General features: G+C 36.4%; 1 protein-coding gene across 5 annotated transcripts; it reads right to left on the bottom strand.

Moving 5' to 3' along the window:
• Positions 1-24,904: 24,904 nt before the first annotated feature.
• PCDH17 (protocadherin 17) lies at positions 24,905-114,522 on the bottom strand. Of its 5 annotated transcripts, none has more exons than XM_071448533.1 (6): positions 113,890-114,522; positions 109,118-112,626; positions 85,033-85,091; positions 84,702-84,874; positions 37,425-37,499; positions 24,905-29,490 (listed from the first exon to the last, which is right to left on the bottom strand). In XM_071448533.1, exons 2-6 carry the CDS (start codon positions 111,743-111,745, stop codon positions 28,808-28,810), a joined length of 3,618 nt encoding a protein of 1,205 aa, XP_071304634.1. In that variant the 5' UTR covers positions 111,746-112,626; positions 113,890-114,522; the 3' UTR covers positions 24,905-28,807. The 5 variants fall into 5 exon arrangements, with proteins under 5 accessions (XP_071304634.1, XP_071304636.1, XP_071304635.1 ...); XM_071448535.1 differs by having other exon boundaries at positions 84,702-84,871; XM_071448534.1 differs by having other exon boundaries at positions 109,118-112,619.
• Between the last annotated feature and the right edge of the window lie 29,657 nt (positions 114,523-144,179).

The raw sequence follows: 144,179 nt of genomic DNA, 5'->3' as shown, positions 1-144,179 counted from the left end.
CAACTGGCCATATACAAATGAGAATCTAAGTGCTTAAAATGGAATGTCAACAAAATTTAGATACTAAAAATGCAATCACAGTTTAGCTTGCATCTGATCTCACAGGTGACCCAACATCCACAGATATTTCCCTGTTAGATTATCAACTCTCCTATTTGTCTAGGCACAGGTTCATCCTCCCTACATCAACATGAAAATTAGGCACTTAACCACCTTAGTTATCGTCTTTAAAAAACTGGTGACATATAGACATGTACAGAAAACAAGTCAGAATCCTAAGCTTTAGATTTTCTGTGTTCTAGAACAGCTCAGTTTTAAAGTGGCTGGAAAATTTATCACACCTCAGAGCTGGTATTCAGATGTTAGTCTTTCCTGCTATAGTCTTTCCTACTATAGTCCTACTATGTTCATATCTATGGTTCAATTCAGAAGCTTTCTACAGAGCATGTGCAACACATCCCATTAGGATTTGTTTCATCCCAAAAGATAGAGCCAGAGCTTCATCCTTAGTTTATAATGGGCTAAATAGTAGTATCCCTCCTTTCCCCATAAAGCAGGACACATGAGCTGAAATTCTATCAAGTCTGGTAACTTTCTATCACAATTCAGTCATGACCCAACCCGAGGTCCCTAACTAATGGGATATAGTCTTTCTGAAATATTGGTACAGACATTCTTACTGTCAACACTGATCAGGAAGAAATTCAAGGTTCATTGGCACTGACAGTATTTATTATATGTCACTTACACTTACACCACCTCTTTTCATACAATTTTTTCCAACACGAGGCACCAGTAATATGAGGCTGCTTAGCATCTTTTCATTGATTAGATCAATATCAACATCCAGACTACTGTAGACCGTTAAACCAGGTGAGAGATGTTTTAAAGAGAAAAAAAGGAGCAAATTTGAAAATTGTTGGTGATAGGTACAGCACAATTTTTTTTTACTATTAAATATAGACTGAGGGAGATAAAACTGAGAGAAGTGGTTAATAAATAGAAAACATGAGGATTAAAAAAATGCCAACACATTAACAGAGAAGGGCTCTAAGGTTTCACATTAAACTCCATGTTTTTTAATAAATTTTATTAATGATCTGAAAGAGAAGATTGTGCAGTGAGGTAAAAAAATGACACAAAGTTGGCAGTCAAGACTAGAAGGTATTGCAAAAATCATTAGCAAAGGAAATGCACCTGATATTCAGTTTTAGGCTTCCTAGCTTCACAGATGATAATTGCTTCAAAACTACCTAAATCAATTGCCTATACTGGATGAAATAGGAAGAATGTGCTGCAGTGCATTTCCATGGCTTGGGATTTGTTTTTGTCCCAGCTGGAACACAGGAACTTTGCAGACCCAGGAAAGTCTGTAAATAAGTCAATGAAATACTTGCATCAAAAATGTCACCAAGTTATTTGGATGAATAGCATGATACTAATTCATGTGGTAAAAGCTAAGAAATCTTGCCATAAATCAGTAGTGTGGTCTTAATTCCAGCAAGTGTTGTACAAATTAGCATCCATCAGAAAGATTATTTGGGAATTAAAGTGTGTAGAAGAAAGGCAGCAATAACCAGAATCCAGAAAAAAAGAAAAAAAACCAACCAAAAACAAAATGGTAAGTTTGGCAGAGGAAGGGCTATACCAAAAACGAGCAGAGAATTAGCTTGCATATTAAATTTGTGTCATCAGTGCATTAATAGGTTTTAATATCCTGGAGCAGTCTCACCTGGCTGCTCCACTGCCACTTTGACCACATGCCCAGAAGCCAAATTTCACCTCTGTCTTGGACCTCCAAACACTGTCTGGGCTACGTTATAGGGGTTCCTGTCTCTAGCCTGGCCGCCTGGATTGATCCCATTCTCATGAATGTCTCATGGATGGATCCCGTAGATGTACTCTATTTTTTACCTCAGAGGCTGTCTCTGTCCCATGTCTTGCTGCCTCTGGTGGGAGCCTGTGGATGTATGCTGGAGCTGATGGATTGATTGCCATATTGAGAGCTAATGATGGACATTGCAGAGCCTGTAGCTCTGCCCACTGTGCTCCAGCCCTGTAGGACTGCATCCCATAGAGAGAGCTCTACCTGCTCTAGGGTCTCCATGGCTGCCTTCTCGGCTCCTGTTACTTCAGGAAGCAGCCATTCCTTATTCATCTGGGAAGTGAATTTTTAGATGTCTATCTTTAAAACAGCAAAATTAGTCTGAGACCCCTTGTTTAGTCTACAAAATAACCTTGTTCACAGTAGTCCTGTAATGGAAAACATCTGGAACTGACACTGTCTTGGCTGACCTGAGCATCTAGATACTGCTCACCTAAACATATTTGTTCTGCTAGACTTCACTTGTAAACCAGCACCACAGTAACACAGTCTGGCAGGGGTGAAGACTTGGTTGGCTAGCATTTGAGATGCTAGAGAAGAAAGAGTCTCTGGTAAAATGAATAACTCAGTCTCCAGAGCAGGGTCCGAAAAGTGTGTGCTAAACTAGGCTTTACATCAGTCATTTTGAATAATGATAATAGTCAATGAACATCATCCCCAGCTTTGCATTAAATGAGTGAGAGGGTTGATTATGTCAATGAAGACAGTGCCACAGGAGGAGTTCCGGTTGCTGTAAATGATAGATATAGATTGTGCCTTAGCTTTGGGTGTTTAGTGATTCTGTTCTCTTGAAATGAGTGTTTTTTAAATGGATAAATTGAGTGTCCTTGAGAACAGTCAGGGAAAGATTGGTTCCACTTATGTGTGGACATCTAAACATAAAACTGATTTAAAGCAACCTTATTACTGTCATTTTGCAACTTTGTATTGTTTGATTTTTGCATCCTTTACGATTATCTTTCAGATACATTTTTTTTTTCCTACAACATATTCAATATGCAGACGAACCATTATCTGTTAACATCCTGAATTGTATTCTAAAATGTGAAACAGATTTCCTCTTCCTATTATTGTACAGTAAGGAAGAATCCCAGCCATTGCTAATATCCATCACATAATGCATTATATACTCTTTTCTTTTCTGGCTTCATATGCTTATCTCTTGATGAAATGTAACACTTCTTGTAAATATGATCCTCCATGGTCTCTTTTTCTGAATCGCTCACATTTATAGCAAAACATTAAGGTCATATGAGGAGTTACAGTGCAGAAAACAATTCATATCTTGTTTACTCCTAGCTTTTTCTTTTACTTTCAGGCAACTTTATGTATCTGACACTTCAACTTGTTTATTTTGCAACACCATTGCATCTTTCACAGCTGTCTCTGTGGAAATCTTAATTGCAGGTTTTAAGGTTAAGTTCTTGCTTTTAAAAGCTGCATCTTTGAGTGCTCATTACCATGCAGAGTGGGCAACAAATCTCTTTGGGTATCACTCCAGTTATCAACAGACTGGCAGGATTCAACCACTCACCTCAGCTTTACTATGCTGACTACAGTACACTCACTTTTTGACTGAAATTAGTTGGGAAAAACAAGGCATTACAAACAACAAGGTGTATGCGTTAACTCATAAAGACAAATTATTTTCTTACTTTTTCTGTCAAAAATCTTTCATTTATTTTAAACTCTTTCTGAGTGCCTGAATCAGTTTACCTTATCCAAAAACTCAAATTGGGATTGGGCACCACCCTCTCTCATAATGTGGTGCAGATAATACTGAACTAGTCAGAGTTCCCATCCCAATCCTTCAAAATCTCACCAATCCCAACATCTGAAAATGAAGCTACTCACCAGACTTGTATCCTTAGGTTCACCGGCACACTGGAGGCAATGCTCCACACTCACCCCTGGAGCCCCAACCCAACCCCAAAGTGGCCACCAGAGAGGAAGTCCCACCTGGGGGAAGGTCCCAGGAGGGCCAAAGGCTACTTGAACTGAAGCATGAGACAAGTGCAAGTCTTCACACCGCCTCCTCTTGGAAGTTATGTCAGCTGAACACCACTGGAACCAGCAATGATAGCTATGTTTGTTCTTTACATATCTTTTCTGTCTTATTCTCTTTCTCTTTCTACTAATTCCCTCTTTGCAGAGTTTTGAGTAACTGAAAATTGGGCAGGCTTGGAGTTAGCTAAGTTGAATGGGCTGAGTGAATGGTTTCAGATGTGTTCTATGTTGATTGAATGCTTTATGTTGATTTAAGCTTTTGTCAAAGTTGTCTGATTTTCTGAAGTTACCAATAAAATTTCTGGTTGTTTTGACCCCTTGAGAATATCTTGTTGGTATTTCTTCCATGAAGCTAATTCAGAATACATAAAAACCACACAAGCCCTTTTAAGAGGCTCTTTAAGTGACTTTTATGAGGGTCTTACACAAGGATAAGGAAAATAATATGTAGGAAGGACTAACTCTGAACAGTTTGGACACAAATCACTGTACTTGGCCCTGGAGAACAAGGATGACTCCCTTGCAGTGTGTAACTACTGCTGTCTTAATATCATCTGAGCTAGGCTGATAGAAATCAACATAAGTCAAATTTAAGTCATTATGTTCAGTGAAAAAAATACAGAAACGTTCATTGTACTTAACTTAGGATAGAACAATGGTTGAGTTTTATACAGAAAGAAGTATGCAACATAAACATAAATCTGTATATATTTATTTATACAAAACCAGTTTCTCACACCATCAGTAGAAGTAGTTTTCATTCAAGCAACTTGCATGGGCACTCTGGGAGAATATATATTTATTGGTTTATATTTCTTCAATGAATGAATCCATCTCAAGTGGGAGATAAATAGGTTTAGTATTGAATACAGTCTGCAAGGTGGCATATGTGAAAATCCTACAGGTCTTCCAAGAACATTAGTGTTCTCATAGCAGAAAAAAGGAGATGACTCATTTAGACCAATATCCCGTAGACTGCAGTGAATGATTAGAGGAAGATGTCGAAGAAGACAAGGATAAGTGACATTTTCTCTGGTCTTGCTTTCCTGCTACAGGCATCAACTGTCTAGGGCTTCTAGAATTGGAATTTTTATCCAGACCTTTGTCTTTAGCAAGTACAGAAGGAACTTCAATTTCTGAACATTTTTGGCACTTTATGGAATTTATCAAGTTTCTATGAAAATAAAAATCATTTTTGAGTACACACTATATGAAAAAATACTTCTTTTTGACCTTTATAATGCTACTCTTTATCTGCTGAGGTGCTTGTTAGATCTTGAGTTATGAACAATTACAAATAAAGTTCCCTATTCATTTACTATATATTTTTTATTATTTTAGCATATTCTTTATATATGTGTGTTTGACTGTTTGCCTTCTTTTCCTAAATTAGTTTTTCTGGATACCCATTAATTTACAATTGCTGTAGATTACATTTTCCCCACTCTTTTTTAGAGGGGCAATTATGAACCTTAAATTTCAAAATCTGAGGGATATATCCTACAACAGGTATCTACAGGAGCTGAACTTTGATCTGATCTGAACTACCTCTCTCAAGACAGCTGCTTGCTGTCTTGAGACAGCATAGCATAACAACCACAGGAACTCAGGGGATCAGTTTCCCATCACTTCTCTGACCCTGAAGAATTTGGGCACTGGTTCTCTTTTCAGATCACTGCACACACTTGAGGCTGCAGTTCCCATTTCCAGGCTTTCTTCTGAGACTCAGTAAATGCAGCTGTGCTGGAGCTTGCAGCTTCCATAGATTTTCTGGTATCAGAGTTTTTCCCAGTCTTCTGGGTATCCTGAAATACAGGTCTTCAAGAACTTTGTGGCTTAAAGGAAAAGATAAATATTTTACAGAAATGAACTTTATAAAACAAAAATAGTTACCTATAACTTCTTCCATTATGACAGGAAAGAAATGATGGTCAGGTTTCTTGTAAACCCATGTCCATCATCACTAATGATCACTTTTAACAGACAGGTCAAAGACTTCCATGAAGTAGGGATGAAGAATATCTTCTCTCAAATCTCCAGAAAAGAACCCCTTTGATAAGTTTTGTCATGACTGGTCAAGACAAGGAGAAACAGTTGCTGTCAGTATTGCTTAAGAAGAGTAACCTGACTGGCAGGAAGACCACTGCAGGTAGCATTAGACATAAGACTATTCACAAGGTGAAATGGAGCATAGTAGCTTGAAATGATTTAGTACAGTCCTTAACAAATACACCTTTGAAATACTAAAGGTTTTTGTTCTATAAATCGTGTTCCTTCTGGTTTCTGTGAAGTATCTTTTCCTCATGATCCTCTCACTCCTTATCAGCCTGGATTCAAAAATACTGTTCTTGAACTTCCAGCATGGGGTATCTGCTGAAGATATTACTTCAAGTATTTTGCACTATTCTCCTCCCATCTACCCCACACACCCCTCTTTCACAGGCAAAGACTTGGTAGCAGTATTGTGGGATCCAAAGGGCATCACAGAGGTTGTAGAAGACACCTGAGGCTAAGGGATTTGTGTCCCATGAGACCAGTAAATTCTTGAAGGATGTATCTAACTGTGAAAAAAACAAATGTGAGCCAACCTGTCCCTTAGGGTGCTGGACTGGCCTCAATCCTATCTTATTTAGCAATATTGACATAGGGTACATGATGTGGGTTAGAGAAATAGACAAGTGAACTTAGAGAGGAATGAGTTTTCTGTAATACTGGACAGCAGTAGCCTCAAATGGAATACTTTAGTCACTGTATGGTACTATGCCCTACCACATAGTGAAAGATTATTTCTTTTTAAGGTAATTTTGAAATGGAATGAATGGGAAAAAACGAAACACCCACAAAAGGCCTAAACATTTTGTTTGACATCTGTGTGTTTATGTACTCTTTGTACAGGCTTAAACTGCTGGTGATAACAGACGTTCAAAACCTAAATTATACAAAGAGCAGGGTACTATAAAAAGCACAACTAAAAAAAAATCCCGAAGGATTAGTATAAATAATGATGTACTTGTGTTGCATAAGCAAATATACTGGTCAAATATTTATGAACAGAGTAAATAAGCCCATCCAGAATCTTTGTTTAAAAGAAAAAAAGTGTCAAGAAGCTTTCCATGTAGCACTCCGATTATCTGAATCTGTGAACCTCCTGACTTTCTGGATCAGAGCAGAAATCTCTTTAACATGGTGTTCTATTCTGACATGTCCAGTGCCAAATGTTTCAGTGGAAGTAGCAGTAGTTCCCTAGAGTGAAAAGTTACTGAATAAGCTGCTCATTAAAGAGTTTTCCTCCTGTCTTTTATAATTTGGAAATAGCAGCATGTTCCAAGGTATGAGTGTACCATAGATTCATCAGAGCTGAGGCTGGAAAATATTCGTGTACACTATCTAGTCTGACCTTTTGCATATTGCAAAGACTTCTTCTTTAAACTTTCTATCAAGTCAATAAATAGCATAACAAAATCACCAGATTTTTTGTACTTTTGATCCTATTTTGTAGAAAGGAAAATGTTCTTTATCTAAGTAAATGAGTTAAACTCTTCTGTTGGAGTAGACTGTAGTTTCTTTTTATTATGATTATTTTGTTTTTAAGGAACATTGGTTGGTATGCTTGAGTAATCATGTCATTATTATTTTAAATTATAATTTCAATGTTGTCTGCTTAATGTTCACTGATTGTTCCCACTGAATGCACATGATGAACAAAATTTTTCAAAAGTGACTGATTATTTTGCAAGACTAGAAGCTATTTATTTAGGGAAATCTCTGTCATTTACATTTCTGCACAGAAAATTTCCAGAAGCTAATTCATCTTCCCAAAATTATTTTAAAAGACCTTATTCCAGAAGTCTACAATGCCATCTGCCAGAAATAAAGATTGTTTCCTGAAATAAGGTGAAAAAATCCTATATGGCTCTAAGAGTTGTGTCAGAAGTCTGAAAAGAAAGGCCAAAAGGCAGTCTGTTTCTGATAAAGCCAACGGTGAAAAATCGTTCTTCATTTGCAGACAGGATATGCTCTGAAAGCTTTATACAAAATGAAAATGCACCTTGTGTTGTTGAGTAATAAATTTATTTTGTTCACAGTCCATTTCTTTCTGTAGTACAATGTTAAAGGAAATAAGTGCTCCTTTCATCCCATGTGGCATGCTAGGGCCCATATTGTTCCAGACAAAGGATGTATTTGCATCAGGATCAAATATTACCAGCAAAAACCTCTGACATGCATTTTTATCCACATTCTAGATCTAATGCTAGCCTGGAAATAATTTGATATACAGGAAAGGTACTAAGGAAAGGAAGAAGCTGCCTGCTTTTATGACCAAAAAGCAAACCACAGGTGGATGGAAGAAGAGTAAGGAAAAAATTGATAAACATCTGAAAGTTTGATAAAAAGTTCCTGAAGGTTTTTCAGTTTTTGTCTACAGAAGAAAGAAATTTGATGTAGCATGTAAGGCAGAGAGCAGCTGTAAAATTTCTAAGCACTTGAACCCCTTCTTTGGGTGCTAGATGGAAATGTAATTGCATGACTAAAGAGGACCTTTTACATAATTAATACAAATAACACATATGCACTTATGTCAATTTATCCTTTTCTCTCTTGCAGTCTTTTGTTGTTGTTGTTGTTTTTTTGGGTTTTTTTTGTTTAAGAAATTGTTTATTCTCAGGGTAAAAAAATGTTGTATTTCTGAAGTATTTTTTCACCATAATATTAACACATCTTTTGGACAGTTCATTAAAGTTTCAAGAAGTAGTCATGAAATTAGCCTAAATATCTTATTTTGCCTTGCCACCATATTCCTGTTAAAATAGATCACATCATTACATTAACTCATCACTCTGTGGCTGTGAGGTTCCAGGATTCCAGAAATAGTAAACACTTGTGGAATCTACAATAATTGAGAGCAACAATAAATTACATTTTAAGTGCTCACAAGGTGAGAACAAGGCACTTCATGACTCTTCATACACCCTTGTTAGGAATGTTGCCAAACTGGAAGAATGCACAGGTTGATATAGAAGGTGCTATGAGTGCTTTTGTGCTGGAGGAACCCAGTGATTTTTTTTAGAGACACGTCTCCTAGATTTTTTAAACAAACAAACAAACAAAAGAAGAAAGTGAAAATAGATTTCCTTGGGTAGAGATTTGGGCTAAAACCTCTAATATACGATGCATTTGTATTCCAATTTGATAATTTAAAAGGTGGCCTGGATAGATGCTTCATTTCCTTTGGGGTTCAGGCAGGACGAAATCCTGCATTTAGCTGCAGCTTCCTACAGAAAAACGTCTCGCAGCAAGGCACAGCATCAATAACTTAACATTGAATATTGCAAATAAAGCAGTTGTTGCCTAATTTATCAACATACACCTATTATACAGAGCTGGTAGAAAAAACATTATAGAACAACTGTCTGCTTTTAACAATTTTTTTTCAGAGTTCCACCCTTATGCGATGCAATTCAAGGAGCTGAAAAAGTTTGCCTTTGGCTTTAACAGAACATATTAGCAACACACAATTTTTGGAGTATACTCTAGCTGGAAATTCCATGACTTGGTCTTGAAAAATTCAATTTGCAAAACCTACTCGATCTTCTCTTGCCATAATAAAGATATCAACTTAATCACATGCTAAATGAATTGTGTGTTGCTCCTTTGGGTTAGCTTTGCTAGTGTTCCACTATGCCTGGAACCAGATGATTTTGACCGGCAAAGTCCCAAGGGATCATAGGTACCTCTTACCTGTGTAGTAACCAAGATGGGAAGAACTTGATCACTCATTCTAGGAGATGATGACAGGAGGCCCACGACTGGCAGGGCCTCATCTTTGCTTTCCCACCCTTGCTCCTTCATCTACTTTCCATGGGTTTGTCCAAATCCAGTGCCTCAGGCAGCACTGACCACAGCAGCTTGTCTTCCTCAAGGATACTCTCGGCATGTGGAGGTTCAGGTCACTTTGGGAACGAGAGCGACAAAAGACTGACACCACCTTTCATCCTCCTTCCAGACCATGGAGGCCATGAAGAGCCCCCATTTCCTTCTTTATCGCCCATGGAGCATTAAGAATGAAAAAGATATATCCTGTATCTAAAAAGTCTTGTTCTTATAGAAAGATTTGGGGTGGATTTTTGCCTTCTGATGGTTCTTCTCTCTAACTGTAATGCTGTAGGTGGCTCTAGCTGAGTGGGCTAAGAAGCAGATAGAAATAATTATTGAAGACATTATGCAGCAAGCATTACAATAAAATTATATTTTAAAAATGTGAATGCTAGACTGAATGCAAATTGCATTTCTAAGATGCACAGGTCCGTCTAGAGTATGGTCATATATTATCAGGTGACTAAGATACACCTTGAGAAAACATAATAGACACAGAGATCCACTTTGAGATATTCTGAGTGGAAATTGCTTCCCCTTTTATTCTCTCAGCAAAGAAGACAAACGGCTTTGGAAGAAATTTTGAAAGGTTTTGTCCTATAAAGATAAAGGCCTCCCACAATCCAAGGCCTCCCACATATCTTGTTTCTTCTCTTTGCAGCTGACATGATTTGGTAAATTATTAAGTTCACTAAATTCTGAAGCTATTGAAACAAACTATCAGGCAGAAATATTACCACAACATGGTTTTCGGTAAGGAAGTCTGGTATTGTTTCTCCCTGGATCTTCCTATCACTCTTCCTCTTGTCTTAAAAAACTAATTCATGTTGTGCAATGAGAAAAAGCAGACATAGAAAAAGTTAACCATGAAGTGATGGTATAGGAAATCTGAGATTCTGGATACCTGGAAAATGCATGGTTCTGGATATCCATTTATATTTAATTAAATTCACAGTTTTCCAGACGTTAACTGCATTCAGTGAGACCTATTAGCAAAAACTGGACTGTATGCTCAGAGTTCTGACTTAACAAAAGTACCTTTGATTTCCTGAAAAATACAGCTTAGTGAGAAAAAAATTAAATTTAGACATACTGAGCTTATACTTGGTCTAATGAAGAAATCCTTGAAAGCGATGACTGAATATAAAGCAGAAATAGTTTGTTTAGTCATTTCAGGTTTAGAATAAAGCTTTGTCTAATTTTTGTCTGAGTTTGATTTTGGTGAGGAATTGGAAAGTTCAGGAAGTTTCTGCTATCAGTTATTCTCTCTCTTTCCTTGTTGACAATGAGACTTAAATGCTGTTGTGCCCAGTTGTGGTGGTTTGATCTGGCTAAATGCTGGGTGCCCAAGAAAGCTGCTCTACCACTCCTCAACTGGACAGGGGTGAGAAAACAATAAAAGGCTCCTGTTAGAAGATAAGGACAGGGAGAGATCATTCACAATTACTGTCAGGGTCAAAACAGAGCCAACTTTGAGAAATTAATTGAATTTAATACCAATCAAAATCAGTGTACGACAATGAGAAGTAAAACAGGACTTAAAAGCACCTTCCCAGACTCAGCTTTATGAATCTCTATTTCCTTCCCCTCAGCTCCCTTCATCGCCCCTGAGATGGGCAATGGGGGTTGCAATCAATTCATCACATGCTGCTTCTGCTGCTGCTTTGCCCTCTAGGAGAAGAGTCCTTCCCCCTTCTCAAGCATGTCATTCCTCTCATGAGAGACAGTCCTCCACAAACTTCTCCGACGGGAATTCTTCCTATGGGCTATAGCTCACCCCTCCTTTAGATCCTCCTGAATTCCATTTTTATCTCTCTTAAACTGAGTAGTCCTAAACTGGATGTAGTATTTTATATGCAGCTCACTGGTGCTAAGTAGAAGGGAAGAATAACTTCTGTGGATCTTGTGGCCAGTTTGTTATCAGTACATATTGTATATAACAGTTACATACTCAGTATGTAGTTTGTCTTATTCAGAAAGAAAGAGAGTTGTGGAATTGTCTCCAACCTCGTGTACACCATAATCCTCAAGCTCTCTTTAGAAGGGCTTGAACTCACCTAGTCCCTTCCTAACCTCTGTTAATGCATGGTATCCTTTCTCCCTTGGTTCAGATAATTTTGCTTTTTCTTATGGAACCTCAAGAGTTTTCTTTTTCTCTGTTACTGAAGTTTATTGCAATCTCTTTGGGAGAGTTATAACATTTTTCATGGCCACAGTTACTCTTTCCAGTTTATTTCATCTGCAGATGTTCTAAGTGCAGTTTGTGTTACTACCAAGGTCACTGAAAATGTTGAACTCTACATGTCCTACCATCGACTTCTATGGTACTGAACTCCTCTCTGATCTCCAGAAAGACATTTAACCATTGGTCATTGCTGTGGTTGAGTCCAGTTAATATTCAAACCTCAAAACAAACCCACCTAACTATTTTCTCAACACATACTTCTTCATCTGTGGAGAATGACAAAAAACTCACTAAAGTCAAGAAATTTCATACACCATTTTGTCTTGTCCTATACCCAATCATTAAAGTGCATAGTGATAAAAGATTTTTATGCACACTTTACTCTTGAAAAATCCATGTTGAGTATTCCTGATTACTCTTCTTGTTTTTCCCTTACTTGGATGTGGATATGAATTCCAAGAGCATGTGTTTCTTGATCTTCCCAGGGACTGAGACCAGCCAAAGTTTCTTTGATTCTATGATTAACTCCTGAGCTGTCTTTAGGCTCTCCTTAAAAATCACCTAGCTTTCCTTGACATCCTTTTTCTTCATGGAAGCAACCCAAAGAATTCCCAAGCAACATCCTGAATTAGAAGAAATATACAATTTTAAAGTTCAGAGTCCAAAATGTGCTGCTTGCTTTCCCATTTCACCTCCAGGTCCTTAACTTAATCATTTTGGAGATGCTGCAATTCAAGCCAGAGCTAAGACTGCCAGCAGATCTTTTCTATTTGGGAGTAGAACACTACCCCATGTCATCCCAGCCAACACTTGCATTAGAAGATATGCTAGAAGTATAAATACACCATTCCTGGAGAGCTTTAACTTTTCCCCAAGGATATGAAATCTTTTCCTGGCTAGTATAATTACATTGCCTGTAATAAGGATGCGTGGTTAATAAGAGACAGAATTTTACATGGTTATAAACTACTGTTATTCTCTATCACCAGTGTTCCAAGAGATACATTTCATGGCCAAATACAAAGTTTTTTTACCTATTAATTACATCTCACACAGAGCAGTGTGGTCACACAGGGCAGTGTGTGCAGTACAGCTATTTGTGTGTTTGCTTTCTAATATTCTGTAAATAATTTTCATTCACATAGTAACTGTACAAACATTTGTTATAATGAATCTACCTGAATGAACAGAACCAGTAATTTTCTCAAAGACCTTCAACTTATTCCTGAAGATAGGAAATATTTTTTGGCTAATATAATAATTCAAATTGAAATCTGGTCCAAAAATCCACAGAAGTAAATATAGTTTGTCTACAAAAACTGCCTTTGAGCCATTAATAATCAATGACATATTGCTTTACTTGCAATCCAAAAAGAAGCAGCTCAAGGCAAGACAAGCTCTCCATTCTTTCCCAAACCAGGATGGCAGTAGAAATGTAGCTTTGGATGAACCCACTTGGAGCAGCAGTAACAGTTTCTTCCACTTCTGGCAGCCATGTAATAGATGCTCAAGGCTGCAGAATACCACAGTTGACAGAAAATTTGGAAGGAGTCCATATAAACTTAGAACATAATTTTTAATTTTTCTTAGTACAAGAAGAAGGAGAATGAGGGGTTCCACTACAAGCTCTGAAAAGGCAGGGAACTTATTGAGTGGGATAGTTTTTACTAATTTTTGTTAATTTAATGTTGACATGGAAGAAAAGGACAGTATCACCTGGTAAACTATCTAGTTTACTTAGCAGGGTTTTACTTAGTACTGTTTTCCTTGGAGATGTCCCAAGAATTGGTTAGGGTGAGCTCCACTTAGTTGATTGGATCTGGCACAACTATACCATGTAGTAAAATATTTTTTATGCACACTGAAAATTCAGACTGTAGCTAAAATGTAAATCTCTCATAGTCATATATACTCTAAAAAATCTCAGTGTCTGTCATCAAAGAAATTATAGTGCCTTAAAGAAGCTATAAAAATATAATGTGTGAGAAAAATTTGCAAAATAATTCGGATTAGTAATGTGGACAGAAGCAAATAGATCTCTTATACTGAAATGCTGATTATAATCCAGACTTTTTATTGTGGTAAAAAAAGGGCATTTTAAATATTTATCTATATTTCAAAAATATTTCTTCATTATGGAAATACAAACAAAAACCATTCACAGGGAAATAGATGATGTCTAGATGCCATTTCAATATTTATAATTTAATGGATGCTCCAAAATGTGAATAAAGATGCCCAGATAAGAATGATGAACTTTTGATTAGCTAACCATGTAGAAATATAAAATTTGTCCCTTGTTATACGTGAATACATCTATGAAAAAGGTTTGGCTCAGAATGTAGTTTAGCTGAATCTGTGCAACTCGGTTTTAAATCTTTTACCTTCCTGTGGTTCTTCTCCTTAAGTGCATGTGTGTTGCTAGATTTTAAATTTTAATTTTCACATTCCATTAAAGGATAGGCACCTTTTTCATGATGCCAGTTTCCGTAGTTACTTAGAAAGCCAGAAGAGAACATATTTCCTAATATTATTTAAAACAAAAACCTTGGTTCATATAGGGACTTTACTGTCACACTCATTCATGTTCTACTGTGAGTGTCAGATGCTAGTTTTTATATGTATCCTGAGATAGAAATCAAGTATAATCAAATGGTTTTATACAGATTTTTGTGTGCAACAAAATTATGAATGATCTTGAATATTGTACACAGAAGTCAATTAATTATCTTAAATAAAAACAAGTAGTTACAGTGATATACTACCTATTTATCTAAAATTCTATTAAAACAATATTCTTCCTGCCAGAAAATTTGACTTTGAAAAATCCATAGTTTAAGCAACTATCTGAATCATATAACAAGACTCAATTACACCAGGTGGTATTGACTGATATATTTGGTAATGTAATAGAGATGCCAACCCTGACAAAATTTGTTAGTTTGAAAATAGGGCAAAATGCCATTTTATTGCAAAGCTAATGAAAAATATTGCTTACAGAATGATGAGACCCATCAAGTAGATTTATAGCATACGACATTTGTAAGATCTCAAATATTTCAGAGAGATTGGAAGGGCAATATGACTATTGTCTACTCAGTATAATGAACCAAAGAAAATGGAGCTTTGACATTCAGACTTGTATGATAGAGGACTAGAAACTTCCTGAATAGTAGAACTCTTAAAGAGAGCAGGTTGTTTCTTGAGCTTACACAGATGCTGCCGTAGTTGGGCCACCACCTGGATGTTTTGCAAGCTCCACAATTCAAAAAGATACTGCTTGGGGGGATTAAGGACTGTGAGTTGGATTCAGTGAACCCAAATCCCAGCAGAAGTTTGGCAGAGGAATGAGTCAGTTCCTGGGATGCCAGCATTAATGGCTGAGGTCCAGACACTAATCTCAGATGCACGGCACGTGTCGCCTCCTATCTCGATTAAGCCACGTCTGTGGCTTGCACACACAGTGCATAACAGCAGATTTTCCAGGGCATATGCTGCTTCCAGTGCCATACGTTTTAGTTTAAAATCTGGTCCATAAGGTATGAGTATTTTGTTGGTTTTTTTTTCCTTCAGTTGTTTGATGAAGAAATAAAAACAAAAGAAAAAGAAAGCAAAAATTTATTAACAGCACTCATCCTTGATTTACCCCTCTGATTTCTTCATCTTCTAATCCCCCCCTTCAAAAGGATTCAATCAGAATCACACCAAAGATGCAAAGAAATTAAAGTAATAATAGAAGCAGCACAGGAAGATTATTTTCCTTCATTTGTTCTTCTGTATATGTGAGACATGACAGGATTCGATAAACTCACAAGTATTTACTCTTTAAGCTAATTCTGCAGTGTTGTAAAACATGCAAACTGCAGGCTAGAGAGAAATAAGAGAGTCAGCATAGCAAAACTCGATTAGAAAGTTTGATTTGATTATCTGTTCCTTATTTGCATCACACTGCTGTTTCACTCCGAGCTACCTGACTGGAATATTTTCACTGCAATCTGAGTGTGGAAACCAAAGCTATCAGCAGAATAACAGGCTGCAGGAAGCACAGTGTTTTATGCTGGAACATTCCAGCACACTAATTGCTGCTTTGACAATTATACTCCAAACATTTTCTTGCTTCATTTAATCTCTTGGTTTCCAGTGGAAAATGTCCAGAAACAATGCAGTTGAGCTTGAAGATGAGAAATGGGAGACTGAGTGGCTGAAAGGTACCGTATGAGTGGATTGATGCAGTGCCTTAATGTACTGGCCTTGAACTGTACAAACTTCATGGTGAATTCAGCCCGATTAAGGAGAGTGAGAATCAATCAGTTTCAGATGGCTCTAAAAATTGCAGTAAAAGGGAAGGTGGTGGTCTATTCATTGTCTAAGACCTACATGGAAGACCCTCTTGTGTAATAATAATTAAAAAGACTCAACTAGAAGGGTTAGTTTGAAAAACAAGGAAGAAAACCACCTGACCCTTCAGTTCTTAGAAGAAAGCACATTAGCTAAATGATTGTTTTTTGCTTAAATTTTTTCTTCTTTTTTTTCTTTTCCTTATTTCTCAGCAAGTATTGATCTCATTCTCTGTATTGCATTAAACACCCCAAAGTATTATCAATTGCATACTTAGCCCAGATTGGGAGAGCTAAGTGTGAGACACATTTTAAAAAGTCCAATCATATCAATTTTCACTTTTTGATAAGCTATTTTTAAGCTTTCACATTAAATCAGGACAGGCACGAGAAAACAAGCTACTTTTGGCTACTTTTAAATGAAAGTTTGTACAGGTTACATGCCAATTTTTAAAAGCATGTGCATGTTTTGCTTGTGTATAACCACCATAAAAGAAATAAAAAGTTAAAAGGAAAAGGACACAACTCTGCTTCTGAGATGATGTAACAAAGAATGATCTTTACTGTCACTGTCCCTGATTTACAGAAATTTCTCTCTTGCACACTGGAATCGTATATAATCTAGATGAGATTGGGAGGGCCAGAAATCTTAATTTATTTATTGTATAAGCATAATGCCAGCCACCTCCTGTTTTCATTACACCAATCTAATGCCAGCCATTTCCTGTTTTCATTAGACCATTGTAATACTAGACTCCTACTGTTCTCATTAGTGCAGGACTGTGTAATGGCAACCACCTCATGTTTTCATTATAACAGAACTGTATGGTGCCAGCTGTCACATATTTTACTTTACAGAAGAGCATTTGAATAGTCCATATCTTTTTCAAGAGAATATATACAGAGATGTCAAGAACCCTAGGGGTCTAAGGCCCCTGAGAAAATGATGGGAAACACCCTTCCTGACAATTTTGTTGCTGGAAGAATAGCAGCGTTAACACAGTATGTAGAGAGAAGAGGTTAAAGGCTGGGGTTAAACTGTTGTGGAACAGGTTTAAATTCTAGGAACTGCCTTTCTGATCCATAACGTATCTGATCTTCCTGAAGAAAATAAAAAGGTGGTTGCAATAGTTCAAGGTCTGGATTAGAATAATAGGGAAATGCAAGTCAAATTCCTGGCTCCAGTACACATTGCCTGTGCAGACCATAACCTATAAATTCTGTCATATTACTCCAGTTGTGACTGGTCTGGAGATAATAAGATTTTCATTATCTGAAATATTGTTTTGTTTAATTTTGCTTTGCTTTGCTGCTGTAATACTTTTTCAGTATGAAACATTTCCCTGCTTATCAGTAGTGCTTAAAAAGAATCTGTAACTCCTTCTCTAGGGTCATCCAATGCCATTGTGATGATATTAAATAGTACTAAGTTCTGCCTGATGACACAAAATTTTTCAATTGAGACTTCTTAAAAATACAGACTGAAAGCTGAAAGGGTTCTGTTACTAAGGTACAGTTAAGTTGTTCTTACACTGCAGAACATTAGGGCTATACTTATTTTTCTAAAAGGTATCAGCATAAAATTTCCTCTAAATAAAAAAAAAAATATAAGACACTGTCAAAGTTTTTTTCTGAAAGAGTTTTCTGTATTATTATAAAAGGTTTATACCTAGATGCTCAGGTTTTTGTTCATATTGAACGTAATATAGATGTCAAAAAAACCCTTCAAAATATCCCAGAGTCATTGCTCTATAAAAGCTATGTAACTTCTGTGTGGATACCTTGTAACATCACTGCAAAAACACACCTGGTTTACATAAGGGGACTGCAGCCTCAGTCCTATAATGAATGAATGAACTGCATATTAGTCATGAGGTAGAGCTACCACATCTACTGGTACACACACATCTGCTGCCTCTACTCTAAAGCCTTGGGAGCTTCAAATGCTTGGTATCACAACCAGAAAAAGCACCACAGTGAAGGCTATTACTCTGTACCTGACCAAAATTATCACTTCTGCACAGTGACTTTGATTTTAATTATTTGTGTGATGTCAGCTTGTCATGTTTTATCGGTTGTATGTTTTAATGATTTATAGCTTCCCTGCAGCTCAGGAGAGGAAAAGAAAAGCTCTGTGGACATGTATTATGAAAATAAAATTTTCCTGTTACTCTAAATGCTGGTTGTGGTGGGTTGACCTTGGCTGGAGTCCAGGTGCCCCACCAAACTGCCCTAACAGTCCCCTCTCCAGGAGAGCAGGAGAAGGAGAAAATAAAATGCAAAAAATCGTCATGGGAAAAGATAAGAGCAGTTTAAAATAGCAAAAGCAAGACTGTGTGCATTAGCAAAGGAAAACAAAAGATTTTTTTTTTACTTCCCATCAGCAGCTGATGTCCAGTCCCTTTCTGGGAAGTAGGACTTCAGTACATGCAGCAGTTGCTCCAGAAGACAAATGTCATAAATAATGAATCCCTCCCTCCCGCCTCCTCCTTTCTCCCAGCTTTCACATCTAAGATATCATATAGACTACCTCTTTGGTCATCTGTCCTGGCTATGTCCAGTGCCAAGGTCTTTCCCATCCCCAGAGCATTGCTGGGGGTGGGAGTGTGCATGGAATGCTGGGCAGGCAGCACTGATGCTGTGCCAGCCCTGCTCAGCAGCAGCCAAAACAGTGGTGTGCTACCAACACCTTTCCAGCTACCAGTGCAGAGCACAGCACTGTGAGGGCTGCTGTGGGGAAAATGAACTCCATCTCAGCCAGACAAATACCCTGGAACTTACACTCATTTGTCTGGGAGAAAAGAGTCCTTCAAAAGTGTTTTTGTTAGGTGTTTCCAGTCTTGATGGAAAAGCTGTGTTTTCAAGAAAAGGAGAGTGTTCTTTGTCATTCTCAGATTGCTGTATTATTAACATCACTGAATAGAGTAATTGACAGATGTGTATAAGTGTTGCTAAAATGATTAAAAGCTCTGGAAATCATAACCTGTCAGTGTTCCCTGGGAAACAAAGACCTTTCCATCTGTTAGGGGACTCTGTAAAGGATTGTTATGAGTCACCTTTAAAATGACAGCTGTCACCCTTAGGATTTGAGCCTCAAAGGAAGTGGAAAAACATAATGAAATACATATAAAATGTCAATCAAAATATCCTTAATTTGTTATTATTTTGATCACCTCACTCTGGGCGGGGTGTGATAACTTGTAATTTTTCTGTGATCTCTAGTGTCTTGGATTAGGTCCAAGTCAATAGGAAAGGAGTTATGTTTAGCAATGTTATAGTTTGATAAAGCACCATATCCCTGCATATGTCTTTGCACATTTTCTGTCACAGTCTTCACAATGAATAAAATTTTACAAGGATAATGGCATGTGATAGCAGCACATTTGAAAATTACTTCTGAGTTGTGGAAACCCAATAAAATGGAAACTGAGTGATGGAACTGAAGGATGTGAGGGGGTTGGTACACTTTTAGTTCACTTGAAAAGATGGTATACTCTACATGTACCACTACCACCTTCCCCTTTTATATTTGTCTTAGTAAAATGTAAGTGATTTGTCATTTCTCTGCTTGTGCCATTTTTCCTGTTTCTGATATGTTTTCTGAACCAAGGCAGGTGGAGTCATAACATTTTCTGTGAAATAAAATGAATTCTGTTATGCTAATGGACCACTAAGAACTGAATTAGATTAAGCAGTGGTGGTAAATCAGCAATTATACTGCTTTTTTTTTTTTCATAGCAAGATTTCAGCAGAAATAAAATTCAGTGGTAGTCACCACTAGAGGAGAAAGCCTGGGGCTGTTGATGTGCTTTACTGAATTTAGTATACATTTTACCACTACTCAGATGCAGTCTTTAAAACCAAGGATGCTGAGCAAAGTGCTTTGAGTCAGCTGGTAACACAGTATATTAATTACAGCTCATAATAACTTCCATTTTTACATAATTGTTGCATGGTTGTACATGTTATGCCAAATAAAATCCTCAATCTTGACTGGTGATTGTGATTAATATTTATGTTGCTGTTAAAAATGAACATGCTTTTAGCTTCACTGATGCTGAAGATTTTCTGGATTATTTATAAAATGCAACAAAAGTAATAACTAAAGAAATTCCCAAACTTAGGAAACAGGTGGTTCTTCAAATAGAGCTCTGATTTTTTATCTGTCTGCAAGAAAGCATTCTCTGCTAACACACACAGGCATTGAACCAGGATTGGTCTTTCTCCAGACCACCCTTCAAGGCTTGGAAGTGTCAACTAGCATTTACTAGTATGCCTTATAAACACTCGGGATGAAGGAAATAAAGTGAATGAGGGGAGCTGGCATGCACTTACAAGAAGCTATGGGATTCAAGATTTGGCAGCTGCACCTGGTGGCTCTTTGCAGTTGTGTGTTGTCATTGCCCATGGAAGCTTGAAATTTTTCCAGGCAGGAGGTGATGTGAACATCACCTTAGACTACAGGAATTACTGGTTATCAGCAGAGCTGTCTCAAGTTTACATTCTTGATCCCACAGTAAGCTTGGCAAATCTCCATGAAAGCTTTTTGTACAAGAGTGTTTGAATCAGACGTCCTCCAATTGTTTGTACTTCTCCTCCTGTTGCCATAATATGATGGGCCCCTGACATTTCACCTCTGCTAAAGGGATAAGTTGTAATAGGAACTGGATGTCTGCCTAAGCATAGTATTCCTTTTCCTTCTCTATCTTGATTTCTACTGCCAGACACTTTAATACTGCAGCTGCAATGGTTTTACAATTTAGGAGTGCACAGAAGGTTATTAATAAGTGCAGAAGTAGGAATCTTTTAAAAGAGATGATTCATTTGGAAATTAAAGGACTGACTGTGCTTGCTGTCATTATACACGTTTTTTTTTTTCTTTTTCAAAAAGTGGGTGTTCTTTTCCTTTAGGAGGATTGCTATGTCTTACTTTGGCATATGCAAAAAGATGCAGTAACAAAATTGACCTTCTGTCCATATTGGATCCCTAAACAGACTCTGCTAAGGTAACATTGGAGCACTGAGGGGCAGTGTGGCAGTGGACTGGTATATACTAGGGAGCTTGGTTCACTTACACTGGTCGATGGAGGTGCAGAAAATTATTATGGAAACATAATTACCAGCCTCTGGAGTATCTTCCAGAAGAAGACAGTACAAAAGAAACCTAGAGTCTGAACAGAACCCTTATTGTGGTACTCTCCACTAGCACTACAACCCTTAAACTGAGGCAGAGCCACAGTGCTTTTAAGAAGCTTATCTTGTGGTCAAAGATAAAGGCTTATTAACAGTTGCTAATCTCTGTTCTAAATCTCTTATAATGTAACAGTACTATAATGGTGCTAAAATAGTTTCACATGCATTCTTCTCTGCTGTATTTACTATATTTACACGGTATTCTACAAATCTTTATTAAATTATATAGGAGTGCTTATACTACTTTTGTTCTCAATTTAAAATGAGGCACAAGGGAATACAGAATCATTCATATAGCCAATGCATCTTCAAGCATAGAGACTCAAAGTGTAATCAGAGTAAATACAATTTCTCATCTGGTCTAAGATGAGGTAAGTCCCTAAGCATATACTCATAATGAAATACCACTACTTTGAACTGCATTATAGTTAGAGGATGTTAAATGTATTAGTTATCTAGAATACACATATCAGATTTTTTTTCTCATAATTTCAGTATAAAAAATCCCCAAATAAATGATTTTTCACTGAAGATGAAAAGGCTATATGTTTAGTTATCAAGAAAATATTCTTATTTAGAGCTGACTAGTTTATGGCAATACTCCTAATGAGATTCCCCATGGAACTCACAATAGTGAATGAAGAATTTGTTCATAAAAATATAAGTATTTTAATCGGAAAATAAAAACATTGTTTTAATATAGTTCAGCAACTTTAATCAATTTTTAAATCAAAGAATTTAAAGAAACAAATTGAGGTCTTATCTACAAATATTATGATGAATATCTTTTATTACATGATAAGTAGTGTGAAAACAAGAATTCTACTCTAAATTCCCTACATTAGATAAATTTTCAGTGTAAAGAATTTCAAATTGACATATAAAAAGAAAGCAGTGGTGACAAAGAGGGTCAGTTGTAGAAATCATTACTGCATGCAGCATCATAATTGATGCCTGTTGTAAAATGCTTAAAAAATATATGCACGGAACATTATCCTATAGACAGTAATAACATAAATAGATGTCATTTCCTGATGGTCAGACACCTATGCTGTTTTTATTTCAATGCTGATGCCAGTCTAGTGATCCATTTTTATAGCTCTCAAATCAAACCATTGAAAAGACTGTGTGACTGTGACTGCCCTCACAAAGATGGAAAATGTACAGGTATTGCAAAATGTAATCACAAATTTGTTAAGGAGTATTTCTTGTTGCTGACATTTCTATACTGCTACAGCAATCAATTGATTTCCAGATAAAACTTCGGTGTTGCTTTTAATTTGGAAAACACTGAGGATTACTGGCCAACTGTTCTCCTAGTTCTTTGGTAGCAGTTCAGTTGATGCACTATAAAAAAGTTTCCATAGAGTTAGTATTCAAAGTATCAAATAAAATGAAATGGAATTTTCTTTTTCCTTTCCTCCACAGATCAACATCTGAATCTGCTGTCCAATCATCTATGTTTCAAGCTAGTCCTAAACTATTACCTCTTACCAAGATAAATTTCAGAATGTTTCCAGACATTTTGGAGTCTTGCCCAAATCAAAGGTATTATCTCTAATGTAAAGAACCTAAAGTGGGAAACCATGTCAGAACACCATTTTCACAAAGTAACAAAGGGCCCAACATATGACTAGTCTGTATTTAGGAAAAAAAATATTAAAAAAATATTTAAAATAATTTGTGTCCCAGACAGAGAAAAATGTTTCCCCAAAATTTGAACTAAATATTTTCATAAGGCAGGCATTATCGGGAACCATCAACAATAAATAAACCAAGATGCTGAGCTATTTTCCCTGAATCATAACATATGCATCATGGAGTATGCATCTTGGAAAATTCTTAGATGGCTCATTAATTCCCTGATCCATTTCTTCATGCACTACTGAAACTAAGGTGACCTTTCACAAATCAAACTATGCGTACAGCAGACAGTTGTCCTTTCTACTGGAGAAATTTCATTTTTAGGGAAACATGACTAACTGAAGAAACAAGCTTTCAGCTGCCTTCATGTCTTAGACTCAATAAAGGATAAGGATTGGGTATTTATCCCATGAGTGAGCACCCTGAAGCAGTAATACGTGGTTGGCTTAAAGGAGATCTAAGAATCTCTGTTTGACGGACTGGCCACTTTCCAAATGAGAAATCAATGACTGTGCTCTGGGTAAAGAAAAGCCAGGATGGTTTATGACTTGTTCTACATATACTGTGGATCCAGCCAAGCTCTGAATCACACACACTTGAAGACAGTAAAAGTAACATCCCCTGTCCAGTGAGGTCATTAGCAGCATAAGGTACATTCTGTCAGGACTCTGCACAGACAGTGACTTGCTAGATTTTAGAAATTAGCCTGTAAAAAGACAGAGATATGTAGCCAGAAAAAGGGGAGATAACCTTGTTGGGTTTCAGTGCCTGAGATGGGCAGCTAACTAGATGCAGGCTGGTTTTGTTTCTGGAGAGGAGAGTTGTAAAAAAAATGAAATGGCTAAAAAATAATTCTGTCTGCAGGAATAGCACACACCTTTATAATACCTGTAGTGTTCTGAACAAACTGAAATTCTATTTAGCTGTCAAAAGCAATGCCTATATACTTAATTACTTTTAAAAACACCAAAACAAACAAACAAAACTCAAAAAACTCCCCACTGAAAAAAAGAAAACCAAAAACACCTAAAAATTCTGGTTTACAGGATTTACACTATTGGGTATGTCATTGCCACAGTCACACAGGAGCAGATGGAGAGGCCCACACATTCTGAGGGATTGACCATAATCCTCAAATACATCAAAACCCAACCGAACAAAAGAGGTTAATGAAAGTGTTAAATTATAACAACAAACTCATAATACCAGACATAGGACTGAGTAATACTTTTCCCAGCAATTTGTCATTGTTTACAGCAACATGAATAAAATTACTCACACTCCTAAGAAAGACACAATTAAAAAAGTTAAAAAGCAAAAACCAATTCCTTGCATTCTTCAGGTTGTCCTCCACTTCTATAATCAAGCAGTGTTTTGATCTCTCCTGCTAGGCTGACAATCTTTAAGAACTTACAGCCTCACTCCATTTATGTTTCTGGTGAACTCACACCAGTTTACTAAACCAAAATATCCTTTATTCAGATCCATGTTTCTATGAGCAAATAACAGCCTGTAGGGATTCAGTGCATCAGCTGCTTAAAAGATAAACCTACCCAGCTTGATGAAAACTCTTCTCCACTTTCCTGTTGAGAGAAAACGGTTACACATTTCTAATAAATGAAGCAGGAGCTGTCATTTTTTTGGCAAACTGATAACTAGCTGTAACAGCCGCATTGCCACAAGTTGCTTTTCCAAAGTAATTACCATCAGGCTCCCTGTGGTATGCAGTGTTTAACACATTTCTTCTGTGTTAATGAATGCAAAAGCAGGCAACACCACTATTAGTAATCGCTTTTTATTCGTAGTCCTCATTTTCCAGATAGGTCACATTAAACACAGCCATTAAACAATAGCGGTTGAGAAAAATCCATACAATGTATGCTGCTTTTGTTTGGTTTTTTTGTGTCATTCACCAGTCATTGGTGCAACTTTGAGCCATATGGGGAGACAGGGGCTGATAAATGAGAATGCCAACCTGTATCACAATTGGGCCAGAGAAGTCAAAACCTTAATCAGATTTCATTCAATTACACTTCAAGTCAACAAATCTTGATAGCCAAAACTCCCATTTAAATTAATGCAATAATAACTGCTGCCTGATGTCAAAAGAAAGCAATTAAACAATAATGAGTGGGTGTATGTTATGCTAGGCTTCAGACTCCTCCTTGACCTCAGCAATTTCCCTTCCATTTGACAGCAAGCAACATGAAAGCTTGTTTGAATGGTGTATCTTGCTCCACTATGAACAAAGTTTGACTTCTAGGGGTAACTTGGATTGGAAAACCTCTAAGTGGTAAATCACGGTTCAAGAGAATCCTGATAAATATGCCAATTAAAGGAAAAAAAGTGAAAAAAGAAAGGTCTGATTTTGAGATCTGATTTGATTGGCCAATCGTATAAGGAACTCCCAGTTGCTGGCTTGTTTTAATTAAAAAAAGATACAGAATGCCTTATTCGCTATTCACAGTGTACAGTACAAATTTATTAGTTGCTTTACTTGCCACTCTTAGCTTCAACTTTCCTTTTATACTCTTGTGACAGATATTTCCTTTCAGTCTTATAAAGCATGTGTGTAAAAAATGAGAGAAATAACTCATAAACTTTATCTTTCATTCCTGCCTCTTTCTCCAATGGTGATAGTAAAGATATCACGAAGAAAAAAACCACTTTAAAATCTTTTGTGTGCAGTATGTCCTTCACACACAATCATGTTAATTTTGACTGAACCAGCAAAACTCACATTGTATAAGCTCTGCTGGTTTAGTGGTTCATTATGTATCCATTCTAAATTGTGAAATAAATTTTTTAACCTGGGATAATCTTATACTGGGAAGCAGTATGCCAGAGTTCTACAAAACAAGGCAGTTGAAAGACAAATTAAATAAAAGCAAGATTTCCTAAATTCTTCTATAAAGCTGTGAGTCATGAATTCTGAATACCTCAGAGTGGTAAATAAATAATCACTACTAAATACAGATAATGTGTTAAACAGCTAAAGCTAGTAAATCACTAGTGACAGAGAGCCTTAAGGTAAATTCCTCTTACATTGGCACAGCCCTTTCTCAGAATGTTGTGGTTTTTATGTCTTCAGAAACATACAATGAATTGTACAATTGGTTACTCAGTGTTAAAATCATTTATAAAATACACAAATCTCCATCACTTGACTGCATTTACATACTGGCGTAGATTTTGCTGAATAATGGATTTCACTGGCAGAGCTAAAGACTTGGTGCACAGACACTGAAGTGATGGGCACCACAGAAATACGTAGAAGAGACTGATCAAACAATAAGAATCCTCTCCACTATGGAATTTCAAGCTATCAAGCTATCAAGCAAAACCAATCTCGGGTCTCCTGGCCAAAAAGAAAAAAAAAAGGAAACAAAATTATATAACACAGACAACACCACGTTTTAGATACATAAATTGTCCAAAACATGGAGAGTAGCTTGATAAGACATGTACAAGATCCTTCCTTTTGCATGTACTTGTAGACATTTTTTAACAGGAGCTAAAAGCAAACTAAACTGTCAGAATTGGTGTTTCCCAAAGACAATTCATTGTAGGACTGACTAGCTAAAATCACCATTTAAATGCAATCCTTAGGCCAAAATAGGCTGTTGGGTAAACTTTTGTTTTTGCACTGATAAAAAAACTATGGCTTGTGGTATTTCAGATTGCCAACCCTTTTAATAAATGTTTTTATAGTACAGATTAAATTTAAGATACCAAATTAATAGTTTTTAAACAATGTGGCCTAGTGGTATTTCCAGCAGAATATCTAAAGTATATAAGGGACAAATCCTGAGCTAAACATTTTATTCTTCTGTTTCTTCTTGTACTGTTTAAGTTCATTTGTTATTTTCCAAGTTTCATTCAATTTTGAATTTTTCAAATGCAATAAAAACATTCTTAAGAAACAATAATAAAAAGTAGAAGCTACATCCCAAGTTATTTTAAGTTATTCTGCAAATATTATTCAGATCAAATGAAAACCTGACTAAAAACACCCCCCAGAATAAGCAGTATTTATCTAGAACTGCAGTAAGCTACTGCACATTCTAAATAATCAGATAAAATACTGCTCATGCCACATTGGCACTGACATGATTTTCAGCTCTATAAACTTAACATCAAAACTTTTTAAATGGTGGCATGTCTGAAGAATTCAATCAAATATCCTACATTGAACAGGCTGGCTGCATGTGTTGGGGGGAAAAAAAAAACCAAACCCAAGGAGGTTCCAGATGTTGGTTTGAGTGTAATTTTCGTTATTAAACATGGGCTTGCAATAGAAGCTTCTACAAGGACTTGCACATAACCATGACTGATGGATGTATTTGTAGGCTGTTCAGTTAGCTCCATCAGCTCACTCAAACATATTTTGAACAGATTATGTACTGCAGTACTTCGTAGACCATACATTAAACAAGAGACTTTGCTCTGAGGCGCTGCTTCCCATATTCCATGGGGAAAAGGAAGCAGGAAAAAACAAAACTCATAGAGTTCGACAGCTACTGAGGCAACACTTGCCATTTACAATATAAGCCCAAATATTTTTGCAACACAACTATATATTAATTTAATAAAATACACAATATAGCTCTTATACACTCAACAATTTGGCTCATATGCACTGAATCTGCAATAAATCAATAAAAATATGTCATTTGATGTAAACACACTGAATCTTCTTACATTTGCACATTTAAATGACCATGTGATTTTTTGTGGATGTCTGACATTTTCACTTTCCTGAGCTATTTTAGTGTCCACAAATGAATAAAAAAGTGTTAATAATGTTAATTTCTTTTCTGTATTACCATTACGGTAATTCTTTTCTTCCAAAACTTTATTTCACTTCCTTTTCTTTTTTTTTTAACTTATCACTAACTATTTATAGCTTTGTTGGACACTAAAATGCTAAATAGATATTAAAATCTTTTTTTTTTTCATTTTATCAAGTGAATTCGCTTATGTGTGTGCAGGACAAGATGGACTATATAATTTTACATTTAACCTTAATATGATATGTAGTGTTTCATTAATGATGAGGATATGTTTTCTTGAATAATGATCTGGAATGGTTCTTTTTGTTTTATTGTTCTTTTTTTTCTTTTTTTTTCGTATTTCATATTTGTGGCAGATAATTTCGTACATAAATGTTTACCACAAATGAATGTTAATGTTTGGTGTCGCTTGGACTACTACAAGAACTCTTTATAGGACTTTCAGTAGAAGCCTGTGGTGGCTGCTGGAAATTCACCACAGATCAGCATTATTCAACCCTGTTTTTCTTGGGGTTTATACGTAAACAGTAAAGTCAGCATCAGCTATTGAGGACAGTCTTAAAGTATCAGATGTATTTCCATTCCATCTTTCTCACACCTTCCTATCAGATTGTCAAAATGGCACTGTCTTTCCTTCTTTCATTTTGTTCTTGGTGTACTTGACTCTGTCCTAATGAAAGTTTGGTCACAATGAAACCAGTGTTATCTGTCAAAAAGAAAGAGCAGTGAAAAGAACATACTTGTGGGCACTTCAGATGTTCACTAAAAGCCTTAAAGCAGCATTGGTCTTCCTTCATTCCTGTAATTCTGTTACAACCAGGGAATTTATTTATTTACTTTGAATCAGCAGAAGAGGAATGCAACTGCCAGCCTGTCCTTATTTTCCCCCTCACTTTCTGATGGCCACAGGGTCACTTCCCCGACAGTCCTGCAAGAGCTTGTCTATTTCTCTCACAACTTCCTCGGCATCCACCGACTCCCTGCCTAGATCCCGGGCTGAACGGTCTAACTGCTCCAGAACAGAGTCCATCTCACTGGAGTCTCGGCTCACTCGGGAGTGCACGTCTGCAAAGGCCCTAGCCATCTGATCTGATGCAATGAAGGAAGAGTCCTTTGACTGTTTACTGGGCGATAGATACTGACTGTCAGTTGACAAGTACTGGCTGCTTGGTTCAGCCAAGGCTCCTGATTTCACTTCACAACCATCCAGTGGTCCTTTTGTTGAGGTGCAAGGCTCAATGCATGTCTTGGTTGGGCTGCTCGATGCTGAGGGAACCTCCTGAAGCAGAGGACTCAGGGCACGTTTGGCTTTTAAGTAAGGTTTAACATTGGCAATGAGAATAGTGTGCTCTCTCTTGTCTTTCCCAAATGTACAAAAAGTCTTTTTCCCAGTGGGATTCACAGTTTCATATGTCTCAGTCTCAACGTTAGCTTCAACTGTGGGTACAAAGAGATTTGTGCGATAATCTGCATTCTCAGCCTGACTGGCTGCAGGGAACTGTGGCATCCAACACCTGTCAGAATGACCAAGCACTCTGCATTCATCTGTGCAGTTAACACATTCTTCTTGTTCTGCAAAACAAAGCAGAAAGAGAAAAAACTCTAATTATAAGTGGATTTATTTAGTCTAATGAATAGGCGATGATCATCACGTGATGGGCTTACTTGACATCTGGTTTCTTAATTATGGCGAAAAAGAAGAAGCTGTAATTAAAATATTTCAGAAGGTTTGCATAAACCTGTTAGTTGAGACAATAGATTTATTTAACTCTGTTCTCCACATATTAAAGCATTCACACAGCCCAATGGAAGTATAAAGGGGTCATTAGAGACTCATTCTCAATGGAATTGAGCTTCATCTGTAAACTAATCTGCTGTAGGAATCTTTTAGGCTTTATTCTGTAAAACTCATGCTAGAAAAGAGTGAACAGTACTTAGGGAACTCAAAAGGAATTATAAGGATTAATTTTTCAAATCAAATGACTGAGCAATGACTGCCTTTCTGGAAATACAAACACTTCATAAAAATCAGCAAGCTGTTTTTTCCCTTTTGTCACCTCCATTTCATTTGTAATTGTTATGTTGTGTGACAGTCACAAAATAAAAAAGGTTTTCTTGAAAAGCCTACTTTTCCTGTTGAGAACAGAGAACTAGAATCTTCCATCAGTATGCATTAAATATAAGCTTGTCAAAAAGCGCATATTGCAATTTTATTAGACATGAGTATGGATCATATAATCAGTTTTCTCCTTTTTTGTTTTGGTGCAACTAAGTGAAAATGGATTTGCTCAATACATACAATTTGGAAGAATGACAAATGGTGACACACTATTTGAACTGATGATGTCTTCAGATAGGATTTCTATATTCCTATTTCTTTCAAAGAATATAGTTAAATGAGATTCCCTTGCTACGCTTTTCTCAGAACAGAAGTTTTGGCATGTCTTATTCTACAATTCAAAGAAAACTTTCTGTTTTAAAAACCTTGGCTTGAGTGTCATTTGCATTAAATATGTTACATTACGGCCAATATTTACTGTCTTATAATTGTACTCACAACTCTAAACAACTATCAGGAATAAGAAAAATAATAAATAGTATAAATCCTTTTATTATCTCTAGGTTTCAGTTAACTATACATTGATCTTAATAATTTTTCTTTCATAAAATAGGCATGTGGGTTCAATACTTTTTTTTTGAGGAATTTAGTATTTAAAAAGTGCATGGAATTCCATTTAGACCAAAAACTGTTAGCATACCTTTAAATATAAGGATGAAACACACATACAGACATGCAGAACAAGTCTTCAGAAAAGCAGAACAAACATGTTTAGCCAAAGGTAGGGAGAATTTAAGCAATCATCATCTTTCTAAATTAGAAAATAAATTCCTAGTAATCTTATATCATCACCTGATTAATGAATGATTGCACTGCAGAAACATGACAAAAGGAACACCAAAGAGGATCTAAGGGAATCCAAGAGTATAAACCGTTTTTCACATTTCTAAAAAGATATGAATAAATAGGACTTTAATTAAACTAAAATTGTATTATGTCACAGTGATGTTAACCTGGGATAATTTGCTCAGAACTGATATTTTTAGTGGTATAGTAGAATGAAAAAGTGTCATTCTGTATATGAGCTCCCTTCCTTGAAGGCTTTAAAATCTAAGTCTGGTGGAAACCCTGAAAAAATACCAAAAGCAAGCGAGAATTAGGTACAGGGACAACAGAACAAAGTGATTGTTGAGTAAAAGGATGTAACATAGGGGCCTTGAACATGAAATTCATAGAGGTGAGCCAGCCTCAGCCGTGTATCTGGAAAAACCATGGAATATGTCATCCTGGAAGATATATCAAAACATATGGAAGATGGGGAGGTGATTAGATACAGACAACAACGCTTCATTGAGGACAGATTGTGTCTGACTAATCTGGTGGCTTTCTAGGATGGATTGAATGCATCAGTGGACACGGCAAAGTCTTTTGTAAGGCCTTTGATATGGTCAAATATTGATATGGCCACAATATTCTTGGTGCTAAATTGGAGATTGATGGATTTGATCATGGATTGTCAGATCAATAAGGTAGTGGCTGGATGGTCACATGCAAACAGCTGCAGTCAATGCCTCAAAGTCCAAGTGGAAACCATAATGAGAGGTGTCCCTCCAGGGTCCACACTCAGGCCAACATTATTTATTATCTGCATTAATGAGATGGACAATGGAACTGAGTGCACCCTAGAATCACAACAAGCTGAGTGGTGCATCTGCTTTCCTGGAGGGAAAAAATTCCATCAGAGGGACTGACAGGCTTGATAGGTGGGGGCATGTGAGCATCATGAAGTTCAACAAGACCAAGTGCAAGGCCCTGCACCTGAGTTGGAGAAGTCAGTATCAATACAGAATGGGGGATGAACAGATTGAGACCAGACCAGTTGAGAAGGATTGGGGCTACTGGTAGATGAAAAGTTGGACAGCCCAGACTGCTGTGAGCACAGGCTGCCAATTGTGTCCTGGGCTGCATAAACTAAAAGAAAGCATTAATCTGCTTTCTTTTAGTTTGTACATGAGGTGGAAGCTCTTTGATGTGAGAGTAGGGAGACAATGGAATAGATTTCCTAGAGAAATTGTTGATGTCCCATCACTTGGAGATTTCAAAGTCAGGTTGGACAGGACCTTGAGCAACCTCATCCATTGAGGGACATTCCTGCCCATGGCATATATTTCAAGGTTCGTTCTGACACAAACCATTCAATGATTCTATGATCTCCAAAGAAAACTAATCCACATGCTGATTTTAGTATCCAATAAAAACTAAAATTATGATGAAAAGCAGGAATAAAATAACCCCAACCTTAGGACTGCAACAAAGTGGCAGAACTGAAAAGATTTTGAGGAAGAAATTTAAGTTTGTTGCGTTTGATTTTACTTCACTTGAATGAGATGGCATTGGTATGCATAACCACAGGGACAACATATGTGTGGCAATTGCTTAATGAAATGGGAGCCATACAAATGAAGGACATAGCTATACACCTCATTCCACCCATTAGTTCACCTCCACTAAAGTTCTCTTTATCTAGTTTTCTGGAGTTTCTACAGCATCAAACAGCTGCTGCTTTAAAACAGCCAAGGGAAACTGCTACTCTCACTCTCTATCTCTCTAAAAAAAAAATCCCCAAACAACCAAACTACCTCCTCCTGCTCAAAAAAAAAAAAAAAAAAAAAAAAAAAAAAAAAAAAAAAAAAAAAATCACTCAACATCAAACTCCGCAAAACAAACCAAATCAATGTATTTTTAAAAACACCTTCATCTTCCTGATCCTTCAGAGTAGACTTGTGGCAAGTTCAGCCTCTAACTTTTAAAGTGGACTTACAGAAATAGGAGAAATAGGTGCTTTCTTCAGGATTTTCCCTAACAGTGTCTGAAGTTATTTTTTCTCTCATATAGAATTCATGACAATTCTGAGGCAAGGCTTTCTGGCACTGTTAAAAGTTTACCTAAACAACTAATCAGCTTCCCAACTAACTTTTATGTTGTAAGCTTAACTATCCTTTGTATGGATATTTGTAAACAATTTTGTTGCTTTATAACAAAAGACAAAAATAAAACCCTGCTGCACATTAGCTACCATAAAATGCTCAGAACTGCACAATCAATGGAGCAGTACTTTTCTCTGCTCCTCTCTTTTCAATTACTCTATCAAAGCAAAGCAAGATCCCTCTCTGCTCTTTCCTTTCTCACAAAAAATAACCCAAACATTACAGTCTATTTCATTATACCACAAAAAAGCCATCTGTAGCAGGAAAATTCTTTCTGTCTTTCAAGTAGTATTCTATGTCATATTATCTTAAAATAAATTAAATAAATATTCATATATATATATATGTAATCCTCTGCTCTGTACATTGACAACACACATATATATCTATATGAAATATAGGACTAGGAAATTCTATTTTCACACTGACTCTTTCTAAAACTCAACTGAACTGTATTTCTTTAAAAAAATAAATATTCCCTGAACTAAGATTGAAACAAACAAGCTCAGATGAAAGGTAAAGTTCAGAGAAGTACTCAGTCACTGGAAATAAGTACTGCAAACTTATTCAGTAGGTATTCTGTTCTTGCCAAAAGCTATGCTTTGAGATTTTCAACACTCATTAGGTTAATTTATTACAACCAAGTTATGTTTGAAGATTTATATTTTTAGCTCTCACACACATGCATACACATACACTGGTATGAGGACGGGTCCGTCACAGTGTTTAAATTATTCATTACTGCCAACAAAAATACAAAGTTTGTTGGCAATCTCTAATAAAAAAAGATATATATCATATAGCATATATATGTTATGTATATATTGCATGCTCTATTTTCTTTCCCCTTCCCATTTCCTGTATTTTTAAAGCAATTTTTATACTTGCATTTCTACTCATTGTATTGAATAACTTTCCATTTCTGCACCCTGGACATGGTAGCAGTGACTGAATTAAATATTAATCCAAAAAAACAGCAAAAAATACACTGAATGACCTTGACTGGAAACCCACCTGCTTTGCATGAGCTTTGTTTCTCTAGCTCTCAAAATCTCTGGCTTTGCATTTCATTCTTTAATGTCACATCATAGGGAATGGATTTTGAGTATTGATTATCATACATTATAAGCTGCTCGTCTCACCATTAGCCTGTAATTTTGACTGCTACAGCTACCACACAGCGAAGAAAGCCAAACAGGAATTTTTGTACTAGTAGCAGAAACCACAAACACGAAGTGAACTATCACCACCAAGGGCCAAATTAGTACATATAGAGAAAATAGAATCAATTTAAAGGTAAATATATAAATATATATATGTAAAATAGGTTATATGCTGTGCTGTTCAGCAAGACGTGCTGGTAGAGTGATATGCACCATCAGTCTTTATCTCTGTGCTTGTCTCCCTCTCATTGAAAATAAACCCTTAACAGTGCATGTGTGTACAATAAACAGAAGCAGTCTAGAGGTTTTCCCAACTCTCTGGAGCTTTAAGGGTAAACAGTCAGAAGTGCTTTATGCACTTAGGGGAGAACATACACTAAAATAGAACTGCTAAATTATCAGCTGTAGAAAGAAAAGGAAACAAGATATCTGTAAACAACAGTCGCCTAGATAGGAAACATATTCTGGGTGGAAATTCAGAGATGGTGTAGGATGAGAGTTATACTGGCAACATATAAAATGTAATGCAAGGTATGTATTTTGGCAAAGCAGTATCTTATATATTTTATTCTATTAGCAGATGAGTTATATTTAATATCTGCCTTCTGTAGCAATCTAAGAGAAAAAGATTTTTTTATTGTGGTATCTGCAATTTCCTGCACTTTCTTTATAAATACTGAACAAAATTAATTGTGAGTACTGATTTCACCCTAAATATATTGCATTATGAAGTTAATTAATTAATGCTTTAGATAGCTGGCTCTTTTCAATGGCTAAAACAGATATCTTATTTTGACTCACTAATTATATGAAATTTGCATAATGATAAAAAACAGGAAGCTCAAGAATTATTTTTTTAAGCAGTAGCTCAATGGAAAAATCAAGTCAATAAATATAATGTTTTTTGCAATTTAACTAGTCCCTAATTATTTAAATTACACATACATAGAAAGCAAAAAAGCAAATTTAAAGTAAACATTAGCATCCAAACAATTCTAAGAAATATTTTATGTACTATACTTATAGGATAATGAACACTATAGTCTATATTGAAGTAATCCATACAATATAATACTAAATGTCAACATTCCCATATATGGGAAATCAGAGTATAAATATATGTATACACACATATACATATATGTTTTTTTATATATTTATGTAAATAAATGAATCTATGTGTATTTAAAGTCTGATTACCCCTATAAAAAGGTCTGGATATATAAATAGGCATAGACTTAGACCTACAGCTAGATCTATGCCATGTTATTCCTCACAAAACCTGTAAATTATTTTATCAAATTTTATTTGGAATTAAACAAGGCAGACAGAGTAAGATCATTATGATTTATAAGATTTGAACTTATTGTCATTCAAGTGCATTCCTTCCTAAGAACTTCTCACTCACAAAATACTCAAAAATGTATCTTTTTATTGCCATGTGTTCATCTACTAAAGACTAAATAAGAATATGGCTAGCTAAGTGCATGACTAAATATTTTAAAATACCAGTATATTTTGTTATTTTTAGGAAAGTCTATCATTCAGACATCCTTTTTTCTTTTTCAGTGGGGGATGTCTTGTTTTTTGCTATTACATAAACACCTTCTTCTAACTGACTATTTTTTAAAATTCCTTTCTATGAATGTGGAAGCTAAAAATAAGCCTTAATTGTCAGGGATGCTTCATAGGTTGATTCCATTGACTGAAATGACTATCAACTAACAGGTCCAAATAAAAAATAAACCAGAGGACCTATTTCAAAATATATGCTGCCTTCTTTTTGAAAGCATGCAGTTTCTCAATACCTCCACTCTTTAAATGCTCTATTCTTCATTGTGTTACAATGAATAGTAAAGCACATCTTTGATGACCCTTTTTTTCACATGACAAAGATCTGTCTGTGAATGAATATCTATACACTGACTTGTGTAGATCAGCCTTGATGTTGTGAATTTTTGTTCATTATTTGAAAGTATTTCCATTTAGAATTTACTCAGTTACAAAACAAAGTGTAAAATTCTCTGCAGCTTATATTTCCCTGGTCTAACCACAAACACAGTATTCTTGACTCTGAGGGTGGTGAGGTACTGGAACAGGTTGTCCCATTCCTGGAAGTGTCCAAGGCCAGGCTGGATGGGGTTTTGAGCAACCTGGTTTAGTGGATGGTGTCCCTGCCCATGACAGGGCAGCTGGAACTAGATGATCTTTAAGATCCTTTACAACTCAAACCACTCCATGATTTTATTTAAAAAATAAAATCCACCAACACCAACACAGTACATGTTTTAGACTAATAAAATAATGCTATGCTTCATATTTTCAATACCTTAAATAGATATGAAAGATCTGTATTTTCTGTACATATGTGTAAGCAGATGGACAATAAATGCCACATAATATCTAACAGAGGATGTAATTAACTCCGCTTTTCAGAACTTCAGTAATTCCTAAAATATGACCAGAAAACCTTACAGAACTTACATTAAATGGTAGCTTACTTTTTTTTTTCTTTTTTTTTTTTTAATTGAGACAGGCAATAGCCTTTACTAAAGAACTGGAAAGGCTATAAGTGGATATTTATTACAGGAGACAAATAATGTGTGCTTTGGCATGTCCTAAACACCGGGTCTATATGACATTTCTATTGAGAACAATCAGCTAAAGCACTACCTCTGTGGTTGGATTTCTGTTTAATTACAATTGATTTTGACATAAATGAGCAGAGATAAACAAATACTTCTATACTTCTCTTGTTGTTATTAAACAGAGCTGTCTCCTATCTGAGTATTTATATTGGCTTGTCTGTTTAAAGGCTCCTTTCAGTCAGGCAAAGCAATTATGTAGCTCAGATTAGCAAAATAACTGGCAGTAGAACAAGAGTGGACTGCCACATTTGTAAACCTCTTGGATCTATGTTTTTCTCCTGATATTATAAATAAAAGTTTCTGAGGTTTATAATCCTTACACATTTTCCCACAGGTGATGTTGGGTTTTTGTTTAGTTGGCTTTGTTTGCTTGTTTTCTAGATACAGGATAAAGACAATATATGTTTTTTATTGTTATGACATAAAGCACTTCAAAAGCCATAAAAGCATGATGACCTATGGATTTAATTCTAGTTCACATTTGTCCTAGACAATAAATATTGGAGGAATATTTCAGGATTACAGGGAGCACTATGGAAAATTTAAAACATTTCTTACAGAAGTATGCTTTAATTAACTGATTACGATTTAATGACAATCACATATTTTTATTAAAAACAATATAAGAGAAAGAAAATATTTGTGTTACCTGAAAATTTTCCATCCTCACAGCGGGCTGGTCCACAGATCCCAACAATGGGTCTTTGGCCTCTGCCTTGCTGTTCTGGAGGCAAATCAGACCTGTGAGTCACAGACAGGGATAGGCTCTGCTTCCAAAATTCACAACAGTGTCAAAACTTCTGCAGCAGAAAAACAGCTTCTACCTGTGACCCAGACACTGCTCATGGCCCTTGAAACTTTTCACTAATTTTCTCAGTGGTACAAACACACAATTCTATATTTGGCAGTAAACTGAAAACATCTAACTAGTAAAAAGTATGTCTCATTTCTTCCTAATAGAGGAGAAAGAAGAAAACAGACACCCAGTCTTGATTTCCGCTATTTGCCTATAAGTTGGTTGGCCCTGACTCTAATTTGCAGTGAAAAGACCATACAACAGTCATGAAACAGTAATTTTGATCTCTTCCCCATCCCACATAAGAAAGTCTTCCTGGCCCAGGGCTGCAGGTAGAAAATGCACAAAGGCTAGATGTGCCAGCCCTGCACTTAGCTGAGAAGCTACTGGGAAACTTTAGCAATATGACACATTGATAGTTTTAAACTCTAAATCTTTGTTGTAGAGCCCCAAGCTGTTTCCTGAGAAAGAAGGAAAACTAAACTGCAATAATTAACAGAAGAGGACAGCCTCATGGATCTTTCAGAAAGCACATTTTTAACATAACACATTTTCACTCTTGATCAAGGCAGTGCAAAAGATATTACAGTGGCATTGTTTCAGCACTAGCATCTACAAAAGCAATGATTCTTAAATCTGAAACTTAATTGAATTTGTGTAATCATTTGCACAATTTGCATGATATTCACATTCTTTTTACTAACTTTATTGTGAGCTAGTCATAATTATAGTATCAATGATTTCCATATCTAATTTGCAGCACTTAGTAAATGCTGCATATTGTAGTGCGGCAATGCTTATAATCCAGTCATTAACCAGGACCATTGTGAGCCCGCCTATACAAATATTAACAGATTGTATAGTTAGAGACAAAAGGTAACAAGTGATTATGACAAACAAAAGCAATGAATGGGAAGAAAAGACAACATTAATGAAAATATAATCATGCTGTTGACATTTCCTAAAAATACCAATATAAAAGCTCCATAATTTCAAGGAGCTATCTCCATCTGTCAGACCATCAAGCCACCAGCGATGAGCTATATGTTACACCACTGAACTTTCCTTAAGAGTTGCCAATTATCTCAGCGTAGAAATCTTTAATTAGAAGGTACCAAGCTTTTTGCTTTGCAAGCTTGCCTCAAATTTGGATATAATAACTTGTTTACAGATATTGACTGAGGAGGGTGCCACTGAGGAGAGAGACATGAAAGGTTTCTGAAGAAATCTCAATGTTCTTTTGATGGCTCTGTTTACATCCTGACTGTAGGTTGACTCTGTTTAATGGAAGTCTGTCAGCCCCTGTGTAGGAGCCTGGTTTTGTCCGAAACAAAATCAATGCAGTAACGCTCTTCAAATGGTACCTGTTTTCCTTTGCAAAATCTCATAAAAACAATTACAAAGGCTGCATGGATGCTGAACCATTCAAAATCTGAATGGCCACTTTGATGAAAGAGAGTATTTTTTCCTCCCCATTCCTGCTAGTATGCCTGGATTTACATTCATAACCTCTTTTAACAGCCATAATGAGACCATGTGGGTTTTATACTGACAGATGGAAAATCCTACTGGGCATCATAGTCTGCTTCAAGGGTTGATGTCGTAAGCAGGTCATATACTTTGGACTTCACGGAAGGTTTACAATACACCTGACAGAATAGGAGGAAGAACACTTTTCATGTTGCTGCTCTCAGAAAAACCTTTAGGTTGTCTAGACATCTTAAGGAGCTCTCACTTGGACATAGAGATGCAGAAATATCTTCTTACAAAAGAAAGACACTTTTAAGAGTTTTGTGTAGAGTCCTCCCTATGCTAAGTAATGTATTCATTATCATACAGTTAGAGGGTCCCTTAGACTATTATTTAGAAGATTTCTGGTGTGTTGTTACCACTTTCCAAAGAGATTTGCAGAATGGGCTTACCCTATTAATTAAGTTTCATAATGCTATCCTACTTAACTTTCTGCCTGGATAGTGCTCCAATTAGATCAATCAGAAAGGATAATTAAGGATGTCTTTTTCAATTCTGACTCTCTAAATATAACCAGTTTGGCAAAGAGAATTATACATGTAAACAGATTCAGTACCACATTTTCAGATTCTCCATGAACAGTGAATTAATTTCTGAAAGACACTTACTGAAAATATCTAAAGAATATACATATCTTCCTTTTCCCAGATCCTTCATCAGAACTCTTAAGTTACAGATAACCTTCTTATATTTCAAGGATTGAGGAGATTATAGATATTAACACCACTAATACAGAAGAATCTCTTCTACTAGTTACTTTTATGTGCAGCAGTTCAGCTGCTTAACTGAGACTCACCTTTTTACTTGTCAACTTTTCATTTGTTATAGCTTCAATTTCTGAACTGATGTCAGACTACTTTGATGCAACAAAAGACAGCTTTAAGAAAAATTGTCAATTTGGGGAATTATTTCCAAAGATGTTGTCATTATGTGTTCCTTGTTTTCACTAATATCTTCACTTTTTAAGCCTGGTAAGTATTGGAAGCTATTTTTCTGGTGTCTAGCAACCGCTAATCTGAGCCATGTTCTTACAAAAAGTGTATTCTAGTCTTGGAGATAGACTTAAAAGCTAATTACAGATATCACCACCAAGTAAGATGCAGTCAGGGTAATTTCTGTTAGCTGTGCCCTCAGCTTACTTATCTGAACACCCTACAAAGGAAATCAGCAGTGAGGCATTAGATAAGTTAAACACTGTTCTGGTAAAGCAAGTAAAAGATGCAGCTGCTAAATTTAAAGCTGCAGGAGGATTCAGAATAAGCCAGTTAACATCAATCTATTGACATTCCTTAAGAAAATCTTTACTTCGTAGAGATGATGAAGATACTACATCCCTAGAAATGGGGAAAACCTGCTATAAAATGCAGTAAAACCTACTCTAGGTATGGATCATTGTCAATTTTCTCAGGGTATTTAAAGGAATCTTTTAATTTACTGGAACTCATCACTATAATATTTACTTCATTTAGGGTTTAATGTATGTTTTACAACATTATTTTAATGGGTTCCCCTACTCCCAGGCTTATTGTTTTAATGCAGAAAAAAGGCAAGAGGCCTGCACAGTTATTATTAGCTTCAATTCTAATTATCACAGATAATGGAAGCAGAGAAATCTGAGCCCCAATACCTACTGCATGATTCTTCAAAAATAGCTTCTGGGTTTCCTAATAAAAATCGTAACTTTGCTTTGTTTTTCTTTAAGAAGAAGAATTTCTTTAATTCCCAAGGAGACAAAAATAAAGCACCATATCTGAAAGTAAGGCTCAGCCCGACCTTGAACAAATTCTGTAAGGAATTAAGGTGACAAAAATTTTTCTTATGGGAAAGAAAATCAACATTTTTGTTGTTGTTTTGTTTCCGCCTGTTACACAGGTGTCTGTGCTAAGGTGCGGTCTGTATACCACTTCTCAGGTACCTAAGAAACAGTCTAGCAGAGCTCTAAACTTATTTGTAAGCTCTCAAGTGACTCTGCAGTTCCAGCTGAAGATGGATACAAGGCAGCTAATTTGCTACCACCAAGGGAAAATGTTATAACACAAAAACATTCCCTCCCTTAGCTTCAAAACTGTCGAGTGCCTAGGGAGCCTGACTATTTGTAGAGCTGATACTATGCATATGCTTCCCCTGTAACTGTTACATGCATACATCTGGCATCTGTCTCTGTGTTAAACATACTTAATTGTCCCCACTATTGCTGTGTAGAAATCCTCTAACCTAGATGGGTAATATGAAAGAAATAAATGAAAGGGTTGAGATGAATTTTTTTTTGTAGCATTGTTTTTGCATTATTGGCAAGATTTCCAATGAACTCTATACTATGGCTATAATAAAAATATTTTAGCTGTGCCTTCTGTGTAACTTTGGGTAGAGATTATGTTTTTGTCTTAGCATGACATTTGCACTTTGAACAGTCTTTTAATCAAATAGTGTTGTTTTAACTAGAACTCTTTTTTTTTTTCTATTTATTCTTCCTTTATTTTTTTCCTGTCTTGGTTGTTTATGACCCCTCTTTTATCCACATCAGACTTCAGAGCTTTTAATCATTTGCTAGACATAGCTGAACTGATTCTGAAGATATGCCATTTTTTTAGGTGTTATTGGGGTACTCTATGTGGTATTACATTATTCAGATCGCTGTTGCCAGCAGAGTCAAGACTCAGGCAAAGAACTTGATTTCAGATTTCAATATATTTTTAAAAGATCAAAGAGCATGGAAAATCTTGTTCTTTGGTTAGACAGACCATGCAGAACAGTAATATTCTGAAAGATGGAGGTAGCTGCATAGAACTAATACTAAATTGAAGGCCTTTTGAAGTTACTTTTACCTTTGTGTCAATGTTCATCTCAAAATCCTCCAGCAAAGTAAAAAAATGCTTTTAATTGAGAAAACACACAGAAATGAGTTCTTCCAGTAAAATAAGAGGAGGAAATAAAACAAAAAAAAAAAGTTGCTAGTTGGACATCTGAAATTAGTCATGATAGCAAAGATGAAATGTCCTCAAGGTGCTTCTTCTACTAGGATTTATTTCTTTGAGCAAGACTGTAAAGCATAGACTTTCCTAATGCAACTGTACCTGCCCAAGTCTATTTAGAACTCAAAGTAAAGCTATTCCTACAGCTGAGATCTTCTGAAGAGCTTGACTTCCTCCTAGCATGTGCATTAAACCTTAGGAAATAGGAAGACAGGCCACAGGTTTTTCACCTCTCCTGTTAAAAGTTTTACTATCATGCAACAAGCAAACTAGAGAGTGCTTCCATTTAAACTCCTGTGTAAGGGAGAGTTCTTGTCAGTCAAGGAACTGAATAAAAGCTCACAGGATGTAGATTCTGATGCTGTGTATTAGTTTCATCAGTGACATAGCAGCATCTATAAACAGAATAATTTCATTCAACAAACAGAGAAAGTCATAATCTAATTTTTGACAACTCAAATTAGTCTAAAATTCTTATGTCATCTCTGGAGATAATGGAGAGGAATGGTTTCAGAGAGCTATTTAGAATGACACTGAAAAGATCCAGACCTAGGACTCTTCATACACAGGTCTATCTATCTTCACATGCACAGAGTTGATATCCTGAAGTTGTCTTTGTCTGTGTTAGGGATATATATCAGCTGGTCTGCCTTTTCCTATAAGCTAAGATTTTCAGCACTCAGAAAATTGTCTGCTTTGTGTCTAAGAGCCCAATATTTCCTAAAGTAATGTAGGTGGGATTGACATATGTAACTCAGCAACATGAGTCCCCTTTACCACAATGTGCTCCTAATGAACATTGTCCTACCATTGGTAAGAAAATAGTCCCTTTGCAAACTAATAGCTAAGTGATTCCATGCACACATAAATCCTGGGAAATCCACAGAATATTTGTCAGATCAAGTTTCATGGTATTTTTCCACTGAGCTATTTTCAGGAAAAAGCAAACAAATTTCCTTCTTCCCTTGTACTGTGATAAGCATGCTTATAACAAGCTACTGCTTTTTTTTTACAGAATTAAGACTTGTGACAAATTGCTGCACTTTGAATGCCTGAAGGAACACATTGGGATCTGATGTTCTTCATTGAGGAAAATTGTAGCTGATCCAGACCCCAGTTGCAGCCCTGACTCCAAGTTCATATCAGGAGCATAGCAGGGAGTGACTGTGCTGATGTATAGATTCTTCCACAGTTACAAAGGATATTTGACATGGAGTGAAGTGGCATTTTATTTTAATTCCAGAAATTTAGCAAGAGAAATCCAGATGAGATTATCAACTCTGTCTCCAGAGCAAGCCAGCCTAATGTTGCCAACTTAACCAGAACAGCATCCTTTCTCCTGAAGGAATCTGGGGGCAGAGCCAAATCTTCTGTCCAGCCATACCTTGCTTTTTGCAGCCCAGGCTCTGCTGGCTCACAGACCTAGCTGAATCCTAAACACAGCAGAGTACTGGACAACTTGTAAATCTATTGATATGGAGCAGCATATTTGGAATTCCCACAAGCTGCTGATTCCATTCTCAGAAATCTCATCTAAAATTTTTTTTTAAAGGCTGAGTGGGACTGAGCTCTTTCATTCATTAAATCTGTTGCTTTCAAAATCAGCCCAAGTATTCCTTCTTTAGATAAATTCTCAGCTAGAATTTGGCATGTACTTTTTCATTCAACATCATTAAGTTGGTATCTCAGAGAGCCAAACTATGGTGATAAACAACTGTCAACACCTTTGTTCATAAAATACCAGTCACAGTCCTCTGAAAAACTAATACACTTACTTAGCAGTTATTTTTTTCTTTAAACATAATCAAGAGGAAAACCAATGATGGTAATCCTGTAAGTGTATCTGCATTATCAAATGATCTTATGAAATTTTACCACAGCTAGACTTAGGTACTACAGCTTATTGGTCTTCATGATATACAAATAAATTCAATTCCAGCTTGATGTTACAAACTGTCCTCAATTCGTTCATTTGCAGTTCATTGCACCTGCACTTCAAGAGGTTTTTCAGAGCCTCTACTCAACAGAGAAGCAAGGCTAATACTCACAAGATACACTGAGATAGAATCTGTCAGGGTAGATATTTTCACGTTTAGACATGGGTTTTTTGGTAGCTAAGGGCTATTAAAAAGTAAATAATTATATTAAGAAAAAGTGGAACTAGTATGGGAAAATAAATGGCAATTCTTAGGCTAAACACTGAATAAAAATCAGACTTATGTAAGTCTGATTTTAAAGACAAAAAAAGAGAATAAATAATATATTAAATTTAAATGTTTATGTAAACCATCTTCCCTAAAGTTTCCTATGACTAATTCATTAGAAATTAATTTGTTTGAAATCTTTATTTGAAAAAATCATATCTAAAGTAATATATTTATTTTGCTTACTGTGAAAATCTGTTTTCTAAAACAATCAGCAAATGTTGTTCTGGAATGTAATTGCCTATTAGATTTCAAAGAGGTAATCAAAGAGGGGTAAAAACACAGGATAAATCTTTTCACACAAAGAGGGATATTTATATTTCAGTCACTTTTTATTTTCTGACTTTGGAGAAGAAAATGCAGCATTTTCTATAAGCTTTCAGTGTCCCAGTTAGCCTGCTCCAACTATGATGACAACATGCATCTTTGATGACATGGATGAATACATCTAAAATTCAAGGCTTCCTCCTAGCAAAACTGTAATCCAGTACAGAAGGTCAATGACAGCCTGCCTTTTAAGGCCAACTCTTTGTGAGCAGTAAAGCAGCATTTTTTTGTTAGGATTTTTCCCTCTGCTTTGCTATCTGATTTCTGCAGGGACGTGCATCTATTTACCACACTAAATCCTGTTGTTCATCATCTTTTGCATGTAACATATTCTTTATTCATTTACTACAAGTAGACAAACAGAACTGGCTTTTTTGTCAGCAGTCTCCAAAGACATAGTCAATGCAGATCTAGCTAATCCCTCCTACTTATTGTTCAGCAATCAGTGTCTGCCAATAGGATTTGGGAATCCCAAAAGACAATGTTTAAAGGGAAGGGTTAAATTCAGCTGGTGTAATGCTATTCTCTGTTCGTGGGATAATTCATTATATTCAAGGAATCTGTTCCATGGAGGGACCAAAGGCTGCCAATTAAAATAAATTAAACTGGATGGACAGCCATTTGAGTGAGTGAGATTTCTGCCATGATCTGAAGCAACTTTATTAATGGTGAGAAGATGTGTTGGTAGAGACAGTTCTTTTAATCTGCTCCAAAGGCCCTCATATTTCTTGCAGAAAGTTGCATTTGGGAGGTCTAGAGTTAAGCTCCCTGAGAAGCAAGGATATTAAGAGAAACCTGCTGGGGTACTTTATTTAACATTAAAGTGAATTTATCAGCTGCTCCCAACTTTTTGAGAGACTAATTGAATTATCAAAGGCTGCAATGGGAAATGTAAAGCCTTCTGAGAACAGATTTGTAATATAGATAAAATCCTTAACTCATGCCATGTGATTATCTTAAAATGTAGAAACAGCCCGGGTGCTAAAACACACCTGAATTTTAGATTTCTTTTGCCTGTGTAAAGCCTCCCTCTACCCACCAAAATTATGGGAAAAATCAAATGTTTGGAACAGGAAAAAAGACAAAATTATTTTAAAACATCTATTCTGTGTCCCCTGTCAATGTCTCCAGGTATGCTAGGTGGTCACTAGGGTAAGGTCTGTCAAATTTGCTGCTCAGCTGTTTACAGCATAAATTTTAATATTTCAGTTTCAAAGGCTTTCAGAAAGAGTACACAATATTCCTCATTTTCAGTGAGACCACACATGACTAAAATCAAAGATGAATTCATCATCTTAATGAACTTGGGCATATAATAGGGATGAAAAATCTGTTATTAGCCTAGACAATTATTTAATCTGTGAAAGCTCAACCTTGCTTAAAATTTTGCAAGATAATTATCTGAAAATGTATTTTTATTTTTTAATATGTCACTTCTATAAACATATTGGTGTGGAATTGTGGAACAGATCCTGGCAAAAGAGACTAGTGGTTGGGAGTGTGTGAGTTTGAAAAAGTGAAGGAACAAAGGCCACTTATTGCATCCCACTGACATTTTGCAAGTGATGGCTTTCATATACATAAATAGTAATGTTCACAGGGATGTTGTTGGATTTATATCATAAAGCCAAAGCTTTTTCTACAATACCTAACTTATCTCAAGTACTTAATTACCCTACTAACAATTATAAAAATACCTATAAATGGAGAAAAAACACCATGTTAAAATTGAAACTATGATGCATGGCAGAACAAAAGATATACAACTAATTTTGCACCTGTTAGCCTCCTATGCTTCAATCAATTGCAGTTACAACAACCTGGAGGAAAACACTGCATGAAGAGGTGAAAAGAGATGATTCTAAGAAGTGTGAATACAATTCTATATACACACTAAATTAATTTCAGAGTTCAAGGACATTTGTTAAAATGCTTTCTCTTACCAAGCAGCTTTAAAAGTATTTGAGAAAAAGCAGATAAAGAATCACAAATAGTGGATAATTTAATAAGATGCTATAAGACATCAGAAAGAACATACACTGCAATCTTATTCAATGATAAAAGAGCATCCTCTCCCATGAATACAACTGGTGATAATTGCAAGTAATTAGTAACTATACCAAGAACCAACAGCTTATTTCTTATGCACAAAGCAAAGCAGTCCCAACACATGCTGAATTGTTTGCATTGTCCCTTTTATGGGGACCTTTATTTATTTTTTATTTATCTCCCTTTTTATTTATCTCCCTTTTATGGAAACCCTTTTATTTATCATCCTCTTATGGAGACCTCTTAGAGAAATGCAGAATCCATCATTCAGTAAAGTGGACCTGGGAACAGATCAGGAGGATATCCCTACTTTTTTCTTCTAAATAGAAATATTCTGGTTTTATGAGAAGGGAAAGAGAGGTACAACAGCTCCCTGAATTCAATTAATGTGTATTCTTTCAATATATGCAAATCAAGTGTCTTTCCAGAGTTCCAAGAGCCTCAGAAGTAAGTGTGCTTGTCCCTGATTTTTGGAGAGTCATTTCACTGACAATTACAGATTTCATAGAATATTCTGGGTTGAAAGGGACCCACAAGGATCTTTGAGTTCAACTCTTAAGTGAATGGCCCATACATGGATTGAACCCAAAACATTTGCATTATTAGCACCATGTTCTGAACAACTTCACAAATCTTAGTGGCCCACATCTTTTAACTTTCCACCTGTAACCAAAGAGAAATTGAACTTTTTCGAAATTTTGAATATTTTTTGCAAGGTTGGGTGGGGCTTTGAGCAACCTGGTCTAGTGCAAGGTTTCTCTGTCCCTGGCAGGGGGGTTGAAAGTCGATGGATCTTATCTTCAAGGTCCCTTCCAGTACAAGGTATTCGACGATTCCCTGATTCTATGCTGTTTGTCCCACTAAAATACGTATTTGTGAGAGTTGTGTCCTCCTTGAGCTGCTCCAAGGGGCTGTTAATGTTCCTGTGCTTGTTTCTGTCCCCTAGACTGGTTTCTGTTGCACTGCCTACAAAGATAATATGGTTATAATATCACATAGTGCCATGAGCAGTGGAACTAATTAAAGCTTCTCTTCTGAAAATTTTTGTATTGACTAACATGTCTTGGAAGACACAGTCTGCTTGAAGCTTTCTAAGTAACTGAGGCTTTGTTAATGACTCTCTTCAGTCAAGAGGCTTCAGCATCTAATAATCTGTGACATTAGTTTTCCACTGATATTGAACACTGATATTAAATAGTCCATTACAGCTGTCTATATCCACAAAATTCGTGGAAACTTACTTTTCAGTCCTGCATCCTTGGATAGATACTGGTTCAGAAGTTATGGGTAATCAGGGAAATGTGCAGACGCAGAATGTAATTTCATGGGTTTATTACTAAAAAACCTGAAAAAATATCTAAAAAAAATCAGGTTATTCTTTCCATAACTGTTCTTGAAAGACTGATTTCCCTACATAGGATTTCTTTTTTTTTTCCTTGAATATCTGGAACAGACTTAGGAGATCATTAATGGTACCATAAACTATTTATTGTCAAAGTTTTTCAAATATGGCTAAGAAAATCAATGTAAAATATGTTTAAATGACTGCTCATGGAGAAGCAGATTATCCTGATTATCCTGAAGAAACCCAATAATTATTAGATTAACCTGAAACAAATCACCAAAATATCCAGATTGACTCTGAACTAACTCAGCCACTTCCACGCGATGTCCAGTAGTGTTCTGTTTACAGGTACACACATTTACACCTTGGCAAGGAATGTCAGAGTTACATAGCACCAGATTCTGATTCTTGCATGCCTCTGAGGAAGGTGTCCATGAGTGAGATAGCATATGGAGTTCTACTTAGGAGAATCAACATCGTGTGCAGGTCAATGTAGATATTTACAGTTCATCTAAATCCCTAATTAGGTGTATGAATATGGATCAAACTGGCACTCCAAATATCTAAATATAGATGTAGGTTACTATCTTTTGGCAAAAATACTTGGTTCCCTACCCTAAATACAGTCTTCTGTAACAAGACACTTCGCAAAGAATTTTGTCAGTGATTATGAGCAGAGCTACAGAAGTGGCTTCCAATCGGTTTCTTTTTGTTTCTGTGTTAGGCAAAGTCCTATTTTGATTAATCACTCCTGCTATAAAAATGTGCTATTTTTTTCATAGCAGTTTTCAAGAAAGCTGTCTTGAAATTTCTTGGAAGACATGCTCCAGCTTGTTGTGCCCATCTGTGTTACATCACGTAACAACACACTCACACATGATCAATGAAAACCATACCATCCTACACAAGTCAAGAAGGAACTAATTTAATTCACTTAAAAATTCCTATCCCTTCCATAAAAAAAAAGGTCTCCTAGTGCTACTTTAAAAAATTAAAAGATTACAGATTAGCTTCTGTACTCACGCTTGGAGCAAAGGACAAGAAAGAAATTTCAAGAGATAACAGGACAAAACTTAACCCCAAGAAGCCAACATATTTCTATCAGAGCAAAACATAAGTATTAGTGGGAAGAAAAAAACAAAACCTGAAGAAATACTTCTGCTAAGAAGCAATTCCATCCTCCAGCGTGAATTATATTATAGACCTCCAGCCAACAATAAATATCACTTTTTGGATACACTTTTAATTAAGTACCATCCAAGATCAGTTCACCCAAAGAAGGAAAATTTATTAATAAAAATGTTCAGGCCAACAATCTTTAAACCTAGCAAGCTTAAGCATGCCATTTTCTACATGAGAAAAAAAAACTTTTAAAATGGAGATTTTGTAATTGTCAATATAAAGAATTCAAAGCACAAGCAAAAATTTACAAGTATGTACATAATATGTGATAACAAGCATGAAATAAAGGGAATGTAGGGTATATACCTGCTTTGTCTAAAGGCAACAACCTATTAAAACCAAAATAAAATCAAAAAGGAACCTATGATCATAAAAAACATATAGCCTGCCGCATAAAACATTTTAAGCTAAATTTTTAGTTTCTCTAAATTGTGCTGGTTAAATTCAGCTGTGTTAGGTATGGCTTTGTTTGATTGTTTTGGATTTTTTTCCACAGCTGATATTAAACAAAACTAGAAAATAAAATGTTATTTGTCTAATAAGCTCTACACAAGATTGCATTTCAGCACATTTTAACTTGAAGACTGTTTTACCAACATTGGTTCTGTCATAAATATATAGCAAAATTACATGGCTCTAATCACTTCCATAATGTCTAGTAAAGAAGTAATTCTTTTTGGTGGGAAGAAAAAATAATGTAGCAAATTTTAATGGATGTCCAAAAGTGGGCTCTGGCTAAGGTCTAACTGAAGTTCTTCCACACATCCAGAGTTTTAGTCAAAAGGAGGTGGGCTGAAATAAAAATAGCAGGATGTTTTATCCTATGCACGTCTAGAGGATCTCCTTTTAGGAATACATTTGGATATCTGTGGTGATGAACAGCAGAAATACCTTCTGAAAAGTATGTTTGCTTTAATGAAATATAAGCTATTGCCAAATATGTAAATGAAATATGTTATTAATAAATAATTTTATTTATATTTTGTTAATCAGTCTTTTGTTTCTCATCTTGATCTTCTGTTTTTTTCAGCCCATGTTTCTCTTATTCTGTTCCTTCTGCAAAATGTGTAATGTTCTATCAATGCTATTTAGAGAGCTGGCATATGGTTTTCTGAAGTCACCACAATTTTATTTTTTCATTGAGAAAAAAAATCTAAAACTAAAAATAAAAAATAGAATTAATCTCCAAATCTCAACAAAAACCTGAATGGTTACCACCTTTAATTATTTTAGTTTGAATATTTTAATGAATTCTGGGGGTTTCCTTCGCGAAGTAAAGATTAAATAAATTCATAATTGTGTACTGACTGCAGCTACATGACAACAAATGAGAGTCAATCATATTCACTCACATAAGCAAAAAGCAGTAGTGTTTCAAGCTTTATGGTTTTGGTCAGGTATAGAATTTCTCTCAGCATGAACAGGCAGGTTGCAAATGAAAAACTTTCTCATTGTCAGCTGAAATTTGTGCCTTTCAGTAAAGTAGGTAATAATAAGACAAAATATTTCATGCTTTAGCAAAAACTGCCTTTTCAATACATTTAGACTAGGTAGTAATGAGCTATATTGTTCAGGGTTTAATCTGTTAAAAAAACTGGGAAGTCATTCTTCTGCCCTGCTCTCAGGTATTAAGTCCGTACATTTTTTATGTTGACAGTTCAGCTTCAGGCTATAAAACAGAAGAACCTGTTCTACATCTACTATTTAAAACAGGAGCAGAAAAACTAAGCCTCCATCAATCTGCTGTCTTTGTCTTATGGCTTATCTGTGGCAAAAAATGAATCATAAGAAAGGTTTGTTCTGGTTCTACAGACAGATCCATCACCCTACCAGTACCGTGAACCATGCATTCCTGAAGAGATTAGTGCTAATGATGTAGCTGGGAATTTAAACCTAATATAACATCAAACTACTGCTATTAACTTTCAATATGTAATAAGAATGTATTTAGAGAAAGCACACGCACATAGCACACCCAAAGAAATATGGGTTCACATGGTCTTTTTTATACATTTTTACTTCTTTCAAATAGCATGCTTTCCTTTAGACCTCTATCAGGGCCAAAACGAAAGACAGTGATATCATTTTGAACATGTTTTTTATGTCCAAGTCTCCTAAATGCAAAATTAATATAAATATGCAGTTTCTTCACCAAATTATTTGTAAGGTCTTCAAAAAATAACTGTCTATCAAGCTCCGATCTGTGATTTTTTAAGCTGCAGCTTTTCAAAAAACAAACCCTACACATCTTTATAATCTCACATGCAAATTTTGGATCACATGAGAAGACGGCTAACAGATGAAGTATTTGCTCACCTGAAAGAAGCAGATCAACAGACTAAAGTCTACTTGTGATGGTATGTAGGGTGAGGATAGCGAAAGAAAGCAAAGTCGGGAATGCTTGAAAAATAAAATATTTTTAGTTAACATGAAGAAAATTAAACTTTGAAGAAAGGATTCATTTCACATCTGAATCCCTCTTCCAAAATGGTCTCTGATTTAATCTTAATCCTGTGAATAGTCATGTCTGAAAAAGTGTGGTAGCAGTTGCAATAAAGTACAAGATTCTTTCAGTCAAAGGCCACTGCAAAGTGTATTCAGGAATAATTCTCACAGGTAACTCTGACTCTCACAGGTAATAATCAGGGTAAAATGGAGCATACAGTGTAGCAGTGATGCAAATGATTTAGTGTAGTGCCTACATGTGGTTTCAGCCCCTTTTTTTAGATAGCTCTATCCAGAAATTTCTTAATGCAGTTGGAGCCAGTACCAGAAAATATCAACTAAGTGGAGAAAAAAAAATCGAGGCATTATTAAAAAATTATAGTTCTGTTGGCTTTAAGACATGACACTAGTGTGAGAAACATAGAAAACATACAAGTATAGTTTGATGGCATTTATTCTGTAAAGATTGTGAAAAATATATCTTGTATGGATTATCTGGATACTTGCAGAGAATGAAAAATACAGCTAATTACATAAGCTATCAACAACTTCCCATGAAAAGAGCTTATAGGGTTTCTGACCTGATATGATATTCATTTAATCTAATTTATGAAACTGCTTGAGGAAACATTCAGCTGCTTTCTTGAAAGACTGACTTGGGGATTATTGGAGCTGTATAATTGTTCAACTGATCAGACTTAAAAAGAAACATTTTGTTTTACATTAATCTTGCAGAAATGGGCAATGAATTTGAGAAATAGATTGCTGTCTAAAAGTCTTGCCAAAAAATGTCTAGCTGTGAGCAACCACAACTACTTTTTCTAACAGTCTCATTTTCTTACTTTCAATCTTTATTCAACATCTGTTGTCTCCCCTTCTCTGTAACATAATTATGCAGAAATCCAGCATAAAACAGGTTGAGCAGTTAATAACAGGCAGCTTAAACATTTTTTTCCCATTGATGTACTGCAGATGTTTCCTTCTTCTTCTTCTTTTCCTTTGGCTTCTCATCTAATTTGTATACATTTCTATCCTGATCTGGAATATGGTCTCATAACATGTGGAAGCACCTGAAAGTAAGTCTGGAAAATGCACGTGTTTATAAGGCTTTTATTGGATATGTAGCACATTTAGCAGGAAAGCAGAGTTTGTCCAGATAATGTTGAAGGAAGTTGACTGAGATCAGTAGTCTGCCACAACAAGAAAGACTTCAGACCTTTTAAAGATATTCTGTAAAAAGGCTTGTAGTCTTTCGGTACATATTTATGTATATGTATTATTTTTCCAAGATAAATTCACTTCGTTTTTTTATTTGACATAAACTTTTCGCAAAAGTAGCCATGGCTCCCTGATAATTATACCTCATTTTACAAACACTAAATTTCAGTAATTAGAACTCGACATCTAGCTTAAACAAGATGGCAAAATCTTATACTGTCAGATATTCAAAACTTCCACTAAAATATAAGGGTTCCTCCATACAGAGGAACAGATAAAATATGCTGTTTTCCCCTTAATTTCCAAAGGATATTCTTATTAGGATAAATAAAGGATTCTAATTTATCTGGAATTAAAAAGATGTTTAAACCTGTTGAGACTAACTCTGGAAAAAGTACTACAATTCTAGGAAATCTTCAGTTCACACAAAGGAAAACAAGATGATGCAAATTACAAAAGACAATACTATGCAGAATTAGAATGGATTTCATTTTATGTGGTACATGTAAATAAAACACAGTGAGTGTAATTGAATGTACAACCTATTGTAATTAGAAGATTCTATATTCAGGTTCACATAAACACTGTAATTGGAATTATTCCTTCAATGTTGATTGAGTTTATATGAGATGAATCCTAGCAAGCCTGGTAAGGAAAAAAGCTTTCCCTATGGGCTTAATAATGTCTAACTGCTCCTGTTTGAAAACTGAGGACTGGACAACTTGGAGTTTTTATTCATACTGTCACTGATTTAGTTCTATATTCTTGGTATGGCAGAAAACTATTGAATATTTTCCATTTATTCTGGATGCCTGTGCAAAAATGTTGATTTTAACATTTTTCAGCCTGTCTGCTGCATGAATTTTTTACATTTATTTGCACTCCATTTTTAATGTATTATATACAATATGGATGAGATACTACCCTTTGTTACTGAGACACCACATAATCTGATGGCTGCTGCTGAAGGAAAAATATTATTTGCTTTCATTTTTCTCACAAGACATGATGAATAGTTAAAAATTAGCCCAGAACCCGCAGCTTCTAAACTGTTGTTTTAAAGTTAAAGAGAAATTCTGCCATTGCATAATGGCATACCTTGTAAAGTAAGATTGACAAAGATGAATAAAAGGATGTTTCTTAACTAAATATGAGTTTTAAAGAAATCTGAAGCATTAGTATCTTTTTGAGGGGCAAAATTACATTTAGGAAAGTTACAGATTATGAAATTATTTAATTTTCCTTTGTTTCTCTGAATGATGGCTAGTTTGTCTCCAAGGTAGAAATTTAGCAATCATTTTCAACTTAAAAAGAAATCACAAAGAACAAAAGACTAAAACCAGAAAAAAAAAAACCCAACCAAAACCAAAGTCTAATTTCAAATGTCGCTTTTTCAAAAGGTAGGAAAAACCATTTGATATTTTTTAACAGCTATCTAATGCTAGAAACTGCTTTAATAATGAAAGATTACATGGATAGCTTTTGTAATGTGCCCAGTCAAGTTAGCCATAAATATGTGCATACAAAACAGAAAAATTCTTTTGTAATGCAAAATATTACTTTGTGAAAAAATATTATTTTCATGAAGGAGTTATTCAGTATACTTGAAAGGCCTATCTTGATAGTTGCACTTTTAAATTATCGAAGTTGCAGAAAACTCTTGTTGTTCCACATCGTCCTCGCCTGCCCCCAGCAAAGGCATCAAAGCAGAAGAGGAATACTGGAAGCAGAAGTATGTGGGAAGAAACTGAAAGACATCCTGCATCCAGCATATCCCAAAATTGCCCTGGAAATCTGCTTAGAACTACCTGCCATGGACTGTGTTGAAACTTACAGTGCCCTTACGCACGCCTAGAAAATTTGTATTCTTGGAATTAATCCGTCCAGACTGCAATTAAATGAAGTTTATTAGATTAATTGGGGGGTGGGGAGGGAAGAAAAGTGAGAAAGAGAAAATAAAAACCATGTACCAGCATTTTCAATACAAACACAAAGAGCTCTTTCATATGGGATTGACAAGACTGTCCTATGGTTTATGGTAGAGATTTTCTGTACACCACCATCATACCTGAAGGAAGCCTACAAGATGGAGAGACAATTTGCAAAAGCATGTAATGACAGGACAAGGAGGAATTTCTTCAAACTGAAAGAGAGTAGCTGAATTTAGAGATTAGGAAGAAAATCTTCACTGTAAGGGTGGTGAGGCACTGGCACAGGTTACCCAGAGAAGTTGTGGATGTCCCAACCCTGGAAGTGCTCAAGGACAGGTTGGATAAGGCTCTGAGAAACCTGGTTCAGTGGAAGTGTCCCTGCCCATGGCAGGGTGGTTAGAAGTTTTATAATTTTTAAGAGCCATCCTAAACCATTTTATGATATTGTGTAAAGCATATTTTACATGGGTTTAATTTGTCTGTTCTTTTATTTCCCTTCTCTTTCAATACATGACATTCAAGATTTTTTCCTAGTATTCACCAACAGCAGGGCTGTTGTAATGGCTGTTAGGTAATGTTTCTTGTACAACAGTAAAAATATAATTACTACATATACACAAGATCACTGCAAGGTTCTACCAAGACAAGATATTTCTCAGAATAATGTCTTCCTGTCTTTGTGGAGGGAATTTTTCCTGACTTTAAAATATGCTTTTTACAAAGTTGACAAGCCTCAGTTAAGGTTTGCTGATATTTAATTTAAATTCTTTTCAAATTTCAATATTTGTGCTGTTCTATGTATTCTTTAATTGCCTTCCTCCTCATGAGACCTGATTTGTTTTCTTACCTCCAGATTTCACCACTTTAGAGTTTTCTCACAATCTTGTCAAAGTTCCCAGGAAAAAAGTTTTATCTGGTGTCTGCTGCTTGAATCTCTAGTCTTGTAAATACAACATTCTGCACAACACTGTTTTTACAATTTTAATATTATAAAATATGTATTTATATACAGAAAAAGCTGTTCTGGTATGGAAATTTAAAAAAACACTGCCCGTTAATCTTTTAATAAATAACAGAAAAATAAGTAAATTGATATGCTGTTTATAATTGAATCATGCAAGGTAGGTGTCTACCAAAAGTCTCAAATTTCAATATAGCTATTCACAAAAAAAATAAAAGAAATTCATCCCTAAGTAAATGTTAATCCAAAAAGTCTGAATTATGCCCTTTGCAGCTCAGGAAGACAAATAATGTTGATGGAAGGTGGCTGGTTCCAATCCTAGCTGGAACAGACATTCAAATAAGTCATCTCTCTTTTCTTTGCAAAATGAGTATTCTAAAAAATACTGAGATTCACCAACTCTATCCAGTCATCTAAATCTTGAGTAAGCTCAAGAAGATGTTAATTATATAAAAAAAAATCTTAGCAAACTTAATATTCTTGGAATCTCAGTTTGGACTTGGGTCAAGGATTAGACTTGGCAGTACACTGGGTGTTATTCCAAAGAGAAAGATAAGACATTAATTATTCTTATACTTCTCCACTTCAATGTTGTTGAATATTGTCAACAATGAGATCTGTCTATCTTCCTCGATCTAGGGAGAATGTGCTATACCTTTATGTCAGAAATGGGTAATAGTACCTAACTAAGACCCACACTTGTGGTGAACAGTATAATTATCAGTGTACCTTCAGGTCTTACCTAAATATGATCATTTGATCATATATCATGTATATTACCTGATATAATTCACATGATATGGACTAAAAAGTGAACAGCTTGCATTAGATGACAGCTTTTTCTGTCTTTATCTCAGGAAAATGATGCTACCTTCACTGGGGAGATACGTGGAAAACATCAGCTTATGAAGGCATATTTACTAGTTCAGCAGAGCAAATGGTCTTAAAAGACTCACAAAGGTATTGTGAAACTCTCACAACTATATTCTAGTCTCCTGGGCTGAAATTCTACCAGTATAAAGAATAAAATAATCTGTGTTCTGGGAGGGCTACATTGCTTAGATATGTAAATTGAGAAGTTGCCCTTTTTATGCTCCCTACCTAGTCTGTGGAAAAAGAGAGGCTCTGTCAAAGAGAATTTCAGTATAAATCCTTAATATAGAAATTCAAACACTCTTTAAGTAAGCTCCCTCTGTCTTTTTTTTTTTCCCTTTGTCTACCAAAACTTAGGAACAAGAATCTTAAACCTCATGAACTTCAATAAAGCAAAATGCATTGCATCAACACTGGGAGATGCATGTATCGAGAGCAGCCCTGCTGAGAAGGACTTGGAGTTTCTGATGGATGAAAAAGTGGACATGACCCAGCCATGTGCACTCACAGCCCAGAAAGCCAATGGTATCCTGGGCTGCATCCTGGTAGCCTGTGGCCAGCAGGACAAAGGAGAACATTCTGTCCCTCTACCCCACTCTCATGACACCCCACCTGGAGTGCTGTGTCCAGCTCTGGTATTCTCAGCACAAAAAAGACATGGACCTGTTAGAGAGGGTTTAGAGGTGACCCCAAAAAAGTAACAGAGCACGTCTCCTGTGAGGACAGGCTGAAAGAGTTGGGTCCCTTCAGCCTGCAAGAATAGAAGGCTCTGATGACGCCTTACAGCAACCTATCAGTAGGGGGTTTATAGGAGAGATGGAGAAAGACTTTTTATCAGGGCTTGTGGTGACAGAACCACGGTCCAATGGTTTTAAACTGAAAGAAGATATGTTCAGATTAGATGTAAGGATTTTTTCACAACGAGGGTGTTGAGTCCTGCTTTGGTTAGAGAGGTTAGGCTAGATGATCTATACATGTCCTTTCCTACCCACATCATTCTAAGATTCTCTGACTACATATGTCAGGTTTCTTAACTTTTATGTTCTTCAGTTTTCTGTATGACATGCCATAGTTCAACCACAACTACAAATTTTAATTAGAATTTGAGTCCTTTGGGACATAGACTACCAAAACTGCATTAATTTAATGATGCACTCATCTGTTTTCTCCTTCTAGAGAGAATGAGAGAACTTAAGTCAAGAGCTTAATATACTGCTGGGAGGTACTCAGAGACTGCTGTGATGAGTATCAACAGAATGAACAGAAATATCTAATAGATAATAAAAGCAGTGAAGAAAAAGGTTGACTTTCAGAGCTACCTGCTCTTTTCATGATAACTTGGCAGTATGTGTGCACATATATATATTTATGGCATGATTTCTTCAGAAATAGATACATGACTTCTAGTTCCAAATTGAAAATATGGCCAAAAGGCCTGGATGCTTTTAAGTTACTGCATTTTGCAAGAACAAACAAGAATGCAAATCATGAGCATGAAATAACTAACATGAACAAAACCAGCAACCAACCATCCTGCTGGATGGCAGCACACTTGAATGAAGACAGCATGAAGATTATTATATAAAAGATAAAGAATGAGGTGGATCACAGGGCACAGTCACTGTTACATTTTTTTCTTGTTGGACTCTTTTTTTGAAGAGTAAATTTAAGAACTAATCTGAAAAAAAACAAACCCAAAACCAAATCCAACCAAAATATTAAAAGATGGTTAGGGCAGAAAGTATTTGGGGCCATTAACCTTGACAGAGCTGTCTTTGCCTTAAGCAGTCTTTGTGCTTTTGTAACGTGAGCCACCAATGTTCATTTGGAGACTGAGATGAAAATACAAACACATTTCACTCATGGACTAGTACTCATGTTTTGTTAAAGGACTAAGTTAGTCACTGACATAGACTTGCTTTCCTGACAAACTTTAGAGAGAGTGCAATTATTCAAATGTGAAAACACTATAGAATTTTTTTTTCTCATGTATTCCAGCAATTTAGGCTGTTTCCAGAGTGATTATGTAGTCACCTTCAAGTGTATTGCCCTAATCTATACAGAACTGCCAGGAAGTTGCAAACTTAGACTTCTACAATAAGAAAATCACATTGCTGTAAACAAGGACAATAGAGTATGTACAATAATTACTGGAAATTTAAAAAAAAAAAATTAGAAGTAATGTTTCTGATCAGAGGAGAGTGTCGTGGTTTAACCCCACACGACAACTAAGCACCACTCAACTTTGCTCAGTCACTCCCCACTGCAGCAGGACGATGGAGAGAATTGGAGAAAAAAAAGTGAGAAAATATGTGGGTTGAGATAAAAGCAGTTTAATGGGTCAGAAAATGAAAATAAATTGATATGTAATGCAGCTCCTCACCACTCAATGACTGGTGCCCAGCCAGTTCCCGAGCAGCGGCCGCTGGCCACCTTTCCCCACAGACTATATGCTGAGCATTCTGCCAGACAGTATGGAATATCCCCATGGATGATTTGGGTCACCTGTCCTGGCTATGCCCCTGCCCAGCTTCTTGTATGCTTCCACCCTTCTCCTTTGTGAGAAGATGGAAAGTCCTTGATTTTGGGTAAGCACGACTTAGCAAAACTAAAAACATCAGTGTGTTATCAACATTATTCTCATACTAAAAACAAAACACAGCATCACACCAGCTACTAGGAAGATAATGAACTCTTTCCAAGCCAAAAGCAGGATAGGGAGTCAAACTAATGGAATGAGGTTAGCCAGAAAAAATAAAAATAAGAAAGGTAAAACTGTGTAGGGAAAAGTGGTGAAAAGATTAAAAATACATATCTTATGCAAAATGAGACAAAAGGTGATCAAAAGGAAAAATGCTAATTATAAGATCAGAGGTAGAAACAACATACCCTAATTAAAACGTAATTAGAGGAAAAGTCAAATAACAAGGTGAAAAACAGTATGTGACTATAAGGAATGATTTAAAATAATAAATAAGAAAGATTGAAAAGGTGATACTGTAAGAAAAAGCTATGCAACTCCAAAACACACAAAACAGAGGGAATGTTAAAATGCTGGGGGGGAAATGTCATGATTGGATCAAAGGATTCTGGTAAAAGTCACACAAGTGTGAATAAGAATAATGATGAAGATAACTGTACAGATTTTTAAAAAAAATAAAAGTCAGGAACTAAGAACTGCTATGATGGAAACAAAATAAAAAATCACAGAAAGAACAATTTGATCCACTTGAAAATACCACTAATATCTCTGCAATCTGACTAAATGTATATTTCCTAATACATATTTTAGTGCCCATCAATAGCAGATAAAGTATTATGCAGAAATGCATGCATAATACTAACACAAGCCTAAACCATTCAGCTGTATCACAAATAATAATTATCTGGGACACTAAAAGATCATGGCAAAAGCTAATCTAATAAGTCTTCCATTATCCTTTAATACTTTAAAACTGTGCCGTGAGCTAAACAGTTGTCAAAATTGAGTTCTGTTTACACCGAGCTGAGTATCAGTGAAACAGAGATCACTGCTGAGCTCTAATTACAAAAACAAATTGTTCTCTCTGTAATCGAGCTGCAAAGGTTAGTCTGCTTCTCCTTCTGCCTGTCCTCCACTCCCACAACAGATTTTATGCTTATTGGAGACAGAAAGATGGATGAAAGATCATATGTCATTTGTTGATCAGATAGGAAATGTATGAGAGGGGACAAAATACAACTCCACTAGATAACACTGATTAGCTACAGCCTTGCAGGGATGAGGTCACAGAGAGCCCAGGTGACTACTTTAACCCAGATATTGTATTTCATTTTAACTCAGCTAATGGCATACTCCCTTTTCTCCAAAGTGCAGTGGCTACCAGATAAGTGCAGTTCTTGGCTATCCTCCTTCTGAAGGGAAGTACAGATGGCAGAATTTAACCAAAGAGGCACAGGGAGTGTCCACTACTCAGGTTCACATGGACTTCCCTCCTCCATGATGTATGTGTAAGAACTGCAGTTGTACACACTCCACCTTATGCAGACGTGAGCTAGCTAAACATTTGTGGAAAGCTGACTGGTGTGCAAGTCTGCATCAGGACTGAGGTCAGATTTTGTACAGTGAAGTTCTGCCCATATGAATGTCCAACACGAATGGAAGTAAGAGAGCTCACTGATTATCATGTCTTCTAAGTGTTTGTTCATTCCTGACAGGAAGAGTTAGGGTTCTATTTGTTTTGGTGCAACAAAGTCTTACATTCACAGGCAGTTTGATATCCAGCTCCCCAATTCTCTCTCACCAATAATTTCCTCTATCACAATCTCAGGTTAGATAGTGTCTGGCACCAATACAGATTTTCATGTCTGAATATAAAATGCTGATGGTGTACTAATAGCCATGGTTTCCTGTGCCACCACATCTCAATATGCAATTCACTTGTTGAAAGAAATGCTGTTACAATGCAACTAAATATAACACTGCTCCACAGCAGGTATCATTGTGGTGAGAATAGCCCATCGCAGTCAGATGGTAAAAATTTGTTTTACACAAGCCAGTCTCAGCTTGTTCACTGTCAGAGAAAATACATTTTGCATCATCACTTACGTTGTTTTCCTTATCTGGCATGATAGCTACAATCTATATTTCTCAGCTCTGTGCCCCAAGGACTGAAAGTATCAAAGTAGAAGGAAAGAAAATATGCTAATAAAAATGCAGTACCAACCCATCTCATAAACAGAGCCAGAGTCATCTTTGATTTCCAACATGCTTTCAGCTCTTTCCAAGAGAGCTGCTAAATTACTACTTTAAAAAACTGAAAGTAGGTATGAGAAAAAACTCTTATTTTATGAATAACTGCTACCTAATACACACAGCCTAGCTCAGAGAAGAATACTGTTTCATTACGGCTGGTACTCACTTTTGCATCTAGAAGTCAAATCAAAGGAAAGGTTCCTGAGAAACTTTATTATGATGGCAAATCATACTATTCCTTTGAATGATGAATTACTAAAATGAAACCAAAAACCAAAAAAAAGGCAATTAAATCTACTTAATTCAACATTCTACAAAACTCACCAGATCTAAAAATCTAAGGCTCATTTAAAGCAAATGGAGTGGGTCATTAACAGCTTATTGAAGATGTCAATCAACTGGAGATGTGGTAAGAATTTAAACACATGTATGTACTGGCAGTATTCGTGCCTGATTTTTTTCTTTTTGTTCTACTACAGAGAAAATTTCTTTCTTGCACCCTGTTGGAACTAGAAACTCCTCCTAATGTAGATTTGTAATTCATTCATAATGTATCTCCTTTAGTACTACAGATGTTTAGAAACTTCATGCCTTAGAGTGGATTGTCTACTTACTTTATCTAGGCTAATTAAATAAAAAAAATTTTTGCTATTATGAACTTCAGATTTTTAAGACATATGACCAGGTGTATTGCAATGGCATGTGTATTTTATTTGTAAAAAATGAATTTTATAGATTTAGAATCTTTAATATTCTTTTAATTTGTTTGTGTGTAGTATAAATTGGAACTTTCTGCTGGGAAAATAATTATTTCACAGTAGTCATTTACAGCTTGCAAGAAAAATGCATTATTGTTTGATTTACCTCTAAAATTTTTAAATGGTAGAATAGAAAGTCATCAATCTGAAAAAAGTAAAAATTGAGCAGAAATATGCACTACTTTCTCAGCCTGGAATGATGAAGTTTGGGGTATTTACAAACTAAATGGGACTTGTAATCTGGGTAGATCTGTAAAACAAACATAAATCACTACATAATGAATAAGAGTGGAATTTCTAATATCTTATCTGTAAGTAAATTTTATAAATAAATATTTAAAATATTTTAAATGCAAAGTAATACATACAAATTCATATTAAGAGTTTTATGTCTCATCATTTACACAATGATAGTTTCCATCTTGCTGTATATCTGGCTTGGTAACTGGAAAATCTAACCTACTGCTTAAACTTTAGGGCTATGCTTTTTTGCATATGCAGAATGAACATTCACTCATTCTGTGTGCCAAACAAGAAGCTTACATGAGAAAGATAAAAAACCCCAAAATTGTAGATAATGTAACTAGTTGGAGATTATCTTGCAACATGCCTATATGTAGCACAAATTATTATTCAAAAGGTGTGATTTGTCATATTTTTGTTTTGCTTTAAGCAGTTTTGCAGTGTGGATTCACAATTTTTTGGGCTAGGAAATATCCCTGGTGAGACCTACCTTCTGACTGAAGCAAGCTTCTCCTTTCTTTAGACTGTGGTTTTACAATATGTAAAACTAACCCAGATAATTCCTGCCTGGAATCTACTCATTGTTTCTACCTGGTTTCAATTTTACAGTGAGTAGGTTCAAGTGCCTAAAAGAACATTAAAAAAAAAAAAAAAAATTAGTTCACCTTCCTGAACCAACTTGCTGAGGGAACATAAGTCCTCAGTTTTTTAAAATTCTCATCTACAGAATGGAGAATGCACTGTATAGAACAAGGATGGTTAATTGATTTAAACCAGATAAAATTGTGAAAATAAGTTTCTAATTTTGAAGAGACTATAAGAGATCCCGTCCTTGCTATCAGGATCTAATACTTATGAACAGTTACTTGTATTTTTATTGCTCCTTTTAATATTAAAAGTTTCCTTCTTTTGAACACATTCATGCCCTTCTAGCACTGATCCTTCCTGGGAGCTCTAAAATGTCCTGATTCTCTCTAGTTGCAAGCCTGCCCACATGCATTACAAAGACAGTGTAAGTGGAGCTGCTATGGGCCACAAACTCATGGACCCCAGTCTTATATCTTCTGGAGTAGTGTCACAAAATCTAAAGGGTAAAGAACAGCTTATTCAAGGTCAGATAGATGAAGAAGGATGTGATGCTGAAAGAAAAATCAACATTCTGAATATCTGTATGTTAGGAATATTTTCTGTTTCCTTAAATTATATACCCTAATCTTACTCAAGTAGTTCAAAGTCTCAAGATCTCATCAGACATCCTTCTCATCAGAGAAAGGAACTGAAATTCCTTGGTTTTACCTCAATAAGCATTGTCCTTTTTTTAATGCCAGATTGGATAGCTATCATCGATGTGATAAACTTGTCTTGCTCATATGGTTTTACTTAGAATTATACAGGAAACAGGCAAGGACACAAGCACAGAACAAAAAAAGTTAATTGTTTAAGAGAACAAGCTATCTCAACCTGTCATATCAAGAACTCATATTTTCCATTGGTTCTCCATTTATTTTCAATGCCAGTTCAAGAACCTGGCCATAATATTTACGACTTTGCTGAGCAGGATGTATCTGAGGATAATTCTCCGTTCATTGCACAATGAGACAGCTGTGTCCCTCTAGGTCACTCTCATGAGTGTGAAGCTCTCAAGACTAGAAAAAAAATGTTCTCAGTTGATGTCTGTCATTTGATGGAAAAGACACATCACAAGAAATAAACAGGAGCTCCAGTCAGATTCTCCTGCACTGAGGAAACAATCAAAGAAAAATAACTAAAGTAAACACACGAAGAAGTTTAAATGCAGTAAATAAAGCAGCCACATCTGTTAGCTACAGGTTGGAAAGTCAAGCCTCTCATTAACACCTCCATGGCTACATCAAACTTGCATTGTGAGGATCTGCTGGGATACACCATGCCTACTGCTCCCCATCCACATATCAAATTCCCACTCTTCTAATGAAAATCAAGGTCCAGTGAGATAAAATTATTTCAACAGAGTTATGGGGTCACATCCAGAACACTTTCCCAGTAAACAGTTGAGCACAGGCAACTCTCACATCGATATCTAAATGTCTGAGGTAGTTGGCTCTCGCAGGCTGCAAGAAGAGGCACCTGGAATTGTGATTAAAGGTTAGGTAAGATCTGAATCCTATGGACTTCAGCATACTGTTCTTAACAAAATAATGCCCTGTACCTTTCTTTGTCTTTTCACAAGAAATATGACTTCAAAATTTATTTTTTTTTTACATTCTAAAGCTTTTCACAAGGAAACAGGATGGATTTTGTTTCCTTTTATATAAAACTACTGTCTTTTTCTTTTCTTTTCTTTTCTTTTTTCCCTGAACTCACCCTCCTTGCGCACTATTCCTTGAAGTATTTGGAAGAGCTCCTTTGGAATGAAACCCATTTCTGCTGGATAGAACAAATGGCAGGATATACTTGAAGAGTTACACGGCTGGCAGTCACCGCTGAGAGTAAAGCATATAATGCTTACTCTCAGCATGCATCAGGGTGGAATTCAAGCTCAGCTGAACAGAGTTGCAGGTATCTTTGTCTACCTTTGAGCTGTTCAACCTGACAGAGCAGTGTACCATAACTTTACATTCAGACCTGTTTTGTTCTTTTCAGTAAGGAAATCCTGAATACAGCATTGATGGCATCGCTCGTTTGAATCAGCAAGCAAGCTATTAACAGGACATGTCTGGGTCAAATATTCCACAAGTTTCAGCTGTTACTTTAACCTCTTTGTAAAACTGAAATGGAAAGAAGTTATCTTTTCCTAAGGTTCCAGATGATGGAATTTTAAATAAATATATATTGTAATTGAATGAGAATTGGAGGAAAAAAAATGTTAAGCCCCTTAGATAAACTGTGAGACTCCTATTCTTGTCTGAGAACATGAGTGACACTCTGTGGAGCTCAAAATGTTGATTCCTTTTCTATGGATTCTTTAGCCGAATCTGGCTTAATAAGTGTAAAACTGCCAGAGCAGAAAACTGTCTAGAGTAAAAGCTGTACCTGTAATTTCCATACTGCTGGAGTTGTGCTGAGCCCACCTTTGGCCTGATCCAGCTCTCATGTTGCAGACATGATTCAGAAGTCAGCATAGCCATGGCTGTGTGCTCCTTCTTCTTAGCATAATGTTCTTTTTGGATTTTACCTTGAACCTTTACAGAAATTCTGTGAAATGGACTCTTGGTGGTTACACAAGGAGGTGACTTTTCTGTACTGCAGGGTAAAAGAGACTACAAGCTATGCCTGTGGCCAGGCTATTGAGCTCAGTTTCAGGGTCAGAGAATCCCTGACATCGGAGTGCCATGGTTTATTTGCAAAAAGTAAGAGTGTGAAGGTGTTACTGATAGGATCTGGTGAATGAGGATGCATTACCAACATGCTTCTCTCAGGTATAATGACCTTGTGTTTACCAGATTCAACTAAGAAGCTGCAGCAATCCCTACAAAGCTATGGCAGCCTAGTCAGGAGCTACAGCAACCCAAACAGATTCCACTGCAGCCCATAAAAGACGTTTGAACATCAGGTGGAAAAGCATCTCAAGGCATTTCTTTGATGAAAAACCTCCATAGTGAACACCAGAGCATGTAAAAGCACACCTACTTCTGTCTGAGGCTACACAGAAACAGTCTGAAAAATTAAAGAAGACAGATAAAGAAGATTTGCTCAATTGCATCAAACCACTAAGTAGATATTCTTATACTCTTCTTGTTTTACTCTTTTCATTACTTGTTTTTCTAATTCTTATTCAGATCTAAAATGTCCTCATTCTCTTTACTCTTACTCACTTTGACACTTTAGATTAACTTGGATTTAAGCTCAGACGAAGTGACTGACTGTACTTTAAGCCTAAATAAAGATTAAAAAAATAGCTTTGCAAGGTTAATTTAGACAAGTTTTCACACGTGCCTCACTGTGTAAAAATATAAAAAAATCAAAATTTGTGCTAGATTGAGGGAAAAATGGTAATAATAATGTTTGCCTTCCTAAGCAGAATTTTGCCACAATACAGTGTGAAAGATCTCTAAAAGTGTTTTTCCAAGGGTGAGGAGAGTCGAAATGACAAGAGGATTATGTACAAGGAATTTGGAAAATTGTGTAACAAGGGAACAATAAAAATATCATTGTTGCCTTTGATATGTGATATTACCAAGGAAAAAATGGACATTGTCTGTATATGTACGTAAAAAGGTTATCCTTAGTTGCCAAAACTCCCAGGAAGAGTGAGAATAAAAACCAGAAGGAGCTGAAAATAGGAAATTGGTGGCAGTCATCAAAGACAACCAATATATGGTGTGGGTATTTTTTCTATTAAAAAAGGAAGTGCAACATTGAATTTTACTTGAACATTAGTTACAGGTATAACTATCAAGTCTCTCTCTCTCATAAAAATTCATTATGAAGAGGCAGACTTGAGTCAATTGAATCACAAGCAAGACATAAAATTCAAGATGAAAAAGAGACAGCTAAGGATCTCTCTATATTGATTTGGAATAAATGTGTCTCCTTTTTTTCTTTTCTCTCTCACTGAGAAAGAGAGAAAAGAAAGGCCTTAGAAAGAACTGAAAATGACATCACATTTCTGCAGCATTTCCACATTTCTGTAGAGATTCTGCTTCTACTTTCTGAATTTTAGATGCCAAAGCTCATATACTCTTTTGGGTTGAAAATTGGTAAGAGGAGGGTATATTTTAAATAGCAACCAAGCAAATGTTTGTTATGAATGGTGCATATTCAAGAAGACTAGGCATTATGCAAACCAAAGGCTGGTGACATTTGAATTGTCTATGATAATGTTTTTTAGATTGAAGTCAAGTGACAGGTATAGAAAAGCTAGTAATATCAGATAAGTTATCAAGTAGAGTGAAGTCACAAACTGTAAAGTGAAAAAGGAAAAAAAATAGGGCAGAGTAAATGTTGGTCATATTCGGAGAGGGAATTGCAAAGAAAAATTTCAGCAAATAAAATCCTAATTGAACAGGGAATGTAAAAATTGGTAACCAGATCAAAATCAAGTATTTACTTGATTCTAAGCTTTTTTTTTAAAGTCTAAAGGATTAGAACTACAGCAGCTGGTTGTAAGAGAGGAATGTGATGCAAAAGATGCCTCACAAAGGTAATAGGAAGAAAACAGCCAGTGTAACACAGCATAATTATAATTCCAAGATACAAATTACATAGGAATGATGAAGTACAATGCACTTATAACAACTAGTCAAAGAGTTCAGGAGAGGATAAACAGTGCTTACTTGATTTATTTTTTAGCATTCAACAGCCAGGTGGAAAAAGTAACTATAAGTTACACTGTAATGCTGGCCACTAAGCTCTCAAATTTAACATCTACAGAAAAGAAAAAAGGAAAGGAAAAAAAAAAGCTACAGTATCATTTAACTAAAAAAAATGGGAACTACCTGAACATGACAAAGCTTTTTGAAAAGAAATTGAAGAGGGCAACTAAAAGACTAAATCCTTGCAGACAGCATGACAGACTGCCTAAAGATACTATATTAGGAGTCCAGAGAAACTGTATACCACTTATCAAAAACGCTTTTGAAGGACAAAAAAACAGCCAGCATGGCGAAATAGCAGACTGAAGAAAGCCATTGAGTAAAAAGATACTTTGAAAAAAGTCAAAATTGTGAGAAAATTAGGATGAGAAAAATGAATTAAGTACAACACATGAAATGTTACAATATTGTAGGGAAGTATGAAAAAGCTTTTGAGGATTATTTGTTCATGACACAGAAATTAATGAGGACTTTCATCAAAAAAATCAGAAAAAATGAAAGTCTGCCAGAGGATCAGTGAGGCTAACAGAGAATCTGCACATACAGAGCGCTGAAAGAAAATAAGGTCATAAGTACCCGCTCCTAAAAAAAATAATAATTTTAAAAAAAAGTAAAAAAAAAAATTTTGGAAAGAAGGAACCCAGGGTGATTCCTACAATGCAGATATTTTGGGGATAGAAATGAGTCATTAAAACTGACTAGAACTAAAGGATTAATAGAGCAAAATTACTCCTAACAAATCAGCAGACCATATGGAATCCAAATATGAAATTTGAGCATTGTAACAGCATCACTTAAATTAGCTTTGGTATCAAACAAAAGTGAATAGCAAAATCTGAGACTGTGAAGAGTTGCAGATAGATGTCATGCAATTGAAAAAAGTAGTAATTGGCACAGGAGATTCAGTGTCAATAAATGCAGGTAATATACCTGATGGTAAAGAGTAACAACTCTCAATACCCAAGCAAGGGACTCTAAAACTAATCTCTGTATTAGTCTGGACAGCTAAATGAAGATGTCAGCTCATAATTCATCAGCAGAGCAGTTAGAAAAAGAAGGTATTTTGGAAAAGAATAAAGATTAAACCACAGAACATTACTCTTTTAATCCATAGCTGCTGTGTCTAGACTTCTGTATTCAGATCTGCTCATGCCATGTTCAAAAGAATATAATAGTACTGAAAAGACAAAAAAGAGCAGCAAAGATGATCAAAGTTATGAAAAGGCTTTCATAAGAGAAGAGATTTAATAGACTAACATTTTTCAGCTTGAAGAAGACACAACAAAGGGAAAATATGAAAAGATTTTTGAATCGTGATTGTCACTGAGAAGACTAATAGGAAACAATTATTTACTGTTCCTCCTAAAGCAAGAACTAGGCACTGCCAGTGAAATTATCAGGTGGCAGGTTTCAATCAAAAGCAGTGTGCTTGTACACACACCAAAGTTGTAGAGATAGTCATACAGGACAAGTTAAGTGTCTGTAACACAAAATCACAAAACAAAAATCCTCACAGGGTTGACAAAAAATATCCTTTTTTTTTTTATTTTCTTGCATTCTTTCCTTTAGTCTCTTAATTGTAATTGTCCTGAAGTCTCTGTTCAAACGCTGGAGTAACAGGAAATTCCACAAGGTGACTCAGATGTGGCATTTGGGTGGATGATTGAATTACCTTCAGCTGCTGTAAGTGAAGGACAAACACATACTACTGTTGTCCTAGACTGCACAATGAGTCAGTCTGTTACTCCATGTGTAACTTCCACATCTCAACCCTTTTTAGGTGGGGTTATTTTCAAATGCTTTTAAAGCCCTACAGATTAATATCTTATGTACCAAAGAAAATGTTTAAATCAGTGTGGTAGTTGCTGAATCAGTGCTTGCACTGCACCTTCCCAGCAATTTTTATTACTCTTGCTTTCATATCCATTATTCTGAATGTCAGGGAGCTATTTTTAAGTACTAGCTTAGTTCAGTTTAATAAAAGATATTAAATTATCTGTACCAAAAAATTAAAAGAATTCCTTATTAAGAATTTAGTTTCATAAAATCAAATGCATATGTAGCTACCAGCATGACTGCCCCATACAAGCTACATTTTACAATCTACACTGGAATGGTGACATAGAAAAAGAAAGATGAGACCCGAACTATGAGAAGTCACAGAAGGAATACAGTTAAAAATTTCATATGTCCAATAGAAAATTTACCTGCCTTTTCATTAATTCTTTTATATGTCCAATATTATTACTAAGTTACTGCTTTAAGCTTAAAGTCCCTCCTTTTGAAAATTGCTAGTATTTTTTCCAGGAATATAATAATCATAATATTGAATTCTTATCTTTCTCAGAGTGAAATTTTCTGATGGTAGTAAATAAAAAACTTAGGTAATTTTCAAAAAGCTGAGAGATCTAAACCCCAAATCAGAAATAATATTAAGGGTTAAATTGGCCTGTATTAGCTCTATTGATACAAGGCAAGGTAGAGAGATATTAAAAGCTGTGCAAGGATGTAAACTGAAGAAATTGTTACACTATTTATAGTAATAAACACTTTGGCTTTCCTGTTCTGTAAAATATATAAACTTGGAATATTTTGTGAACTACAAATTTAGCTGTAAATAGCAATGCATAAAGTATTATATGGGACCTTAATCTAAATTATATTTCCCTTAATTTCTGAAATACCAATCTGTAGTCATTTAAAACTGTCTAATTAATATTTTCACAAGAAATCATTATTTTTTATCTTAAAATGGGGAGGATTTGTTTGTTTTATAAATTACTTCTCTATTTTCTCATTCTTTGCAGAAGTAATTAAATATTGGAGAAACCAAAAAAATATATTTTTTTTTTGTGGGTAAAAAACCTGAACCATCAGAAGAAAATACTCAAATTTCCCAAAGAAAAGGGACTGCCTTGAGAGAGAGTGAAAAAATAATCCAGATAGGATGGTTACTCTGTTACTTGTTTTTACATTAACAAAGCTGAAAGAGCAAACACAAAAGCAGAATACAGTCGTAAGTATTTGAGTGATGTACAGTATAGAGGATTTATTTCCTAAGATAGTTCTGAGAGGCACTTACAGAGTTAAATAGTCATTATTAGGGTTAATCTGTACATGAGAAGGTGTGTAACATATTCCTGACAACAGTGTTCAATTTGCCAAAAATGCAGTTCAATCTTCCTCTGTGTGAGCCTTGCAAGAAAGCAGACTATGTTCTCTATCAATAACACTGATGCTGAATAGCAACTTGTGAGACCAGATCTATATTGTGAAGCATTGCTGGCAAAGATATGTCATCTAGAAGTGTGAAAAATATATATGACAACCCTGTTTCTCACAGCTATTTGGCAGAAAACTGACATTCATGTAGTTATATGAATATATATTTATTTTAGTTTATCTCTTTCAGGGGCACAGTGCAGAAAGGTTAGAAGCACACTTCTTTGTGCCAGCATGTGCAGCACCTCCAGCAGCTGGCTCTGCTGATGGAGCTGAGAGGAGAGTGGCAGGTGTACTCATGCAGATAAAGCTCACCTTGCCATCATAGTGGCACACCCTACAGTGGGTGTGATAAAATGGGATAGAATTAAAGTTTCTTAAACAAATATTTACTTAGATTTAATAGGATTGCTCCTGTATGTTTATGAAATGCCAGTTGATTCTTAAATGTATTTGCTGGGGATTAACAGCTATGCCAGAATCCATTGCTATTTAATGAACATACAAGAACTGTCTTAGATGTTATAAGGAGCTAGGCTTAAAAAGTTCATGAATGACTTCCATTCACCAAATGATAAAAATTTACTGAAGATTAACATTATGTAAGGAACAGATATGTTACACAGAGATCAATCCTTAAATTAATATATTTCTTCATCCCTTGGTATTTAATGAACTTAAATTAAAATAGTTCCAGCAGTCACATAAATAGGTTAATTTATTTTGATTTTAAGAAGTCCATATAATCCAAGACCACGACTTCTTTTCTTGTGAGTCATTTCAGTAAGGCATTTCAGCACATAGGGCTTTTTAGAAGGTTGATCTCAGATTCTAATTTTAAACCTCCAACACACCATACTCCAATGCTTCTGGCACTACCAATTTGGCCATATAAATCCAAACCAAAAGCCAAGTAGATAAATATTTAAGCGAAGCATAAAAAATAATGCACCTTACACAGTCGCCTGGTTTTGTGAGAGAAAAAACAGTTCCCATCTGCAAATATGTGGAAGAGAGAATAACAGGCATGCAAACAGAAATCATATTTCTGCCATGGAAGAGAGATTCAACACCTCTACAGCATGACTGATGAAATGGGAAAGATTTGCTAAATAAATTTGTGTGATGATGTCTCCAGAATAAATTTGGGCTGGAACAATTAACACCTCTGACACAAATAAGAAACACAGAAGCCCAAAACTGGTAATAAACAATAGTCAGTCTGCAAAAAGATCATTCCCTCAAAACCTGAGAAGAAATTCTTCTTTCATAGGTTTAGGTATATACAGTTATTTATATCAGTTAGTCATCTTTTACTGACAGTAAAGAGGATGTGATTCATCTTAAACAGATCAAAAGAATCATACTCTGGAAGTACCTCACACTCCTCAGCAGTTCTAGAGAGCTCATCAGCTAATTAACTATAAAGAATTAGGGCAACTAGCTCAGGTGTAGGTGAGATAGTAGGTGAAATGATAGGGACAATGTTCCTGAGAACATGTGGCTGTTCTTTTCTTCAAGAGGGTTAGAAAATGTAGAGGTTTGGGAAGCATTCTGTTCCTTTTTTTTGTAACTAACAAAACCCTCAGGTCTTTCCATATTGTTGTATTTATAGAGGGCTAAAAATCTAGAAGAAAACCAGTGCCTTAGTTTCAAATCTATTTTGGAAATGTAAAATTCAGTCTAAATGAAGATGCCATTAACTAGAATATCCTGTATTTCATTAAGATTTTGAAGCGTACTTTTAACTGTCTTAAACATTTTTCTTAATTTTTTTTCTATTTTCCAGAGTATTATGTTCACACATCTAAAGGAAAAATATCATCCAAGTTTTGTGAAAACTTATTTTTTTAATACAAAGGCTTATGCAAAAAAATTATATTACCTGACACTGAATCAAAAATGCAAAGATATATTTTGTAAATTTATAACAAAAAAAAAAAATAGCATACTGTGTTGATTAAATATGGGCAAGGTAGTACAGTTCTGCTGACCATGATAAATTTCTGCAAAAAAGCAAGCACTTTTCTGATATGAAATATTTCCAGTTTAGAAATATCTGAATACAGCTCGATTCTAGAAAAAAATACAAATTTTTATCACTTTTCATCAGAGAATTAAATTTAACAAAAAACCACTACCTCAAACAGTTTCTTACTTCCTATGAAATCTGAATGTTATGATTGCTTGTTTGGTTTTCTTTTCTCCTCTGTGTTACACATTATGTTCCCACACCCTTAACATCTAAGTTAATATTTTTTTTCTTTTTCTTCCTTTAGCTCTCACTCTCTGAGAAGTTTCCATACTTATGCATATCAGAAAAAGACATTTAATAAGTTCACAATAAATCTGAGCCTCTACTGACATCTGAATCTATTTCTTTAAAGAATTTAAAGTAATCTTTATGTTCTAAGTAGCAATGAAGTTCTCAGGCTTTAAGTACTGGCGTATTTTGAGGCTTTAAATACTGGCTTATTTTGCCATACCTATGAGGGTTACACATCTCCTGAAATCACTGTAAAATAATGGTGAATTAGTAATTGAGGTAAAATTTCTCAATAACAAAAGGAAGGTGAGTTCACACTAATCAGTAACAGTCCAGACGGTGTTTGGGAGGCTCTTTTCTTGTGCCAAAATTTTAGCAACATATTTCTGCTGTTCTCCATAAACTAAGAAAAAAAGGTGAATGCACAGAAAAAAAAACTATACAAAAATATAAAGGAATGAAAATATTCATTAATAATAAAGAATGAATAAACAGACTATAAATGTAACAAAAATATAAATATTATATATGCTTTTGTATTAAAAAAAGGTATCCATAAGAAAAATTCACAATTTTATATGCCATGGGCTTAAACACCTTCTGGGATTTTATTTTCACTGTTAATATACTGAAGAAAACAAATTTTGAGTGAAGTTTTATTTTCTAGGTCCAAATTACTTGACTTATTTTTTTATTGCAAACATGAATGCCAAAATAATTTTGTTTTGTTTTGTTTTGTCTGGGTGTTTTGTTGTTGTTGGGTTTTTTTGGGTTGTTCTATTTTTTGGTTGGTTGGGGTTTTTTTGGTTTTTGGGTTTTTTGGGTTTGTTTGTTTTTTGTTTTTGTTTGGTTGGATTTTTTAAAATAATTTTAATGGTCCAGTTCAGCAATGGCTCTGGTTATTCATGTACTCTGGTAATCCTGAGAAGCAAAAAAGCAGAACACCAGCAAGTAAAGCTGAGTTTAAAGCTTTCCTTACAGCAGTAGCTTCAATGTTCACTGTAGCTTTGTGTCTCCATCGTTCTCTACTCATGTACTTCCCCTCAAAAAAAAGCAATTTATGTGAACTTTTCTAACAACAACAAAATACCATAAGGATAAGGGACAGAATCCTTGCTTCAAATCAAATTAGCAATGCTGAAAAGAAATATGACTAGTCAAAACTAATCAGACATGAAATGCAGGAATATTCCATAAAGTGCAGGAATATCCCACAGAGTGCAGGGATATTCATATTCAGCAGCACACACAGATCCAGTATACACTTCCCAGGGCCATGAAGGTTACAGATGTGCTGCAAAAGTCTCTCCACAGGGTCAGAGCAGACACAGTTCTGTTTCTGTTTTCTTTTTTATGTTTGATTTGCACCTTTTGAAAGGTTGTTTGGGCTCTGTAGCTGTCTAGAGATCTTGTCTCTAAACTGCACTTTTTATGTAAGAACTGTATTCATTTGTTCAAATAAAAATTGGGTCAGATAGTGCTATACATTATTAAATAGATATTTTAAAACTTTATTTGTAAAGTACCACTTTACAATTATATACTCTATTTTATTCTGACAGCTTTTGCCTCGGAATTATTATTCTTTCTAAAACAACCTTTATGAAAAAAATTGAGTGTTTTTTGTAAATAGATTTGTGAATTTTTCTCATAGTGGCATTTTTAAAACAAGCAAGCATAAAATTAAATTTTTCTATAATGTTAGGATTTATATAGATTACAAAATTTGGTTTTCAGGGATATCATTAATGATGTCTTATTTTTGTATTTATAAGTATGTATGTGGACATATATAGACGTGTACTACATATGTACTATGCATTAATAATAATACATAATAAAAGACTATTCATTTTTGATATGTAATTACATGAACATCCCCACTAATTTATATAAACAATTTATGAATTTAAAAAACCTGGAAGAATAGGGTCCTAAATTTAAAAAAAAAATACTGATACTTTTCTTAAATAAAGGGGTATTATCTGTGCCACAGTGTGACTTGGTTATACTGGGCATATGCTCTTCTCCATTTCGCTCTGCAGAGGGGAGCAGATGGAATTAAATATAGCTTGGCATACGGCACAGGGGCAGCCATGGAGCACTATTTTTTAGTACCATGCAGGCATTACCAGCTCTATATACATTCGAGATGAAACACAAAAAAGGGCATGTCACCTTCAGGAAAGGGTAGTAGTCAGGGAACATCTGTTATACATGCAGTGCTCCCTGTAGAAAGAACTGAAACATGATGAAATATGCATCAAAAGTTCCCTGTGCACTGAGGTACATTAAGTCCCTTTCAAACCATATGAAGCCCACTTGGGGGAGGGAGGTTATTTGAGTGCAGCAGCTGGAATAGGAGAAAGCAGCAGCAGGGAATGGAAACCAGCTGTTCTGCCATTCTGGAGATCCAGTTGGGCAGTAGGTGCACAGAGGCTGATCCATGGCACTGTGTATCACTGGAGTACAGAGACTTTGTCTACAGAGATACAGACTCACTAAGTTCCATTGGTTAATTGTTCTGCAGCTCTGTCTCTGAGCCAAGACCATGCTAAATGCTGCATATTGTTGTTGGGAAGCACTAATAATCCACACTCCCTGCAATTCTCTAACATGGTGAGTTCTTCAAGATGAAGATGTTCACAGAGAAGACAATGAGGAACAGATCAGAGCAAATATTTTCTTTCAGTATGTTTTACTCAGGATTGGACAGTTCAATACATCCCCATATTTCATTTTGGCACCATAAAAAGTAGGACTAGAGTAGATCCTCTGGCCTTGGACAGTTTAAAATAAATGTAGATTATCACTGACAAATGTGTATTTAATCTGTTTTTAAAATCTCCAGGAAAGGGTATTCTTTAACTTACAGGGGTAGTCTACTACAGTGGCTACACCTCTTTATTATAAAGTTCTGTCTCAAATGTAACCTAAATACTTCTCCCAGAAAATTAAACAAAAAGAAAAGAAAATGCAAGCACTATCCTGTTTATAACAACTTTATATACACAAAGACCTTCAGTATGCTTCACTCCAGTCCTTGTTCATTTAAACACACACAGATTCTAAACAAACACTTCTTTCAAACTTCACCTACAGGCAATGTTTCACAAACCTATATTTTCTGCTGTTATTATACCTCTTTTTTGGTTTTGAATCCTTCCAGATCTATCTCTAACATATGCCCACAAACTGCATACTGTAGATGTATCCCTAGTTAGAGCATGCTGCAACTCAGGCCCAAATTAAAATAAACCACATTTCCCCCTCTGGAAGCCATGGCATAGAAGAAAAGTAGTATGTAAACAGAAAAAAGGCCATGAAAAGGACAGTCTCTATTAGTGTGCACAGATATTAGGAGATACTCTTTGTTCCAGAAGAACAAAATACAATTAGTAGTATTCCAGCTAAAGCATTGCTGAATGGAATAATTAACTCCTGTCTCTTATTTAAGACACTTCTCTTTTGTCTTCCCCAGCTGGACATAGAACTATTGATAAATACAATAATTCAGATTTCCAACTAATATGTGTCATCTAATAATATGTGTCATCTTCATGGGAACTCCATCTGCAGAACATTGCTTCTTTTTGGTGAAAAGAATGTGGCTGCAATATGCAATGGGATTTTGTTAAATCTTGTCCACTGTTGTGGTTTATCATATCAGTATTTTCTGTTGACTTAATAAGAGGAGACACATAAATTATAAAACGATGATTTCAAATGATGAAGAGAGAAGATGCATTCATTTTGCCTTCTCTATATTATTGAATAAACACACATACCTTCATATGTATGGGGTTTTTTTTAATACTCTAATTCTATGCATTAATTAATTAAAAGAAACCTGTAAGTACACTATTCAAGGACATTTTCAGACACAGAGCAAGAGTAAGGAATAGACTCTCTAGTTCTGTTACAATAGTTTCCTTGATATTAAGTATTCATCCAATATATGAATATATGCCCTAAAATATTCATTAACAAAAGTAAGCACAAGTAGTGAACATCCATTTATCACCCAGGGAAATGCATAAAACCTGATACTATGAAAACTATTTATTTTCTGATTTCCTTGTTTCAAAAGTTGTTGATCTTTCTATGCCCCCACTTTTCTTTCAATTTATAAAAAGAATCTGAAAAGAAGAAATGTTAGCTGAAGATAATGATTTTGACATAGAAGGACCTCATCTTACTGAGAACTGCAAATCCTTCCCTTGCTCTTCTGGTGGGAATAAAGTGAAAAGATAACTTATGGATTCTAAGCCTTTCAAGAACAAACTGCAGTACAATAACTGTGCTCAGCCCCAGGAAAGGCAGTGTCAAAACAGAAAGTACAGCAAGGATGTAATGAGATTTCCACTAGTGACAGGGGAGGGATATTCTGCTTTGTTGCCTCTGATGTAAAGCAGAAAGAGATGAGCACCAACAGCTACAGCACCAAATATTAGAATCTCAGATACGAGACTTATGGTAATAGACTTGTGATCTTGAAGTGCATGGTATGAATTAATTTGCAAATAAGCTCATCAAAGAAAACTCTTCTGAAATTTATGAATACTTTTATTGGTGCAGTCATGAACTTTTCAGATGTTAGTAAGGGCATTATCTAAATTGATTCAATAGTGAAGCATCCAATGAAAACAAAACAGGTCCAAAATACACATAATTTTCAACCACTGAAGTATTTTTAAATTATAAAATAGTAGAAATAATATGGAGGAGAAATGAAATTACCTAAAAATGTAGCATGACACACCAAATGGTGCATAGATGAAGTTGTGCTGAATGGCTGTAATCCCTCTCTGCCACAGTGACATATTTGTGTCTACTGATGGAGAAAGCTCTTTCTGTATGTTTTGAAAGTCAGTTATAAAAATTTTCCCCCTTATCTTTGGCTAAATGCATTAATTGTGGGATATGCTGCTCACAAAATTTCACAGCTACCAGATATATGATGGCAATAATCTGCCAGGTGATGAAACATGTACCTGATTAAAACCCCAGTTTGGCAGAACACAGCACCGGTTGAAATGCAGCATAATGGGCAATTACAGGCAGCAATAATAGGCTAAAGCAATCTGATGCAAACTGTATTCACTGTCACTTCAGCTGCTAGAATGTTTGCACCACTCTTCTATTTTGTGTCAACAAAATAGAGGCAGAGAAGTCATGAGGCATTAAGTGAATATAGCCCTTCTCCTGTAGGATGCCACTTCACTTCTTTTTCTGACTTTCCTGTTCTTTTAGGACAAAAATTTTCTTCCTCACACATCTCCTTCATTACCTGTATAGCATTGCTTGAAAACCAAAGCCGCTTGTGTACTTCTGAGAAGAGAACACTGGTGAAGCTGTGCCTGGGAGCCCTCCCACCTATAACGAGGAAGCACCAAACAAAGTGGATTCTGCCTTGAAACTGTCACACAGCTTCAATCATAAATCTCAACTTGGTATAAAAATACCTGAAATCTAAAAGATGAACTTAAATTGACTGGTAGACTAGGAGTTGTCTAAAAATAGAAGCTAAACCATGAGAGATATTCAACATAATACTCTGAGTGAAAAAAAGTTGGCAGATATGAGAGTTTTCTCTTTATTTTGTCTAAATCCATCATATAATTTGCTGTAGACATTATACAGCAAAAGATATGTCATAGATTACTAGGTATTAACATGAGAAAAGCTGACTATCATCTGTACAGCAAAGGCAACTGACCTGCATTTTTCTCTGTAGTTCATTAACTTTGGTTACAAGGGAGAATATAATTCTGATCTCTCAAAAAAAGGGAACTATTGAATAGTTGCACAGTCTAGCTTAGCCCAGGTAACAAAATCTTGCAAAAGTATTAGATCATCTTAAAATGCTTGAGATCAAGACACTTAGAACATTTGAAACTTTTTATAAGTTTCCTCTGACTAAAAGTGAAATATAAATTTAAAAGTTTAATCCCAATCAAAGTTTCAATATCACCATTCACAAAGACTTATAAGTAGTATGAAACCAATAATAATGCTGGTAATTTTCATATATTTAGAAGTAATGTTTCACTGAACCAAGTAATCACAGCAGAAAAAAGGAAAGAAGTCATGTCAGTGGCTGCAGTGTCATATTGAACTTGCTATGCACACCAGAGTAGATGTCAAAGAATTATTTTTCATAAAGCTCTGCACTTCTACCTACATTTAAATCTTAAAATCTCATCAGTAGAATAAGGCTAAAATCAAATATCTCCAGCTTATTGATAACTAATTTGGTCAATCAGAAACAGTTACATTACAGATAAGTCTTCTTTGACCTATGCTAGTCCTCATCTAGGATCATACATGTGCTTGCATAAAAAACAAAACCAAAAGAAAATATGAGAAAAATATATAGAAAAGAACAAACAGAAGCAGAAAATTCAAGACTCAATACCTCATTTTTTGTGGGCTTCACCTAAAAATTTCCAGAATTTACAGTTGTAGAAACAGATTCTACTACTGAGACATACCAAAAAAAAAAAAAGGAAAGAGACCCTCAATACAATTAAGTTGCTCTTAGAGCTTTCCTGGAAATCAATTCATCAGGTGAAATTGGAAAATGGATACTGTGTGCAAGTAAACAGCAAGTTAGCATCTTACCTGACCATATTAGAAGTTAGCAAGTAAGAAAGGATGGCAGTGCTGGACATAAAGACTATTAAGTGGTGTCAGAGCAAGAAGGGCAGTCTGACAGATATTCTGAGCACAAAGAGAATGTGACAGATGTTCTGTCCAGATGAGAAAACCTATGTGAGGAAGCATTGTTGAACAAAAGATTTCACATGTTTTGCCAGCTCCTGGAGACTCCCAGCCTCCATCAGTTTCTCAGAAAAGGCCATCACCAGTTTTGCAAACTTTGAAAAGAAATATTTCTCCACAATCTTCCTATTATCTCATTAAGCTGGTGTATTCATAAAAGAACTCATCATTCCCAATGGCATGGAAAGCATTGGTGGTGATGTCAGACAGCAGAAATGTGCTTGATGAACTTTCTGCACTTATCAGTCTAGACTGATTCTAACTCAGTTAAACAGAATGGATTTTAATTATCCAAAAGACTCTAGCAAGATTATGCCAAGAAAATTAATGGATAGCCCAGAAAAATTGTGGTAAAAAAATTTTTGTAATTTCTGCTCTGCTGCAGATGGGTAATGCAGGATACTTGATTTCTAGGATCAGTCTTGTTTAGAAATGGAGACTGCAAATGAACAAGTTACTACAGACTTGTTATGTGAACACGTTCAGTGGGCAAACACAAAGGGTAACAAACTGTTCATAGAGAGTCTCTAGAACTGATATAATTTTTATCTCTAAGACTTACATGCAGAACTGCATAAGTTGTGATGCAAATGTATTTTTGTTGTGATGAAGAAAGACCTATTATATTTTCAAATTGCACTTAGTATCACTTTTTTCATGTAGATACATTACATTTCTTTATACTAGTAACAACACCCTACACTAAAATGGTGCTCTTTTACAGAGAAGCCTGATGGGCAGCCTTAGTCCTAGAGGAGACCCTGACAACTATGCTATGAAGAGTTTAATTTCACCCTTCCTCCAAGCAGTTGCTTCTGGTTATTTTCTTTATTCTCAGGATCCACACTATTGTTAATGAGGCAACAGCAAATGCAGAAATGGCTCTTCTATGGGATGCAGCTGTGAATGGCAAGAAACTGTGTTGAAAGAAAGATGTAATGCACAGTGATAAAGCAAAAATTCAACAAAGCTACTGAATTTGGAGATATTTAATCCCTTGAAGTTTTTTTGACAAACACATGAAAGTGTAGATTTACAATGGAACAAGAAAACACAGACAGAAAAAAAAAAAAACAGAACAAAAGAAAAAGAAACTAAAAATTCCTGGGGAAATCTAACAAAGACAATAATTTATGAGGAACTACAGAAAAGTCCATAACTTGGTATTCTTTACTGATTATAAGGTAAGCATATGCAGGATTCACTAAGTATAAGATTAACATCTTGCTGTTTTACTGCTCCCTTGTAGATATTATTGTTTATGTTTTATGGGTTACGATATAATTTCCAGCTTTGGATACCTTTAAAGAAATATTGATTATTGATGTTATTCTTAAACCATACCATACAAAACAATTGTTATTTAAATTCAAAAAGTGAATATTACATGCTACAATAGACGTGTTCAAAACTAATAATTCTTGTAAGACTTCTGTGTAGGGTGATCTCAAACTGTCCAAACTAGTGATAGGGTTTAAAGTATCAGCAATAGAAGTGGAAAAAAAGACAGGTAAACAAGTCTAATTTATCCAAAACCATTATATTAAAAGAGTAGCAGGCATATGGAAAAAGCTGTTTAGTAAGACAGCTGATTAAGATAGCACAAGTAGGCTTAAGAGACTATAAGAGATATTCTTATGCAGAAAGTGGCTTGGATATAACAGCAAGTGAGTATAAGGCTGAGATAACTAAAGTGGGACGTGCTTATTGTAACACAAGACTTACTGTCATGAAAATTTTTACAGTTTGGGGGGGTTTTCTGCTTTCATTAAGGCCATTCTATAAGCATTTCATTAATTATCAAATTAATTATATCTAATTTACATTGTCTTTCTCATTTGTGAAAATGTTTAAAATCACTACCAGACAAAACTTGCTATCAGGATATATTTTCCTTGAAATCAAATATTTCAATAGTAAACTGACAGGCTCTATCATTCACTGTTTTCATTAATTAAATTAAAATCATAAAGTAAGTTTGACTGCTTTCCATCTCATGCTGAAATCAGAAGAGATCTTGTCTACAAAAAATTATTTTTGTAAAATTTCCTACTTTGTTACTGAGAGAAGCACAATTGCTGTAGTGCTGCCAACACACTTTTTATCACAGTATGGCCTTTTAATTTGGGCTAGAGTGGCTCAAAACTGTAGTCAAAACACTGGTACAATCAGAATTCTTATTACTGCCATGGGCAGAATTGGATGCCTGACAATAGTGTTTGGAATTACATGAGGAATATGTCAAACTTAACTCATTTTTTAATTAGGATTCTCACATCGAGATCCTAACTTCATAGTTAATCCAGATGATTTTTCAATGATTTCCTAAGATTTAATTATTAGTGTTGTTCTAACAGCAGAAGCTAAAGTATTTTAAATATCTTTAAAAGAAAATAATTAAGCCTAGAACATGGCTACAAAATAGCGAATTCCCATCCCTGTATATAATCCAGAATGATGACAGAAACACAACTTCTGATATTGCTTCAGGCATTGCTGGAGACAATTGTTTCTAGCAAGCTTTCCATCTCCTTTTCCCAGAAAACAATTTTTCTCTAAAGAAAAATTAAATTATTTTTCTACCCTAATCACATATATCATATTTCTTACCCTCCTTCAACTTGGCTTATGACTAGAGAAAACAATTTTATTTATCTTCTTTCAAAAGAGAAATATTACATTGGGCTAAGAACCCTAATCATACTAAGCTCAATGACAAGTAATCATTGATTTCATTTGGAACACCACATAGCACCACATTTGTTACTGCGATGACCTGAAATCTCATAAGGTGCTTGATGCAGGTTCAGTTTTCATATTACAACAATGATTTTATTATAGCACACTAGAGACAGAAGAGTTCATTCAAGCAAACAAATTTATATCATTACTATTTGTAATTATATTTGGAGGAAAGAAAAATATTTTAAAAAATGGAAAAAATAGTTTGTCTCTCTATCCCCATTATTTATTTTCTTCAGCAAAGAAATTCACATAAACAGCCACTGCTGTAGATCAGTGGCTGACAGAACTTAACGTCCACAATTCAATATATATTTCAGAAGAACATGAAGAATTCATCTGAGTGATTGGAATAAATTTTCCTTGATGAATAGGGCAGCTCAACTAGGTATAATGATGAATGTAAACCTGCATCTAACTCTTTGCATTATAATGAAATTAAGCAATGGGAATGGTTGGCATAATGTGCTTACTAGATTGCATATATTTTGACCAGAATTGAGTTTGATGCTGCTGGACAAACTGCAGTATTATGAACACTGGCCATACAGTCCTTTTCTTAAAAAACAGTCATTTCTAATCTGAATACTAGATAGTTTCCTAGTGAAACTTTAAAAATTTGAAAGCTCTTTCATTGCTATACTTGATAGATGGAAATCCAGAATTTTTGTCTTCATGTCACACAAAACTGAGAGAATAAGACATATGTTCCAATAGCTTCTTTAAAAAAAAAAATCCTGCACTGCATCTTTATACAGATCAATGTCCAATTATAAGCAGGGAGTTGCTGTAGCAAAAGGTCAGGAAAAAATAATCTTTCCGGCATTTATTACTTGGAAAATAAGGTCACATATAAGGTCAACCTCCAAATGTATAAAGAATAAATTATACTTCAGCATTCTAAATATTCTGCACTGCAAAAATTATATTGCAATCTCAACATAATCAGAAAAATGAAGTTGAATATGTATTTCCTTATGACTGTACTACACATCAGACTAAGCTAAGAGGTGAAAAACCGAGGTCCAATTAATCAACAATTAATAAAAAGCTTATCAGATATTTCTGCTTAATTAGAAATATAACTTCTTATTAAGCCTGACTGATTTAATAATTTCCTAACTATCTTTAACACTGAGACACCCTCCCCACAACAGAGTAAAATAATGGAAAACATACAAAACATTTAAAAATCATTCAGTGATGCACTTCTTTATTGCTTACAGCACGGAAGCAAAACATAAAGGCAGAGAATGCTCAAGTGCTTTGTCTGTCTGATTCTCTAAAAAAAGAAGTGCATCCTTGGAAATAAAAAACCTCCTAATTAGATAAAACACATCTGAAAAAAAAAAGAATTGGACACAGTTTGAGGAAATAATTATGCTTGTTTGTCAGAATGAATGTTGGCAGAGAACATTGTCATTGTCCTGATCTAAGTCATTTTGCTGTTTCACAGACAGTCTCAATCTTTGCTACCTTCACAGGATGTGAATGAAAGTACACTGAAAATAAGATTTTATTAGTATTAGTATATAAGACACTTCTTACGGTACTCTTAATTGTGGAATCAACCTTATAAATAGGAAAATGCATCCATGAAATGAAAACCTCTTCTGATTCATTTTTACTCTTGTCTTTTATGCAAAGCATTTTCTTTTCCTCTTCTCCAAACTACATGAGGAATATAAATGACTGGTGTTCTTTTATCTGTTGCAGTTGTGTCTAGTTTGAATTTCTAAATCAGGCTTTGACAGAAGGATTGTATATAATATATCACAGGCAATGCCAGTGGTGATAGAGTATATCCTAATCCTTTTCAAAAGTACTAATTTTTTTTTTTTAATCTGCCTTGGACACTTGTGGTTTCATTTTATGTTCATTCTGAAAGATACTGTGTTCTTTTTTCTGGGCTAATGACAAGATTTACTGTTTTCTCTGATAATAATATCAGTGGTTTACTCCTTTCTGATAAACCACAACTGCAATACTAATAGGTTGATAATGACATTTTAGACTTTACGCTTTTGTAGGCATTGCAGACTTCACTCACCTTGTTCAAGTGGCTGGCTTTTAGTTGAAGTAGTTTTCATCTTGAGTGCCTCCCTAACAGACATGTCACAGCAGGAGCCTTTGTTAGTGTCTTGGTCACTGTCAGCCTGATCACTGTCCCCATGCCCGCTGTCCCTCAAGCTGGCTCTTTCTGGATCCTTGAACGTGGAGCTACTGAAAAACATATTGAAAAAAAAGAAAAAAAAAAGAAAAAAAAAGAGAGAGAGAGAGTGTTGTATTTACTTGTTCTAAGTTGAATTGTACTCTCTGGCAAAGCAATTTTGACAAGAATGCAAATGGGGAAGCCAAGAAAGTTATTTAATAGGCCTTACCTTTGAACAAACTGCTGCCTGCTGCCCATGTAATTGGGCTCTGCGGGAAAATTGTCTGTCTGTGAAAGAGAAGGAAAAAAATACGTATAGTTGTACACTGGACAAATCTCCTGCAGAGCAACAAGATTTCCTAGAGGAGAAATGATTAATAATTCAAAAATTCCCTTAATCTTCAGATTTGTACATTTTAATTAAATTGGAAAATGCTGGCATGTAATTATGTGCTCAGAACAATTAAATGATTCCGGTCCACAAATTACCTGCTAAAGTAAACAATGAAGCTCCAATAAGTGGCATTCTCTGTTAGTAACCTGACAGATGACTCTGTTTATGTTTTTTCATTAGATAGATATTAAGACTGATGGTTATTGAAAATGAGAGAAAAAAATAACTCTTGCATATTAAAAAAGTGAATTATTCAATAATACTAATTTTTAATCATAATTACATCATCTACTGGGATTCTGAAGCTCTTGCTGCTGTAATACAGTTTTGTATGCTGCTATATTACACTTGAATTGAAAAAAATAAACAAAAAATCAAGAAAATTGATGGCTGATTAGCTGTGGGGTTTCTCAGATGCTACTGGAAAAATGCAAGTATGAAAATATTTGGATTTCCTCTCTTTAATTTTCATCAGTATTAATATCTATTTCAGAATAATGAGAACCACACATGCAAATGAGAATATTGAATGATCACTGCTGACAAGTAGTTTTTAAAAGAAGATACTTTCATTAAGTCTGTCATGTATATTTTTAGCAGCATGAGCCAAGTAACTGTAGAAGCAGAAGTATTAAAAGGATCCAGACCAACATGGAGTCCTGCCAAAGGGAACTGAATTCCCCTTGTATCATTAGCTGAAGTTCTTTGGGAGAAAGAGAGACTGCATCATTCAGAAAACTCCGCATACTGTACATTCACGCACGTCACTTCTTCTTGCAGCTGACCTAGCGACAGAGCTTCTACTGTTTTCTGCATCACTTCACATCACACCACTCTGCTCCGCAGCAGCTCCGGCTTTCGCAGCAGCATCCAGCGGATCAGTATCCGTAACACGGCCAGCACTCAATTAATGGAGCTGAGGGCCTGAGATTTAATGTCACACAGCAAGTGCTTACACAGGTGACGGGGATCTTAGATATTTGGACTTCCCTGCCACTCCCCACTCCCCATTTTTTTATCTTTGTTTTGGTTTTATCAGTAGGAGGTAATTAGAAATACTTGCTTCTTCTTGTATGGTTGGAGTATTTGAGCTTGGAAAAGAGGCAAAAAGTTTTATCCAGAATTTAAGTCATTGCTGTTTGCAACAGAAATTGGGCAGACACCTGTTACTCCCAAGGGACTTGTGAAATAGATGTGCTTGTATACCATGGATGTATTTGTGTTTTAGAGAAGGGGTGGAAAATATAGAACCATCTTCCGTTCAGCATGTATGTCAATGTACACTGCACTTTCTTCTAGTTTCTAAATCCTTTTGTTCAAAAAATAAGATTATAACACATACTATATTCACATCCATCCTAGCTTTAGTATATGCAATTAGAATAAAAGTTCATCTTCACATTTAGTATGTATCAAGTTAGAAAAAACAAATATTGGAAACAACAAAAAAGGAGGTATATTTCAGCATTCTTATGCGTATTTCTCAAATGCAGCACATCATATTTTTGAAGCAGCTATAATTCTGCTGTTTCTTTTCTTCTCACAAGTTTCAAGCTAATATCTCTCTTTTGTGCAGCAAAAAGAGAGATATATATACACTCATATACAACCATTATGGCACTTACAGAACCCAGCACTTATCAACCTGAATAAACCTTTACAACTGCAGGACTCATGTCTCTTTTTTATGTCTAATATCTCAAATAGAGATATCCAGGAAAACTGACCTTATGCTTTTACTTACGTAAGACATCTGTCTCCTCCTAAACACAGCTGCTACCAGAATCAACATTTCCATTTTTCATTACATTAGCAGTCAAAATGCCTGCTATAAACTGCTTTTTCATTCATTCTCTACCATTAGAAGTCAGACTTTTGTCCTGAAAATAATTATAACTTCTCCTTTTTGATGGTTCTAAGAACTTAACTGTAAACTGGACCACTGTAAGAACTAGTCGTAATTTTTGTCTCTGCTTTTTCATAGCAAAAGAGCATTTCATGCATCCTGATGAGCCAATACACAGATATTAAAATAGAAGATATGACCACATCTTAGCTGCTGAGAAATTCTGCATTTATGGTAATCATTAAAGACCTTTAATGACCTAGATAATAATTTGACCAATTTTCTTCATATTGTATTTTGCTTCTATGAAGCAATTTTTGCAATACTATGAATTGGGTGCCATGTCACAGCAAGTTCATTATTACAAAAGAACAAATGTAAGTACTTGATGATCATATACAGACACAGAGCTCAGAGTTGAATACTGTTCTTTCTGCACTAAAAGCATTAGTCCTTCTTCTATGAATTATGAAGGTATGATGCTTGTGTTGAGCTGTAACAGCCCTCTGAGATACAGGCAGCAAAGGGAGAACTGTTTCATGTATGAAAATATCTATTAAATTTATGATAAATAAAATAAAATTATTTTAAGTTTTGACAGTTTGGAGGAATCTTAGAAATGTAAACATCTGCTTCACAATGGATGAGAGAGACGAATGTCTAACATGTCTAACTCCCTTAAAATCTTTTTTTTTTTTGTTTTAATCCCAGTTGAAGTGAGAGGTCATATACTTAAATTTTTTACACTTTAACATTTATGGAAGTGATATTACACATTCCAGCTCATGAATTAATCATACCTCTTTAAATTGCATAGCTGTAACTCAAAGAAACAAATACTACCTAAAAAGTCTAAAAACCCTCTTGTTCTTCTCTGGATATACAGCCCTTTCTAGGTTAACAAAATCACCAAAACTCCAGACTTCTAGTTTAAAGGTAGGTTAGAGTTCACCTGCAGAAAAACACCTAAATTCTAGTCAGCTACTCTAGCTAATCAAAATCCCTCAATGTGCCTTTGAGAAATACAAACTATCCCATTTGGTCATCTAGTGTCAGGTACATCATACTCCTGAGGAACATTATTGGCATGGGAGAATCTTGACAACCAGCAAGATATCCAGTGCAATAGTTAAAGCTAAATAAGATGCATCAGATCAGAAGTGAATTGCCTGAAATTGCAGTCTGTTGCTAAATAACCAAAAATTATTCAAATGCCAGCATCGTTAACTTTCTGAAGAACAAAATAAAACAGATTCCACCCTCGTTCTCACTCTCCCTCCAAAAAAATCTCCAGGAACAATCTGTCTCCAAAAGTCACCAGAGTTAAACAGAAAAGAAATGTGATTTTTTTATCTCTGTGATTCAAAACTGAGGGTTGGAGTATCAACTAGATCACCAGCAGCTACTACAGCACAGGTTCTCCAGTAGCAGGACAAATGTTATCTAAAATTAAAAAAAAAAGCAGCAATGTCCACTGCCACCAGAAAACTAAAGTCTGTGATACCAACCTAACTGTCCAAAGCCACTTTAGAGAAGCAGCCCTGGTTTTATGGCTCATTTTCACAGATTAGTGGAACCAGCTAATTTCCAACGAGAGAATGCTGTTAAACCATTCAACAGGTACTCTTTTTTAACAGTTGTTGTAACAGACCTTTAGAAATATTTTCTTCTACCTATCTGTTCTAATATGTGACTCTGGATCAAATATGAAATTTTATGAACACCGTCATTAGTGTAATGTTGCAGAAAAATGTCTGAGGATTTCTGTACAAGCACTTGATACAGCTTTCTCAGAAGTTGAAGCTCATTAAAAAAAGCCATTTAAAAAGAGGTCAGAATGCATAGGAACCTTTCAAAAGCTGCAAAAATTTAAAAAGAAAGGGTTACATCCTTTCAGAAAATATACAGTTTGATTTTGTTACCTTTTACTTCAGTGAATTGAAGAGAAGGAAAATAAAAGAAGAGGCAAATTAAACCTGTGAAAAATATACTTTTCATAGAATCATAGAACAGTCTGGGTTGGAAAAGACCTTAAATTTCATCTCTCCATAATGGATAGGGATACCCATTCTCTCCCCATAAAGGGTAGGGATACCTTGCACCAGTTCAGCTTGCTCAAAGACCCATCCAACTTGGTGTTGAACACCCCCAGGGATGGAGCACTCAGAACTTCCCTAGGTAACTTGAGCTGGTTGGATTTTCTGGTATGGAATTTCAAATGCGACAATATAATTGCTAAAGTTCAATAATGGGACTTGGAAAATCATTAACTGGACAGTGTTTTCATGAACAGCACATAGAATATCTTTCCAAGTGCATCAACTGTCAACAAAACTATTCAGTTTATTGCACCTGTCAGGACTTGTATATTATGACCACACGAGGACCTAGATAAACTAAATTGTTGCCAAGTATAGGTCTCACATGGTATATTTGGAATACTAAATTTTATAGATTCAGAAATAAAACCATTCGAAAGTTTGAAAGTCAACTGTTAAGTTTCTGCTAATTAATTCTGGAATGGCTATAGTTTCCAAAAGTTTAATTTAGAGAAAGGATAATGAAAAATTATAGCCAAGAACAGAGTATGAGAAACAAATTCTTCATAGGATCCATTAACCTTAAATAAACCCATAAGAAAAAAAACAGTAAAAACCTCATCACTGGAAACAGCTTGAACCAGCCTAGGCCAAGCATTACACAATGAATTATGAAGAATATTTTTAGCAATGGGCTATATTAATCTCTTATCCTTTTTTTATCTTTTCATAAATTCATATTCACAAGGTATATGTGTTTACTTCTGTTGAAATATTATGCTATTTTTATAGATACAAAGGAGTCCTACTGTGGCTCTGCACTCACTATTTTTTTTTAATTCAGGATTAGAATTACAGCACCGTATTAATCAATCAGGTTTCAAAAAATCTGCTATTGCTCAGTAAGAGAACAGTACACAACTTCACAAGTCTTCTGCTTTCAAGAATTGCTGCAAAAAGCAGACTGTTTCTTAAAAATTAGATGTTCCTTGCTATTTTTCTCTTTCTCTTTACTTTTTAATAAAAACATTTTTATGCCACAGTTTTGAAGATTTCTAGCAATATTTAGTGTATTCCATACTGTTTGAATAAAATTAGAGATTTTTTTTAAAAAAAGAATTTGCAACTCAACAGGTCTGTCTATTAGAAAAAAAAAATCATTAATGCCTACAAAGAAAAAGAGGAGGTCAGAAAGAAAGAGACAGGGACAGAGAGAGAAATTCAATATTTAAGTATTCTTGACAAATTATGCCTAGAAATAATTGTCATATAAGGGAAAGATGTACTCTAAAATATGAAAAAAAAGACTTAGACATTAATCAGATTTATGAATATTAGACGACTAGAATATTCATAATTTTTTCTGAGAATTACAAGAAGAAGTATCACATTTTCTGAAATTATTTAATGCAGCTCCATTTTATGTAGGTGTTCATACCTGGAACTATAATAATGCAAAATGTCTTTGCTGACTCTAACTTCTTTTTAATTAAACATTAAATGCAAAAATGAAATGAAACATCTCTCACCTTTATCAGACTGCCACTTAATATCTAATTCAAGCATCTTCTGTGCCTTTTCTTTAAAAGCTGAATTCCAAGTATTCACCCTTCCCCCATGAAACAAAGATCTTATATAATGGCAATCTCTTCTGGAGGTAAAAGAATTGTATTCTGCCAAATTGAGTTTTGAAAGAGCAGACAATTGTCTTCATTTTGTTAGGAACAGTGTGGGTTCAACATAGTACAATTTTTCGCAAAGACTTCTCAGTATAAGAGTGCCAGTGAGTGTGTATAGTTAGCCTGAAAAAGTAGTTTTTGCTTCCACAAGATTTACTTCATTAAGAAAATTTGCTATCCCAATAGCAAAAACAAACAACAACAAAACCAAAAACTGGCCATAAACCTCTCATAGGTTATTCTACTCCTTTCAAAGACAAAATTAAATAGGCTATTAAAAAAAAAAATATTATCCCACTATGTGCTCTCCGCTCTCATTCCTTTGAAAATGCTTTTGATATATAATTTATATGACTTGTACATATTTGAGAAATTTCACACTTGCTGCAAGATGTGTATTTTGGTGTTAAAAGTCCTACAGTGTGTTTATGTGAATTTTTGACATATATAGCATTCTTCAAAAGCACATTGAAAACACAGGGCTGTAAAAACAGTCAAATGCACAAGGCAAAATCATTCATGAAGCTGCTGTACTCTCTCTTAAAGTGTTGGCTGGTGGCTCATGTTTTCTCTTCCTCTTGAAAGAGAAAAGCAAAACTGTGAGAGGAACAGGTCTTGAGCTCTTCAGTCAATTGCACAGTGACTTCTGAAAAGTGAAACTCTGAGGACAGACACTACCATCCTCTCCCATAAGCAAAGGAATGCAGGTCTCCCTGTATAAATGCCTAATCCTGTTTTCACTTAGCAAGTACCATATTTGTTACCAAAATAAATTATTGTTGATTTATTGATTAGGGTGTCATACTAAGGCATTGTAGATTATTTCAGTTGTTTTCACTATTTGTTTAATGAAATTAACTATTTTTTAAATTTTTACAAGAGTTTATTCTGCAATGCATAAGACACTAAAGATGGCAGAAGCCTGGGCTGTGGGAATTTAACAAAGTGCAAGAATTAGAAATCACAAGGCCCAGACAAGGTTCCTCTCATCTCACTGATGACTGCACCAAGTCAGAAGACTGAAGAAGCTAAAAAGGTCACTACAGAATGACAGAATTTTAAGTGATCCTGGTAAAAAAAGTAGACCTGAGTGACATTCAAAAGGTGAGGTGAGACCAGACCCACATCAGACTTTCTGATATGAAATAAAAGATTTAAGCATTTCAGGAACAAGCTTGTCTCTTTGTCGGCAGGGAAGTCAGCTCAACAGAAGCCTTCAGCTTCTCTACCAGTGCAGGATGTGTGTTTAAGGTCAGACATCTCTCTCTAAGAAAGATATGACGAAGAAAAACTATGGAAACTAAACCCAAAACTTTCTCCCATAGAAAAGGGAATCAAGATTTTCCAGACCAAACTCAAATTGCTGGGTTTTTTACAATGAATTCAGGTTTCTGAGACTTATTTTATTTGGCACTGGAGAAACATGAAGTGCAATGAAATTAGCATGATCCCAGAAGAGAATGTGGAAAGTTGTCAAATGTGACTATGAAAAAGGAATTGTAATATGAGTTCTGAAGTTGTACTACATTTTGGAGAAGATGCAAGATAAGAATGTAGGAAGAAGTGCCAAACATCACACCACAGAAAGAGCTCAAGCTGAAAGTACAATAACATTATCACAGCGTCAATAAATAAACATAATGAAATTCATGACACATTATTGCATTGCTCTGCACTGCCGCTATTCATTTAAAAATGATGAACACATTTAAAATAATTCACAACTTGTCAAATGCCTGTGAGCGCTGCAGTTAGACTGGTGTTGTAACAAGCATTTGTGAAGGTCTCACAAGAGAGCTTTACACAACTTATAGCAAAGTAAAGATGGAAGTATGGGAAGACAAAACAATAACTGCACCTGAATCTGCTAGTACAGTTGCATTCAATAAATTTACACTGCTCACCAATGATATGTACTTACTGAAGCTACTCTGTCAATAAAAACCACATTAAGAACCTTTTGAAAGAGCTTCCCTGTCAATTAGGATGTAGATACATTCTATCGCTCCAGTTTTCCTGTCAATTTAATATACTGGATCATATTAACAGTACTGGCTTGTCAATAAGGCAAATCCGAATCCTATTAATAGAGTTACAGTGCCAATATAATCGGCTTCCCATTTATTGAGCTTCCCAGTATTTGGGAAAGCTGTGAAATGGGATTATAAGGTTAGGTTACATACATCTGTCTCTATATTACATAAATATTTCAGGAATTATGTCCTGTTGTGTAAAGAAATACCTGTAACCACTTTTTTCCATTACAAAAACTTCAGATGACAGAATAGTATAATAGTTTGCCATTGCTGAGAAAACATTAAATTATCCTCATTTATCACATTGTTTCCTGCTTTCACTAAGTAAAACTGCTCTTTTATTACACAGTCTACTTGTGTGCCACACATATAGAACTGCTAAGAGATGTAGGCACTTCACCCACCCCACTCTCCAAACCCTCCACCCCCCCCCCCCAAAAGATAATATCTGCTTCAGAACACAAAAGGAAAGAGATAAAATATATTTTGGAAACAAAATACAAAGCACTCCACAGTTTCGATCTGTATTTAGCCCTTTTGCTGTGCTGTATAGTCTTTGTGGAAATGAAACATGTAAGTATAATTCTAGTGTAACAGAAATCCCCAGAAATAATTACTAAAAGGTATTAGTTCATGAATTAAAAAATAGCACAAATTCAGCAAACCTTCTATTTAATAGAAATCTTAATGAAGTTGAACATTAGTTGCTTTTAACCACATTCAATATGAAATAACTACTTTCACTGGATTAGTAGAACATACAAGAGACCGTTAAACCTGATTATATATTAAAAAAAAAGTAAAGAAAAGAAAAAAGTAATTGCATTAAAATATACTGGGTATTCTCTTACCAAATTACCTCTCTAAGTCTGACTTGAAAATATGGATTTAAGAAAACATGGTTCAAAAATGACAGTTAAGGGTCAATGAATCAAGCTGCCCATTATATTTTCTGGTAGCAGATGGGTGCAATGAAACCTAATGATTGAATTTGAAACGCTTTAATGCTCCTTTTATCTATGGCTCCCACCATGTTGAGTCTACCTTAGTATTCCTAACAGATACTATGTTTACTGCATAACAGACTCAATTGCAATTAGCTAACCTGAATGAAATCTGCACTTATCACAATATCCAGCTTATTCTAAGAATATCATACCATGAACTCAAAATAACAATACACATAGGAGTGTGTCTTTGATAGCATTTGTTGGCTGGATTTCTTTTGATTTTTCATGTTAAATATGAAGTCCAGAATTTATAGGAAATTTAAAAATAAAGGGAAAACTCTGGAAATATTGCCTTGAAATGTAAGGATATGATCAAAGTATTTGTTTAGAATTTAAAAATGTTTAGAACCCATTTCTCTGCATAAGAACAACTGTATTCTTTCTTTCTTTCTTTCTTTCTTTCTTTCTTTCTTTCTTTCTTTCTTTCTTTCTTTCTTTCTTTCTTTCTTTCTTTCTTTCTTCTTTTCTCTCTCTTTCTCTCTCTCTTTCTGTCTTTCACATTCAATGTTGATCTCCTGGCTTTATTTTTTTTTAATTTTGAGACACATCTGAAAGTTCTTACTTAGCAGAAATTCTCAGTGAAGCCAGTGAATTTTTTTCCTATTCTTACCACTGCTTATTTCCTGTTTCTAAGAGCAACATAACCCAAATGTTTTCTGAACAGATAAAAGCTTATAAACACCACAGTAATAGATGGTGGAGAAGGAGAACAAATTATGGCCTTTAGAAACTGTTAATCTGTTTTGTACTTATCATATTTAGTAAGGAGAAAACAGAGACACTGGATATTTAAAATCTGTTAACTTTGTGTTAACATCTATCCAGTATGTTTACCTTTTTCTGTCCAACCCACACTCGCACTAAAGGCAACAATAAAACTCCCACAAAGCCATGACCTGAGGTCCAGTGAAATCAATGGGTGTTTTCAAACTGGTTTCAATAGCCCTTGGATCAGTCTGCTTACTTCAATTACCAGCTAAGCGAGCCTTTACATGGTGTGCTACATTCCCACAGATACATATGTTGTATGCCGAAGAAAGTTGCATTTGAACAGATTTGTAATGGCAGTGACGGGGAAAGGTGATTAGCTAGGCAGCAAATGCTGTATGCGGCACGAAATTCCAGTTCTGTGTTTCTTCCCTACTGAGTGAAAGAAATTAGCAACAAAGATGGAGCAGGATTTGGTTCTGAAGCCACCCTGCCTGCACAGAAAACACACACAAAGAGGAAACACTGAAGCTTTCTTCCTAGGTGGCGATCAGAAAAAAAGGGGTAAATCTAGATCACCTCCTTTTCTTTAAAGCTGCCGCCTTATCCCCTTTTTCTTTCTAAAATCCCACACCAGAAAAGCAATGATTCCCTTAAATTCCCTAGGAATTCAGAAAAATATCACAGATGTTAATACTTACATTTCAAGTTTTTGTTTAATTTCTTATTTAGGTCATGCAACTCTTTCTTTCAACTTTTTTCTTAGAAATACTCAACAAGTTATTTTCTAAATATTTTGTGACAAGATACAAAGCCCTACTTTCAGACAAATACCTTTGCATAATTATTTCCTCTAAGCACTAGGAAAGCACTAAATATGCTGCCAAAATAATGGCTGAATTTATGACAGAATAGTAGATCATCAAGCTTTACAGACTCACACGGCCATGCAAGGAGATTTTCAACTGAAAAATGGTGATGAGTTGATTTATTATTTGTGACATAAGATAAATAATTTAGGCTTGCACAAATTTAGCAAGAGGTTCTGTCCCTAAATATATTTTAAAGTCATAACAGTCATGTGTCTATGATGAGGTACCTCATAAAATGGAAAGTTTGACTGAATACACCATTACACCATGAGCATAATAGCGGTGGTCAAGTAGACTTGGACAGAAAAAAAAAAAATAAGGCTATTCTTATACAGGGCTCTGTGCATGCATCCACAACTCTGTCACTTCAGTGTTAACTTACAGTCTTCTGATAGTACTGTATATTAAATTGATTCAAAACAAGTAAAATAAAAATTTGCTACCTTTCTTTATAGGATCACCTCATCTAGGACACAACACCCACTTAACACAGGTAATCTCTAACTTCATAGGCATTTAAAAGCTGACTTTGACCTGTAAGTTCTTAAAAGACTGGGAAAAAAATGTTCTGGATTGCCCTTCTCATTATGGCTTGCCATATCAAGACTCTGAAATCAGATCTTTCTGTAAAATTAAGAAGATCCACATAAGATATTTTCTTTGCAAAGATTCCAGGATTAGATAAAGTCATCGTTCTGTTCCAAAGCAGTGTTGGTTTGTCAATATCTAGGACACTGCTTCAGGTTTCACCGGGGATAGAGTGACTGAACATGAATGCTAATATTTGACTGAGGGGTTTAATAGAACACGGGGATTTAATTATGGACTTCCTCTCTAATTAGCAGGATGCTCAGCACCAGTATGTGAGCACTTTTTTCCAAAGTGGAATGCATTGAACATCAACTGAACGATGCATATATATTTTACTTTTTAAAATTTTATTTATGACCTCTCAAAGAAATTAGTTAATGAAACCTTCTCTAAATAATGCCCACATCACAGATGTCCCCAAGTTGACATTCAGAAGTGGCATATGTGGAAACCTCTTTCAAACGGGGAAAAGAAAACAAAACACTCCTGGTGCAGTGCAAGAAATTTCAAACAAAAGTTCATGCAAAATGTAAAATAAATAACTTGGGATTGTTCATACTGCTCTTCCTGGATACTCAAACCAGATCATATGTAACACAGACTAATGCTGCTCCCTGCAGGTGGATCATGAGCCCATGTGAAGCCACACCAACTTCCAACTTCACTGGAATTCAATATGGAGTTAGGTGCTTAGCTGCAGAGAGTGATCTCCAGGAGCACTGCCTTTGCATGCAATTCATGTACTCATATGCTCTCAAAACTTGTTTACAGGTAGAAAAACACACTGGAAGATGAATTATTTCCATGGGAATTTGTTAATTTATATAATTTCAGGGCCATCTTTGTTTACTGGTGTTTCATGCATTGTGTTATTTGGAATAAAACAAAAGCGATAAAATATTAAGGAACTACCTGCGGCTTTATTAATGTCTTGATAAATTCCTAAGAATTATTAAACTTGAATTTGTTTGGTGTTTTTATTTAACTCTTTTGAGGCATAAAGCAATAAAATACAAAATATCCTTCTAAGCAATGCTGAAATCAACAGCAAAATCATCCACTTTCCATGAAAACAGAAGTGGTATCTTGCTCCTAGGATGCTGTGGATCACACTTCAGCACAGAGACTTTGCAAGGCAGTGGTGTAGCATCCTAGTCCTAAGGGTGTATAGTAGCATTCCTTCTTTAACCTTAGCCACAGGATAATAACCATCACCAATATAATGATAGTCCAAGCTACCAGTAACCTTAAGAATGTGCAAGGAATAGACTGGCAGGAATTAATCTGCCATTTCATATATCTGCCCAAGGGAAGCATTGTAATTGCAAAAATTTACTTTTAGACTGCTGAGACTCATAGTAATTATGTTTCTTTTTTAATAGAAATAGCCACAGGTAGTAACAAATTGGGTTTTGAGATGGGGAACTGGGCATGCATTCTAACCCAAATTACTATGTAATTGTCTTTATTATAAAACACTATAGAAAACCCAAAACTTAAATCAGAACAAAAACTTTCCCTTAAAAATGTTCTCCTCCCATGGCTATTCAGCATGTGTGCCTATTTCTTCATTCACAGGTATCAGCAAGATAAGTATAACTGCAAGTGATTTATCTAAATATTTTTGCAATTGCTAAGCAAAATTCCCAAAGCTTACATTTGTTTAATAGAAACAGCTTCTTCTTGCTTTACAAGTAGGTCAAAATCTGGAAATCCAGATATTCATTCCTAAGTTTCCTTTGCCAATATCAGGGGATGAAGGAAAGTCTATTTGTGGTCTATACATATATTAAATGAACTGAAATTGAAGTTCTCTTCAAAATTCTGGTAGGTTGTTTAAAATAAATGAGCCCAGGAAAATACTTAAAATTAGTTATTTCACGCTTGAAGGAATTATTATTTTGTTAAATCACATTGTTGCAATAATGAGAGATATACTTTTGGGAAAGATCATGTATGTGATGGCAAATGAATGCATAGTATAATAAATTGATACAGTTGCTTCTGCCCCTTGCAATACTATCACCTGTTACACCTGAAAAGAAGCTACATGTGGTTTAAATAGACAAAATACATGTTCAGATTTAGACAAAATTTAGACTGTATATTGAAAGACATAACAGACAACATCTTGTTTTCACCTCCTTTTCACCCAACAGCTACAAAGCTGACTGATATATTTCTCGCCTTGGAGTTATGAGATGCAAATTATCATGTGCTTTTTAATAACTAATGCAGGCTATGGAATCAGTTAAGTGCTGCTTCTTTTCACATGTTGCATGAATTATACTTCCTTTTAATCATCACTCTCAATCCTGAAGTTTGATAGCAGGATTCCATCACGAAGTGGAAAATTAGGTCCTTCCTTACCAATACTCTTGCCTCAGGAAAAAAAAATGACAACATCATTTGTCTCTAAACTTGATGCTTTCTAGTTTGCAGCAAAAGGTGCATGTTGACAGCATCTTCCAAAACACTGCTACACAGCTCTGTACAGATCATACACAATATTAAAAAAAAAATAAAAATAGATGCACATTGCTCATTAATAATGCTTTTTATCCGTCTAGATGGATCTTTTGATTCCATTCTGCTCTCTTTTCTGAATATATCCATGTATGCATGTGTACACACAGTTGCATATCTGGCCCATAGCCTAGAAATATAATAGTTTCTAAGCTGTCTGTCTGTCATTTTAAAAAGGCTTTTAATTTCATTATTTCCCAAGCACTCTGAATTCCACTATGTCCTTATTGTCATTTGATCCACTGAAATGTTGAAGAGATCACAGAAGAACACACTTGGTACTTTACAGCTGTGGCTGGATAATCTGGCTCATGATCATCAAAGCTGGATTGTTTTTATGATCTTCAAATCTGCATATCAAATTACTCAAGTCTCTGCAAGAAAGCAAGACATCAGGACTATCTCAACAGAATACGAGAAAATGTAGTTGGAGGCTAAGTGAAACTAACAGCTTTTGCAGCTTTGCAGCATTCTTAAAGCAAAGGAGAGAAGCAACAGGGAGCAGTTCAGGTAACACAGAATAACCGATTCTGGGCTGAATTCTGCACATACTTATGCACATCAGCAACCCCACACCTGTAAATGATCCATTTAATTTTATGTTTCTAATTTTATGTTGACTTAGATTAAAATGATCACTGATTACGTGTTTTAAGGATCCTACCCTGAAAGAAATATTATTAATTTAATTATACATATATATGTATATTTCCACAGGCCTCAAAATTACTCATGCACTGACGAAGGACATGCTTTTTTCTAGATTTGCACAAAAAGAGCATTTTTGACTCTGCTGGCAGCCACTCAAGTGCTGAATCTGAGGTACATCGTTAAGACAATGTTCTTTTCTTTGTTACTTTTAAAATTTTATAGAATTTAAATATTTTCATTAAGAATTAATGAACATTTGTTTAGCCCACTTCAGCTTACCTTTTTTTTAAGCTGATTCCTAGCTAAACAATCATAAGTGGTTGCTTAGCAATCAGCGAAGAGTGAGACAGAAATATAGTAAGTAAAGAAACTGACTGACATGTTCTGTGTTTGAATCATAGTATTCAGTAAAAACAACAGAATAACACCAAGAGAAGTTTTAAACAAAATTCTCTTAATAAAAGAATACACAAAACTGTCTTTGGGAACAAATTATGCATTTAAAAGCTACAAATTGTTATTCACATGTCTGTCGCTATAAAATATTCCTGTAGCTATTATTAAAAATACATTAAAATCCTTCAAATGTTCATGAAACCATTATTTACCTTTTGTTTTAATTCAATTGTCAACTGTGCTTCCAATGATTTTAAAAACAGTATATATCTACAAAGCAAGCAAGAGTTTACAGCTTTGAAGACTTGAAATTGATTTTTAATGCACCAGCTTTCAAACACTACAAAGGCTGCTCTCTGCTGATAAAGACAGTAAACAAGAAATTGTCCTTTAAATGTTCCCTTTAATGTTTTTCTTTAATTAAAAATCAATCAAAAAACATTGCCACATAAAAAAATTAAAATTAAGACATTAAAAATGCTTTATGTTTTTGACACACAACACAGTCAAACTAGAATGAAAACTTATGATGTTACTTTTGTTTACTTGTATTAGTTTAGACTTTTTTTGCATTGTAAACATTGTTAATCAAAACATAAAAGCATGTAAAAGTAGTTTATCACTTAACTCAGGTCTCTTTATAGAGTAGAAATGTTAAAAATATGATGAAATTAAACTAGAAATTATAAAAGTATTAAAGTAAAATACTTTTAAAACATTTTAAGATTATTTTAATACAGTTCTATCCTCTAATCGGACGGAAGCTTATTTATGTAGATTAGTTACATCTAGAGTCTCATTTATCTAACCTGTATTTATTCTTTGATCACAAAGCTTGTTAACTTAAATGGCCTTTTATTGTTATGATTCATTTTCCCATAATTATGTGGTTTAACTGTCTGATTTTTTTTTTGTTTTAATAAATATATGCACTTGCACCAATCATATTCAACAGTACTATGCTGGATGCTCAATGAACAGTAAGAGCCATTTCAATATAATAAAAGTGCCTGGAAGTGTTCCAGGAAAAGGCCTGGAAATATGAATAATCAGAGTGTCACTAGAACTAGTCCAGGCAATACACACATGTCATACACAGATCAGTAGATGGTCTGAACCACCCTCTGAAAATAGCTCTGCATGACTATCACTGCCAATAACCTACAAAGTGTCGAGTAGAGGTCTCACGCACACAGCTGAAATGATGCGTTTACATCCCATGACAAGAGTTTTCCTTTCCCCTTTGGAGTTCTCCTTTGGCAGGCCGCAGGGACTGCAGCACAAAGCCACCCAGCAGGGAACAGGATGAGATTAGGAACTTTTCTGTTACGGGTTAAAGTACTGTATGAATGTGAGAAACTCTGATCTGATACATATGCCACAAAGCCAGTAGAAAGGTCCATGGCTAAAATCAAATATCTTAATTTGAAGGATTTAACATGCCTAGATTGCTTATACCTTATTCTATTGAAAATAGACCAGTATGGGACTGATGGTCTTGAGGGTTGGAAAAGGAGATACACCCTCAGTGAACCACAGTGAGATACAAATTGATCTTTATGCTGTTCCTCTGGACGAATAACACTAGAACCTGACTGAAACTATAGAGTTTTGTCTTTGTATGTAGAGGGACTCCTCAGTTTTCAGGACAAAAAAAAAGAGATTTCAAGCAAGTAAATGAATTGATCTGGTACCTTTCCCTACAGGTAATACCACTCCCGAGTGGAAGCAAGCCAGTAGGAGAAAGAGATGGTTCTTGTGTGACCTTATTAAGAAGGAAATGTATCAGTAGCCTGTGGGATTTAGCTAGAAAATATATGACTGCTCAAGAAGGTTATTTAAAGCACTGTCTAATATCCTAATTAACAGGGACATTCATAAGAATTTGCTTCTTCTTGAATGTAGTACTTAATACTGAGTATTTTATCAAAACTGCTTAATAATTTACTTTTTTTTTCTTTCTCATAGGATTTACAGTAATTAATCCAGAATCTTCTTCTGTTAAAAAAAAAAAGTCAACAGCAGCAGACTGAAAAACAGAGGTTGCTCTATGACAAATAGATTAGTAGGGCTTAGAATGCACCCTGGCTAAGAATTATGGCAGCTGCACATTACTCTGTTTCATCTCATCAACAAAAGCAGTGACTTGTTAATATCCTTGATGCTCCATTAAAAACTTAACAAATAAAACACTTAAACTCAAGGAACTTTTTTCCCCAGTAATTTTACCACTCTCTTTCTAGTACTTTTTTTCTATTACTTTTCTTTTTCCTCTTTTTTCTATTAAGGCAAGAGCCTGCAGTCCCCTGAGAGTTTTACTTGTTTCCCGTATTTTTGAACACTTAAGCATTAATTTTACCACTTCTGTTAAAGCTGAAGTAGCCATACAATTGAAAGCATAAAGCTTTCAGGCTGTCTGCTGCAAAAATTTGCCCCAACTGCTCCACACTGACCTTTTGGCATCAGAGGATTGCTTCTATATTTTAAAGATAAAAACAGAGCTGTGTTTCTGCTCTGGTCAACAAATCCCTGTTTAAGTTCTCATCACTGAATTTTTTTACCTATTGAAAAACATTAATACTAGTGTCAAAATGCCTTTTCTTCATACATGCAGGTGCTCCTCAGGCTTGAAGAAGTATCTGAAGAATTCTGCCATGCAACATATATGTTTTCTTCAGATAAAACCAAAACCAAATAACAACCCATATACATGTAGAACGACTGCCTTGCCTAGCAAAACCTAAAACTAATTTAACTTGAGACTTTTAACTTTTGTAGAAATAACAAAAGAAAAAACAAATTAGGCATGATACTTGGAAACATATATGTAAATATTAGGTGATATGTTAATGCTTCCTGAGGAGGAAAGGTAGTGAAGAGAAAGAAAAAAAAAATGCTGGGGAAAAAAGACAAAAAAAATACTGGTTTTATTTTTTTTAAATTGAATCACAGCTGGTTCACATCCAGATGTTGTGACTTGGGAGGAATTTTTTAATGATACTTTTGTCTTACCAGAGAAACCAGATTGTATCTATGCTTTCTTAATACCAAGTAATATTTGTGAATATTTCACACATACCTATTGCTAATTTTCCATGTAAAAGTATTTAATAAGTTTTAATAATAATGCTGCATTATTCACAGTTTCAGAAATATATGAAAACATGTGGCAGCATATGTTCAGCAATACGTTCAACAGAGTATTTGATTTCTTTTCCACTGTACACACAATTATTCTGGGTTAACCATCAGACTTGATGGTTTACCATTGGAATCCTGAAAGTATTGCGCAACCTAAGCCACTCTATGATGCTGTGTTACACTTCACATCATAGCTACAAAAACATCTAAATTCCAGTCCCATTAATTGTTTGTAAAGATGGCATAAGAAAAAAAAAACAAAAAAAAACCCCACCAAAACACTAAAACCTCAAAATGAAGGGCCCAATCATTCTATTCTTAGCTGCATTCCATAGAGGTCTCATCAGGATTCACTCTTGAACCACCAAAATCATTTATGAAGTCAAAATTATGCTATTGACCGAATTATGAGTAAGAACTGCCTTTTATCAACATGGGGAAGGATAATAGAATCTTGAGAAAATATGTTGTTATAGATAACTCTTCAAAGGATTGATCAGTCATTGAAATTGCACTGATAATCAGAAAATTGTAGGGATCTTTCCAGCTAAGTTTAGGTAGTGACAGTGAACACAAAGATGTAGAAAGCTCAGACATCTTTAAGAGCAGTTGAGAGCTGTGACACTCAATCTTATATAACTTGTTTCATGTCTTTTATAAAGCAGAGAGTTCTACAGAGATATTATTACACTTATTTTTTTGTTAACAAGAATTTCTGTTCTGGAAAGACTGTTTCTTTTTCATAATATGTATATTCCACTTTAGATTCTTAATTTGTTTTTTTCTCTATTTTTTTAAATTGTTCTTTATTACAGTTCTTCATCTTGGAAAGTTCTTTAGATTTCAAATAGACCTGTATATCAAGAATGACCCTTCTAAAATAATAGTGCTATAAATATCACCAGTAAAGAACTCAGATCAAGACCAGAACAGATGTAACACAAAAAAGCAGTTCAATTCTGCTTCCTCTGTCTATTTCAGGAGCCTCTGCACATGCCACAGTGAGTGGTGTGTTGCCAGATCTGGTCCTAAAATGTATGTGTTTTGTGCCTCTATACTATGCAGTGCACATTGACAAAAAAAAAAATTAATCAAAGCTTCATGGACGCATAGGAAAGGTTTCGCTCTGAAATTTTTACGGAGTCAACTCTAGAATGGACTTCATCCAGCGAATGAAACTAAAGCTGCAGAACAATGCAACACCTTGTTCACAAATGTGCAATGTACAAAACCAGACTGTACACAAAACTGCAGACTGTATTAACAAAATGCAAGCATTCAAAGGAATTCTTTTTGCAAAACATCTAGCTTTGCAAAATACTATTAAAGCCACAATAATGATACCTAGGCAGGTAGTTCGAGAATTGCATGTCACAACTTAGTGTCTTTAGATACAGCCCTAGAATATGCAGCTGGGAATCTCTGGAATATATAGAGTACAAACCTGCAAACTTGCAAATGTTTAGTACTCTAGTATCCTCTTGATGAAAAATGTTACCTTGTACTAGTTCTAGTGAGAACAGAGAATAATATTCCTCAGTTGAAGTAGGAGATATAAAAAAACATATATACCTCTGTTTTCAGATGGGAATTTAAATCGCTGAGGATGAGTGCAACTTCTCTGATCAAAGCTGCTTCTCCTTATATGCAGCAGCTGCAGATTTCCTTTTGTAATCTTGAAATTTCTGAGCAGAAGTTTCTCAAAGTATGAAATAGCTTATTTAAGACAGAGCAGCACTAATATGTCTCATGGGTTTTTCATTTCCCTTGAAGACTCTGTCTTCTTAGGTATTACCAGACACCTGGAGATGAAGCTGCACTGGGACTTGACACTAATCTATTGTCACATCATAAACATAAGGTGCCTGAAGTATTAAGAATGATCTGTACTTTATCTTGAAATGCTGTGGGAGTGCCTGGTACAGCAGATAGAGCGATCCCCAGCTTGAGAGCTTCTTTCTGCACATTCATTTTTAGCTGTTGTTTAACAAAAGCTGTGACCACCTCTTTTTTTATTCACACCCACCTTATTCCTGATACATTTACAAAACTCCTCAATTACACCACAAGTATAGCAATAAATAATTTCTAGGATGATCAACACTACTCTTGCATATTGCAGACAGTTTTCTACACTACAGATATTTCACGCTGAGGAATCTATTTCTGGAAGCTACTTGTGTATAGAAACTATTTGTTTTCCTTTATCCATCTACTCTTACTTATTGAAAATCAGCAAGAAGAAGTTGTGATTTGTTTACACAGGGAAAGGCAAACTAACTAACTCAAAATTTTGGTAGGAGAGATACACCTATATGTATGTTTGTTTTTTTTTTTTTTTCCTGATGTCTGCACTTCAAAATAAAGCAAAAAATTCTGTTTCTTTTAGTCAAATGAGTAGGTCACCACAATGAGATGAGCCAAATTTTCTTTAAGGTCTAGAGTGAACAGAAATCTTCTTTCAGCCATGTTGAGTTTCCATTTTCTCCTGCTTTCCTTCTTCCCAATAAAAATTAATAGTTTGGCTCTTAAGTGATTCAAAAGTCACATGGAATTATGACCCTGGCAATGAGAATTGTACAGCACTGCCCAATATTTAAATATTTGTAACAGACTTTTGCTTGAAAGCACTGTTTCTAAACTATCTTTAGAAAATGATTGCTGAAGATAAGAACAATAGAACATGCGTTGGTGAAGTGTAAATGTGTAACTTCCCAGTATGTTACCAAACACTTTTCTTAATGCACATCAATCTCAGGTGCACATCAAATCAGAAATTATCAATTTTCAGAGGGCCTAAAAACTTGCAAGTCTCTTGCACCAATAAAAGTTGAATGCATACAGCATCCTCGTCTGTCCAGCCAACATTTTATACATATATGTACGCATGCAGTTTAAATTATTCCATTTTTATGGTACTGAAGAAGTTCATAGACTCATATATAAGTAGTACAGGCAACTGTGGTACATAGGTGGATGCTGCAAAGTAATGAGCAAACACACAAGCTGTCAAATGGTGTGATTAGTGTGTAACACAAGTTACTTAAAGAGAGGCAAGATTGCACCACTCTTACCCATATCAGGAAGTATTTCATTCAACTGGTGGTCCTTTTGGGTCAGTCTGAAAGCCCTAGTCACTAAGTAACACTTTACTCCACAGGTATTTGTTGATTTAAATTGGGCTATCTGTATAGTAAAATACTTTCATGAGAAATTAGGGAACCATAAGGCTCATTGACTTCACCAGATCTTACTGGGAAGTGAAAGGAAAAAAAATATGCACTCCTAATAAGAGTGAGAAAATTTGAATCTTACTGAGAAAGAAATTATTTATTTGCTATTAAATATTTATAGAATCAATTGGAGGTACTAAGTAATAATATAATATTTAGCATGTATATACATCTCCATATAGTACGTACATATATATATACACACATATATATGTATGTATATATAACGTTTTAAAGATTATTGTGCCATTAAACATTTGCCAAGAAAACGAGAATGAAAGAAAATGAAGAAATGCAATTCCATTGTATGAATTACATAGTATGGGATTATCATGTTTCAAAAATATATCTGTAAAAACTAATCAGAACATTTGTTAGAGAACCCTTACACAATTGTTAACCTTCCCTTTACTGAGGTACTGAAGAAAACTGCTTAACTGGATTGATTAACTAAAAGAGATTATAAAGCAGCTGGATTTTATTTTTTTTTTCCCCACTGCCTACACCCTTGACTCCTAACTGTGCAAGTTACATATGCAGACACAGGTTTCTTGGAGTGATTCAAGATATAGTAGATCCAGAGAGAGGGCTGATCCTTTACTATTTCTTCTTAAGTCTGCAGTTTAAATTTTACATGAGGCAGAAGTACAGGACCAGACATAAAGTAGTGCCTAAATTCTAAATGCAAATTTTATATAAAATTTACTCCAGGGATGTGGAGATGGAGAATACAAAATGTATTTTAGTAATGCAAAAGTACAGTGAAGAGGATCAATTTTCCCCTCTAGCTACTTTAAATCTGAGCCTTTTCTAAATAGAAACCAAGTACACTGTTTCTTACTGTGACTGTTTTGCCAATACAACTACAAAATATAGTATCAGTAAGTATGTTTGAACAGGCTGTACACTAGGTAGAACCAAATGTTTTCTAATCTACTGACTGGACCATGAAAACCTCCAAAACACTCTGTGTAGTTAATGAGGGAAAACAAGACCAACATTAGATATATGAGTATATGTTATGAGGAGTTTCAGTTAGCATTTTCCATAGTTGTCATAATGAAAACTCTTATAGAAACCACAACACACTTTTTAAGGGAGGAAATTCCTCTTTTAGCTTTATATAGATTTCAGGGAAAAAAATCATGATTGATGTTATACAGTGAACACTGTAAAAAAAGAAGGAATCATATTTTCCATAGGGATTTACACTACAAGTGAAACTTTACTATTCAGTAGCATCAATACATTAATTAATTGCTTTATATAGACATTACATGGTTGTAGGAAAGTATAATTTTCTGTCTTTTAGTCACTATTACACTTGTCAGTAGGAAAAAAATGTGGAGTGTTTCTTTTTTAGCTTTCTGACAACTCCATTTTACAGTAAAAAAAAAAAAGTTGACATTACTTAAACAAGTGTCATGGAAAGTTATTTGTTTTTTAAAGCATGAGTAATAAATCAAATTATCTCTGGTTGTGCCCTAACCTAAACTCTTTCCTAAAGTGTCACTTTTTGTTAAAATCAATTTCAGATTTTAAGTATTGCTCCACTCACCTAATTGATAGCAACACAAATTCATGATAGGCATAAAATGAAATTGTTTCTGTGACACAAGTCAATAGCTTCTTGAGGATTAGTTTACAGTGACCTTGTACAGGCAGGTTTTTTTTTCTTTTTTTTTTCCCAGTTATACATGTTCAATTTCCAGGTCATCGATTACATGAATTTTGGTTCTTCAATCTGTCAATTACCACTGGCCATTTCTATTCAGTTTAAAGTATTAGATACACCTGGCAAGTAGAACATTTGGTGTTCACAGATCACAGGGCATGGTAACTCCAAGGTATTATGAATCTTCTTTAGGTACATCAAGTGACTACAGTGCAACTTCTTTCCCACTAGCTGCATACACAAAATGAGTCTGTGTCAGTTCTGATACACTCAGCTCATTCCCCTATGACTCAGAACAGCATATCAGGAGAAGCACAGGATAAAACAGATATGACATTTCAAATATATTTAATAGTCATTATCCAGAGCCTGCTTTCAATCTGAACGTTAAAAATCACTTTGGAACATACCTGTAGTGTTTGAACATTAAGCTGCATTAATCATGAAGTAATACTTTAAATTAAATCAACTGGAGCCAATTTCTGCCCTCACCTTCACTCTGCAAGTTCACTGCTCTGAAATAAATCTTCTGAGTTTCAACTTTAAACTACCTGCTAAAAATTAAGTCATTCTTTGATTAGTATCCTATATCCAATGGTCCAAATTCTGCCATTTCTCACATTCACAAAAGTCAGTAGAGGACAGTGTGGATATGATTGGCAGCAAAATGCAGCCCGGCGACAATTTCTAAATGAGCTTTGGTAGAAGACAGAGTGTGTAAGTCTTTCACTATAAAGCAATCATCAATGTTGACTCAGGCTACTGGAAATCTGACTAGTTGTTTTGTTGGTTTATGACAGGATGTGAGTTTTGTTAACATTTGGAGGTAGGAGGAAGTTACCACATACATTTTCTTTCTATTTGACTAAGCAGAATTTTCAGCACTGAAAAATTGGTTGTTTATGGGGAGAGGAGGAGGCAATGGGGCCCCAGTGATACTGTCAAAAAATATATTTATGGATATATATTCTGAAGAAGGAAATTTAAAAAAAATTAAAACATACATCTTGGAATGATAGCTCATATTTATATACAAGATTGGAGGGCTATAATACACTGTTGCAATAGATGTCCTCAGTGTGCAATTTCTTCCCTGTCCTATTAGTTACTGCAGGTGGTAGGACCACTTGCCCTCCCTCTTCTCCACCCCAAACCAAAGAGTAGTGAAACCTGTGGAAGTGCCTACCTCTGTCTGACAGTCTCCTGGGAAAATCCCCCAGCATGCCTCAAATGAGCTAAATGCCTGCCCACACTCTCACATGCACCTCTTTGGCGCTGCCGTAACTCTGACTGTGTTTCACTGGGTGTTTTCTTTTGAATCACATGGGAAACATCAATGAGACAGCAGAACCAGACCCACCAGATGTTGTCTGGTTCCACTTCCATTAAGTCCACCTCTCTTTAGTGACTTGTGTTGGTTCCTACAGTGGTGCCTTACAGCAGATTGCACTGCAGACAAAAGGGAAAATTAAACCAGTGTCTAAAGTGAGGTCCAGGGTATTCTAAAAGTCTCCTACCTGAATTATGGACATCCGGCTCGGGGGAGCCTCGCTGGCGTTAGTCCCTTGCCCTGTGAAGCTGGTGTGGCAGCCCACATGTCCCTGGGGTACAGTCAGGTTGTTGGAGGCGGGCTTCAGGTACATCACCTCAGACCTGGGAGAGCTGAGGGGCAGGCGGGTCTGGTAGTCAAAGTACATGGGTGAGGTGGCCAGGGATGGGCTGCTCACCACGTTCATGACATTGAGGGGACCCCGGCTGTCCTCGCCCTCACTGGGCACCAGCATAATGTCATTCTTGCTGATCTTCTTCTTCTTGCCCTTGCCCCCTCCACTGCCACTGCCTCCTCCTCCCCCGCCACTGCCTCCCCCTCCTCCCAGCTGAGGGTGGCTATACTCGGCAATGCGACAATTATAGGTGCGGATCTCCTTGTTCTCTCGCTTGCACTTCACAGCAATAGTGATCATGGCAGCCAGCAAGATGATGGAGACAGTGCTCAGTGTCACAATCAGCGGCAGCGACAAGTCCCAGTGCGGCCGCCGATGCTGCTCGCCGTTCACCTGCGGCTCGCCAGCCTCGGGCAGGGGCCCCGCCAAGGCCCTGACTATGAGCTTGGCCACAGCGGAGAGGCTGGGCTTGCCATGGTCACTGACTTTTACCACCAGTTCAGCCACAGGGCTGAGCTCCTCCCAGTAGGGGTGCAAGGTGCGTATCTCACCACTGGTGGGGTCCATCTCAAAGAGGTGCTCCTCATTGCCTTCCACAATCTCATACGTGAGGCGCCCACTCTCCCCAAAGTCACTGTCCAGGGCGCGGACGGTGCCCACGGGGTAGCCCACCCCAGCATTGCGTGGCACCTGCAGCTCAGCAGTGTCATTAATGAGGGCAGGCAGGACGATGAGGGGTGCATTATCGTTGACATCGAGCACGGTGACGCGCACTGTGGCATTGCTTTCACGGTGGGGTGAACCCGAGTCTTTGGCCAGCACGCGGAACTCAAAGTGCTTTGTCTGCTCATAATTGAAGCTCCTCAGAGCGTAAATAGCACCATTTGTGGGGTTGACAGAGACATAGGTGTAGATGGAGACATCTCCCACATGCCCAGGCAGAATGGAGTAAGACACTGTCCCATTTTGGCCCAAGTCAGGATCCTGGGCCAAGACTGAGCCCAGGTACTCTCCAGGGATGTTGTTCTCAGGCACCTGCAACACATAAAGATTCTTGCTGAAGCGGGGTGGGTTGTCATTCTCGTCAAGGATCCGGACAGAAAATGACTTGGTGGAGTTAAGTGGGGGATTGCCCCCATCACGTGCCACGATGGTCACATTGTACTCATCCTGCGTCTCACGGTCCAGGGGTCGGTCAGTGACCACAGTGTAGAAGTTGTCATAGTTCTCCTCCAGGGTGAAAGGAACGGCACCAGGCCCGCCGCCACCGCCCAGCACCCGGCACTGGAGCTGCCCGTTCTTGCCTGAGTCACGGTCGGTGACCCGCACCAGAGCAATGACAGTGCCTGGTGGGGCAGCCTCACTCAGAGCTCCCTGGCGAACGGAGACAAAGCCAATGGTGGGAGCATTGTCGTTGCGGTCGATGAGGCGGACAGTGACCTTGCAGTGAGCAGGGATGGGATTTGGCCCCAGGTCCCGAGCTTGGACATCAATCTCAATGAGGCCACTCTCCTCATAGTCCAGGTTACCCTTGACACGGATGAGGCCGCTCTGTGGGTCGATGCTAAACAGGTCACGGACGCGCTCAGGTGCGTAGCCACTGAAGGAGTAGAGCACCTCTCCATTGGTACCCTCATCGGCATCAGTGGCGTTGAGGTCGATGACTGCCGTGCCTAGTGGCGCGTTCTCTGGCAGCTCTACCACATAGGAGGCTGCCTCAAAGATGGGGCTGTTGTCATTGGAGTCAATGAGGCGCACATTGATCTGCACCGTGCCTGAGCGTGGTGGGTCACCACCATCCAATGCCGTCAGCACCAGGGTGTGGTGACTCTGCTCCTCACGGTCTAATGGCTTCTGGATGACCAGCTCTGGAAACTTTGTGCCATCACCACGGGACTTCACATCGAGGGAGAAGAGGCCGTAGTCGTCACGAGTGAGAAGGTAGGTGCGCAGACCATTGTCCCCAGCGTCTGGGTCGTGGGCGCTGGTGAGGGGGAAGCGGGTGCCTGGTGCAGCATTTTCAGAGATGTCCATGTCCACTTGGTCAGAGGGGAATGATGGTGCGTTGTCATTCAGGTCCTGAATCTCCACTTTGATCATGCAGATCTCCTGGTCATTAGCGAACACCTCGAGGGACAGCTGGCACTTGGCACTGCGCCGGCACAGCGCCTCACGGTCAATGCGCTGCTTGGTGTAGAGCAGCCCGCTCTCCCCGTCCACGTCCAGGAGGTGCGGGGCTGAATTCTCCAGCACCCGGAAGGTGGACTTGGGGCCGCGGCCGCCCCCGGGGCCGCCGCCGGGAACGCCACGCTCCGCGGGCAGCATCCCGCCTCCCGGCGCGCCTGCCGCCAGCCGCGCATCGCGCCCGATGTTCCCGATGACCGTGCCCGCTCCCTGCTCCTCCGGCACCGAGTAATTCAGGTTCTTCAGCGATAGGGCGGGAGCCCAGCAGAAGAAGAAGCAACAAATGGAAAGGTACATCCCCGAGCAGGGGTGGAGGCGGCAGGAGCAGCAGCGATGACCAGGGTTATCCCCGTCTTCTTTGCCTCCTGCGCTGGGGTTGCTCTTCCTCCTCTGACGGCTCCTTCTTTCCTTCCTTTTTGGTTTTGATTTTTTTTTTCCCCTTCTCTTTCCCCACCCCTATATTTCAAGTTCTTGAACCTGTTGCTCTAAAACATCTGCAGAGACACAGGATGAGAGGCAGCAAATAGACCATGTAGCTCAGAGGGAGGGAGCAATCGGGGGGGTAGGGGGGAGGGGAGGGAGCAGCTTCGGCTGCGTTTCAGCAAGAGCTTGCCGTGCTTACAGTCCTCTCGCAGTTACTTCCTCTGTCCAACTTCGGCAGTGGGAGGGTTTCAAAAATCAGAAAATTTGCAAAAGATCTTCTCCTCCGGGCAGGCGATGTGTTCCCGATCCTTGAATCCCCGCAGATGTACAAAGAATAATAAAAATAATAACAATAATAAAAAAAACCGGCGGCAGTGGTTGTTGTTCTAAAAACGATCAGAAATATTTCTTAAATATGTGTATTTATATATACATAGAAGAAGGGGATGGTCACAGGTCTGTAGCAGAGGTAAAAAAGCTTATTTGCTACTCATCGCTTGTGATGCGATTGATGGAGTGGAGGGGTAGGAGAGAGACAGAAGGGGAAAAAAAAAGTCTCAGCTTGTTGTTGAAGCCCTCTTCGTGTGCAGTGAGCGGCAGTGAAATGTCTGACTGCACCGCGGGGTTGTTGGTTTTCAGGGAGTGTTTTGCTGCATTTAGAGATCTAATCTTGCATTGCTTGCGGCGGAGAGCTGCATCTCGCTGCCGTCGGTATTTCCCCCCTCTCTGTCTCGTACACCCTGGGTCACTGTTTCCTTCCCGAATCAGAGGGAGAGGGAATGAGGATTGCAGGGCAAGAGGGGAAAACAAAACACATTAAAAAAAAAAGCCCAAAACCCAAACCACTCCGCCCCCTCCCGCAAAAACTAGTGTTCAGATTTATAGCTTCCTTTCTCCCCCTTTACTACCAGCCTCCCACCCGTCGTTTTGGGGTGAAAGATTTAAGAAACCCACCAGTTCACCTTCATCACTAACAGTAAATATATATTTTGAGAGAAAGCTCAATCAGCAGCACGCTTGGGTTTCTTTAAGACAGGCCAGTAGCCGCCGCCACCACCACATCCTTTCTCTCCGTGTATCTATGCGTGTGTGCGTATGTGTGTCTGAGGAGCTGCACTTTTCTCGATGCAGTTTAATTCCAGTTTGCTTTTCTCTCCAGCCGAGAGGAAAGCAACAGGCAACCCATAGCTGGACGCATAGATTTATAAAAAAAAAAAAAAAAAAAAAAAAAAAAGAAGCAAGGGGGGGGGGGTGGGAGGGCGGGGGAAGAAAGAAAAGCCACCACACATACACACACACACTCTCTCTTTTTCTTAGTCTCGCTAAAAGGGAAACAGTCTCTGTATTCACAGGGCTGCGCTATCAAGTGCCTCTCTTTTCTTTCTATTCAGCGTCTCCTTCCAATGACACTGCCGCCTAGCCCTCTTCATTTAGGGGAGGTGAGAAGAGGAGGAAAAACAATCCTGGCGATGAATAAAGTGGGAGATCTTTTAATCGATTAACTCGCGTATATTAAAACCTATACAGTTCCGCGATTAGTGTGATGCATTTTTTGCAGTCCTTTCAAAGCTTTAACAGTCTCTCTGAGCATCTTGGTACAGGGGAGAAGAGCGGCAGCAATGCCAGATGCGTTGCCCCTCTCTGATATACACCTTTCCTAGTGATACAGTGTATAGGTAAATACTGGGGAAGGGTAGCAAAATATTATTTCAGGTTCTTTTAACAACCTGAAATAAATGAATGGCAAATCCAGAAATGCAGGTGTTTCAATCTGCTTGGATGAGTCAGATCCAGCGGAACAAATCACATTCACTATCGCCTCATGTTCCTCCCTTCACAGACATTAGTTGCAGCTTCTTCCTAACGCTTCTCTGACTCACTCTATAGACAGGAAAGAAATTAATCAGATTTATATTTTGGAAAGGAAGGAGGGAAGAAAGAAGGGGAAAAAAAGAAAAAAAAAAAAAAAAAAAAAGGAGAAGGTGGGGGTGTCGGATCCAGCTACACTTTTACTATACCTCTTTCTCCGGGAGACTGAGGATCAGGAAAACAAGGCTGTTATCCACTCACTGGCACAGAGGCGCGTCTGTCTCCTGCTTTGCTGAGTGTTTTTAACCACCTTTCCTCAGTGTTATGTGTGAAATATATCAGAGATCTTTCACATTAAAAGAAAAAATAAAACGCAATAAAAACATAGGTTTCCAATACATAGCTCACAGATCTAGTTCCGAGTCTCAGTTCTGCACTGTTTTTTCTCCTTTATTTGAGTCCGGACCCAAAGTACACAGTTAATTCTGCAACGTGTGGCAAGGAGGCTTTCAAACGCAAAAGAAGAAAAAACAATTATTCTTCTCTGCCTCATTGATGGGTGGCCCCTTGCAAACAGACGGTCGCCAGTCTTAGCCAGGCAGCACGCGGAGCGAACGCCGATCCCCGATAAACCAGATCCATTTCACCAGCCGCCCGCAGGTAAGTGGAGAATTCAGTGAAAATTCAACAGTTGGAGCCGCGCTCTGCCTCGCTCGCTCTCTTTTTCTCTCTCTCTCTCTCTCTCTCCCCCCTCCTCGCCTCCCTCACTGCAGCACTCGCGGGGCCGCCGCGCCGCGCCGCGCCGCGCTCACCCAGCGCCGCTCTCCGACTGCCGCTATTCACCTCACGCCGCGGCTTAAACATTGATACGGATTCCCCGCCAGCCAATGGGCGGCGGCGGCGCCGGCCGGCCCCGGCGCGGCCCGGCCAATGGGAGGAGGCGGGCGGGGGGCGGGGCCGCGGCGGGCGCTGGGTGCCATTGATTAGATCGGCTCCGAGGGGGACGCGGGGCGCGCGAGCGGCTCGCGCGGGCTGCGGTGTCTGGCCGCTCGCGCACCGCAGCGCCGCGACCCCGGCCCCGGCCCCTCACCCGGCCTCCCCCTCACCCCTGCCTCCCCGCCGCCCTTGTTTGTTTGTTTGTTTATTTATTTGTTTGTAAGACGCGTTAACAAGTCCTTCGCGTTGACGGGTGGGGAAGCAGGGGGGACGCGGCGCCGCCGAAGTCGCCCAGAGCACCGCGAGGGCGAGAGCTTGGCTCCGCCGCGCGGCCCCCGAGTGACCGCTGGCCCGGGGATGCGCGGCGGGAGAAGGGACGTGTGGGTGGGGAGACACCCCCCGCCACCTCCGCCCCGGCCCTGTCGGAGCCGCCCCGAGCGGGTCTCGCCCTCCCCGAGGGGCAATTCCCGACGGCGGGAGCGCATCCCCTGCCGGCGGGGAGCGGGGCGCTGGCAGCCGCGCCGTGAGGGGCCGGGGGCCGCAGCGGCGCCCGCCCCCGCCCCCGGCGCGCAAGGGAGGCTCCCGGCCGGGGGCGGCGGTGGCGGGGGGCGGACTGAGACTGGAAAGGTGCGTGCTCGGATTGCCGGAGGGCCGGTCTCGACCCGTGCGTACGGAAATGAAGCTGCCATTTGTGACGAGCGTGTAAGTAGCAAGAATCACTTAGGGGAAAGGAGGAAAAAAAAAAAAAGAAAAATATAAAAAAAAAGGAAGAAAATCAACTATGGAGCACTTACAAGACGCTCCTGAATTATTTTAGGAGCGTCTCTTAAAAGAGTCAGTTAAGGCAGCTGCTCGTTTGCCTTGCTCAATAGAATAACCTTCAGCCCTGAGTTATTATGTCCATAAATATAATATGACTTGGAAAAAGTCTTGCAGATTTATAAATTCAAATGAGTGTTCTTTCCAGACCCATCTTCTCGTCCTGAGGACCTCTTTGTAGCTGTGAAACAGATAGTTTGCCATCAAGAGCGAGTCTGCTGGTAACCGTTATAGAACTAATGCCGTGTTAAAATGCAGTGTATAAATAAACTATACATACATTAGTGGCAGCAGAAAACCACTACTCTCAGCCGAGCCAACTTTCTGTGTGAGAGCGACGGACAGATGAAATAAAGGATATGTTTAAAAAATGGGCTTTGCTTTCTGCATGAGGGCTTCAGATTGGCTGAGGGAATTTGGCGTGCTCGGCTAAGTCACGTATTTGGAGAAGTTCCCTATAAAAGCAGCACAGTATTAAAAGTGGAGCAAACACCAGCGTAAGCCCCTGAGCTATCAGGAGACCTCGGCTGACTGCAACTCGAGTCCTCTGCTTTCCTCTCCTTATTCTGCAGTTTATGCCAAACCTTTAGGATGTCTTAGGATGTCCAGAGATTTTTCCACGCCAGTTCTGCTAATTGAGGGGGGGAAAGAAAAGGGTCATTGCAATTATGTAATGGCTCCCTCTAGCGTGCCAGAGGTACTGCTGCATTTGGGGTATATCCCGTGTGCGTGCATCCTGCGGGGCGTGAGTGTGTGTGTGTGTATGTGTCTGTGTACATACATACCGTGGGCTGCACACTGTGCCTAAGTGTGTGCACATGTGGTAACAATAGTTTCCTTTCAGAGCATGAAAACACCAGCAGGAGTTAAAGAATTAAAGTAGTTTGTATTACGGTGGCATATAATACGTAATATATTTCTGACAATGTTTGTCATGTTTAGTTTAAAAAACAACCTCAAAACCCAGGATGAATTTTCCTTTTTTTTTTTTTTTTGGAGGAGGCATCACTTTTTTTTTTCTTCAGCCTGGTGAGTACTTTTTTTTTATATGACTCAGCATTACACAATAAATACTCTTACTCCAGAGTGAATTCAGTACATTTGAGGGCACTCTGCAGTTTGTAAAACAAGTACTTGGGACTCTGAATTAAGGGAAAAACTATATAACCCTTTATACAAGTAACTCGAGTCTTTGCTTGTAAAATTTGTCTTTTTTTATCAAACATCTTGCAGCTTACAACAATCCATTGATCCCAATGACGTGCATGGAATACTTAGAGGAAAAATAAAATCTGAAACACTAGCACTGGATCTTCAAACCTCTGACTGAGTGTCAGGTGATAATGATAAATGAAACTCCTTGCTCTACAAGTCACTTGGTTTTGTGGTGTTAAGTTGAGCAGAGCTGCATCTTAATACTTATTCTCAGGTATGGCTGATTATTAATTATTTCTAATGATTTCTTGGAAATCATGCCATCTTTACAAATTGTGGCTCTTAAACCCAATAAAGACTTAGATGCCTAACTGGAAAAATACACATTAAAAAATCGCGCCTGCTCATGAATATAAGGCTGATGTTTGTTGCATCAGACAGTTTATAACAACAAAATGGCATTTATTGATTTTAATCCACCTGTGCAAGTAATGAATATTTTATTAGTTTGATGATTTTACAGTATATCTATAATACTTTTTCGTCAATTTTTTAGCACACATTGCATATTTGATAGCTTAGACTGGCGTCATAATTTCATATTCAGTCATCAGAAATTGTTGTATTTTTCACAAAGAAGAGTTGGAAATTAAATGTATGATGGTAATGCACATGAATGCAATTAATACCTATGCGTTGTGCCATGTCACTATATGTGGAATATACAGTTTGTATTTGTTGCTGAAAAAACAAACAAAAAAGAAAACAAAATAAAAAAGTGCTTATTAACAGCTTGGAGAGAAAGCTGGTCTGTGGAGAGGCTAATACATAGAAAAATCACAAATCCTTAATAATAGAAATACACCCATAGAAGACTTGTACTTTCTGCCAAATCAATAAAAGCACATTAAATACTCTGTGAAGGAGAAGCTCAACAGAGGAGCAAAGTCCAATATAACAGCCCTAACAATTAACTATGTATGGAGTTAAATTATGCTTTGGAATGCTACTTTTCAGTACTTTAAATGTTTGTTTATTGGAAGGCATAGTTTGATGTTAACCTAAATAACAAGTAGTAACAGAACACATCTCCAAACATTTTTTTAAATTTATTGAAAACATAACAACTGTATTCAGGGGTTTTTTTTTGTGAAATGTTCATGATGAAATCCAGTACTTTATTATTCTATCTTTAGCAAAGACAGGTAAACCTTTCTTCTTTCAAAAAAATAAAAAAAAGGAAATAAATAAGAAATACCCTCCGTCAGAAGTGTTGAAATGAAAATCTATTGTCTTGGTAGGGAGGGTGCTTAAGCATAGCAGAGAAGTCTCAGAACAAATAATCCCTAAACAACTAAAAGAAAATAGGAAGGCAAGGAAAAGATCAATATAGTTAAATGTCAAGGTTCAGTATTTAAGGTATTTGAGCCTAAAATGTATCATCGGGAAAGCCCAAATCCAATCAGCTTGAGAACAATAGAAAGAAGTAAAATTAGAAAGGCCAAGGAGCAAATTTGAGGAACAAATAATCCATATGTAAGACAATTAATTACCTGCTAATAAACAAACATGTGCTTTACCTGTGTGAGGAAGCCATGACAAAACTGTCCAGCCTATTATTTAGCCATAGCTGTAGCCCAAAAAGTACTGCAGTGAAATTATATTTCTGTACTCTAATACTCATAGAAAATGAAAACATTTCCTCAGGTCAGCTTCTTTTTAGTAAAAAAGATGAGATGTGGGCGTGTTTAAGGTGTCAGTAGTGATATTCTTAAAGAGCAGAAAGCATCCAACTAGATGGTAGTCATCAAGCATTCTTACAGAATCTGAAAATAAGGTAAATGAACTGTTAAAAATATGCAGCCATTAATACCAGCTACTATGTTTGAGGATTAAAACGTACAAAATCTGTTTCTCTTTTAAAAAGACTAAAAGGGTGATCAACAAATTGTGGTGTGGAAAGATTTATTTTTTGTAGCAGTAGTACAAAATGGATTAAAATAACAATTAAAAATAGAAATTATATTATTATTTAATTATTATTTATTATATATTATTTATAATTATTAAAAATAGAAACTATATTTCTATTTCTATGCTAAACATGACTGATTGCATTTAGAGAAATGTAAGAGAAGTACTGTTCAGAAACTCAATGAAATCAATAGAAACCATTCCACCGATTTGATCCATCCCATAGTAGCAAAGTAGTACAACTTGCATAGACAAAGACTTCTTTCTGTTTGTTAGTATTGTTTCAAAGTTGTAACAGAGCAACAGATGAAACCCCTTTTGTTGCTCTGTATGTAAGCAGTTTTATGTCAATTTAATTGCGAGGTCACACCAGCAAGACATGTTCAAGAGAGAATTACTGAGAAAGGGAATACAAAATAACAGGGCAGTAGGTAAAGGCAAGAGAGGGTAAGTGTCTGCAAATGATGTTAGTGGGCTAATGGGAGGATAGGACCCAAGAATAACGAGGAGTAAGAAAAGGCTGCTGAAGCAGGGCACAGGACTATTTAAAAGGCTTCAGGCAAACTGAATTAGTGAGTAGGAACTAAGTGTGAAATTCTCACTGAAATAGTTGAAACCTATGGCTTCTATGTAGCCAGGAATATTATGGTTACAGTTGTACCTGTGTCATTTTGGAAACACAAAGAAACATACACCCACAAGCATTTATTGGGCTTACAGTAAGGGTGAGTTTTAGGCCAGATGTGAGGTCTTATGATCTGTATTCTTATGCCTCTTTTCAGCCACATTATTTAATGATTATTTAGTACGATATACAGAAACATTTCTCACTTTTTTTTTACAGTGAAAACAGGTCACACTGAGATAAAACCCAGCGTGTTTCAAACAGACTAAGAAGTTTTCTTAATGAGTTTTTAAAAAACAATTTCTTTAAGAGCAATTGAAATACTGAAAACTGGTTTCCTACAGGTGTGTCTTTTAATTTTCTCTGTGCCACTAGTACCAGATTCCTCCTGTGTCTGATGGTTGCCCTGCAGCTATGAGTGGCTGGCTGAGAGGGACATGCTGCTGGGCCAGGCAGCAGCTGCCTGGAAAGGTACAACAGCTACCTTTACTTCTCTCAGGGTATCAATTTATATTGCATACATACCCAGTCACTGAAATGAAATTTAAACTAAAACCACCTTAAACCATTGGCAAATTTGATTGAAATTGCCCAGCAGCTCTGGGCAGAATGATGAAGAGACAGAGACACTCAGATAATGGTTAAGGGGGCTGGTGTTTTTACTTGCATAGCTTCCTTTAAGAAAATGAAAACATTTTAAAATAAAACACTTTAGTCATTTGATTATAGCATGATGCCAATGCTGGAGTTAGGACATGGCATAGTGATATGATCGTATTACTTGGCATGTTAACATAATGCATGCACTGCCCGTAGCAGTGAGATAGGAATATACTGTAAATACAGACACTAGATCTTGTGAAAAAGGAAAGGAAATATCTCTGTTTTCAAACAGAGGATATTCTCCAAAGCATTTTTAAACTTTTTTGAAGCAAATATTGTATGGATTTTTCTCAAACCTGACAATTTTTGTTTGCACAGTAAATTACATCAAAACATATAGAGATGAACAATATGCTTTACTTCACTGAATAATGAAATATTTCACTGATGAAAATCTGTTTTGTGAATTCTTTGTGACAAGTTTGTTAGAGATTAGAACACACAGACCTGTCATTAATATAATGATTTAAATATCTGTTTAGACAGTTATAAACATAATTAAATTTTTTAAATACTTGGTTTAGTAGATGGAATTAATTTGATTGCAGTTATTGCTAATGGTTAATGTCTCCTATGTCTTTCAAAGATTATGTGGCAGGACAGGACAAGTTTTCATTGTCTTGTTCCCCTTTGGCTTAGGCTGCACTCTGGAAATATTGTGCCTTCCTTGGGAATGGTCAAATAAGGAAATTTAATGCAGGATAAAAAGGAGAAGGAGGAAGGGGGAAAGAAAACAAAATCAGAAGTGAGTAGAAACTCCAATAAATGCTGAGAAAAGCAGGGAACAGAACTACTCTATAACATCTCAGAAGAGAAGGAAAGAAAATATTTTCTTGGGTTTGGGGAGCGGACTGTGCATAATCTGCAAACCTGCAGAGCTGCCAGACTGGGACCATGCATGGACAAGAAGACCTGGCATCTTACATCAGCATGAGCCAGTGGATGTTCATCTGCACCTTTTCTATTCTGTCTTATTTTGGATGTTTTGTCAAGCTTTGCTTTGGGTAGTATCTTATCTTTGAGATTTAAAACTTTCTTGGGAGTGCTGATAGTGCTAGCTTTAAGGAAAAGGTAGAAGCAGATCAAACTCAAGATCAGGCTAAATGATTTATATTTTACAGACAGAAGTACTGATAGAGGACAAAGTTGGAGAAGCCAAAATCATAGAATCACAGAATGATTTGAGCTGGAAGGGACCTTAAAATTATCTAGTTCCAGCACCCCTGCCATGGGCACAGACACATTTCACTGGATCAGGTTGCTCAAAATCCCATCCAGCCAGGCCTTGACTGCTTCCATGAATGGGGATCAGCAAGTTCTCTGATCCACCTGTACCAGTGCCCCATAACCCTCACAGTAAAGATTTTTTTCCTAATACCTAATCTGAACCTACTCTCTTTCGTTTCAATGCCATTCCCCCTTGTTCTGTCACTGTAGGCCTTTGTAGTCAAAGTAACATTTCTAAACATATTTGATTATATCAAAGATCAGGGAAATCAAAGAAAATGGATACCCTAACCTTAAATTCTTGATAAATAAAAGACACTAAAATTCTTGATAAATATATTTCATGAGAGCTGTTTAAGGGCAAAATCATGTGCTGGAACTCTAAGAAAAATATCCTACCTTTAAGGTTATTCTCAGTGAGAATGGAACAAATATTTTCCTTCTCTTCATTAAAAAGAACAATATATCAGACAAAATTACGGACCCAACAGCATCTAAGAAAGGTACTGGATATTTCTCATGCTTCTTGTGCAGGAAGGTCCATAAGAATATCATTATATTAATATTATTAATAGTAAATAATACATTGGAATTCACTGAAATCTCAATACAGCTTTTCGCTGAATCTCTTCTCTCTTCTCGTATTTCAGTATTACAATTTCTTAGGAGCTAATGTTTACGGGCTGTAGCCAAAGAAGTGTGGTAATGTTCAATGCATCACTTTTTCCTCACAGAGCACTGCTTAGAGATTAAAAACTGTAACATCAGTCAGACATGTGAGTATCAATAATTTTCATGTGAAGGAAGACCAGTGTCTTCAGAGCTGATGCTGCCACCTTCCAGTATTGGTAGAAAGCAGAAGATTGAGGAAGACTCCAGAATAATTCACATGTAAAGTACTAGGTTATCCTGATCCACAGAAATTCACCAGGTGGGATGAAGATAAAACTTTAAAACTTTTGAATTCTAAGTGCAGCTGGAAATCAAGTTCCAGTTCGCTGAAGAGAGTAAGCCTGAACTATAAGTGCCAAGTAATCCATGTAGATCAATTTGCAGGAGATGAAGTTCATACTGGAAACAAAACCAGTAACAACAACAACAAAGGAGTTAAGCCAGATTTCTGGTAATTAGTTATTTCCATTTTTTTTTCATTTTAGTTTTTCTAAGCTAGCATTTTGCACCGCCTGACAAAATTTCAAACTCTCCTAAGGGTGTATAAAATTTCTTATACATTGGACACTAAAGATTCTACAAGCTAAATTTACCTGTTATGCAACCCTTCTGTTTCCAAAGTATTCCCTTATTTAGTTATGCAGTTAGTAGCTCTGCTTTAAACATGACTGATTGCAACTCTGTAAACAATTCTGTTGCTAAATCTCTCAGAGAGATGGAATCCCATTTACTCTCTCCTAGCTGCAATTTCAGAAGATTAGAAGGAAAAAAACAAAACCTAAAGTAAAAACAAAGAACCCAAAACAGGTAATGAAACTGTCTTTGCACCCTATCCCAAAAGTTTGGGGACACAACTAGGAATAAATTTTGATAACAAAAAAAAATCTGTGAGTCAAGTTTTACATTTGTATGCCTTTTAAAAGGGAGCAACATCTTTAGACTTTTTGTAGTAGGAACAAAACTGGATGGTTGGTTTCAATAGATGTGTAAGCTGGCAAAGAAAACTTTCTTTGCCAGGTTACACATCTATTGAATCTAACTGTCCAGTTTTGTTCCTACTAACCCTTTTCATTTGTATACTCCTGTGTGAGCTCCAACATAAATAAAACTTGTAAACAGCAGACTATAGGTAAGCTTTCAAAATGTTGTGTGGCATTTTGCCCACATATCTGTCAAGTAAAAGGTTAGAATCTTCACTTTTTAAAGAAAAACATACCAATTAGCAGCAAGGCAAGGCTGTCTAGAGCATGAGGTTTTCAAAGTTTGACACGTCTGTAGGTGCAACATAAGCCATTTATTTGTACGAAGCTCCCTTTCATCTCCGGATGGTAAGAGAGAATCCAGGGAGGAGTCCACCTATGAGGAATTTGCTCTCAGGAGTTACAAAATGAGGTATATCTACAACTGGGTGACGGGGTAGGAGATTATTGTTTTGCCTTGTTTGACTACCAAATTGAGGTTTCTATACTGGTTTCAGTGGCATAATCACCAAATAGGATTGTCAAATACTCTTATCCCCATTGTGCAGGAAAATAAGGGAGACTTGAGGGCTTGCTTCCTGGCATGGGCTAGTGTGACTTCAGGTCACAGCAAAAGCTGGAGAGTGATGACAGCAGCCTGTGAGGGGCCACTGGTCCCTGTCCTGATGGGGCATTGGCAGCTGGTGCTCAAGGCCATGCAGGACTTTGGCTTCATACCCTCAACATATTGGCTATCTGAGATAAGCTGAACTGACAGTTGGCTGCCAGCACAGAGCAGTAGGGGTTTGTGCCCCCCTTAGAGCCAGGGGTAAGTAAGAGAGGAAATAATGTTTCTAAAAGTCATAATTCCCTTCTCTGTTTGCTCCTGGGATGGTTCTGCTATGCATCCCCCTTTCTGCAGGCAAACTGTTGTCTTACAGTCTTGTCATAAGTGATTAGTCAGAAGCCAGTGCTATAAAAAAGCCAGAACAGAATGTAATAACCAAGGTGCAAAATTAACATTTAAAAAATCCTAAAACATGCTGCAATAACAAAAACAGATCCTAAAATTAAAATATGAAATACTGTGTCCTTCAGACCACTAAAAATGCTTAGTGAATTTTTCTATCTTTAATAAAGACATATAAAACAGGCTTGATTTTTTTAAAAATTGTTTAATGTCCATGTCCTGGAAATTTGGTTCTTTAGGGCATCTTAATGATGAGTACATAAATATGTTGGATAAGCTACGCAAAAAATAAAGTAAGACAAACAAACAAAGAAATCTATGCAAATATAAATCTTGGGTAGTGTTTCTGTCATTAATGTTGATGTGTTAGGTACCAAAACAGGTTTAGTTTTATGTAAGAAAGTGTATTCATGGCTGCTACCCTGAGGAATTTAGTGTCAGTAAATTAACATGAATGAATTGCTACAATTTTGTTTTATTATAATTTCTAACATTGTTAGCAGACTTAACAGTTCTACATACATCTAGAGATAACATCTGAATTGCAAATAAATCACTACAAAATATATGTTGCAGACAGTTTTATTTAATGTGCAGAGGCATTAAATATTTAAAGGGCTAACTTCTGCCATTTGCCTATTTCACTAAGCATATCCACTGTGGTGTATAAAGGAAAGTCTACTATATTGGGAGGGGTAATGTTTTAAGGTAAGATTTGTTTTACATTACAGGTATTTAATTTAGAGTTAATGAGTCAGTTACGTTACTAAAACAGCATAGTTATTTTAAATACATTTATTTAGATGTAGGGATTATATAATTAGGGTTTTTATCTTTGTTTTACTCTGTATTTCTTAATAGCTAGTTCCCGTTTAACATGCAGTAACTCATATCAAACCTAAATGAGATGCTTTTTGGAGGATTGTTCTTTAAATCTTTACCAAAGAAGTAAAATTTGCTTTTTTAATTAAAAACTTATTTGAAAAGACAAACTAAGCACATCTAAGCATTTCTAAGGCACAAGAACACACCATTTGGTTATGGTGAGTGATGATCAGGATCACTTCTATCCTGTTTGTGTAATGCTCTAAACACACCCTCACTGCCAGGGAAGCACTGTTTGCCAGGGTACTACAGGGCATGCATAATGCTCGCTGTCACCTGACATGTGAGGGCACAAAGCCTGTCTCAGAGCACACTGGCCAAGTTCAACATCTCACCCTTATCTGAAGGTGCTTAATGACTCAGGGTATCAAAAAGACCGAGTCTGTTGTGACGACTGGTTGACAGTTTTGGGGTTTTGTCTCATTAGAACAGTCTGACATAAATACAGTTTATCTGGAGAGGGACTGACATCTTTGGTGGACAGACTCGATACAGTGGAATGAAATCTCATGAGAAACAATGACCATTTTACACCTCAGGAAGTTTCTGCTTCAATTGCAAGGCTTTTCTCTTTACTTAGCTTGCTTTAATGAAAATATATGCAAAATTGTATGTAGGTAATTTTAATTTATAAAGATGAAGCAGGTCACACACTTCTATTTCAAGCAAGGGTGCCAGAACAAAATTAAAGTAGATTAATTTGTAGTTCTTGGTGCACTAGTATTAGATGTTCTCATCCTACAGTGATGAATGTCTATCAAAAAACCTGCATGTTGGAGAAGACCACATATGACCACAAGAAAGATAAAATAATTGCTAATATGAGGTGTCAAACTGCATGAAATGTATTAGGTCACAAAAATGTCCTAATTCAGATATTATTGAACTCTTATTATAATACATAATCATATAGAAAACTGCTGAAGAAATGCATTTTCAATGGCTTTGCTGTTTTCTTCTCTAATGTGGTGTTCCTGATCATTGTCTCTGATTTTTAAAGGCTGTAGTCATGTTAGTGTAGCACTCCTTCAGCAGACATAAATTGTCTCTTTGATATTATGACTGTAGTCCTGATTCTGCTCTTGCAGACCAAGTAGCTGCTTATTGCATTTTCTGACTAAAAGTTCATCAAAGCATAACCAGATTTCAGCCTTGATCTGTTTGATCCTGATAGCATTTGGCTCATATGATGCAAAAATCACCCAAGTCCCCATGCAATTGAATTTCTAAAGAAAAACAATTATTCATGAACTTTTAATCACAACTTCTTTCAGGGGTTTTTGATTGGGTTTTTTTTAACGAATGAGTGAGGAGAATCTCAAAGTTTTGCTTGTGACTTTTCTAAAGCATTTCATGTAGCAAGCTCTTTGGTTTACAGATTTTATGAGAAAGAATTCACAAACAGGGGCCATTGTGTATTGTCATGGAGTAAACAGCAGCTTTCTCAAACAACTGGCTACAGTCCCAAGGGAATTGGACCCAAACCTCTGAAAAGCCACTTATCATAGAGTAAATGCATGAAAGAAAAATGTCAAAAATTCACAGGAAGATTTTGAAACACCTCAAGAGATCGAATTATTGTCTATGCTGTCTAGCTCAAAGAGTTTAAAATAAGATGCAATACAATATTACACCTGGCAGATCTAAACAATACATCACTAAATGCCCACATACTCAAAGTGTAGGGCTTCTACTAAGTAGTGAGTAAATTTGAATATTAAAGTAAATTTGAATATTAATCTCTTTATTCTGTTTGGAAACATTATTCTATTTCAATATGTTAATTTAGAGTTGAAGCTGTGGATGCTCTCTGGTAGATTCTAATACATGTCGTCCTTCCAGTCGGTGGACCAAAAAAGAAAAATGACAATAATTAGTGTTCATGCCTTATCACATAGAGGGAACAAAGATGGTTGCTACACAGAGTTAGGCAAATACCAATATGTTGGGGGACTTACTGTTGTGCATAAATGGCATGAATTTAAAATTATTAAATCTCTTCATAGCTGGCTATAGTGTAACCAAGGCCTAGCACTTACCCTTCTGAACAGAACAAATTCTCATTGGGTTTAACAGGTCTTTTCCAGTATTAAACATATTTATGCAATTAATTAGGAAGAACGATGATAAAAACATGACCTTTTTTACTTCTGTGAAGTAAATATCAGGTGTCAATATTAACAGTAATGCAGCTAACATTTCTAATGCATCAAGACAACTATTTGGAATATTGACCTATGGGATAAACAAGTATTGAGATTTTGTCATCCCTTCTAAATGTCACATCACTGAAAATCACACAGGGAGAAAATTGGAATGTTAAACGGAAAGCTGCTGTGTTCCACAGTAACAAGGAAACTGAGACCCATGGGCTAAACAACAGTGCTTGACTATTGTAATTTCCTTCCTTCCTTCCTTCCTTCCTTCCTTCCTTCCTTCCTTCCTGCCTTCCTTCCTTCCTTCCTTCCTTCCTTCCTTCCTGCCTCCCTCCCTCCCTCCCTCCCTCCCTATAGAATTTTGCCATTCACTATGGAGACAGCAAAAGTACACACTGTGGTACTCAAAAGAAAGGTGATTTTTTTTAAATCTTAGCACAGGTGAGCATGACAATGATTTTGGTTTGGAGTTACTAATTTGTAAGATTTCTACCATACCAGCCAGTAAAAAATTATCCTATTAAAAGGTAATGAAAGTTATTTAAAATTAAGTATGTAAACTTACTTGGCTGCCACACTGAAATTCTGCTTCAATTTGGTTCAGAAATATACTGAAAAAGAAAAGATAATCTGTTTCAGTGAAATTTGAATTTTTAATTTACTTTTTCAAATACAGTACTTGCAATCAAAATATTTAGAGTTGGTCATTATCAATACTAACTCACTAGCACCATGAAGTGGGAATAGAATCTCTGGTACATTTTTACTAAAACCAGTGCAATTACACCTGACATTAGCAGGTATGGTCGAATTTAACAACAAGTTTTCATTATAGGTGTCAATATTTCTAGCATTGTTGTTGTATTTCAAAGAAAGAATAATAAAAAGAACTTCTACCAACACTGTTAGAGCAGATAGATGAAGTTGGCATGTGTCTCCAGATGTGTGGAGTATGTGTCACAAATGTGAAAGCATGTCTGAGTTTAAGCAGCTAGTGACCAGTGTTGTTGAGCTCTCAATCAGATTAATTCCTATATCACTTTATAATGACACATTTTTATCTCTTTTGCTGTTAAAATTACTTTGATAAATTGGAGAGGGGGATTGTTTTCCCACATTTGGTAGCATCAGATACAGAAGTTTTAATTTTTTTTTTCTCATTTGTATACTCATTACAGTTTAAGAAGCATATGTCTAATTAATCAAGTTAATTACATATCAAGATGCAAATCTTGTGTGGCCAGGAATTTTTTGTTATTTCTTTTGTTAGTTCATTTCATAGCTAAACTAAAAGAAATTTATCACATACACTGCATTTGCTTCAGAAAGAGTTACTGATTTGCTGCTGCAAGTTTTTCTTTCAATTTCCCACTGCTTCTATCAATAAAACTGATAGCAGTTGCCCTTAGATGTTTCTGGTATTATAATACCATCAACAGTAAAGATTTACAAACATTAATTTAACTGACAATAGATTATAGAATCTTGTTGCTAATAGCTGAATTATGGAGAAGATTTGTGTGATAAACAAGCTGAAATGCCCCTTGCCTGAGGAAACTCCTAGGAATAAAAGGTTCTGTTGTATTTGTGGGGTTTTTTGTTTGTTTGTTTGTTTGTTTGTTTTTTAAGGAGGGGAGAAATCAAACTGCTGCCATAAACTTTTGCCCAACATTTTTTTTGTGCTTTACAGATTTAGGTGTATCTGTAGAAGCTGTTTTGTTGAAAGGCACCATATTTATTTCAAAATTAATGGATGGCTCAAGACTCTTGTGAGAAAGTCACAGAGCTCATATAATTTTTCAGGGGTCACATCTTAATGAGAATCAAAAGTTTACTCAACCATAAAGTTCAGGCTGTGGTTTAAATACATACCAGCTGGTTGTGGTCAGCCTTCAAAAGAAAGGCAACCTGATGAAGGAATCAAATTTGTCAATTATATCTGACTCACACATAGTAACCACTATTCCTTTCCTTTCCTGCACTATAAATCTGAAGAAGAGAATTGGAGACATTTCTGTTGTTTACTTAGTATGAATATATTTAAATGCTACTTTGTATATTTATTTACAGTGTGATGCAAGTGGATGAAGTAAATTTTGTAATTATTTTGTCAACTTCATTGTTATACCTGCAACTTCACAAACACCTCATATTTCAAAAACAAGCCCTTGCTCCAAAGCACTCATAAACAAATTTACACAGAATGAGCAAAGAAACATGAAAGAGGAGTGTTAAGTTGGTTGGCAGGTTAGAGCAGAGAGGATATTTTAGGCACTGTAAACAGTTTTGGGAATAGAAAAAGGAAGTCATGCGTGAGATATGGATACACACAGTAATCAGGACTGTATCAGAACCAGGAAGGAGTAAGGATTCAGTCCACTTGTGGAGTAAGGCAGACTCTTGCAAAGCCTCAAAATTGAAGAGGAGAAATTTGAAATTGTAGAGTAAAGAGACAGTAAACCACCCAAGGGACTGAGAGAGGACTTGACATGATCAAAGTCATGAACAAGAAAGATAACCTTGGCTACAGTGTTTGGAGGGACTGGAGGAGAGAGGTTAGAAGGAAGAAGGTTACAGTGGCTAAGAGGTCACGGCAGGTGAGAGATAATGAAGGCATGAAGCAGGCAGGAACGGAAGATGAATAACTGAAGAAACTATAGATAAGTCAGAAGAGATGATTTGTCCAAGGAGCCCAAATTCAGATATTTGAAAGTTGATTATGTTAAAAAAAAAAGTAGTCAACACTTCTGCTACATTTACTATACATGTACTATCCTATGCTGCAGCCAACTTGGTGTAGAAAAAGTCGGAAAGCTTTCTAGATCACCTGTATTATTATCTGTCTCTATACATTCATGTGTATTGATAGAGAGCTATTTTTATATTTTGACTGTAGAGAAGGAATATGGAAATCAGGTGATGCAAGTTTATTTTGCTGAATCTACTATTGATTAGGCCTGTGATCTTGGATAGTTGTTTTCTGTTTGCTGTGCTCCAGTTTCTCTGTCTTTCAGAGAAAGCAGTTCTTTCCTTTCTTTGTAAATTTATAGATGAAAAAAAAGACTTAGAACTCTCTGTAGAACTCAACTCAGTTAGGAGATGCCATCCAGCCACTCCACATGGACATCTTCACAACCACTACTTGGGTAGCAATGGTCATTTTGTAGTGGCAGCATCTCAGTGCCTGATACTAGGGTGGGTCCAGATGTGTTTTCAGTTGCAAGAAAGTTGAAAATGACTGTGCCTAAGTAGGTAGTTTTGACTGGAGGTGTCACAGCTCACTGGTGTCTGAAGCCATCAGAACCAAAATATATTTGCAGACACACTTCACCTACCATTTGGCTCTGTGGATTACATGTGGCTTTGAAACATATGCTGTCAAAAGACAGTGATGGCATTCTTCTCTGAGAATGCTTCATTCAACATGCCAAAGGGCTTTTTAATATATTGGTAAAATAATACATAAAGCAGACAAAATACTTGTTGGGAATTTCACTCCAATATATTTGGAGTGTCACAATTCTAGTTCAGAAAAACTGCAGACATCAAATGATCATGCCATAGAAGACAGAAAGAAAAAATATAGCTAGCAGATTAAACATAAGCCTAGGAAAAAAGAGCACCTCAGCAGTAAACACAAACATAATAATGACTATAATTTTTGCTAAATCATAGTTGCACTCTTCACTGATGAGTAAAAGTAAAAAAGAGTAGAAGCTGGTAAAGAATATTCTTTCCTCTGAGGCACTTCTGCCTTTACAGTGTTCTTTGTACTGCTGGTACTGAAGCGAAGACCCCAAGAGGATGAGGAAAAGGGACAAGGTCCTTCAATATAGTGCTGTATGTGGCTATAGCTGCCAGTTTTCACCAGCTGAAATTCTGAATTCCAGAATTCCTGTGGAGATAATCTCTATGGCTTACTCCTCCTGGTTTTCTCCTTGTAAGCTATGAGTATAAAAACCTGTTTGTAGCATCCACTGTTCAGATAAATCAATATTTAGAAAAAAAAAAAGAGATTCATGGCATTTTAAACATTAACTGCACATTAAAAGAATGGTCCAGTAAATAATATGTTTTGAATTTACTATAGGAAATCATGCTGCTAGAGAGCAGAAAATTCTTAGAGGGATAAAGATCACTCAGGAAGAGATCTTTCTAATGTGGTAAAGGAATATAATACAGAAAAAAAATCTGTTGAACATGTAAGATAAACTTTTTGACTTCCTAAATTAAATCGTTGCCATTTGCTGCTGAGACAATTAGCAGGTGTCATTTAGAAGACACAATAGATTATGTACCCAATTACTTTCTCTTTTTAGACAACAGTTTGCAGTCACAAGAACGTGTGAGGAGTTTTAATCAAAGATTAGAACTTTTTAATTAAATACGACCGTATGTGACTAGTCATTTGACATTAATTACTGTTTTAGTTGGATTCCTTTTGATTTGTAAAAGGCCCTGAGCACTGCAAAAATTATGTCACATCATAGAAACTGCTGATTATTAAAACAAAAAGTTTTCTTCATCAGCCCATCACTCTCCTGAAAAAGAAATGTAATTTCAAAAGTGAAGCGGCTGGCTTAGAGGAGACCAATGAGTTTTGAAAGCAAAATAGCAGATGGTACTTCAGCTGACTTCCCTTAGAAGGGACAGTCTGAAGGCACTTAGTCGTAATGATTGATAAGGTCTTCTGTCAATGCTCAGCAAAACTTTCAAGGGGCTAAACAGCTGGCATGAGGTTCATGTGGAGTTTTAACTAGCTGACTACCCTTTGGGGTGTCTTAAAGCTAACTAGCATCCCTGATATTAATAGAGGACATCAGTCAAAATGAAACGCTCTTGCAGAAACTGATCTGAGACTTCAAGTAATATTTTAATTTGTTGGCCTGCAGAGAGGAGGATAAATGTTAGCAGTGTCCTTGTGAGATAACTTTAAATTCAAGTCCAGTGGTGGCATCAGTATTTGCGAGTCCTTTTGTGATTTTGGCTTTTTCATACACTCCACTTATTCAGAGTAGAGTGGGAACAATGACAATGAAAATCCTTATCTGAACAGCCTGCAGAAAGAGAAGGAGGGAAAAAAAGAGAGATATAAAAGGAGTAGGAATAATTCTTAGCTCATGTAAAGATTAGGGGTGAACTTCACACAAACACAGACTCGGAATCACTGTGCGTTTCGTGGTGAACTTTTAGAAAGATTTGTCAGTCTGAAGGTGAATTAAGAAAGCCCTAACCTGTAGTGGCACAGTGCAGTTTCTGAACATGGGGCTTGAGTAGCTCTTTTCTTAGCCTACTGAAGTGGTGCTCAGTGCCGAGAGGCAGGGTTTGTCTAACAGAGCTTGTTCCTGGAGATGACAGCTTGCCTGAAACTCAGAGTGGGCAATTAATATCTCACAGAGAAAGTTTGGAAATGTTTGAACCAATGATAGTCTGATTGCCAGTTCTGGACTTGTGTGTCCCTGTTTTGCTACAGTCTTATCATACTCACAAGTTTTAAATTGGCAAAGCAATTAAAAGCCATTTTCGGATCCCAAATTTAAAATACCCTATGCACTGAGACTCCTTTGTGGGCAGAAGTATTGACATGATAGAAGGAAATAATATTACTTGGAACTAGCTAATCTCCACAAATTGATACTGGATTTACATGCAAGTCTGCTCCTTCTGGCTGTCAGCACAGGAGGTTAATCTGCAGTTTGAGTAATAGTTAAATGGGGTAAATTTACTCAATGGAAAATTGAAGCCTATTTTATAACCTGGTCTGAAACTCAACAGATCAGAGTTGATTTCTGTAGCAGTCTTCCTATATGACTGTGAAAGAAACATCTTTCAATTTCTTTGTAACTCAATTTTCTAACTATAGAAAGATAGCAATGCCTTTCTGCTTCACTTAGTAGATGGTAGGACTCTGAAAAGTTATCTGTTACTGGCATTGGTGCAGTGCCTGGGACAAACAGATGCTCCTAAATACTGTTGTTATTTCTACCATAAATTGTATTTATGCCTATTTTTCTAGTTTAGCCTCCAGCCTGCTACAGTCTGAAAATCACTATGGAAACTGTGGTAGTAAATGTGGTATTTAGCAACAGCTCTTCATACCATGTCTAGGTTAATTTTTTTCCTAAAATGATCTGAATCACTGTATATTTCCTATAGAGTGCAACCTCTCCTTTCCTGGACAGAATAGTTCACTCCATTCAGATAAAAAGATTTCATTTAAAGTGAAAAAAACTATCAGTTGTGTATGAAGACAAGCACTGTTAGAAACCTTAGCTATAGAATGAATGAAAAAATGTGTGCTCTATTATTGAAGAAATATTATTTTTCAAGGGAAAAAAAACACTGAGGAGAAACACAAAATTATCATAGCATTTTGTATTCACTGCATCAGTTATTTCCCAAAGAAAGCCTATCAGTTAAAATGATGAATTTTAACCTTTACCAATTCTTCTAGAGAACATTCAATTTATATTCTTCAGGCACTTTGCTACTTGTTCACCATACTGATGCAAAATTATTGTTTTTGTAATATTTATAAAGATCTAGTTACAAGTTTTCAAGGACATATTTAACTTTTTTTTCCCCAAATCCAAACCCTTTAGTATAAGTTAAGAAACAAATGGAATGAAAGTTAACATATGGTATACTTATATGCCTTAATACATTATTATTTAAATAAAGTATTATATTGAGCACAAGTCTGGTGATCAATAGAAAATACAAAGGTCATATTATCACAGAGCACAGAAAGCTTTAAGAGATGAATACCAATGAATAAACATTTCTGCATAGAATCCTTTTTCCTCATTTCTCCTATGAGATCAAATAATGCCCATATGAAATCAATGGTTTCAAATTCCCTTTATGAAATCAATGCTGTAACTGCTGTTGGCAGAACTAAACTTGAAAAAACAAGCTAGCAAACAAAGAAACAAAAAGCCTCTGGTCTGAATATAGGTTCAAATATTAAGCTTTGTTTAATTTGTGTCTCAAACAATTTCTGTAGCCGTGGAGGTAATCTTTCTTTAGCCACTTTAGGACTTTAGGCACCCTTTTTAAGAGAGCAGTAGTTTTAAAAATTAATACTGCAGCCCTTGATTACTGCTGCAGTGTTGCAGAATTAGATGCTCTCCTTGCTCTGCAGTCTAAGGGTGTATTGGCTGATAGGCCTGGGATGCAAAACTGCCAGCACACTGAACAAGGAGATGGTGTGTAAGAGGGCCATGAAGAAACGGGATGACCTAGATATTTACTTGCCTTCTGTTTAGATCATTTTTGTAGAGTCAGGTTAACAATTGTAAATTCTTAAGATAATTTTCTTTTACTTTTTCTTCTCCGTATTTTCTATTAATTAACTTTTCAAAATTATGTTGCTGTTCCTTCAAAATGAGTGGGCCATGTGGATCTCTATAGGAGATTTTAGATTTTTTCTGGAGAGCAATATGAGTAAGCACAGGGGTAGGAAGGGCAGGGGTTTGCCAAAGGTGAGAGAGAAGTAGGAGGCAGTGAGAGTTACAGCAATGAATTGGTATCCTGCAGGTCAGGAATACTGAAAGCATTGTTAGAGACTTCGGGGATAACAGAAGCAGTGTCCCTACTAACTACAGAGGACTGTGGCATTTGCTCCAGCTGGGAAGCTTCAAGAATGAGTGAAATAAAATGCAGAAGCAAGGACCTACCTCTAAGATCACAGAGGAACTAAAGTGGGAGAAAATGGTTTCATTTATAAGTTAATTATTAATTGAACATATTTTTAATCATCCTAGTAATTTTGAGTCTTTCTGAACAAAAATCTAGCTATCCTTGTTGAAAGAATTGATGAAGCCTGTGTTTTCAGTTTCTTTCAGAGAGGTCATTCTAGCAGAAAGATCTAGACTGGTCCTCCTCAAAGATTTGGCTGATTTGGAGTCCTGCCAAGGTTTTTGTAGATATTCCAGTATATCTGAAATACTCAGAATGTGTTTCAGGCTTTGCTGCGAAGCACACTGAGTAGTCTCTGTTTTATGAAATTTTAATCTAATTATCAAGACACCTACCAGTTTAATGCTGTGAGAAGTTTGGTGTTAATATGCATGGCCTCCGGCAAGAGCTTAGTTATAAGCGGGATATTACCAGTGGAAATGTTAGTCACCTCCTAAGTGATATCAGAGATTTGTAAATATCACTGGTACAAAACCTTCCCACATGGAGACCTAAAGCAGTTGTTGTAGCCTAAGAATAAACTCCAAAGGAAAGCTTGTGTGCTAGTATATGCTATTTGCTGTATCCCAGGAACAGATTTTTGCTGAATTAGACACCTAAGAACAGAATATATAGATACTGGAGTATTAAAAAGAGAGATTTCAAGATCAGTCAATTTGAAATTATAAAAATAGATGTCTGAACACCCTTTCCCTTCCAGTTTGAGAAGGTAACTCTGAGACACACTTAGCTGCCTGCATGAGGCTGGACCTTGCATAGGAGTCTGCCTTTCATATGACTAGCCCAATGTTTAGAGCAATTGCCACAACAGCTAGAGATTTGCAATAAAACCTAGTTCTCCTACTATGTAAGGCACTGCACTGAGTAGAGAAGAGTCAGATTTGCATTCTGGTCCATAGTCTTGCCATCACCATAACTTTTTTAATCTAATGGCACTTTAATGTAAATTGGGTAGGGAAGTCAGTGCCTAGTTCCCCCTGCTATTGAGTACTTCAAGCACTGTGCTGTATTTTTCCACAGCTGTTGTATGTAAGTGTAGAATTCTTGCTTGGCACCCAAGCTCTTCTGAAGAAAAAGTCTTACTTAAGTATGCCTCGGTTCTTTCCTAAAGTTAGTTTGTATTAAGTTTGAGAACCTGCCTTAGAATGAACAGCAGTTGATTTGACTATCAATCATTTAAATAAATTTTTGAGAAAAGTTAATGTGTATTTTCTCTATATTTCATTATTGTGCAGTAGGGAAAAAACCCTTTCTGTGACAATGACAAAATTGCACAGATCCATTTTAAGCTTGGCTAACTGACACAGGAAATATTCTATATCTGTAAGTAGATAGCCAGCAATTTATTCATCCACATTAGAATGAACAAGAAAATGAAATAAAAATTCCGCTGCAGAATTAACGGAAGTTCTCAGTTTGACAGAGGGGATGAAACTGTAAGACAATAACATTGAACATAGTGATTTTCTACTGCATTTACCTCAGGCAATAGCACAGTGATATTTAAACAAGTTAGTAATTATATGAAAGATGTCAAATAAAAAACATTCAAAATTCAAATTTATATAAAACTCTGTGAGATATTTTAGGGCTTCTAACTTGTAAAAGTAGGTAACTCAAATTCAAAGACAATTCTTTTTATGGGATATCGTAAGAGTTGTGGGTGTTGCTGGTACATCTTTGGTAAAAAATGAAGAGTTCTTAGACATAAATTTACTCTGATGTCTCTCATTACATATCGAAGTCAGTACATAGTACATCACTTTATCTCTAGGGAGATGTTTCACCCTGTATTTTTGCCAGTGTTTGTAATTATTAAAGGGATGGATAAAGAGTACATTTTAATCCCTGATATGGGGTACACAGAAGACAGGTGAAGAATTGTGCCATAGCAGCACACCCCTGCACTTCAGGCGGTGCAAGTAAGAAAAGTCTGCAGCTTTTCTAAAGTACCCCATCTGAAATGTTTGTAGTGCAGAGTGCTTGAATTAATGGTTTCACTCCACAGATTGATCCCCATTGCACTATATTGCTTCCTAACCTAGACATACCTTCTAATCCCTGAGTCTTCCACCAATCTATCGCAAAGTCATTAAATTTACAAATATTGTTCATGGGCTGCTACTGAGTTTGTAACTTTTATTTAAAAATAAGAAATAAAGAAAAGGTCATATTTTCTTCTTTTTGTAAGCTGCTAAATTTGTGTCAGATACTAAATAAACTAAATAAACAGGGTCTCTCAGTGACATCCAGGCAGTGGTGTATCAGAGCTGCCACCTGTTTGCACATCTGATGAGGGTTTTTTTCCTCAAGACAATCTCTTCTGCAATTTGGATTATTGTCTGAAAATACTTCTGTGAATGAAAACAACAGTCATTCATGCTTTAGAAAAAGAGTTTATGTTAGAAGGAAACGTATTAAGATCCAGGAACATCACTGATGGGAAATTTATTTGTATTCCATCGAGGTCATTGATATAAACATCATAACAGCATTGTGAGGGATCACCAGTTCAATGGAAGATCATAATCTGAGTAAATTTTAGAATATTGTGGATAACTACAGTGTTGAAAGAGATAAAAAAATAGTTGTATCAAGTGCAGTGTCATTATCTTAGAGGACAATAAAGTGGGAAGTAAATCAGATGCAAGAGAAAAACAGAAGCATGATCTAGCTGTAATAGTCTATCAGGGAGCAAGACTCCCTCATGAAGCAATTACAAACCTACTATGTATCAGGTAAAATTACTTAAACTGTAGAAACAGATGAATAGTAATGTCTCCAGACAATGACCCCTAAGTTTAAAATTTTAATTTGTATTTAAATCCTACAAAATGCTGAAAATATTCTTATATTCTAAACATTTTGCAGGATTCCTTTTTTCTGAGAAGCAGATGGCTTGGAGTCTTGAGATTCTTCTTTTCTTGAAGAATTTCTCATGGAAATACCAACTGAATTTCTCTATCAGGGTAAAAGAACTAGGAATATAAATATTTGATGTATAGATTGTTGAAGGAAAAAAAAAAGCATAGATCATGTGCTAGAGGCAAAGGGATAAGAAGAGAACCACTGTCCTCACTATCCTCCTTTGCTTTTCATCTGCATCACTATCATGCTTTGCTTTACATCTGCTGGCCCAAATAATTTAAATCTGCAATAACAAGTAAACTCATATGTGTGCTAATTCCATGTAGGAGAAAACCACCAAAAATGAACATAAATAGTGGTTAGGTCATCTGTCATTTGTTGTGTATCCTTCTCCCTTCATCCTTAGACCAGGAAACCCCTGTATGCCAACTACGAGTAAACAAAAGACACAGTCAAAAATATGTGGAGTAAGAATTAATTATCAAATTAGAGCTCTCATTATTCATTTGTAAACAAAAGACTTGGAGTGAAAAAGAGCTAATGTTTGAATTTCAGTAATGAAGATACAGCCAGTAGGAGTGACATCTTCCACCTACACAGCCTTGTCAGCCTTGGTGCATCTAAAATATGTATAATTCAGAGCTCTGCAATAACATTTCTCTCCAATAGATTTCTAGGCTGTCTAACATCAAGCCAGTATCAAGAGGTTAGGAACTACTGTCATGCATGAGGTGAGTCATTTGCTGCTGAGATCTTGAAATTAAGACTAGTCATTTACGCATATATTTTTGGCAGCTTTAACTGTTCCTGTATCACAATCCAGAACTCTAGGAGAAAGAATCTCTCAGTTTACCCAGCAGAAACTTCACTGTTCCCTGCATACTCACTGTGGCATTCCTCACAAAACAGAATGAATTGTGTTTGTTCAACAGAGCAAAGCCTTCAGGCTAGCCCAAATTGTCAGTGTCTCAGAGAAATTCTTTGGAGTCATCTTGCCATGAACATTTTATCTTTTTTAGAGGTAGGGGACTTTTCCTCTTGTGAACAAATCTTATTGTTCCCTGATTTGGAACAGCAAGGTTCAAAAAGAGAATATGTTTCAAAGAGCTGCAGCCTGTAGGCAAGTGGACAAGCAATAAAACCCTGCTTATTCCCACCTCAACAATTGTTAACACTACTTGAAGTCAGGCAGTACCTAACCTAAGTGATTTTTTAGTTGTATTATGTTGCATGCAAATGATAGAGCATTGCTAGAAAACTCGGAAATAGTTTTCACTGCTAACTTGTGAATAGATAATCATAGACTCTTATAATCATTTGGATTAGAAGGGACCATAAAGTTAATCTGGTTCCAACTCCCCTGCCGTGGGCAGGGACACCTTCCCCTACACCAGTTGCTCAAAACCCCATCCAACCTGATGTGTTGCCCCTAATTTGTAAAACCTATTGCTCTTTATGTCTCTGTTTAGATTTCTTTCTCTTTCATGTCTTTTCTTCATCACAATTTTTTGTGGTACTTATTTTCTCCTTTTTCCAGAATTAAAATCTTTACTAGGTAGTCCAGAAGAGGCTAGGTTGAGTGCTAGAAATACTGTAAAGGAATATTTTCAACCCAAGCAAGTAAATATTTTCCAGCTTTGAAATTATAGGAATGCATATTTACTGAAAGTACTTTGTCAAACATGACATCAAGTAGAAAATATTGAATAAAAGATATATTTTGTTTGGACTCAAATGTTGTGATATTTAAGACATTCCCCATTTTAGTTTATTTTATTTTATTCTAAAATTGTCTAATACATTATTTCACAAGCATTAACATAAAACTTTTATTGGAAGCTACTAATTACTCCTTTCAGAGAACCACATGGGGCCATAATTAAAAATGGTAATCCATTTCAAAATGTACATGTGTATAATGAAAACACAATTCAAATATGTTGTCAGATAACTGGATTTTAATACTTAAGCTTAAGGAAATAGATATATTTTCTAAAAAAATTCTCAGAGAGCATGATATTTCTCGATGTTGCAGTTATTCTCCGCTATCCAGCAGTGAAAACAATAATTATTATCAGTTCTTCATGTTCTTAGGGTTGGCATTGGTATTTGTTTGCATGAAGAATGCAACCATGCAAAAGCACAGTAGCACTTTAGAGGAAGAGAGGCTGCCAAAGTCTCTGGTGAAGCTTGCCAAAAAACCACTCACAGTAGGGTGTCTCTACTAGCTCTCTCTGTGTATATAGGTCCTGCTCTTAAGGATTATCACCTGCTACTGAATAGAACTATTCATTGAGGCTGAGGGAGTGTCTGAAATAGTCTCAAACCTTTCAAAATTGCAAAGTTGCCAACACTCTCTCTTTTCTCAGGAGTCGCCTGAATCTTGGTTAACTTGGTCTTGGTGCCATGTTAATACTACCATCCAGCCTTGGAACTGGAGTCAGCTTATAGCCAGACAGGTTAAATTTGGGATAGATGCCTGTGCATCTTTACATCTATCTATGGATGTATGTCCTCAGTCTTTCAATGTATGTTAAAAAAAAAATAAATCAGTCTTCACAGAAAATTCTGTTCCGCTTATGCTGTTATCCTTCTTTTTTTATTTTATATGAGACAAGGTTAATTGAGCCCAAAATGAAAATGGTATCCTGAACTCAGATATATGTCATTCAGCTGAGAGTAAGTAGCTAGTTCCCATGAATAAATTCTTGTTCTGATGTTAAAGAATTCAGATTAAAAGAGTGAGATGCTGATTTTAAAAGCCTAAACACCTTGGGGGATAAACACCAAAGGGAATGATTTTGAAAAGTGATAAATTGCACTTTCTGCCTTTTGAACTGTAGGCTGGCAGCAAACCATTGGTCTACTAAGAGATTTTTAAATCTTAAAGCAATTGATTCCTCCTCCATACAACAGGGGCCTGAATCACTAAGCTTTGTGACTATCCGAAACAGCATCACAATTTGGTGAGGACAGTTGCTGAAAAATGTTTGCTTTGGGTCTTGAAATTAAGCCATTGTAACTGGAAAAAATCATAGAGAATGTTTTCTGACTGTCCTTTGAGTGGGACAGAAATTAAATTATTTCTCTATGTCAGAATACAAATGTATTGCCTATGCCATTTGGTTGTGAGGAATTTAGTTCTAGAACTAAAGACCTGAAATAAAAAACATCATATTTAATTCTTCCAGCTAAACTAAGAGGGAGTTACCCATAAACTTTCTATTTTTTCCAATACCCTGCCTCTTGCTTCGTGGAGGTTCCACCTACGTCTGCAGGCAGGTGGAACATCCTCTTTCCTGTGGCTGCTGTTAAATTTATGTTTGAAAAACCCAAAACAAACAAAAAAACCCAGCAAAAACATAGCAGTATTTTCAGACTTTCCTGGAGAAGTAGATAGCTCACTGACTTACTATCTCTTGATTAAGCCTGGACTATAATCTGGGCAATGGGCATATATCTTCAGTATCCAGGGCTGAACAAGTATGGCCACTTTTAGCAGTAGTAAACTTTAAGCCTCAAAGGAAGGCATTTTATAGATTTAGGTATATAGTAAGGATTAACAAGTGCTGAAAAGAGATGACCTTGATAATGATCTGGGCTCTAGTCAAGTTTGGGCTTCTAAATCTTAATTTAGACTAACCTTAAGTGATCCCTAAATTCTTTCCGTTTCATTTTAGGCCTAAATTTTATATTGAATCTGGCCCATAACTTCTAGCTCTTTTTTTAGATCTGGCTTGTGATGTTAGGCCCTTAAACAGACTTTTTTCCTTTGAGTTTTGAACCTTTTTTTTTTTTTTAATGTTTCTGCATGGAAAGCATCTGTGATGATTTATATATTTTTGTAGTAATCCCCTAATTCATTAGGAGCTGTTTCTCCATTCAGAGGATTACTATGTAAATATATGTGCATAAATCTAGGGAAGTTAACTTTTAAAAGGGACAGACACTTGGATTTTAGAACCATTTTTATTTGTAGTGTTGTTTCCAGCTATGATAAATAAAGGTCTGAATTGCAGCAGAAAATGTGGAAATCAAGACCCTTATCCTGCTCTGAATTCCAAGTGGGCAGGAGGTTTGCTGACGGCTCAGTGCAGGATCAGAGCCCTAAAATCTGAACTTACAAGGGCTGACTTTTTTTATTCTGCAGTGTTCAAATGGACTGCTTAAAAACCCTATAAATGCTTCATCTAGACAGCAGGGCACCATTTCAGGAACTGATTGCCCATTATAGTACTGACAATAAAACAGGAAAATACCCCAAGGGAGAAGGAGCAGGGCCTTATGACTTTCCCATTGAACTCAATGTGAAACTTATAATTTCCTGGCCCCACTTTGCACAATGTGTCAGTTTTCAGTGGCCATTGCATTATGCTCCTAAATCTCTTTCAAGGAAATCTGAAATGAGGGGCCTTAATACAGTGGAAAATGAGAGAAAATCATGGCATAAATCTGAGTTCATATATACTAAAGAATATATATTTTTTCTTTATATTTTTTCCCTCTTCCCCAGAATTAATCAGCTAGAAGTAATACTCCTTTGATTTAAATTTTCGGTGCTAGATTGTGAAAATGTGCTTGCAACACAGAGAAGTGAATATGTCTGTTTAAAAGATCTTTTAAGGTTATTTTTTGTTAGAGATATTTTTAAAGAATCTCTGAAACAATATATTCAGGGAGAACAAATCAGACTCGTACACAGACTCATACATTCTCCCTTTGTACATCACAGCCAAGAAACCAATATATATACCGTGCCCCCCCACGATGAATCTTCTCTGTGAAACTTGCAACACTTTGGTAGCAGAGAGCACCTGTCTGGATAATGTGAAGGGATAAGGGAGTATGTTAAACAAGGGCAGAGGGAATTGGGGAGGGATGCAGGAGACACAGATCTAATTGAAGCAAAGCATTTTATTAATCTAGAGTGCTGTCTCTAGGCATGCCTAAAATCTAAATAATGATATTGAACTTCAAAGGCCCTGTTCTCCATTCCTTGTGCACTCACTACTCCTGTTTAAGTCAATGGAACTTCTAAGTGGATAAAAATGCAGAATCATACTGTGAATAAGATGTTAAGAATCAATTAGCAATAAAATGCTGCTTACAAGAAAAAAAAAAGACAAAATCTTAATGTCTGTTTGGTCAATTCGTTTCTATCTATTAGTAGCATAAGTAGCTTGAACATCAAGGTGTGTGATTTTGACCCTCTGGAGAACCATCTAAAAGCCTGGATTGCTTTTGAGACTGTATTTTTTTTAGAAATGATTTATTCCACTAGTCTACTCTGCTGCTGTTGGACAGTCAGCTTACATAGCACATCAAGGATAGTACAAAGTTGTGCAGCTTCTCAGGTGGGCTCAGGGATTTAGCTTGTGTGTTTTAAAACTCCTCTGTTGTTTCATCATCTTTGCATATTGAATTATGTTAATTTCACTAAGTAAACATTACTTGATGGTTTCAATGGTTTCATGCTTTGAAGCTGTAAGGTATTCTGAAAGTGATCATTATTAATTATAATATGTACTATTGCTACTTTATCTATTTTTTTAAAAGTCAAAGAGACATTTATCCTCTCTTCCTTAAAGGCAAGCACTTAGAGAGAGCCAATCCAGTTCTCCATGTGCCCTTTCAAAGGCTGTGCATGAGGATGTCATTTACTGGGACACAGTGTGAAATACTGTTGCACCCAAAGCTCAGTTATTTTCACAACCCCATATCCAAGACATTTCTCATTTTTGCCTTCCTCTAGCAATATCATCAAAATGGACAACCTAGCACTCAGCTCTCTGAAAAGTGGAAAAAAGGTTCTTGTCTACTTTTGTGAGTAATTTCATGTATTAGGTAGAAGGTAATCACTGAATATTCTGTGGGCCACCATACTGGGCATGATGTCACATGGTCTGGAATTTCCCCTTGGTCATTTGTGATCACCTGTCCTGGCTGTGTCCCCTCCCAACCTCCCATACACACCCAGCCCCCTTGCCAGTGTGGCAGTACAAACAGCAAGCAGAAAAGGCCTTGGCTCTGTGTAAGCCCTGCTCAGCAATAACAAAAACATCTCTGTATTATCAAGCCTGTTTTCAGCACAAATGCAAACATAACCCCATATCAGCCACCGTGAAGGAAGCTAACTACTCCAGCTAAAAACAGCATAGTGTCTTTCTTAATAGCATTTAAATATTAAAATAAGCAGGAAAATTCTGATATTGATTTCAATTTTAAAGTTTTTGTGGCAGATTGTTTTAGAACCCTTTTTTGTCATTAATGAAGCTTAGTTAGCCTGCAGAGGTTGGCATAATGCATTGCTAATAATTGGCCACTTTTTTAAAAATAGTATTTCATGGAGAAATGGGAGTTCATCCAAATCAATAGAATTTCTGAGAAGATGTCTCTTTTAATTAAATTGATTAGATTTCACGATCACAACAAACAGGAGGAGAAATTAAGATTTATTTGCTTTGTTTCATAACTAAACCACATTAAACCAAAATTGCTTTCTATATGAACTAATGTGTTTGGTGTCCAGGCACAGGCAGTGGGGTCTCCAGGGACCACTGTGAGGACTGCCCAGGGCTGCCCCAAGCTGCATACAGCTGGATTCAGGTGGCTCCAACCCACCCACACAGGGCACAGAGCACAGCTGGGTCCTGCAGCCAGGGGCTCTGTGGCACCTTGGGCAAGACATGTTTAAGAAAGGGTAGAAAGTGTTGCACAGCAGCTGCGTGAGAGAGGAGTGAGAACATATGAGAGGAACAGCCCTGCAGACACCCAGGTCAGTGCAGAAGGAGACAACAGAGCTGCTCCAGGCACTGGAGTTGACGCTCCCCTAAGCCCCTGGTGAAGACCATGGTGAGGCAGCTGTGCCCCTGCAGCCTGCGGAGGACCA

The sequence above is a fragment of the Agelaius tricolor genome, unplaced genomic scaffold (genome assembly GCF_023055355.1).
Source record: "Agelaius tricolor isolate 1412-34295 unplaced genomic scaffold, bAgeTri1.0.p SCAF_26, whole genome shotgun sequence".
In the NCBI taxonomy this organism is placed as follows: Eukaryota; Metazoa; Chordata; class Aves; order Passeriformes; family Icteridae; genus Agelaius; species Agelaius tricolor.
The sequence above is the reverse complement of the archived record's forward strand: the minus strand, read 5'-3'. Positions and strand labels throughout refer to the sequence as shown.

Coding starts and splice junctions, on each gene's coding strand:
- PCDH17 (XM_071448533.1), bottom strand. CDS start 111,745: ATGTACCTTTCCATTTGTTGCTTCTTCTTCTGCTGGGCTCCCGCCCTA. Junction 84,875..85,032: donor AGGCAGCAGTTTGTTCAAAG/GTAAGGCCTATT, acceptor TATGTTTTTCAG/TAGCTCCACGTTCAAGGATC. Junction 29,491..37,424: donor TGAGGATGGAAAATTTTCAG/GTAACACAAATA, acceptor TTTGTTTTGCAG/AACAAGAAGAATGTGTTAAC.